General features: G+C 37.5%; 2 protein-coding genes and 4 pseudogenes across 4 annotated transcripts; 4 read left to right on the top strand and 2 right to left on the bottom strand.

The window, feature by feature from the left end:
• The first annotated feature begins 1,951 nt into the window (after positions 1 to 1,951).
• LOC120089888 (putative clathrin assembly protein At4g40080) lies at positions 1,952 to 3,587 on the top strand. Its single transcript, XM_039047314.2, is given in 2 exon segments — positions 1,952 to 3,364; positions 3,367 to 3,587. Coding segments are annotated over 2 exon segments (1,086 nt in total). The 5' UTR covers positions 1,952 to 2,361; the 3' UTR covers positions 3,450 to 3,587.
• Positions 3,588 to 8,609: 5,022 nt separating this feature from the next.
• LOC150032575 (uncharacterized) lies at positions 8,610 to 9,212 on the bottom strand (annotated as a pseudogene).
• A 28,374-nt stretch (positions 9,213 to 37,586) lies between these two features.
• Positions 37,587 to 99,607, top strand: LOC120091119 (immunoglobulin). Its single transcript, XM_039048970.2, has 13 exons — positions 37,587 to 38,283; positions 38,605 to 38,682; positions 45,949 to 46,106; positions 46,672 to 46,756; positions 74,763 to 74,812; positions 75,494 to 75,758; positions 76,020 to 76,154; positions 76,386 to 76,492; positions 76,698 to 76,751; positions 76,845 to 76,928; positions 84,480 to 84,643; positions 98,136 to 98,285; positions 99,220 to 99,607. Exons 1-12 carry the CDS (start codon positions 37,998 to 38,000, stop codon positions 98,281 to 98,283), a joined length of 1,614 nt encoding a protein of 537 aa, XP_038904898.1. The 5' UTR covers positions 37,587 to 37,997; the 3' UTR covers positions 98,284 to 98,285; positions 99,220 to 99,607.
• LOC150032574 (uncharacterized) lies at positions 59,525 to 62,020 on the bottom strand (annotated as a pseudogene).
• LOC150032572 (uncharacterized) lies at positions 65,846 to 99,607 on the top strand (annotated as a pseudogene). Its single transcript, XR_016524477.1, has 10 exons — positions 65,846 to 67,551; positions 74,763 to 74,812; positions 75,494 to 75,758; positions 76,020 to 76,154; positions 76,386 to 76,492; positions 76,698 to 76,751; positions 76,845 to 76,928; positions 84,480 to 84,643; positions 98,136 to 98,285; positions 99,220 to 99,607. The product of XR_016524477.1 is annotated as an uncharacterized LOC150032572 (transcript).
• On the top strand, positions 67,643 to 72,269 carry LOC150032573 (uncharacterized; annotated as a pseudogene). The gene has a single exon (XR_016524271.1). The product of XR_016524271.1 is annotated as an uncharacterized LOC150032573 (transcript).
• Positions 99,608 to 144,179: the final 44,572 nt, after the last annotated feature.

The raw sequence follows: 144,179 nt of genomic DNA, 5'->3' as shown, positions 1-144,179 counted from the left end.
TATTCATGTACCGTTGGAGCTTCGAGCCATAGGTCCATAAGGTCCCCTTGGTAGCTTGGATAAAAGTTGAGAGTCAATTTTTGGGTTAATTGGAAATGTTCAATTGACAAGAGGGAGTTTGATTATATATGATATAATTGAACTGGTTAATTATATATGATATGATTGACTAAATGTATGAGATACATTATTTTAGAGGAAATTAGATATAAATATGATTTATATCATGTAGAGGAGAAAACACTATAGTTGATATATGATATCAAACTATAGGTTATGAATATGGTTATATTTATTATTTTATTAATTGGACGGTTATGAGATAATTGGTCGGCTTTCTCCGAATTCGTGTGTTAGTGGGAAGTTTAATTCAGTTCTAGTAACTGAAGAATAAAATGAAAATGGTTTTCATTTTGCAAAAGTGACACATAATCGCTCACAGTGTGATAAGCCTTCTATCTCTTAGTGTTTGAGAGCCTATACGATAGTGTCTGTTTACTAAATGATCGCATACCCACGCGCTCTTTATCTAGGCAATCGCTTACCTTTTCATAGACTATCGCTTAGCGCCTGAGCGTAACTAAACGATCGTAGCTTTTATTACACGATCGTGTACCCCGCACTAAACGATCAAGCACTTGACTATACGATAGTCTTTCAATTTTCCCACTTGCTTGATCCTTTGTACACGATAGCCTTTTCTCCTCCCCTCTACCAATTCCATCAAAGCCCACCCTTTGGATTCTCACTCCGAGAATACTGAGGGCTCCAAGTGGTAGTGTCGTCCCCATTGCCTATTGTTCGTGCGAAGCTGTTCGTGTAGACGACCAAGGTGTTGTTGGGCGATTACTTGTTAAACTAGTGAGAGCGAGAGGCGTTCGTTCACGTGAAGAAAAGTCTTCAACTGGTATGTTCTCTCGGTCTCTTGTTTTTATCCTTTTAGCATGCCAGTAATATAGCGTTATGAATGCAAATTTGTATGTTTGAATGTATATGTGGAAATTTTGTCACAATGAATTAGAAAGATTCACTTCCGCTCATAGGTACTCTTGTATAAGAGTTCCTTCAATTGGTATCAAAGACAGTTTTCTGATATTCCAATTTCATTGCTGCAAAGAATTGCATTTACATTCTCGGTGGGTATTAGCATGTCTACTATCTATTTTAATTGTTAAATCGTTTGTGGCTGTGTGAATTAATGGAGTTTTCTGGGATGAAACCTCGGTTTGTTAAATTCTTTTACATTTTCCAGTTAATTGTAAAGGCCCCTACGTTTTTGGCATAATTAACTGCTATTGAGTCTGTAATTTCAAAGTTAGTTTGAGTTTTGAATCGTTCGAAAAGAAGTTCGGAGCAAGGGTTGTTGTTCTTCGAGGAAGAAGACGACCAAGCGTTGGTCGGGTCGTGTAGACGATAAGGTAGACGATCGCTGAGCATCGGATACTCTGGTGTCGTTTAACGCGCGCGCGCACTAGACGATCGTATAGCTCAGCATGCCTCATCGCTTAGTTATTGATTATACGATCGCAGAGTAATCACACGGTAAATCGTTTACCTTTTCGTGTGTTATGCGATTATCTAGACGATCAGGCTTCGCAATCTCGTTGTCGTCTAAACGATCGTTTAGATAAAAAAAGAATTAAGACTATGACTAAAGTAATCATTACAAAATTTAAATTATATAAAGTAAACGGTTGCTTTAGATTTGGAGACTAAATCATTATATACAACATGGTTGAAGTAAATTATTTTCTTTTAATTTAAAAAGCTAAAGATATAGATATGTGGCTATTCAATTTGACATTAAAAAATAGGAGATTTAAAAAATAGAAAAACAAGGAAATTATTTATACAATGATAGAGAATTTATTAATGTCATCAATGATAGAAACCGATAGAAATCTATTCATATCCATCAGTGACAGAAACTGATAGAAATCTATCAATTTTTTTTTTTTTTTACTATTTCTATAAATAGTTTGATATTTTCTTTATTTGTAAAATTTTTCTTTTTCCTAATGTACTTTTTTGAAGTTTTCATATGGTACAAATTATATTCCATTTTATCGCTTTTGACCATTCAATTTTTTCTAATAGTATATTGTATCGTGCAGTTGAAGAAGCAAGTTTTGACCCATGAAGATTGAAGAATGAACTAAAAGAAATTGAGATAAAACAATTAAACAATCGTGGAGAATCAAACAGCTGTGAGAGGCGATGACCAAAAACGACTTTAGTAGGCCAGATATTAAAATGCCTCCAATTGAAAAAAAATAATAATAATAAAAGAAAAATTATCCAATTAATTTCTCCATACCCAAATATCTTCTTCTCTCTGTAGATGTTTTTCTCAGGCTTCCAATGGTGAGCACAAAAAATTTGAGTTCCTTAATTGGACTCATCAAAGACAAAGCCTCTCAAAGCAAAGCCGCGCTTCTGGCTAAGCCCAACATTCTTTCCTTTCAACTCGCTCTCCTCCGAGCCACCACTCACGACCCCCACGCGCCGCCCAGGGAGAAGCACCTCTGTGTACTTCTCTCTCTTGGCAAAACCTCACGCGCCACCGCCGCTGCTGCCGTCGAAGTCTTAATGGACCGCCTCCAAACCACCCAAAACTCCGCCGTCGCCCTCAAGTGTTTAATCGCCGTTCACCACATCGTCAAGAACGGCGGCTTCATTCTACAAGACCAGCTCTCTGTTTTTCCCTTCACCGGCGGTAGAAACTACCTCAAACTCTCCGATTTCCGCGACAGTTCCAATCCCATTTCTTGGGAGCTTTCCTCTTGGGTTCGATGGTACGCTCAGTACATCGAAACTGTTTTGTCTATTTCCCGAATTTTGGGGTTTTTTGTTGGTTCTTCGACCTCGAACGAAGAGAAGGAGAAGAAAACAGAGCAGATTTCAGGGATTTTGAACTCCGATTTGCTTAAAGAGACCGAATCTTTGGTGGGTTTAATCGAAGAAACTTCGAAAATGCCTCACTGTTTGCATCTGAATGGAAACAGATTGGCGGATAAGATCTATGCCTTTGTCGGTGACGATTACTTGTCGGCTATGAAGGAAATTTCAATCCGGGTTACAGAGTTTCATCAGCGGCTCAGTTGCCTCAGTTTCGGCGAATCGGTCGAGTTGGTTTGCGCGTTGAAACGGCTCGATGATTGCAAAGAAAAGCAATCCAAGGGAATTTCTTCAAAGTACGAAGTTTTGATGGATGAATTTTGGGGTTCCATTAGAGAGACCAAGAATTTGATTGGGGAGTCCAAGGAAAATCAAGAGGGCGGTAAATTGGCCAGGACGAAGAGCAGGATGAGCGACTCGGGCCGGTTTATGGAGCGGGCCATTGCTGGTTCTTATTGTGAATCGCTTCGGTTCGGTCTGAGCGGTTCGATTTAACGTGCAAAGGGTTTCCGGTTCCAGGTACAAGGGAATCGTACTTTCTGCTTAAATGATTGTATTGTATTTTTATTTTTTTTTATTTATTTATTTATTTTTTTTGTAAATAAGTTTTGTGTGTATGTGTTTTGAGGGGGGAAAAACAAAATTTCTAAACTTTTTAAATTTATTAAACTGAACCTCAAATTCAGATACTCTCAATCTTAGCTAGGAGTGTTGTAATTTTAACCTAAATTTGCACTCAAAATATTGTTAAAAAAGATTTTCTAATGATTATGAAACATATTTTCAATATGAAATTGATAATATATATATATATGTTATAGAGAAATGAAATTATAGCTAAAATTTTGTCAAATGTTAGCAAGTAATAGATTTGTGGTTTAAATGCCCCTCATTTCCTTTCTTTTGTATTTATGAGTGTTTGGATTGGTTTATGTACACTCCGACTAATCTGATAAGACAATCTACCTGCTCTAATAATGAATTAGCAAGTAATAAATTAGTTTAGTTTGTTCACTTCCTCATTTAAGTATGAATAAAACTCGTAGGATATAAATCTTAAGTAGGTGATCTCTCATTTTTTGTTGGACTAAAAAATTCTTATATTTGTATGTAATTTTTTTTTATTAAAACTAATAAGTTTGAGGAGGATTTTTACACTATTTTATGTTAAAATAATGAATTAGCAAATATTGCACTGAAGATTGAAATTATAACACTTATTTAAGTTTACAGCCTAATTTAGATAAAATCTAACAAAGTTGTATAAAAACTTATTCAGTTTATGTCAGAGTTCAATAATTTAATCTGGGCCAAAATCTATAGTAGGATTTTGGTGTATTTGTTGCGTTGTATTTATGTATATATAAATTATTTAATGTTTCCTTAAGAATATAATATATTAGAGAAAAAAGTAGGTTCGGTTTTGGAATCAGTCAAAGTTCAAACTAAATTAATCCGCTTTGAAATCAAATTACTATCCAATAAAAAAACAAAAACCAATAGATTGGTTTTTATTCGATCCGATTTTTTTTCTTTACATTGTTTCTTTCTGCTATTCAAATTAAAATTGCACTTTTTTTTTTTTTTTACTTAGCCTTCTTCTATATAACAAATATACATACACCATAATAATTTATCTTTTTTTTCTTAACAACAAATATACATGCACTATAATTATTGAAATACTAAAAAGAACTTAAGGTTACTTTATTTTCATGGGTATATATACCTTCAATTCAGTTTGATTTTGACTAGTTTTTCTAAAAAAAAGTTAATTCGAACTAATATATTTTTGTTTTCTCCAAATACAAATCAAGATGACCGATTTTATACTAAAAAAACTAAATGAAACCAGCAGAATGGTTTGGTTCAATTTGGTTTTACCGATTTTTCGATTTACCCACCCACATACATACATGCGTACATACATATAGACTAGACTGCAAGATACAACATTTCATTTAATGGAAATTGTGTCAAATGAGTTAGATTTTAGACAATAATTTCAAATTGTCCAATATTGTTATGAAATTGAGCAACACAACATGAATACGGATATGGAAAAATATAATATAATAATATTTTTATGTAATAATAATAAATAAATAAAAACTAAAATTATAAAATTGGACAATGGAAAATTTTAGGGGACTTTGGTATGGATTTTTCACCAATGGATATATATTTTTAAGATCCACCAAAGGTCACTATTTATAGGCAAAATGGCAAGTAGGATGTGGACTTACATGACACCAAGCATGAAATACTACAAAGCACATGGACAACATGAATATTCATAATAGGCCTTTGGGACACTAAGTAATGGGCATCTGTTTTGTAGTATTCATGAAATACTACAAAACACACGACCTTTGGGACACTAAGTAATGGGCATCTATTTTTCATTATAATATTCATAATACTCTCCCTTAGATGTCCATGTATATATATATGAAATATGCCTCGTTGAAATATTACTAGAAAAAACTTAATGGGAAAAAACCCCAGTGAAGAAAAAATAGTACATATTCATATAATATATACTCCTAAAAGAATACAATATATTTACTATCACTCATGAAAACATTACTTTTTCTCTGAGTTGCCACATTTCAATGTTAGGCACAAGTTTTTCAAAAGTTGCGGTTGATAATGCCTTTGTAAATAAGTCTACCATGTTATCCTTCGAACAAATTTGTTGTACAGTGATATTGTCATTTTCTTCAAGATCATAAGTGTAGAAAAGCTTTAGTGAAATATGTTTTGTTCTATCTCCTTTAATATATCCTCTTTGATTTGGGCTATACAAGTTGTGTTGTATTCGTATAATATTGTTGGAAGATTTTTATTAGAAGACAAGTCACACGCTTCACAAATGTGTCGAATCATTGACTTTAGTCAAACACATTCTCGACTAGCCTCGTGAATTGCAAGAATTTCAGCATGATTTGAGGAAGTGATCATTATAGTCTGTTTCATCGATCGCCATGATATAGCAGTTTCTCCAATGTGAACATATAACCTATTTGAGATCTAGTTTTGTGTGGATCAGATAAATATCCATAATTTGCATAACCAACTAAATCAAAATTTGATTTATTTGAATAAAACAAATCGATATTGATTGTTCATCGGAGATAACGTAGTATATGCTTAATTTTGTTCCAATGTCTTTTTGTAGGAGAAGAACTATATCTTACTTTAACAGCTTCTGGTGTTTGGACTACTGGTCCAAAAACCTAACGTTTTGAAAATGAGTTTAATTTTGCCTTGATTGCTTCTTTCCACTGAATCCAATCTTTTCTATGTCGACATTCTTCAACAGATTTTGGTTCAGGGTCCTCATTTTCAGATATAATATCAAGAGCAACATTATATGCAAAAATGTTGTCAATAATTACATTAGTTCGATTTCATCTTTTTCCTATCATGACATAACTTATTGAAATTTCATTATTATCTTTAGGTATTTCACCTTCCTCACTAGTCATGTCGATGATTTCTTTATAGGTATTTACATCCTCAACCAAGTCTTTTTCACTATTGATTATTTTTCATTTTCAAAGATTTTTATCTTTGGAACCCACTGGTCTACCATGCTTTTAGCATGTTCCAGACTCATTAATGACAACTTGTTGTGTTGGAATACCAAATTTTTATGGAACATTTGTAACTGGTATATGTGACTTAGTTACTTTCTTTGCATCTATAAATGCATCTAGTAATCGATTTGCTATATTTTGCAAATGAATTATTTTCTAAACTTTAAGTTCACATTGATTTGTACGGGGATATAAATGAAACAATAACGATGCATTCCATGTAATTTATTTTTCCAACTTCTTAATTCCTCCCCCTAATGTTGGAAAATTTGTCTCATTAAAATGACAATCAACAAACCGTGCAGTAAATACATCACCCCTCAGGGTCTCAAGATATTTAATAATTGATGGGGAATCATATCCAACATATATTCCTAATCTCTTTTGAGGACCCATCTTAGTGCGTTGTGGTGGAGCAATTGGAACATATATTACACATCTAAAAATTCTCAGATGGAAAATATTTGGCTCATGACCATAAGCTAAATGTAATGGCGAGTACTTATGATAAGCTATTGGCCTAATGCATACAAGTGACGCTACATGCAAAATAGCATGTCCCCATACAGATGAAGGAAGCTTAGCTCTCATAAGTAATGGTCTTGCAATTAATTGCAAATGTTTTATAAATGATTCTGCTAAACCATTTTGTGTATGAACATGGGCTACATAATGTTCAACACTTATCCCAATTGACATATAATAATTATAAAAAACTTGGGATGTAAATTCATCAGCATTATCAAGACGAATGGTCTTAATTGTATAATCAGGAAATTATGCTATTAACTTAATTATTTAAGCAAGTAATCTTGCAAATGTAAAATTTCGACTTGATAATAAGCACACGTGTGACCATCTGCTGGATGCTTCTATTAATATCATAAAATATCTAAATGGTTCACTTGATGGGTTAATGGATCCACATATATCACCATAAATTCGTTCTAAAAATGCAGGTAATTTAGTCCCTACTTTAGCTGGTGAGGTTTAATTATCAATTTTTCTTGAGAGCAAACATCACATGATAATTTATTAGATTGAAGAATCTTCTGGTTCTTCAATGGGTGTCCATTTGAATTCTCAATAATTCTCCTCATCATTATAGATTCTGGATAATCCAATCGGTCATGCCAAATTATAAATATGTCTGGATTCATGAACTTCAGGTTTATTGTTGCATATGTTTCAATTACTCGTATATGAGTATTATACAATCCAGAAGATAAAGCAGACAGCTCTTCCAATATACGTTCTTAATTTGAGACAGTGGATGTGATATATAGATATTACACATTATTCTTACTATTAGTCTCAATATGATAACCATTGCAATGTATATTTTTAAAACTTAGAAAATTTCTCTTTGATTGACTAGAGAATAATGCATTGTCAATTGTAAATTTTGTTCCTCTAAGGAAAATAATATTTGCTTTTCCAAAACCTTCAATCAAGTTTACAAAACCTGATATTGTTTGTACTTTTGCTTTCAACATTGTCAATTTGGAAAAGTATTTTCTATTTGTAAGTTTTGTGTGTGTAGTTGTACTGTCTGCCAGACATAGATTTTCTTTGCTCATTTTTTAAACACCCAATATATGAAAATAATCCATGTTTTTTCATTAAGAGATTATAATTACAATAAGAAAAACAACACTTAAAATATACAAAAGTTACTAAAAAAAACATGAAGATAGATAAAAGAAAACAACAATATTAAGTCTAGATATTCTCAAAGTCAAAAGAAACACTTGATGTGTTAATCTTCTCTTTAGGAGATTCAAAGAAATCTGTCATAACTAAATTTGTCATGTGGGATGGTCAAATATGTCATTATCCTGATATGCAAAATTTTCTTCCACATTTTTTTCCTTTTTCTTCAGGGAGGTTTGATAGAGGTCAACTAAGTGTTTTGACGTACGATAGGAACGTGACCCAGCCTAGTATTATTTTGAACACTCTTTGAAATTTTATCTTGTGGAGCTTTTCCTTTGTGATCATCATTTTATGTAGTTCTTTTAAAATTTAAATGATTAGAACGACTACAAAAATAATAATTATTTCTTCCTCTAGCACGATCACAACCTCGACCACAACTATTATTAAAATTTACAGCACTTCAGGGAATGGTGTTGTTCCGATTGGTCGAGATTCATGATTTTTCATCAATAACTCGTTATTTGGTTCGACCACGAGAAGACATGAAATTAATTCAGAATACTGTTTAAAACCCTTCTCTCAATATTGCTGCTGTAGGAGCATATTTGAGACATGAAATGTAGAAAATGTCTTCTCTAACATATTAACATCAGTAATTTTCTCTCCGCATAACAACAAGTTTGAACTGATTTTAAATAATACGGAGTTAAAATCACTTATTGATTTGAAATCTTGTAGCCTCAAGTGCATCTATTCATAACGAGCTTTAAGAAGAATAACTGTTTTTTCATGATCACACCTCTCTTTCAAATTTGTCAACAAGATATAAGGATCTTTTATTGTAAGATACTTCATTTTCAATCCCTCGTAGAGATGATGACGAAGAAAAATTGTAGCTTTTGCTTTGTCCTAACTAAATGTCGCATTTCCTTCTTTAATTATTTCTCCCAAGTTCATAGCATCTAGGTGAATTTTGGCATCGAGGACCCATGACAAATAATTATTGCCATTAATGTCAAGGGGTGCATATTCTAATTCTGTAAGGTTTGTCATGGCAACACTATCACAAAATATTGTATTTATATTAGAAATTTAATATGTACTAAATATGCAAAATAACATTTAATTTATTAATTATAACGAAGAGGGAAAACAGACATACCTTTAGGACCTACCTTTAGCAGAGAAAACGATAGGAGCTCGTGCTGATAATATGTTATGAAATTGAGGAGCACAATGGGAATACATATATGGAAAAATATAATACAATAATATTTTTTATATGATAATAATAAATAAATAAAAACTAAAATTATAAAATTTGACAATGAGAAATTTTAGTGAAATTTGGTGTGGATTTCTCTCCAATGGATATATATTTTTAAGATCCACCAAAGGCCATTATTATAGACAAAGTGGCAAGTAGGATGTGGACTTACATTGATACGAAGCATGAATTACTACAATGTACATGGACAATATAAATTGTGACACATGATCTTTGGGACACTAAGCAATGCACATCTATATTTTATTATAATAATCATAATAAATATAAAATTAATTGTTATTGATAGGATTTTAGGTATTTAGGGTATGTTTGGTATACAGAATTGAGTTGAGTTGAGTTGAGTTAGTAATAATAATCTATGTTTGGGTTGCAAAGTTAAGATGAGTTGGTAATAATCTATATTTGAGATGTTGAGTTGAATTGAGTTGGTTTAAGAAGTTTATGTTAAGAGTGTAGAGTTGAGTTGGGTTGAGGTGTGGATATGTGGTACAATTTTTTGTAAATGTGAAAAGTATGAATTTTTTATGACATTTTTACCTGAACTTTTTATTCCATCATTCAATTCCACAAATACTTTTTCAAATTTTTACACTCGTTTAGATATAAACTCAAGAACTTCAAATGTAATTATTGCACTTGATGTAAATAAAATACTATTTTTTATATAATCAATAATCTTACAATATATTTGTATGGAAATTCATTAAATAATAATAATCTTCATGTAAGAGAAAAACATCATGTGAATATATATATTAAATCTAGTTTACCACATTTAAGTTTGATTCAAAGTTGCAATTGCATGAAATGTGAACATTTTCTAACCAAAGGGTATGCGAATACTTGAGTCCTAATTTTTTCATTGCTTTTTATTTCACAAACACAATCTTCTCTCCCAATTATTTTCTAGTTTCTTTCCAATTACTTTCTTGATGAAAATATTTTCTACACTATTAAATCTTTGTTACATCTATTTGGGTTCGAAACTTGGAATATTTTCAACTTACTACTTGTTTAGCAATGTACATTTGCAGTAGCTTCTTCTTTCATATGTTTTCATATTTTAGGCACACGTTCGGTCTCCTACCATTTGTCATGACACTAACAGTGTCACAACGCTCCTTACAACATTGCACAGTATCTCTATTTAATTAACATCTTGGTAAGAGCGAAGGGCATTGAGATTTAGACCAATCTAAGAGTAAGACATCACGATTTGCCATCCCATATAATGTGAGAGTCAAGGAAATTGCTAGAGGACGAACACAATCTTCAGGGTGTAAACCAAGACCTTAGTAGACGATCTTACTTGGAGAGAGAGTTGATCGGCTAATCGTTTCTTCCTTCTCTTTCTCTTTATTCTCAATTGCATGATTGTCTGTGATTCTGAATTTGTGTATTACAGAATGATGAGTAACTAAACTCTTTGGATTGAAGAAAATGAGATGGGAATAAGTGTGGGAATGGCTAAGGGATACCCATCCTTTGTTTGGTACAAGTTTTGAAGCTTTAGGTATGGGAATAGACTATTCTTATACTTTTTTTATACCCATGAATGATATTCATCCAAAATTGTGAATTTTCTTGATTCTCACTCTCTCTCCTCTTTTAATACATAAATTTATTCTTTTATTTTATATATTATTAACCTTAATTAATTTAATTTTCTTTAAAAATTTAATTAATATATGAAAATAAAATTTATAATTTAGAAAATTATATTAAAATTTAAATTATAATATTTGAATTTAACTTTAGAAAATTATATTAAAATTTAAATTATAATATTTGAATTTAACTTTCATAGATTAATTATTTATTTTTGAAATATAAATTAGAATTTTTAAGAAAGAAGTATATATATATATATATATATATATATATATATATATATATATATATGCACCTATTTTTTTTAATAAATCGTAAAAAATTGATGAATTAAAACTATAAACTCATTAATAGATTATATAGCTAATTAATTATCATTAGGGTTAATATTTTATTAGATTATTTTTTAATAATTGTAATTAGATTATCATTGATTAGTTATAACCATTAACGTTTAATCACAAAATGTTATATTTATTTTCTCAAACTAATTTTGATTATTTTATTGATTAATAAATTATAATTACATAAGTGTATCAAATTATATAATCATGTAACTTTAATTATAAATTGTTTATTTTATAAATACTTATGATTTATAAATTTATAATTTAATTAATATTATTATTTGATTATTAAATAAAATTTTCTCAAAACTTTGAATTAAATTTATTGTTTATCAATTAATCTACTAAAATTTTATAGAGGTATCATGATTAATTTATAAATTAAATACAAATATAATTTATTCCTATAAAAATTATGATAAGATTCTCATGCACAACCAAATACATTCATCCTTGATGTCCAATCTTATTCTCATGCTTTTTATTCCCAGACATCCTTACTTCCTAGACATATAAGCTTAAACCAAACGACCCCTATGAAGGTTTTAAATTAATGGGTTGTTAATGTAGGATGAGTATAGCAACCCTAAGGAGTGAATAAGGTATCTTTGAATTAATTGAAACATTTTCAAACGTGGGCCCAATTAAGTAAATCAATAAATTTTTTGCTAATAGGAATTTAAACAGTAATTTCATGCAATTGACTTTACCTTGAGTTTGACAATAAATGAACACTAATACATTATAGCACCCTATTTGATTTAACAATAAGATTGGTAAATGATATATAAAGATCATTTTAACCGATCTAAAAACTAATATGAGCAACTAATTTAAGGAATAAATATGACAATTAATATCATGTAATGAAATATAACAACAAATTAATTGTAAAAATAAATTAGGAGATAGATAGAGAAATTGACATCGTGATTTTATAGTGGTTCGGCACAACTCAACCTACATCCACTTTCCAAACTCCTCTTAGATATATCACTCAAACTTGGCTCTTTCCACAACTTAGAGTCGAACTGCTACAAGTTTTTTTTCTTCGAGTACAAAAACAAACCTGATCCTTTCTAAGGTTGAAGATCAAACTGTTACAACCACTTTTTTTAATTAAACGTAACCCTGACAATGGATTTGAAAATGAAGAATAAAATGAGGAAAACTCTCTCAAATAGTAGATTTACAAATTTGTAGCACCTAATAAATCAATCTTCACAATACAATATGGGCATGTTTGGGAGTAATTTTAAAATTGTCAAAATCACTTTTGTCATCTTTAAAATCACTTGAAAACACACCTTTAATCACTCAAAATTAATTTAGTTTTCAATTTTATACTTATAAATTCAATTTTTCATATCATCAAAATTAGTTTTGAATGATTAAAAATGTGTTTCATGGTGGTATTGAAAATGAGAAAGTGATTTTGGGACCATTTTGATGAATAAGTCATCATGACATCACTTCAGGTATTTTTCAGTTAAATTTGTTTCGACTATATTTTCTTCATTTGAACTTTGATTTGGGTGGTTCAAATTGCTTTGAAATCAGTTGAATTAGAAACTTTAGACCAATCACAAATCGTCATTTCATTTCTCAAATTAATGACGAAAATACAAACCCCTCCTTGAAGCTCAAGTCCTGAAAATGCAAACATTCTTCCAAGACTCCAACATCAAGAACAATCATGGACTCTGCTTCCATTCATCAAGCGTACACAATCAGCTGAGAGAGACTTAGAGGATTAAGTATTAGATATCTAACCACATCCACATCAAATCTATGTAAACACAAGTTCAACTCTATGAAGCACGTTTCTCCGGGGATCTCGTATGTACAAAATCGTTATTCTGAGCTCTACAAAATGGACTCTTCAAAACACTCAAATTGTTAGTAAATTAATTCAAATTTGTTATCATTAAAAAAATCAATTAATTTAAGATTACGGGCCAAAAAGGCAATAGTTTATTGCTCAGATTGGATTGAATTTATTAGTGTTTTGCATTATGGCATGTTAGTTTTGATTGTCGTTTTGATTGCCTTCAATCAATTGCCCATTGATCTTCTTTACCAAATTAATTCCATGACTTTTCAAAAAAAAAAAAATAATAATAATAATAATCCATGGAGGATTATATTGATTATTGTCATGATGTTTGACTAAAGTTTGTGTTTCTCTTTCAAAGGTCGATTTGAGTCCAATTGTAAGACTGTCTAGTTTTTGTACTTGTAATTTTAATATTAATTCAAGTATTTTCTTTAAATTTTTGCTTTCATTGGTTTGATTGACATTTGATTATATTGTTTGTTAATATTTTTGTTGTGCATGAAAGTTGTGTTTCGTAATTGCCATGAACCAATGGTTAATTTTAGTAGCATAAGAGTCATTGACTCAGGTGTGTGTAATCTATGACATTGGAGAGGGTCGACAGAGTTGATCGCCAGAGGTAGTGATTGTCATTAGAGTTGGGTGTCAGAGTTGGTCATTGCAATTAATTGTTTGAGGTGGTTGCTAGAGTTGATAATTGGAAGTGGTCATCGAAGTTAGTTGCTAAAGCATGTTGTCAATGATGATTTTTTGTCAGAGCGAGGTAGTAGTAGTTGGCAACAATGGTTGTTACTGGAGTTGGTCATCGACAGACGGAGTCATTCGAAAGAATCGCTCACTAGCTAGCCGGACTAGTGGGGCCCTAATTAGAGAGAGAAAGTTTGTCATTTTAACCACTGAGTTGTCAATTACTTGTAACTTTGTAGAGATATGCTATGTGTTATGCAATGCATGTAGGATGATGTGATACTACTTCTAGATATGCATTAATTATGGTTCTTCTAGTATGCTATGCATTGTCACAAGTTTTCTTGCATTGGAACCAAATATAATTCCATCACAAGTTTTTCGGTGTGATCCAAGGTTGAACACAGGGACTATTTGAGGTTATTGCGGTATGTTTATGATACATGCAACCAGGTTTTTCAATTTAATAGAGTGTTGTGTACAAGTATATAAAATTGCGATAAAGTAAGGAAAGCAGTAAAAATGCGATAATAAAAATAAAGTACAATAAACCTAAGCTAAGATGATACAAGATACCGGTTTCATGATACAAGATGTTGAGGTCAAGGCTGGCTGTAAAGATTATGTAAAGATCGTGTAATGCGGCGGCAAATCTTATGTACAAAGCAGAAGGAGAAAGATAACTAATATAAACATCGCAAGTTCTTAATTACGTTAAAGCTATAAGTACGGTTTTGTTTTTCTCTTGGTGTACATCTTTCAGTGATCGGCCGCGTTCCCACATGTATGTGGTGAAACAGACACGAACGTAATGAACGCAAGGTTGCTTCCATCTCTGGAAGTACTACTCGCTTTAGTTAATGCATTCTTCTAACCTTCTCTCGATAGATCAAAATGACATCTTCACTTCTGCTCTCATAGGTTAAGATGTCGTCTAGCATGCCTTAGCTAAACGCATTTTATCTCTTTAACACAGATTAGGTACACGTTTAATTCATATTAACTAACAGGGGATTAAGAAGACATCACGAAGAAAATGATTAACGGGGGAACGGAAATAGATAGAGAATGGAATATGAAAGCGATCGAGACATTCAATATATTTATTTAGCGTCTGATACATGGTGTGTGAATGAAGAGATAAAGAAGGTGAAATACAATGATGAAAAGGGATAGAAACAAATACAAACAAGCGCCAACGTCTTGGCACCGATTCAGATGGAGATCTGCTTGTCGGATTGGATGGATCAGACGGAAGGATGAGCTTCCCTTTCAGGCTTGCTCAACCGGTAGCAGGGATCTGAGCACAGAGCTTCTCGGTGGGGATCTGGCAGAATAGCACTGAGACTCACCTCTTGGCCTTGTCTCTTCTTCTTCTCGAATTTCTTCAGATTAATACTCAACTCAATCTTTCTCTCAACACTTTAGCATCAATTAACCTCGTATCAAGTAGCATATTTTTCTCTGAAATCTATGGGGGGTATTTATAGGTGAAGATCTTTGACTCCAGCCTTGTGGTCCCCACTTTTTGTTATGGAAATTCCAAAGATGGAGGAATAATTATTCCTTTTGTTATGCAATCAGACCATCAAATCTGCACAACCGTTAGTTGTATACGTGTCGCAATCCTCTGCTTTTGCGTTGCTCAGCTGCATCTTTCGATCGTGTGTTCGTATGCAGTGTTGTTTTTATTACCGCATGTGGTTGAAATACAGCTCTGAATCGACTGTCACATTGCATCATCATTGCGGTAATCGTTTCTTCATTGTTGATTAACGGGCGCAATGGGACAGAAATGCGTTGATCAGTTCGTCTTAAGCCTTAATCACAAGCAGTAACTTGGTTTCCTGCAAAACAGAGTAAAAATCTCCTTTTCTTCCATCTTAATGATGTTAGTGGGTGTAATTACGAATATCTATAATTATTGTATTTCTGAGCTAATTTTCATACAATTGACGCATATTCACCATCTTTTGACCGCAATATCTAGATAAGGTGGCATAAATAACTGGTATTTCTACAAGTTATCACACTCCCAAGTTTAGATATATGCTTGTCCTCAAGCATATCTTCTACTAAGGCAATCATGCTCAATTCCTTTCCTATATTTTTTCGACGATTGGTTGCTTCGAATGTTACACTTCGGCACATTACTTAACATCGCAATTTCTTTCTATCCTTGTTAATTCTTAACAAGCCTTACTTTATTCTTCTATATAACAAAATTCTGCTCAAAGATGTTTTTCTAGTTTTCAAAATAGAATGTTTATCTCTTCTTGTCAAAACAACTTGATGTATCTATATGCAGTGAGCAAAACTTTGCATCATTTTATTTAGAGACTGTTGATCATAGTTACACCCTTCATTTTGGTTTGTTCCCACGGGTGTCATGCGAACATCCAACTATGATTGTGTGCCAATTTCAACTTTAACTCATGATATTCAGAGGAGTTGTCTCTTGCATACTTTTATTTTTCTTTTTGTTTCTTTTCATACTGCGTTGTTCTTGGAAACCCACTTTCGTTTTGGCTTGCTCCTATGGGTGTGATACGAACATCCAACTACGAGCAGGCTTCTTTCACAACTAAACTCTTATCAGGTTGGGAATATTTTTTTTATGTTTTCCCTTGTGTTGATATTGGAGTTTTGCATAATTTTTTTTGGACAAAAAAAATGAATGCATTTTCTTAAATACTGCATATTCTTGATCGCTCAGAACTTCCTCACCCCCAAATTTAAAGATGAGCAAGGTTCTCATTGCGTTGTTTGGATAGACTAGACAAACACTTAGAAGAAAATTTCAAAAAGAAGGTTTAAGCAGAACTTTGAAAGATAAAAGGTAAAGTACTGCTAAGCTAAGAATTACTAAGTGTTAGTTAGAATTTACTGAGTATGAGAAATGTTCTTAACTGTAAACACATAATACATCATAGCAATGCAATGAAGATTGTAAAAATAAAAAATTAGGAACATCGCAAATAATTGACAAAGGATGATAAAGAAAAAGGCATAGGCAAAAAGGTAGAGTGAATATGTACTCAATTGTATTGAATATTAACAAAGTATACAAATAAATATAAGTGAACGCAATACGAAATTTTCTCCTGTACAAGAGTCAAAGAATTTGATTAACTTATAAAAAATAATGAATTGGATACAAAATCGAAAATGGCCACATAAAAAGGAAGAAAATGTAATGATCAAGGTTGAGGGGCAGGAGGATCAAGTGGAAGATGTTAAGGTGGTGCAAATGGAGCGTCTTCAAACATTAAGTACTGTCTAAGATGCGGAGGCACCATCGGACCATGAAGATATGCGGTGAGAAAATTGAAGTATTCTTGATTACGCTCCACAATCTGTCTCTGGTGTAGAAAAATTCTATGAATACTGCGCTGCATGTTGATGGCCCTTGATGTTGTAGCACTACACTGAATATCATCAATTCGCTCCATCACCACTTCAAATCGTTGGGTGAAGAAGTGTTGTTGTTACTGAGAGACGGGGGTTTTCATTTCTGCTAACTCAGCAGCCATGGAGGTAAAGGATGGTTGTGCTTGCGATGCCTCGCCAGCATCATTTTGAGGTTGGGCAAAGGTGCCCTCACCCAAATCATGTGGGTCATCAACATGCAGTGGTGGAATGGAGGGTTGCAGTGACGAAGCTGATGGTGAAGTTGGAGCTGCTGGGTAAACAGTTGGGGAATTGGGGACAAGAAGAAGGTTGGTAAAATGTTCGTGTAGAGGAGAAGAAGGTTGCACTGGTGGGCTCGGAGGGCTTAGAGGGAAAATGACTAAGGGAAGAGGATCCATAGGTTCTGGATCTTGCGTTGGTGACTTCTGGACCTTTTCTTTTCTCTTGTCTTCTCTTCATTGTCTTTTGGGCCTTGGTTCTTGTGGCACATTTAAATCGATCGCGGGCCTCTTTACTGGTAACTCGGGGCAGTGTAGGGAGTCCTTAAGGAGCATCCTCAAGATCTTGATGTTGATGAGGCCGTGTACTTCCGGCATGGGCTCCTCATCAACGTCTATACCCATAGACAGACACAAACTTGATACGATCCACAGAAAGAAGTACTGCCCACGGATATGCCCCACCAATGATCTGAGCTGCCTTGCGATCAACTGCTCTACGTCGATAGGAATGCCGCGAACGATGCAGTATGCAACCATGACTCGATCTCGTGATACAGTTCTATCATGCGTTGTTGGGATCAGCCACTTCTTGACCAAGTAGACCCAGAGCCTTCCCTCCGGTAGCAAGGACTTGGACTCTAGGGTGCGAATGCCTTTGAGTGAAACCGACCACTTTGTGCCTAATTGCGTTAATACCCTCAGCGCGTCCTCTATCTGTTGCTCCGTGGGATCATCAATAATTTTATTCCCTGATGCATCAGGGTTGTCCTTCATTTAATATATTTCGTCGATGTCCGTTGCGCTAAAGGATACTGCTTCTCCTTTGAAGGTCACCGCATCCCTGTTTCCATGTAGACGCCTGTGGTAGAAGTCTTGCACTACCTAAGGCACAATGATGGATGGGCACTGGCAGAATGTGTCCCACCCATGTTCCACAATCACGCTTGTGATGAGGTCAGGTAGTGGAGTCGGTGCAGGAAAGAAGCCCATCTCAATCAGCATATCATCATTCTCCTTTTTTGCAATGAACGTTTCCTAGCCGGTGTGGTCTCGCTACTTTCTGCGATCGCCTTGCCTTTTTCCTTTGCCAGTGCAAGGCGGGCTGCTTGCCTTTGTTTCTTTTCCCGCGCTTTGCGCTGCTCTTCTTTCTCGCGCTCTGCGAGTTCTTTGCCCTTCTTCTTGTATAAGCGTTGCACATTAGCGTCGCGCTTCTTCTCCTTCTCTTCCAACAATAACCTCTCCTCTTCTTCTTTCTTCCTCCTCTCATCTTCATCTTCTTCTCTTTCTTCTCTCTCAAATTCTTCTTCAAATTGCTCGAAGGCCAGTAACAGACGTTATTCCTCCTCGCGCCTCTGTATCCCTTCAATTATTGCTACGCATTTCTTCATACTCTAGTCTTCTTCTTCTATTTCCTTCTGCGATAATGAGCCTACCTCTCTCCATCTTTTCTTGCTTCTCCTCCTCTTCTTTTCTTTCTCTCTCTTTTTCTTCCAATGCGATGATTAGTCTTTGAGGGTTAATAGTGAACCCTTGCGGCACATTCTCCCTGCGACGCCGCATTAGGAGGGGTTCCTTCTCTTTCTTCTCCTTTATCGGTCGCAACCTTTTGCGTTGTTTTGGGTTACGCCAACTCCATCAACTGTGCCGTTTCCCCTATCCATGAGATTGATTCTCCATCCTTCTCCGAGCTCGCAGCCTTCTGTTTCTCTTCTTCTGCTTTTCTTAGGTACCTTTCTTCACGCCGGTGCATTTTTCTTTCTTCCTTTTCCTTTTTTTTTCTTTCTTTCTTGGCTTCCTCATCTTTGTCATCATCCTTTTTCTCTTTATTCTTTCTCTCCTTGCGATGATGGGAAAATTCAGCCTCTCCAGCCTTCCTTCCTTTGTTTTCTTCTTTTTTTTCTCTTCAGCCCCTTCTGGTTGCGTCTCCATTGCAACCTTAGTCTCCTTGGTCTCCTCCATCGAAATTTCTTCCTCCGCAATTCTGGAGGGTCCGTCATAAGTTTTTGTGTTGGCAGTCACCTCAGGAGTCTCGAGAATGCCTCTTCTTGTTTCTTCTTTAGTCACCACTGCCTCCGCCACCACCACTTTTTCCGTTACCACCACCGTCTTCTCCTCTGTGAACAATGGTTGATTTACAACCCCTGCTTCAGGTAGTCCACCTCCTAGCTCTAGGTTACTCAGAATGTTGCCAAACACCTTCGTGTCATTGCGTCTTTTCCTTTCACTTTCAGTAGACACAGTAGGAGTTGGAACTAGTGTGCTTTCAGTGCTTTCTCCCCTTTTGAACAGAGGAGGCCTAACGGTCAGGGGGTTTCTGGGTTCTCCCGGTGAGTTTGGGGACAGTGTGGGCTTGGGCGGCGAGCTTGCAGCTGGCAGCCAGAAATGCTACTTCCCCCATGGCTACTTGGTCAGGGGAAAGGGTGAATGGTGAAGCAGATTGGTTGGAAGCTTAGTCAGCCATGGATAAAAACTCGGGAGGACTGGTAAATCGCTGGGATGTTGGGGAAGAAGGAAGTCTGTATGCTAAAGGCGCTATGGTTTCTAGATGCAAAAATGAGGTAAAGATTTCAAAATTAGGTACTGGTCTTATTTATAGGTTGGGTCGTAGTGGGTCCAACGTGACTTTTGCGGCGACAGGCCTCGAGCAGCTCAAAAGGCGCATCATTCGACTTCCCTCATTTATGAAATTTTCAGAAAAATGTCCTTTCGTCTGTCGGACCATCATTACTTTGGGATACGAAACATTGGACTTCCCCAAATTACAAAAAGAATTTTCTTTGATATTTTCTTCAAATGGACGCAAGATAAAGATTAACGCAATGTGCTCAATAACGCAAATGTATCTTCGCAGAGGACGGGTAACAACGCATACATCCCCGCAACACGCCCCTTAATCAAAACACATTTCTGGAGGATACCTCAACATAGTGCATTTAACCAAGGACGGGCAAAGGACATATACGAGCGCAACACACCCCTCAGCTCAATACAATTGTGTTGAGTGAACGCAAAGCATCTCTTATTGGTTTGAGATGCGTTCATAATCGCCTTGCATACTTGTTGTTAATTATTTTATTTATTTATTTTTATTATATTTTTCATCAACGCAAGTTGTTATGACTTGCGGCAATAAATTTCTCTTTATTACTCAATCATTCACCATTTAAAGACCGACGCATTAATTACTGAAAAAGTTAAAAGAATTAAAGACGATACAGAAACAAATGCAATGGAAATAAATGAAAAATTAAATTCATAAAGTAAAAAACGAATTAAATAAGGAAGTAAAGTCAAAATTCAAGAAATAAAAAATACAGGAATTTAAGAAAGCATTAAACATAGTGGTGAGATATGGACCGAAAGTTGCGTTTTCATGAGTGAGTGCAATCCACATCTCAGCAGGCGGTCAGACTTGCCTGCTCAATGTCCTAGGGACATTGCTCCTTTCCAGTAGATCCCGAGGCTTCTAAATTGCTGGGCAATATTCCCGATGCTCGACTTCTCAGCTCAGATGTCTGCTGGCCCACTTGGATCTCCAAATTTCTAATTGAAGATGCTTGTGCTTGCACCACTGCATCGTTTTTATCCATATATTGTTTCAGCAGTGTCTCCAATGAGCTTCCCGAAGTGTTAGAAGATGAGGGTTACTGGTTGTGCAGTTGCCTTGGTTGCCCTTGATTGTGGTGAAAAGGAGGATTCCCTCTACTACCACCTTGATGGTTGACTGGCCCCCCTTGGTTGGGATTGCCTCCCCCCAACCGAAGTTAGGATGGCTTCTCCAGCCAGGATTATAGGTGTTGCTGAAGGGGTTGTTCTGGATGGCACATACTTGTTGAAGGTTCAATGGGCACATGTCAGCTCCGTGAGCCCCTCCACAATTAATGCAACTAATTGCGGCCACTTGAGCCGGTGCAGCAGGTTGCGCTGATTATTGAGCGATGGCTCCTTGATTAATTGCCATTGATTAGAGGATCGAGGTCACCGCAACCATCTAAGCGGCCAACGCAGTCATTGTCTCCGCAGAGACAATGGTTGTTTCATTTTTCCTTCTTTCAGCGCCTCGACCTCCATATCCATCATCAATCCAATCATCCATATTTTGCGAGATACAGTCAATGATGACTTCAGCCTTTGTATATGTTTTATCCATAAAACCTTCTACTGCGGAGGCATCAGCAACAACCTGCGTTGATCTGTTCAGACCGTTATAAAAAGTTTCCATCAAGATGCAATCGGGGATTCCGATATGCGGCTAGTTTTTCACCAGTCTCCTAAATCGCACCCAGGTGGTGCTTAGGGTCTCATTCTCCATCTGTTCGAAGTTCAGCACATCCTTTCGTCGCCTTGCATTGACGACAGATGGGAAGAACTTCTTCATGAACCACTTCACCAGTTGGTCCCATGAAGTGAGCTCACTTCTTAGCCTCGTCCCTCAAGGTAAGGGAACAGATACAGTCTTATGCTTTTAGGGGTTACACCAGGTAGCAAGAAGTTGCCGCACATTTTGAAAAAGCTGGTCAGATGTGCATGCAAGTCTTCAGCTTGCAAACCCTTAAATTGCCCGGCATTTTGGATCATTTGTAGCATGATTGGCTTGATTTCGAACCTTGCGTTCTCCTCCATAATAGGCCTCGAGATCCCAGGCGAAATGTCATACAAATTGGGTGTCGTATAATTCCTCATTGGGATGTTGCGATCAGCAGCTGGGAAGACAGGATCCTGTGCTGGTTGAACAGCCCCTTGATTCACTACCGGTACCGCATTATCATTGTTTGCTGCCTTCTTTCGCCTAATTCGGTTCTGACGTGCCCTTGCGCGAAAGGTACGCTCGATCTCAGGGTCAGCTTCGAATTCTGGTTCAGCACCAGTACTTATAAACCGTCAAGCTGCTCTCCGCGTTGAACAACCAGTATAATGAGATATGTCCTGCAAAATACTAAAAACACACTCAAACAATAAACCGTTAACCAATCCCCAGCAACGGCGCCATAAACTTGTAATGCTGTAGAGATATGCTATGTGCTATGCAATGCACGCAGGATGATGTGATACTACTCCTAGATATGCGTTAATTATGAATGTTTTTGTAGTATGCTATGCATTGTCACAAGTTTCCTTGTGTTAGAACCAAGTGTAATTCCACCACAAGTTTCTCGGTGTGATCCGAGGTCGAACACAGGGACTATTTGAGGTTATTGCAGTATGTTTATGATACATGTGACCAGGTTTTTCAATTTAATAGAGTGTTGTATACAAGTATATAAAATTGCGGTAAAGTAAGGAAAGCAGTAAAAATGCGATAATAAAAATAAAGTGCAATAAATCAAAGCTAAGATGATACAAGATACCAGTTTCATGATACAAGATGCTGAGGTCAAGGCTGGTTGTGAAGATTATGCAAAGATCATGTAATGCAGCGGCAAGTCTTATGTACCAAAAGGAGAAAGATAACTAATATAAACATCGCAAGTTCTTAATTGCGTTAAAGCTATAAGTACGGTTCCGCTTTTCTCTTGACGTACACCTTTTAGTGATCAGCCGCGTTGACTCCGGCCTTATGGTCCCCACTTTTTGTTATGGAAATTTTGAAGATAGAGGAATAATTTTCCTTCTGTTATGCAATCAGACTGTCAAATCGAACAACCTTTAGTTGTACACGTGTCGCAATCCTCCGCTTTTGCTTAGCTCAGCTGCATCTTTTGATCGTGTGTTCGATGCAGTGTTGTTTTTATTACCGCATGCAGTTGAAATACAACTATGGATCGACTGTCGCATTGCATCGTCATTACGGTAATCGTTTCTTCATTATTGATTGACAGGCACAATGGGAGAGAGATGCGTTGATCAGTTCGTCTTAAGCCTTAATCGCAAGCGATGACTTGGTTTCTTGCAAAACAGAGTAGAAATATCCTTTTCTTCCATCTTAATGATATTAATGGGTGTAATTGCGAATATCTATAATTATTGTGTTTCTGAGCTAATTTTCATACAATAGATGCATATTCACTATCTTTTGGCTGCAATATCTAGATAAGGTGGCATAATAACTTTTATTTCTTCAAGTTATCACTACTTAGCAAAATGAGGATTAAAAAAAGACTTTTACACCCATTTTCTTAAACACATGCTTCAAATGCTAACCCACGCATGTTGAAATTAATTTAGTAATTAATTCATATGTTGCTAACAAATTAAATAGAATCTACATTTTGCTATTCAATGAGCATATTGTGTGATCTTAATTATAGGCCCATAACTTTCTATATAGAAACATGACCTGTTGAGTGAAAACCAGCCCATTAATTCTAGAAAATTATGGTAACCCTAGGATCAATTTATTGAAGGAATCAAATTCCTCAAGGAAGCTTGTGAATGTTGTGCATTGGACAATCAATTTTGAAAAACACATAAACTAGAAAAAAACATACAGTAAAGGATAAACAATTCTAACTAAGCATGCTTTTTAGAAGGAGAATAGATCAAATGGAACTTACCTTTGAATATCTTACCTTTGTTGGGATTGGTGTCCTAATTCTCCCGGAGTCTCGTTGTTTATAATGATACACATTGTTTTATGAATAAAATAACCGTTATTTCATTTTGGCATTTACGCATATCTAATAAACAAAGCTCCATGGTTATCCTATGTAAATTTAAGCATGTATATTTGATATACAAATGGATCATGCCTTAAGTGATAAACTAAAAAGGTCTGTAGTATAAGGATTAAGGTGGGATAACCTGATGACACTACGAATATAACTCGTTTGTAGAGGTTTGCAAGTGTTGTAAACTACTACAGATGGTAGATCCTGACCATTCATATGGAGACGTGCGAGCGGGGGTGTCCTATACAAAGAATTTGTATAAGATCAGACCACGAGATTATTAGACTTTGTATATAACACCATTGATACTAGAACTTACATCTCACCTAAACGACCATAGGTGACACGACCTCAATCCTGAGTGTTTTGGGAACTCCTGTCTTTGAGGGCGGTCCTTTGATTAGTATGGGTGAGAGTGGCCAAATTGCCAACTCAACATGCCTACCTTTTTTAGGACTTGTCTGATCTGGAAGCTGGAAACTCAATACACCAGATGGAATTCACTCCTTTCTTGAAGCAGGGATAAGTAGAAAGATTGCTCCCTTAAGGGCTGATTCTGGGGCTTGAACGTAGTGGCCACAACTTCTCTTTGGAACAGAGGACTCAGTCATAGTAGGACTATGACTTATGTCCATTAGAGGATTCAGTGGTACTTAAGGAGTTAGATGTAACTATAAAGGCATAACGGTTATTGGCCGAGCTATACTTATGAACGATCTGTGAAGGGTTGTCGCATTGTTGATTGGTTAAGATAGACACATAATACATCTGTGGTAAGGAGAGTTCAGCTGTCGATCTTTAGTGGAGTGCCTGGTAGTTAACGGATGGTGGATCCCGTGACTAAAGAGTTTAGTCAGTTATTTACGTACTGTTGAAGCTTCGAGCTACAAGTCCATAAGGTCCTCTTGGTTGCTCAATGGATTCAGTTGAGGATTAGTGGTGTTGATTTGAAATGTTCAAATTGACAAGAGGTAATTCGATTATATATGATATGATCAGTATGATGTATGAGATACATTTAGTGGAGGATTAATTAAATGAGATTTACATTAAGTACCATAAAATAGAAAAAGAGTTATGGTTTATATGTTTCATGAGATGAAATATTAAAACTATAGGTTATAAATACAGTATGATAATTTGGTTATCATTTATATTTATAATAATATTAAATATTGGATAATTAACTTATTTTTTCTCTAATAACCAATTGAGTGGGAGGTTATTGGTAGTTTCATGGTAATCGTGAGATAAAAGGCAAAATGTTTTCCTAATTTTAAAAAGCTTGAGATTTTGTGGATTTGAGATTTCCTCTCTTGGAAATATTCTCACGGGAAGTTGTCAAGTAAATTGGATTTACTAAGCTACAGCTTGGAGTGAGCTAAACAATCGTGGAATGTTAGTAGGCAACAGACACTCAGCTAAGCGATGAGCTAAACGGTCGCATAACTTTTGCTAGACGATCGATTAGCTTTCCCTAAACGATTGGGCATCAACCTATACAATAGGTTCTGCCATCTCCCACTTGCTCGATCCTTTACACGATTATATTTTCTTTGGTCTTCTGCCTCAAACCAAGTCCATACAGAGCCCACCCTCTGGATTCTCACACCGAGAATACCAAAGCAGCCTTCTTGGTGGTGTCATACTCAACTCGACACCGTCGAGGTTCTGTGAAGACTGTTCGTGTTGTTTGGGGTGTTCGTGATCAAGGCGATTGCTGAGTTCGAGTGTACGGTGTTCATGCAGTACAACGATCATGTTGGATGAACATTCGTGGTTGTTGTGTTGCGTGATCCAGCGTTCGTGATGAGGGAGCATTGTGATGAGTCTGCAAAAGTGTGTAGCGTTTCTCCTTGATCTTATGTACTATCATGCTGTAATTTCTATAATTAATGCATAACAATATATTTTTGTTTATGACTATAATTGTAAAGTTCATATGCGATTGTAATTTGGAATGATCTTTCTACTGCTTATAGAAATCCTTATGTTCGATTTCCTTCAATCTTCACGTAATTCCTCTCCAAGTCATAGAACAACGAGAATTTCTCTCCATGAACACAACGAACAACAAAGACTTCCCTCGAATCATAAGAATTCTTCTCATGAGCAAGAATACCACCAAGAGGACTTCCTTGCTATTCTCCAACAAGGAACAAGGATTGTGAGATCCTTGTGGTTTTTGGGAGAAGGAAAGTAGAAATGCAGAGAGATTGAGAGAAGGATTTGAGAGAGACATTTTCTATCATTTTCTTCACATCTTTTCTGTTCTTCACACTTCTCTGTATTCACAATACAGATACTATAAGAAGAATGAGGGAGTTACTTTAACTCCAAAGCCACATAAAGAAATAATTTCCCTGTAATAGGGAGTTATAAAACAATAATATAATATAATATAATATCCTTTATACTATAAATTCTTAACTAACTAACTTAATTAATCAATCATATAATATGCATTTTAATCACATTAAAATGCACATATCCCTCATAACCTATAGTTTTAGTATGAATTATATTCATATTAATTTCAACTTATAATATTTATGTGAATTTTATTCATATAATTAATATTCAAATCTTAGTCAAATATTTATTTCTCACATATTATATAGTTTTAATTATAAATCATATTTATAATTAACTATATATTGTAATGTATCAATATACCTTATACTTTATATTAATCATATTAATATAATTAATATTTCTAATTCAATTCCCTTAAATAATTTGAACAATTCAAATTATTCAAAAAACGATCATTCCTTGTGTTTATCCTTAGTGAGCTAGCAAAGGACCCTATGGACCTATAGATTAGAAGTTCCAATGATACGAGATTAATTAATTAAACTCTTTAATTAAATTAATCAACATTCATTAACTGTCAGTCACTTCTCTAAAGGCCGATAGTTGCACTATTAACTTTGTAGTTATATTTCTGGGTCCACGGATATAACCAATCAATAGTAGGTTGACCCTTAATGAATTGCTCGAAACTACAGTTGGATCAAATTACCATTTTACCCCCTGTAATTACATCTAACTCCTTAAGTATCACCGATCCCTCTAACGAACACTTAGTTATAGTTCAACTATAAACTAGTCCCCTCTCTAGTAGAAGGTGAGACATCTCATTGTTCAAGACTCGCAATTAATCCTTAAGAGAGCAATTCATCTACTTATTCTCAGGATGGGAAGGAGCGAATTCCCTCTTCTATAGTTGTGTTCCCAGCTCCCTATTCGGACAAATCCCCAAAATGGTAGGCTTATGAGTCGACGAATCTGGCCATTCTCACCATACAGATCAACGGGTCGCCCTCATAGACAAGAGCTTACAACTCACTCTGCATTAAGGTCAAGTCACTTGTAGTCTTCCTAGTTAATGTTAATCTCTTCAAGTAACGACATTATAAAGAGAGACTAAATCATTTTACGGTCTGGTCTTATATAAACTCTTTGTATATGATGCCTCCACTTACATATCTCCACATGAACGGTTAGGGTCACATCATTTGTAACACTTTTCAACTATTTAATAATTACAAAGTGGGTCATATCCATAGTGTCACCAGGATAAGATACTCAATCTTATCCTTATATTACAGACCATTTAGGTTAAAACTTAAACATAATCCACCTGTATGTCAATCACATACATGTTTAAGTTATATAAAATAACCTCGAATCTTAGTTTAATGGATTGAGTTACACAATTCTTTCTAGATGTCAAATAAAATAAATTTTAATTTTATTAAATAAATGAATTTCGTTTATATATTATAAACTATGAGATTTAGGCCACAATCCCCAACACTTATGAATACAAAGTTATGGTCCCTACAATACTATGACTCTTCAATCTCCTATTCCCCACCTAATAGTGAAAGCTTACCTATTTCGGTCTAAGTTACATAGTTAAGGAAGATCACAAGCCACATCTGTCACACTCCCTCCCAGTTTACCCTCTTAACCTAGAAGGAAATGTGATTGCAGTAGTTACCAAACCTTATGTGGCACTTACTACCTAGCTGACCTATTTAGGAACCTTGAACATCATAAATGTCATTCAAGAACTAACTGGACTTCGAACTTTAAGACAACTTTAGGGTACCATTCATGGTAATTTACAATATGTACATATAGAAGCAAGGTTTAGTGGGTCCCATAGACTCAAAACTAGTCCCTAATATGCATCACATGTGTACAAATATTTACAAAGTAACCACCTAAGTTTCCTTCAGCTAATCTTTAAGTGGCAGAGCAGCAGCGCAGTGTGAGAAAACATTTGTAAATATTTACATATATGTACATATAGAAGCAAGGAGATGACCACTACCTGGAAAAGAAAACATTTAAAACAGGGTGAGCTATTAGCCTAGTGAGTGACTAAATTTAAAACATAAATCTAATGCTGAACTAGAAACTGGTAATTGAAATCTGAAACTGAAAACTGGCCAAGCAAACATTTGTGCATAACTTAAAAACATAATATTTCTAGAACATAGCTGGTCTGATCCTCAGTTGAGAAAGAACCCTTTTATTCGATTCCCCAATCATAAACATGGACTTTACTTAAAACCTTTTTAAAACATATCATACCTGAAAACATAACTGAACTAAGTAAGGTTCAGAGAGGGAACCCTTTTGTCCAACTCTCCTTTTGCCATCACCTATTCATTGATCTTCATGTGAAGGAGAGACCCTTTTGCTCAACCCTCCATTTTAATCTTCTCTTGAGGGAGAGATCCTTTTGCTCAACCCTCTATCCTAAACCTTTATTCTTGACATACGTACACGTACAACCAATCTGGATCCTGACATCAAGGATCATAACTAAAATTAAGCTCAGATACTTTCTCCTAGTACTTCATTATTAAGCTATTCATTTATCATAAGAAAATACTTTCATAGAAAGACTTACTGAAAACATGGTGTCATAAATATAACATTCATAAGAACTTTGCACCTAACGTATGCTCATAAACATCAAAAGTTCATTAACTGAATTTGTACTTTAAATCTTTATAACCTAGCATGCGTTGAGCTCTTCATAACTTTTAAGTAAATTACTCCATTAACAAGCTTACTGAAGTCATGTATTAGCACATAACAACTAATGCATGCATCATATCACTTAGTACATCATTACTTTAAACATATGTTAGACATTCTCTTTTAAAACTAGTATGGATTGACATTCTTTCTAAACTTGGTTTGCTTCGAAAACTTGCTTTAGAATAAGCTAGCATGAGAATAACTTTAACTAAAGAAAATAAAATCTAAGTAAAACATTCAAAACATTTACAAAACGTTTATAGTCACTCACAACCTTGGTTAATCCTCCTAGGGTTGATAAGCTTCTCCTATTGGTGTCAACCTTTTGAACATAACAACATATTTTAGCTACTAGCTATGGCCTCCCTTTTGAGACTAACTTTCATACTTTAAACTCATAATATTTCTCATAAAATGACCTTACCTTCCAACATAAACCCTCTTAGGCGTTGAACACTTAGAATAACTTTAGAAATTAGGCTTGGCTAGGTAGCCACACTAATATCAACGCTTGCCCTTCCTTCGGCCTTCCTTGTCTTAGGCGCTTACTTGCTGGCCTTCCCTGGAGCGTCCATGAAATTTATGGTTGCCTAAAATGCCCAACACACAGCCCCAACACACACCAAAGCTTGCTTCAGGCCGTATGCATACGTTCAACCACAAACAGCTGCCTTGTTCAACTCAAGCAGCTGCCTGCTTATTCATAGAATTCCAAATTTAATTTACTCATTTAATAACTTATTTTCCAGAGCTTTTCTCAAGAAACTTCCTTCTACGAATTTCTTAGAAATGCCTTAAGGTGCTTATCTTAAAATTTGAGCTCAGAATTCTTCGTAGTTTGGCCAAAATTCTCAAAACTCTAGCACTGGCCCTAGATTACCCGAGAGCTTGACCTTCTTATACTTTCTTCAAATTTTCAACAAGTGTCTGGTGGTTTCTTCTTTCGGCAGCTCTCCACTATCAACTAGACTTCTTTAGCTTTTCATATGGTTTTGGAATCTCTTTAAATGCTCGAGTGGTTTGTTTAAAACAACTTTTTGAAGCAGCTTTCCCCTTTTGTACTTGAATCTGCCATCCATTCATCCTTAATAGGCTGCCACAACAACCACTTAGTGGGCTGATCTCACTAAACCGATCCAGCTGGCCTTCTTAAATGGTGCTTAAGGCTGATCGCTCATGCAAAACTTGATGCTCAATGGCCTACTCGATGGTAATTACTCAATGATACTCGATCGCATACTCGATGCACGATCCCTTCCTCGCTCACGCATTGCCTAAACTCAATGCTCGATCTCTCTTCTTCATTTATGCATATTCGATGCACGATCCTTTTCTTGCTCATGCATAGTTGTTACTCAATGCTCGCCTAGTATTTACTCGATGCTCGCCCACCATTTTCATGGCCAACACTTAGCCAAAATTTTCTTCTTACTAGGATAACTTAAAAACACCTGAAAGCCAAGTATCCAATACTTAAACATTTTCCTTCTTCATTTCCTTATCATTTACCAATTTTCCTACAATTCTGCATTAACTCAAATATTTAACCCCTCATTTTACTAATCTCAACAAATAATATATTTAAGTAGGGAAAGTTAGGGGTGTACATGGTCCGGGTTGGAAGAATTGTATGAACCAACCTAAAAATTTGGGTTGGCTAATAATGAACCCTATTAGTTCATTTTTGGAGGGTCAACCCAACCCAAAATTTTTGGGTTTGATTGGGTTGAGTCACCGGTTTTTTTTTTTTTTTAATTTTGACTTTTTTTCGTTACTTCCTTAATCCTTTTCTATTGAACAATTTGATTTTTGTGAACCTTCATATTTACAAAAGTAAACTAATTCTAGATATATTATATCGATTAATAAACATTTAATAATAAAAAACATGTAATCTATGTGAAATTTTAGCATTGACATTAAAATACAACCACCATAAATTCAGTATAAACTTCAAAAGAAACTTCCTCAAATAATTCAATTCAAATGTTCAAGTTCAAAGTCTCTACTCAGAGTTTAATAATAATCATTCCAAGTTCAATAAAAAATCCAAGTTTAATAATAATTATTGGCTCATTACATAAAATTCCAAATCATTAAAAAGCACCATGAGTATGAAGAATGACTTAAGTAAGTTTTCTTCCTCATCTTTGGTCTCTTCACTTCTCAATGCCTGGAAAAATTACAAATACATTAAACCAAGAGGATCATTTATAAGTAATAATAATATTTGATCTTATGGTAGTAAAACTTACCACTAAAATCATTATTATGCTCCAAATTCAATTCCTTATTTCAAAACAACAGAGGAGGATGGACTTTCTACAAAAAAAAATCATGCAAAATTAAATATATTAATTATTTGAGCATTAAACAGGTTAGATATGTACAATAAAAAATTCATTTAATTACTTGACTCAATATTTTCCCAAGTCTCCAACTTTTCAAGTTGTGGATGGAGATCTAGTAACACTAAGCCGACACGAATCCAATTTTGTGTACATATCAAGGCCTCCACTATTTTTGGATTCAAATAACTTTGAAAGGAATCAAGAATCCTCCCTACTAAACACAGATTCAGAAGTGACTGTAGAAATCGAAACTGTCAAAACATCTCGAACAATTTTTGATAAAATGGGATATTTGTAGCCATTCATTTTCCACCAATACAATATCTCAAAATCATCTTTATCTTCTATAACCTTGTCAGACAAATAAGAAGACAAATCATTCTCCACTTCCAAAGAACTTTCTTCTTCTCTCAACCTCTTAAAAGTTATCCACGATCATCTATATCTTCGTCCACCCCATGATCATCTTCATTTATATTGACAGTTTTTTATTGTTGAGAATCATTGGTACTATGACTACCTTGAAGTGAAGTGTTATGTGATTTGTAAAAGTCATATAGACGATACAAATATAATTTCACTCTCAACCATATCCTTAACCACATCATTGTCATAAACATTGGAAAGACAATAATTCAAATACTTTAATCTGTACCGAGGATCAATCACTATAGCCACAAACATCAATTTATTCATTTTTTCAAGCGAACCCCCAATACTTATCAAACTTGGTCTTCATATTTATAGCCATCATATTTAGAATAGAGTTGGTATTGTTGCTCCATTTGTTTAAAGCAAACTAAATTTTATTAATTTTCTTATAACTAAGTCACATATGAAGATCCACTTATCGTTGTGGTGGTATCATAATACCTCTTTAAAAACTTAATAAACACACCTACAGTCAACCAATCAGATGTACTTGGGGGCCCAATCTTTTATTTCCACGATCATCTTCCTCGAAGTAATCAATAAAATCTGAATCCTCTTTCTCCTCCTCTAAAGTTCTAAAAGCTTTCTCTAATTTAATTGTATGTTCAAGCATTAAATAAGTAGACTTTCACCTAGTTGCCACATCTAAACAAACAAGAGCCTTACACTGAATTTAATTGCATGTGCGCGAGGGCTGCCCTTCAGCCAAGGGTTTCTTCATTTTATTTGTTTTTTTAAGAAATATATATTATATATGTAATATGTTCGGGTCGGGTCGGGTCAACCCGACCCTAATACCTATAGACTCGAGACCTGACCTAAAAATAACATTTTTTATAACTTTTAACCCAACCCAACCCTAAAAAAATCTAACCCAACCCAACCCTTACGGTTTGGGTTGGGTAGTCTGGGTTGCTCAGGTTATTGAGTTTTTTGAACACCACTAGGGAAAGTAGGGTTCGGGTTTCACAATTACCTCCCCCTTAAGAAATTTTGTCCCCAAAATTTGTTCGAACCTATTCCGGTTTAAGGTTTTATAACCTTCTCTATTACTACGCTTCTGCTACGCCACTTTGATATTAACTTTCTTAACTTCACGGTTCCTTTAACTACACTCATCCTTTAGTTACTATCCTTCTGATGTTACTTACAGTGGCTATGATATTCTCTTACCATTACCACATACTCAACCATTGCAAAATAACATATTTCGTCTTACATACTTTCTAACATTAACAAAATACAAATGAACATGCTCGAAAGAGACAACAATATCAGGACTTATTAACATAAAGACAATCTACTCATTCAGAGTTACTTTACCTGTTACATTATCTGGCGGTTCCTCGAACTCCTGTTGAGTCACTGCATACATTCTGCCCTATTGTTGTAGTTGCCTTACACTTCCTTTCTGCTTGGCACCACTAGAACCTTCTCCTCTTACTTCAGTTTTGTTGGATTTTATATCCTAAAACTCACAGTTTGTAAAATTAAACATATTCTATTATCAATAAAAATGTTATTCAATATTTATTCAATAAAGTTATTATTGAATCTATTAATTGCATTCATAAAGCCTAAATCCAATAAACTAAGATCCATGGCTATTACATGAATACTTGAACTTTATGTAGAGACATAAAGATGGATCAAAGTTCGAGTAAATAGCCAAAATGGTCTATAGTACATAATTAAGATTAGGTACCTTATTTTGGTAACACTATCGGATGTAGCCTACTCTATAGCTATTACAAGTTATTGTAAAGATACTACAAACGAAGTGATCCAGATTCATTCATGCATTGACAAGAGGAGTGTGCGCATCCTATATAATGAGTTTGCATAAGATCAAACTAAGAAATAAGTCACTCTTAATATATAATGTCGTTTACTGTTTAAGACTGACTATTTCGCTTAGATGACCTAGGTAACTCGATCTTAATCTTGAGTTAATTATGAACTCCTGTCTATTCGAGATTATCCTTAGATTTGCATGGGTGAGAGTTGGCTTAACAGCGCTAGCTCAATAAGCCTCCCATTTCAAGGGTAAGACCGGGTAGATAACTGGGGACATAGGGTGCAAGACGGAATTCACGCCTACCCGATTTAGGGATAGGAGAAAGGTTGTTCTCTTTAGTATTATATCCAGATCTTGAACAAGGGGCCCACCCTCTCATTGGCCTAAGAGGGATCTGGTTTAGTGATTAGATCATAAACCAATTGTTCATTAGAGGATCAGTAAGAACTTAAGGAACAAGACGTAATATCGGGGGTAAAATAGAATATTGACCCAACCGTTATTATGAACAACTTGCGAAAGGTCGACTTACTGATTATGGTTAAATCATGTGGACATAAGTATATCTATAGTGAGAAGAGTGCAACTATCGAGCTATAGTGGTGTGACTCGATAGTTAACAAATATTGATTAATTCAGACTAAAGAGTTTTAGCCAATTAATCTTAATCGTTGGAGCTTATGATTTGTAGGTCCATAAGCTCCCTCTACTAGCTCGTAAAACATGAATACCTTGAATTAATAAATTGAGTGAATTTGGAATGATATCAATTTGAATTGTTCAAATTGAATTACGGTTTGAACTTGAATAAATTCAAAATCAAATTAGGGTTTGTTTAATTATATTCGATATAATTAACGTTTAATATATTGAAATTAAAAAAAATTGGAGAGTTTAGAATATTTAAATATTGATTTAAATATTAATTGCATGAATGAGATTCATGTTTAAAATTAGGTGTGTGATTAATTTGATATTAAATTAAATAATTAAAAATTAAATCAAATTCCAATTTTAAATTCAATTTAAGAAATTGGATTTTGATATTTTGCATTTGATTAATTATGAATTAATTAAATAATTTTTAATTAATTTTTTAATAATTAAATTTTGAAATAAAAAATTTGGAAAAATTGGAAAAATTGGATTAAGTAGGTTTGTCCCACAAACACCTCAAATAGGAGGTGTTCTTCCTACAAGCATATAAAAATCCCACTTCAATTATTGAAGCAGACATTGGCAATGAAGTTGATAAAGTTGCTTGCATATATTTAGTGATTAAAAACATTGAATGATAAAGAATAAGAGAATGATAGAGTTGGAGAAATTAGTTTAGTTCATGCTCTTCTCCCTCTCAAACCCATAAATACCTTCACCTAATTCACTCAAATTCGAGTTCCACCACTTCAAGGCTGAGAATAGTAGAGAAGATCTCTTGGTGGTTCACTGTTGATTTGGAGCTGAATTAACGTGAAGAGCAGCTTGGATAAGGGAGAATTCATCAAAGGTATGTGAATAGAAACCCTCTTGTGTTTTTATTGCAAAAGCATGCTTTTAGATCTCAAAGTAAATGTATTTGGAGTGCTAATTGATTCTGTTTGCTTTGTTGCATACTTGTATATTCCATCAAGTTTGTCTTGGTTGTTTAACAGTTTGAACTTCTCGAACTAATTAAGGATAGTTCCTCTTGATATGACCTGCCTTTCCACACTGGAAATAGACGTTTTTTCCACTGTAACATATTCCCAAATGATACTTCCCATAGTGAAGGGGTTTCCTAATTGTACTGGCTACAGACTCGCTAATACGATCTGTCCCAGTACAAAGTGAATCTCTTAAGAGTCGCCAATCCTCATAGGGTTGATAAGCTTCTCCTATTGAGGTATATGATACTTCATTTTATCCTCTTCACGTTTCTCCTTAAAATTCACACCGTGAGGTCTATACTTGGCCTCAAGGTGCCATGGGTGTCCCCCTATGGGTGGCATTTGTATAGATCAATATCAAGGTGAATGGAGAGAGCATTCATAGTAAGTGGGAGCGCGACGTGTGACAATACATCCCTCGATCTCTCTCATTAGGTTGAAGTAAAGTTTCATACATGGCCTCGTGGTATTGTGGGTGTCCCCCTAAAGGATGACATTTTTGCATGACACTTTATTCGATCTTCAGAAATGGATAGGGTTACTTTAGGATGACCCATTCGATTTTTTCCTACGGTTGGCTCATTGGGTCAGAACTCTAGAACCTAAAATGAGGGGTTACACTTACAAGAATTATTAAATAAGTTGACAAATTCTGAACCAAACAATGGTGAATGTTAGTTACAGTGACAAGGTGTTGCTTCTATCTAATAGATTGAGACTGTCTCATTTCAGTGAAAGAGCACTTAATCCCTACAGTGACTTTTGTCCTGCCTCACTAAAACATCATTGCAAAATAAATGTCACTTAGAGTACATTAGACTATTTTGCTAAAACTGATTGGTTGTCTTAGTGATTTAATGCAAACAAACTAATTATAAATAATTTGTATGTTTCAATAAATTTGTTTTCCATTAATATTTTGTTTAATGATATGTTTATAAGGAAACAAAATATGTTTTAGTGGTAAGGAGGGGCACAATGTATGATATTTAAGTATTGCGTGACACACTTTTTTATTTCTCTTTTTATTTTTAGTTTGGATTGTTTTTAAATATTAAAAATATTTATGTATTGATCTTATTCACCATATTCAATATATATTATTTTAAATTTTGAAAAATATATACAACATTTTAACTTTTAGTAAATTTTAATTTTGATGGTTTTAATTCTTCAAACAAATAAATATATTAATGAATTATTCACCATTATATTTATGTATTATTTTAATTTTGATTTTTAGTTTTTGAAAAATATATAAAATATTTTAATTTTCAGTACATTTAAAATAGATTTAGAAAGCTTAATTCAATTTTAATTTTTCTAGAAATATACCATTATTTTAGATCTATATAAAATTATTTTATGAAAATTGATTGAATGATTTTTAGCTTATATATTTAGGTGAATAATTCTATAAAAAATTATAATAATTTTGTAATTAGTATTACTTAATCTGGATATCATATATCCATTCACCTAAAATAGATTGATCTAAAAAATATTTAAAATATTTAAAAATTAACTGTTTTATAAGACAATGAAAAATTATTTTTGTGTCTAAATGAATTGAATCTTAAATTTGAAAGTCTGTAGTTATTGAATACATTAATTTTAAAAATGTCCACTCATGCCAACTAAATACAAATTTAAATTTAATGTTTAATATAACATTTAACTTTTAACATTATTGAATATGTAAGAGAGAGATTGGATGCAAAATTGATATTTTAAAAATTTATTAAACACATAAATTGAGAATTCAAAAACTTATTAGACATTTTCTAAAGTTAAGGACTATATAAATAAAAATCTAAACGATCATGGACTAAACTTCTAACTTTATATACATTTGTGCCTCTCTAATACGAAGTTCTAAATCCATCACTATTTCAAATCTCTAACTTCGAGGTTGATAATATAAATATCATACTTATTTTAACTTAAAAGTTAGTTTGAATTGATGCAATAATTAAATAAGTTTTAATTAATGTAATTTTAAAAAATTAAAAAATGTAAGAAAATTATTTTAAATAAAAATTACTGATAATATTTATAAATATAACAAAATATCACATATGTTTCTTTATTTTCTTTCCAAAATAAATATAATTAATCGGGATTGATATGTAGGTAACTACCTACTGCCTTGAGGTCGGGATTCAAACTCCGTGGCTGTTATTGTAGAAAAAAAAAAAGGAAAAAAAAAAACCCGAAAAGCCACCTCGCTTCCTCCTCTTCACGCACTGACGGTACCACGAACCTTCCGGCGACCCGTCCTCCTTCAGCAACTTCTTCCGACGCAAGGGGCGACACACACTCACGAAGCTGAAGCATTCGATTTGAGAGACGACGCGGGTTCCTTGCGTTCTCCGGCGACTGTGGCGCAGACCCACGGCGGCTCGAGGGCTCCAACGTCTGTTCCGTAACGTGGGACGACAGCTTTCGAACCCACGAACAGCGACGTGAGTTCCCCTGAAACTCTCAAAGAGGACGTATAGGAAGTGGAAAAGTGGCATCTAAAGCAGAGGCCAATGTTTGGATCTAGGTTTTCCATTTTCGGAACCGGTGCTTCTGCTGATAAGGTCGAGAATTCGGCGAAGAGCGAGGTTTTTCCTGGCCTGAAACTTCGTTCTGATAAAGATGTGTATAGGCCTGGCGATCCGGTTGTTGTTACTATTGAAATTTGCTCCTCTGTCGCTCAATTTGACTGCTCTCTTTTGATCGAACGACTTAGTTTTGAGATTATTGGGCTCCAGAAGTTGGACGCTCAGTGGTTTAGCACTCAGAAGCCAATCCCTGGATCCAAACAACGGAGAGGTTCCAAGTCCCTTCTATATGATACTGTTCTCAACCGTTGCCTTCTCCTTGTGTCCTGTGTGATTGTTATTCGTGGCAATTTGTTATCAGCTTTTATTCCGTTCCCTTTTGTAAAGTTGTTCAGTAAACTCTCTATCTGACTGAGAGACATTTCATCCAAAGGCAATTTTCCTTTTTGGAGAAATGAAAGGAAATCAGTACTTGTCATTTTGTAGAATTTGAATGGTTCTGCAAAGTTTACTTATTGATTTATTGTTTTTAAAGATTGCATCGGCTTTCCTAGCTGATGTAGTTCAATTTCGTGTCTTTTGGTCTTGCCAGGTGAACATGTGTTCATGGACTGCTCGGTACAATCAATAGTTTCAAATCAGATAATATCTTCGGGGGCTACAAAGTCATGTAAGCCCATGTGTTCTATGCACAATATTTCCGTATCCTAGTTGTTGATATGCATGTCATTCACTTGGATATTACTTATTTCATATTCTGCGACTGCCGTTCCCTTAGTTTAAGTCATAGAGTCTGAATTTAAAGGAGTTTTTAAGGAGTAACTGCTTTCTACCTATATTATTGATTGGAAACTTAATTTTCAAGAAGAGGTTCAGCCTCTTAAATATACAATCAATGAAGGAAGAAGAAGATGAAGGAAAATCTAACTTATTAAGGGAGTGTTTGGCCAAGGAGTTGAGAAGTAGAGTAAGGAAGTAAGAGTTTGTGAACTCCATTCCTTGTTTGGCTCAAGGAGTTTGGGGGTCCTACTACTAAAAAACATCAATTCTATATCATATCAACTTCTGACCCCAGGAGTTCACAACTTTCTAGACTTCATAACTCCTTACTCCTCACTATTCCACTCCTCACCTTAAACACCCCCTAAAGTGTCATGTAAAGAAATAGATTACAATACCTAATGCAAACAAATGCTAAAAAAAGTCAACCATGAAAGATGATACGTACAAAAGTGAGTAATCATGTGCAAAGTGAAAACATAGATTCTGTCTTAACAAGCCCTCTCAAACATTTGCGAGGGAGAGAATTGAATCCTGAATTTGTCATGAAGCAATAGAAAATAATGAGGAGGTAACACTTTAGTTAGTCAATCAACAAATTAAAAGAGAGAGTGAACGTGTTGGATAACGAGCTTATGGGAACTTGATTGGAATGAAAGCAACATCGATTTCGATATGCTTGATTGAAAAACTGAATTGCGAGCAAGGGAAACAACGGAAATGTTATTACACCATGTAGTTGAGGGAGAAGAGAGGTTGACATGAAAATCATGAAGAAGAGCTTGAACCCACAACAATTCACAAACAACATCAGAGAGAGTACGCTACTGTGTTTCAGTTATAGGGTGTGGAACGACTTTTTGCTTTTTGGAAGTCCATGACATTAGAGAGAAACTAAGAAAGACAATAGCCTCCTACTGACTTGCGACATCAGGAAAAGATGCCCAATCTACATCAGAAAGCTTGAAAGATAGAGGACAAAAGTATGTGAAGGGAGAGCCCTTTGAAGAGTATTGTAAATAACGAAGGACACATTTGAGAGTACCCTAATGTAGAAGAGTGGGTTGTTGATTAAATTGCTTCAATTTGTTGATAGTAAAAACAATCTTTAGGCAAGTGAAAAACAATCTTTGGGCGAATGTGTTGCATATATTGTAGAGATCCAAGAGTGTTACGACAGAATTGAGGATCAACTGTCGACTCACCATTACATGATAGAGTTGTTTATCAGTCATCTTAGTATAGGCTTGAGATGTTGCAAATTTAATCGAGTAAGTCTTGGATGTACTTGTTTGAGAGAAAATAAGGCCATTGTTCGTGAATTGTGCTTGAATGCCTAAGAAGTAGTGGAGCCAACCAAGATCTTTAATAGCAAAAGCCTTATGTAACTGCAAGATTAAGGCATCAAGAAGAGCCCAAGAGGAACCCGTTAAGATGATATCATCAACATATATGAGCAAAAAAAAAAAAAAAAAAGCTGTTAGAAGCCTGATGCATAAATAAGGACATATCCCCCTTAGATTGAATGAATTTGCCACGAAATAAGTAAGATTTCAATTCTTATTATCAATTATGAGGGGCTTGTTTGAGTCCATAAATAGCCTTACGAAGATGACAAACATAATGAAGATACTTGGGATGCATTTGTCCCTAAGTTTGGGATATATACACTTCCTTCGGGCTCCGTGAGAGTGCTATGAAGGAACACGTTACTAATGTTGAGTTGCCGAATAGGCCAGTGCCAAGTAAGAGTGAATGGGATGTTTAAAGAATGTTTTGAACACATTGTACGTTATCATGTTTCTCTGTGGGCTTCAAATTCGAATGCTTCTTGTAACTATTCTATATGCGTTATTTGTATAGTGGGAGTCCCTTTTTATAGAGGGTTCTCCTCCTTTCTGTAGGCTAGTTTTTGTTGCCCAAATTCTTTCATTTTTCCCCAATAAAAGTGGCTTTTTCAATTAAAAAAAGTGAGAGCTAAAGCGAGAAAAACCTAATTGAAGATGGCTTGATGACAGGACTATGGGTTTCACCGTAGTCAATACTCGTGGTCTGAAGATAGCCTTTAGCCACAAGACAGGCTTTAAAATGTTGAATATGGCCATCCACATCCTGCTTGATGTTGTAAGTGTCTACCACATGTTGAGAGGCAATCAAAGGGACTAAATCCCAAATGTGATCGAGTTGGAAGGCATGAACACATATTTCTCCGTTTGAAAATCTAAATTTTGTTGTTGAAAGGGCCTCAAACAAGGGTAACAAGTTGTGCCAAAGGATCTGAGTTGGCGAAAAAGCTTATGATCATGTTGATTGGGACTTTTCTGGATAAGGTGATGTAGAAGAAAAGCTTTGGGTATAAATGGAGGACGTGGATGTGGGGATGCTTTAGAAATGTGAACTATTCTATCCTCATCAATGGAGCCCCTAAGAGTCGATCAGGCTTCTAGACGGTTAAGACAGGAGTACCTTTTGTCTCCTTTCTTGTTCTTAATCATCGTGGATGTTTTAAGCTGACTCATTTTAAAAGGGATGGAAGGAAACAATATTGAACTCTTTTAGAGTTAGCATGAATGAGATTACCCTCTCGCATCTCCAGTTTGCTGATGATACGATGTTGTTTTGTTCTGAGAATGAAGATTCTTTCTCAATCCTTAACCATACGGTGGGCTTTTTTTAGGACATGTCGGGGCTTAGAATCAATAGGAGCAAGTGCCAAATTTTGGGCATTAATTGTGATCAGGATAAACTTTGGAGATGGGTGGAGGTGATTGGTTGTGAGGTTGGCTCCTTTCCTACATCCTACCCCGGGCCCTCGCTGGGAGGCAACCCGGGGGCCACATCTTCTTGGGGCCCTATTTTTGATAAGGTTCGTAAGGCCTTATGAAAGAGAGGTTTTTTCGCCAAAGCTGGCAGGCTAACTTTGATCAAATCGGTGCTTGGTGGTATTCCTGTGTATTATCTCTTGCTTTTTTGGGCTCCTAGTATGGTTTGCTAGAGCCTTGAGAAGTTTACGAGAGATTTTCTATGGAAAGGGGTGGGTGAAGGGAAGGGTTCTCATTTGGTTAGTTGGGAGGTTGTTGGGCACCTTGTTAACCAAGGAGGATTGGAGGTTGGTAATTTAAGGTGTCGTAACAAACTTTGTTGGATAAGTGGCTTTGGCATTTTGCCCATGAGCCCGAATCCTCGTGGCATAGGACCATCGTGAGTAAGCATGGTAACCATCCTTTTGATTGGATGGCTAAAGGGGTTAAAAGCACACACCAAAATCCTTGGGAAGATATTTCTCTTGTGCGTCCTTCTTTTTCTCATTTGGTCCATTGTATAGTGGGGGATGACAAGAATACATATTTCTGGGAAGATCAGTGGGTGGGGGATAGTCCCCCATGCTCTGTTTTTCCCCATCTTTATCATTTGTCCTCCTCCAAAAGTCGCTCAGTCTCAAACTTCTTGGTTAGGGATGGTAACTCTGTGTCTTTTTCTTTCGAGTTCTGTTGCCATTTGTCTAATAGGAAAACGATGGAGGTTGCCTCTCTTCTTTCACTATTAGAGGAGTGTAATTTTAGGGTTGGGAGGAGGGATATTCGTGTTTGGAGTCCTAATCTGAGTGAAGTCTTTTCTTGCAAGTATTTCTTCAAGTTGTTGTTGGATCCATCCCTTGTTTGGGAGTCGGTTTTTGATGTGATTTGGAGGATTAAGATTCTTAAGAAAGTTAGGTTCTTTACTTCGCAAGTTTTGCTTGGTCGGGTGAACACCTTAGATAGACTTGCTAGGAAGATGACCTCATTAACAGCGTCCCTGCTGTATTCTTTGTCAAAAGGTGGAGGAAGATTTAGAGCATATCCTCTGGGATTGCCCATATGCGAGGGAAGTGTGGAGTTGTTTTTTGCAGGAATTTAATGTTTGGATTGTTGGCCGGCGGCACCTTCGTGTGATGATGGGAGTTCCTCCTCCACCCGCCTTTCAGAGAGAGGTTGGTATTTGTGGTTTGCTAGGGTGTGTGCTATTTTATGGGATATTTGGGAGGAGAAGAACAATCGATTGTTTAGAGGTAGGGATAGGGGTCTTGGTGAGGTTTGATCTTTTGTGAGGTTTTATGTGTCACTTTGGGCTTCGGTATCAAAGCTTTTTTGTAATTATTCCTTCGGTACATCTTACTTAGTTGGAACCCCTTCCTTTAGAGGTTTTTTTTTTTGTATGGCCTTATATTCTTTAATTTTTTCTCAATGAAAGTTGTCGATTTCATAGAAAAAAAAAGAATGCTGCAAGGACTTTGATCGTGAATCATGGGTGAAGGCATTTGAGATAAGTGGCAGTATGGAAGGCATTCCATCAATAATGCAAAAGCATATAAGCTGGAGCCAAAAGAGCAAGACCAATTTCAACTATGTGTAGGCGTTTTCTTTCTACATGACCATTTACATGACATTTGAATAGCAATTTCTTTATCCTTGGCAAATTGAATAATTGGTTTAAACTCCCTTCCTCCATCACATCATTTGAGAGTTTTGATGGTAGAACTATATAAGTTTTCCACCAAGGTTTTGAATTGTTGAAAGATGGTGGGAGCTTTGTTCTTTGAAAAAGGGTCCTTTTGAACAGTTGACTGGTTGAGGACCACCAACATTGTGGCATGTGAAAGAGTAAAAGGGATGTTTGTAGAATGTGTTCAAATCACATGGTCACCACCTATTTAAGATTTAATCCTAAATCGGTGACGACCAAATATAATAGAACGAGACAATGGTTCCATGAGATTAGTTGAGGTGTGCATCATAAAAAATTCCCTTTGCCATATACGTCTTTAGTTCCCAAAGTGTTTTCTTGCCACTCCTTTTTCCATTGTTTGGTGAACCCCTCTCCTTTTTCCTAGAAAGGTGATTTTGAAGAAGGCTAAATTCTTTGTAGTAGGCCCTCATAAAAAAGTTAACACCTTGGATTGGGTTTTAAGGAAGACGCCTTGCCTGGTAGGGCCGCAATATGGTATCCTCTCTAGAGGTGTGGTGTGAGTCGTGCAACCAAGGGTCTTAATCACCTTTTGTGGACCTGTGATTATGTTTTTGCAGTTTGGACTTGCTTCGTTGAGGCATTTTGTTTTCACATAGCCTAGCCTTATGGTATTTTGAGCATTAGTCTCTTTTCATTTTATCAATGAAAAGCCTTGTTGCCTTAGAAAAAAAAACATAGCCTAGCCTTATGGATGTAGTTCCATGGTTGTGGAACTCCTCCTTTAATCACCCTTTTGTGAAAAGGGACAATATTTGTGGCTCCATGGGGTTTGTGTGGTTTGGTTCGAGAGGAAACAATAAACCCTTTAGACGGGTTGATATGCTTAGTGACAATGTGCATTTTCTTGCTAATTTCATGTTTCTATTTAGGCTTTGTTTTTTTTTTTTTGAAATGGAAACAAACTTTTCATTGATATAATGAAAAGAGCAATAGCTCAAGGTACAAATAAAAGCCATGTACAATGAGACATATAAATCAAAAGTAGGATCAACAGGCGCACCAGGCCATCTCAACTAGGTTAATACAACCGTAGCGCCTTCATTATATCCACATCAAGTAATATTCAAATCAAATAATAGATTTCTTTGGCTAGTAGTATTTGGATTGTGAGCACCATAAGGAGGCAAGAAGTCGAGCTGACCCAAATCTGTCTGTCCAGTTTAAGGCTTTGCTGTGGAAGATTCTTTGGTTGCATTTGAACCAAAGTTCTGATAGCATAGCTTTAATAGATTTCTTTGGCTAGTAGTAAGTCGTGCTGACCCAAATCTGTCTGTCCAGTCTAAGCTTTGCTGCGGAAGATTCTTTGGTTGCATTTGAACCAAAGTTCTGATAACATAGCTTTAATTGCATTTGGCCATAATATTTGAGCCTTGGGTCATGAGGGGCCTCTTATCACTTGGGAGGCATTATCACAAAATTAATGACCAAAGGCCCATACCACATTAAAGTATGAAAAAATCTTCCACCAGCAATTTCTAGAGAAGGGACAATCAAAAAACAAATGTTGAAGATCTTCACTGCTTGCTAAACAAAAGGGACAGATTGTTGGGGATAAGTAATGATCCTGGAGCTTATGCTGAAGAGTGACCGAGCAGTTGAGGGACCCAAATATCATAACCCAGATCAAGATGCTAACCCTTTTGAGACTTTTGGATTTCCATAAAGCTTTGAACAAATCCTTTTCCAGTGGAGCTGAGGCTGCTTCAGGTGCTTTGACAGATTTAACAGTGTGGTTACCAGTTGAATCCAATGACCAGAGCTTATTATCAGGAAGCTGCGATGGTTTTTTGCCTTCCAAAGCACACAACAGTTGCTGGAATTCTGTTATTTCCTTTTCCTTTAGCTGTCGGTGAAAATATAAATTCCAGGATGAAGGTGGTTAAGGATTTTTGTAATCATCCTGTGGGTCTTATCATGATTGTAGCACCTTTTACTTAGTTTGACTCTTTTTTCTGGGTAATTTTTTATGTCCTTTGAATACTTTCCTTTGTTCTCAATGAAATCCTGGTTATTTGTAATTGTAGAAAAAGATATAAACACAAATCTAGAAATAAAGAGCAAGTGTGGGACTTAATTGCTTTTTTGGTCTCCGTTTGGAACTCTTTGGTGATCTTTTTGTAACAATATATATGTTTTATTTATTTAAAGGCAACTGGTGGAATTTTAGTAATCCCCTTCGTTTGGGTTTGTTCCTCATCATCTTTGTTTTTCTTCTCTCTCTCTCTCTATATATGTATACTCTGATGAAAGTTTCTTTTGTTTCCAATCAAACAAAACTGTGAGTGATGATGTCTTATATATGGTTTGTTTCCCAAGATTGGTATGTAATATGGTGTATTGTTGTCATTCCTGAGTCTGTTTATGTTTAGACTTAGTTCTTTGGAAGCTTTTCTGTTTAGCTTTGATGCTTCGAGAGCCTCCCCCTCCTTTTTGGGATAGACTTGAGAAAAAAATTCCAAATAGGGATGGATTTAGAAGGTGAAATCCACCACCAATGGAGCTCATGAAAAAGCTCTTTCATAGGAATGATCTAAAAACAAAGCCACCTGACACAAGTTGTCTTATATTAAGGTCTCATTTGTCTTTCTCTGCTTTAATTTACTATTCTGGTTATGTATGGCAATTCTGAAAATGTTCAGTGTTATTACAGATGTCGTTCGATCAATGCTTCCTACCTGCATACCACCATCTTACAAGGGTGCCACTATTCGTTATATGTATTATGTTAAAAGTACATTACTAGGACGATGGCTATCACAGGAAAATGGTCGATCTCATAAAGAGTCGCTGAGGGATCAAATAGAAATGGTTTGTGTACATAACTTGTTTCAAAGACGAGTTAACATTCATTATTTGATTTGATGTGAATAACACTAGGTGAACTGCAGCTGAATTTGTTTTTGACTTTGGTTTTTCTTTTCGGAGAACAATGCTCTTTCCAGTCCTACTTACTGTTATTACACTCATTTTTGTGGTGCTTTCTCACATTCCATTCATGCCTGAATCCCTGTAACCAATTAACTGTTTATCCAATTATATGCTCATTGAATAGGTACTTCGTTTCAAGAACAATAAACATACCTTCTTAATTTATTTTTATTACAATGCCTTACTTGTCAGCGGTAATGGATGTCTTTTCTATTCCTCCATCATACGATTATTTACGTTCTTTTTGTTTTGTGGATTGCATTTTCAGATCTTATATGTGTAAAGATAGTTGTTTTAATGAATTTATCAATTATAGACAATAAATCATCATATGGATTTATGATTGGACTAGAGAATTGGAGGACAGTACCTGACCTTTTCCTTTCTATGCATGTTTTCTGTATTTCTGGTTAAGATATTATCTAACTTCTTGTTATCTATGTAGGAAACTCGGGTTCCATTACAAGTGTGGGTCACCCAGAAAACCAATGGAATGCTAATGGAAGAAGGTCAAAATGGTCAAAATGACGGTGATTTTCTTCTCTCGGTTTGTTGTAGTTGTGAAAGTTGCATATCTCACTGCATCTGAAGAACTTGGTTTCTGGAATTACATGCACACCTATCCACACATTAGCAAACACGCATGTTGCCTACATAGTTACTATTCCCATATTTTGATATATATCAATTGGAGCGCTTTTCTAAATCTCCTTTGGTGTAGGAGGTCATCTTTTCTTCACCGTCATTATTTATTTGCTCTTCTTTGAAGTTTCTCATCCAAAATAAAAGAAAGAAGTATCATTTTACTCTTTTTATCGAGATCTATAACTCACTAGAATTAATTGAATTTTCTTTTGAAGATCATTATGTTAAGACCCTAGGTCGATCTCTTTCCTGTCCACAAATCAACACCAAAGAAACAACAAATAGAAAAGAAAGAAAACAGAGAGAACATAGAAGAAACACTGGTTCAATATTACAAGATTCCCTGTTGGCAGAAGCACCAAAGGTATGGGAAATTTAATGATTTTATAGACCAAGCCAAACTTTTGGAGGTCCCTTTGTGTAATGGCAAATTTATTTGGTCCCGGGAAGGTGTTTCAGTTTCAAGATCTCTATTAGACTGTTTTTTCATCTCTAAAGCTTGGGATGAGGAGTTTGAAAGCTCTAGAGTCAATAGACAAGTTTGTACTTTCTCTGATCATTATCCAATCTTAATAGAAGCTAGCTCATTCAGCTGGGGCCGTCCCCTTTTAGATTCTGCAACAGCTGGCTACTCAACAAGGAATGTGTCAAAATCATCGGGACAACTTGGTCGAGTTGTGTTGTTGATGGCTGGGCCGGCTTTGCCCTTAATCAAAAGTTGAGAAAAGTAAAATCAGTAGTCAAGGCTTGACACTCCAAATTTCAAAAAGATCAAAGGAAAGAAGAAGTGCTGTTAAAAGAAATTGAAAAATGGGATGCTCTTGCTGAAAGTTCTACTCTCTAATAGTGAAAATGCTATTCGATCCTCTCTGAAAGCTGAATTAATGTCACTTTATAGGCTGGAGGAAGTTAATCTAATTCAGAAAAGTAAGTTGAACTAGCTCAAATTGGGAGATGAAAATACGAGCTTCTTTCATAGATTTTTAGTAGCAAAGAAGAGAAGAAACTTCATCACTGAACTAGTAGATGATCAAGGAGTGCCAACTAGATCTTTTAGAGAAATTGAAAGCCTAATCCTGAATTTTTATGGTAGCATCTTTCTTAAATGCCTGGGGAGGAGACACAAACCCTTGAATTTAGATTGGCCTTGTATCAATTCTAACCAGAATCTGAAGTTACAAGCTAAGTTCTCAGACTCAGAAATCAGATCAGCCATAAAAAACCCTGGGAAATGTAAAGCCCCTGGCCCTGACGGTTTCACTATTGAGTTTTTGTTGAAATTTTGGAACCTGATTAAGTCAAGTTTCCACTCCACTTTTGAGGAATTCTACAAGAATGGAAGATTAAATGGTTGTTTAAAAGAAAACTTCATTTGTTTAATTCAAAAGAAGGAAGTAGCAGTTGCGGTCAAAGATTTCAGGCCAATCACTTTAACTACTGTGACTTATAAGGTCATTGAAAAGGTGCTGGCCAAGAGACTAAAATTGATGATGCCAAATATCATTGCTCCTTCCCAAAGTGCATTCATTGAAGGAAGGCAGATTCTGGATCCTATTCTTATAGCTAATGAAGCGTGGAAGAGTATCGAGCTAAAAAGAAGAAGGGGTGGATCCTCAAGCTAGACATGGAGAAGGCCTATGACCGTGTTGACTGGGATTTCTTAGAAAAAATGTTGAGAAACAAGAATTTCAGCCAGAAATGGATAGAGTGGATAATGGGGTGTGTAAAAAATCCAATGTTTTAGTCTTCATCAATGGTAGACCAAGGGGAAGAGTGGTTGCTACAAGAGGAATAAGGCAAGGTGATCCTCTCTCACCTTTTCTTTTCCTTCTGGTTAGTGAAGTATTGAGCGCCTTGGTGAACAAGGTCATTCAATCCGGTCTTGTTGAAGGCTTCGAGGTTGGAAAAGAAAGGTTCATGTTTCCATACTTCAGTTTGCGGATGACACTTTATTATTTTGCAAACATGACAACACCATGCTTGCTAAACTCAAGCAAACAGTGGAGTTTTTTGAATGGTGCTCAGGTCAGAAAGTGAATTGGGAAAAATTAGCCCTTTATGGTATCAATGTGGATGAAAGCGAGCTGCTAATCACAGCTGCATCACTGAATTGCAAGGCTGACCATTTTCCTTTTTCCTACCTAGGTTTGCCTTTAGGTGGGTATCCGAAAAAATTGTCCTTTTGGCAACAGGTGTTGGATAAATTTCAAGCTAAACTGGATAAATGGAAAAGATTCAACCTTTCAAGAGGAGGTAGAGTTACTTTATGCAATTCAGTCTTTTCAAATCTCCCAACTCATTACATGTCAATCTTTCTTGTCCTTGAAGGAGTTATCTCAAAAATGGAGAGGATACTAAGGAACTTCTTTTGGAAGGGCCATAATGGTAGCAAGTTAAATCACTTGGTGAAGTGGGCTTCGGTGCAAAACCTTTAGCTGAAGGAGGCCTCGGTCTGAGTGGCTTCAAGGCAAAGAACTTAGCCCTACTAGCTAAATGGGGGTGGAGATACTTTGATGAGGAGGACTCCTTCTGGGGTAAAGTAGTCAGAAGCATTCATGGTAAAGATTCTTTTAATTGGCACATGGCAGGCAAAGGTGGTAGGAGTTTGAGAAGCCTTTGGGTTAGTATCTCAAAATCTTGGCTGAAAGTTGAGTCATTGGCCACGTTCAAGTTAGGAAATGGCAGCCGGATTGCGTTTTGGCTAGACCCTTGGGAAGGAGTGACTCCCTTTAATATCTTGTTTCCAAGTCTTTTCAGAATCACCATTTTCCAAAAGGATCCGTAGTTGACCATTGGGACAGCCTTTTGGCCTCATGGTCAATCTCATTGTGCCGATTACTTAAAGTTGATGAGGTGCTTGAATTTTAAGAGTTGCTTGGGAAAATTGCAGCAAGGAGAATGTTAGATGCATTCGACAAAAGGGTGTGGTCTATATCAACCATGGGCAGTTTCACGGTCAACTCTCTCAAAAACCACCTTTCCCCCCTCCTCCCCTTTGGATAAATCTCTCTTCTCGGCCCTTTGGAAGACGAATAGCCCTCGAAGGGTTAGCATCCTTATTTGGATAATGCTTTTTGGCCAGCTGAATGTTGCTTTTGTTTTACAAAGCAAATTGCCCTCTAATTACCTCTCCCCTTCTATTTGCTCGTTGTGCCTTCATTTTGGCAAAGATCCTCTCCACCTTTTCTTTCTGTGCTCATACTCAGCTTGGTGTTGGGAGAATTTACTGTCCATTTTCAATCTATCATGGGTAATGAGCAACGAATTTCGGGGAAATGTGCAACAACTTTTAGTTGGAACAAGCTTTAAGAACTCCATCCGTTTACTTTGGCTTAATGCGGTTAAAGCTCTATTGGCAGATTTATGGTTTGAGAGAAACTAGAGGGTGTTTAATGATAAATCTCTTGGGTGCAAAGATCGTCTTGAATCTGCCCGTCGTCTTGCTTCTTCTTGGTGCACCCTTTTCAAACACTTTAATAGCTACAGTATTATGGATTTCAACCTCAACTGGAGAGCTTTTATCTCCCCTCCTATTTGTGGATCTTAGCTTCATCAGCGGCTGTTTTCTCTTGTTTTTTCAGCTTTGTTTTTTCTTTTGTTCCATTTTCTTTATAGTTCTTTCTCTTTCCGGCCACTGTTTGGGCTTGCTATGCTATTTGTTTTATGTTTGGATTCTTCCCAACCTTAGTCAATGGTTCTCTATTCTTGGAAATGACGAGGGCGCTAAGGGGGTGTCAACCTAGTTGAGATGCCCGGGTGCGCTAGCTGATCCTTAAGTCTATGCTTTTTGCTCATTGTATAATCCTCTTGTACTTTGAGCTTTAGCTCACAATTCTTTTAATATAAAGAATTGTTTCCTTTTCAAAAAAAAAAAAACACTGGTTCAATGGTATTTCATTACTCAGAAAGGATTTCCAAAGAGAAAACAACACTATTAATCTACAACAAACAACATAACAAAAACAAAAAGAAGTGAGGCCCAACAGAAATTCGAGAGAGCTGGGAATACTCTCCATAAAAGCTTCTCAGCTCTTATTTATCTCCACAGAATTTTCATACCATTCCTTGGCCTCAGAGTGCCCTATTTAACAGTTGAGAGTGGTTCCGTTTCTTAACCGAATTCACCTCCCACTAACTTCTCTGAAAACGGTTTCTCTCCTCCAGCTTCATTTGTAACAAATTCCTCTTGTATATTCCCCCTTTTGCCCCTCCTTTTGTAAGTGTAAATTATTGGGGGTTTAACAATACTGCCCCTTTCGAAGTGCACCTTGTCCTCAAGGTGAAACGTTGGGAATTGTTGTCTCATGGCAGGGGCTGATTCCCAAGTAGCCTCACTCTCTGCCATATTCTTCCATTTAACCAACCACTCTTGAATGGCTAACTCACCATTCCAACGTATTCCTAACACCAATTCAGGATTAACTTGTAGTTCAAATTCTTTAGATAATATAGGAGGTTTTGCACCTGTTGTGCTTGTCCGAGCTTCTTCTTGAGTTAAGATACATGAAACACATTGTGGATAGAAGCTTCCGGTGGCAGGTCTAATCGGTAGGCTACCTCCCCAATCTTCTCACTTATTTGGTAAGGTCCATAGAACCTAGGAGATAACTTCTCACTTCTTTTCTGGCCAAGGATCTTTGACGATAGGGCCTAAGTTTAAGGAAAACTTCATCCCCAACTGCAAATTGCAGCTCTCTTCGATGTGAGTCAGCGTGTTTCTTCATCCGATTCTGAGCTACTACCAAGTTCTCTTTAAGGGCGTTCAATGCCAAATCCCTTTCTTTCAGCTGCTGTTCCACAGTGTAGTTCGATGTTTTTTTTATCCCTATAACAGATTAAGGGTGGGGGAGGCCTACCATAAATTGCTTGGAAAGGTGTGGTCTGAATTGAGACATGAAATCTGGTATTGTACCAGAGTTCTGCCCATGCTAACCATTTATTCTAACGAGTTGGCTGTTCGTTGCAAAAGGATCTCAAACAGGTCTCAAGGCATCAGTTGACTCTCTCGGTTTGACCATCCGTTTGAGGATGGAATGCGGTGCTTCTTCTCAGCTGAGTTCCCATGGTAGTGAACATCTCTCTCTAGAAATTACTTAAGCAAATCTTGTCTCGATCAGTCGTAATGGATTTGGGTATGCCATGGTGTTTGACCACCTCTTGGACAAAAGCCTCTGCCACTTGTTTAGCTGAGAAGGGGTGTTTAAGAGGAATGAAATGCCCATATTTACTTAGATGATCAACAACCACCAATATGGTGTCATAACCTCCTGCTCTTGGCAACCCTTCTATGAAGTCCATGGTCCATTCTTCAATTATCAGATCTGGACTGGGGAGTGGTTGAAGCAAAAAGTTGAATCTTTATTTCATTAATCAACGACCAACACATTTTAAAAAAATGCTCTCCCCTCTCTCCTCCTTTTCTTCCTTCCCCCGCGCCCCCCCTTTCGACCACCCCACCGGAGCTCATCATGCCTTCCTTAGCCTTCCCTCCCTTTGACCGCCTCTCCCACCCCTCTCCTTCTGCCCTCCTTCCAGCTCCTTCCCTTTCCCCTGACCTCCTTTCTTACCCTGTTTCAGCTCTGTTTTCCAGCCTTGGCTTTTAACTCTTGCCGCATCAAACCACGCCGGTGACATTAGTTCAACAGTCAGCCCCAGACCCCATGGAGGTGAAGAGTTGCAAAATAGGTGTTCATTTCTTCTGTATGTGGAAAGTGAGCAACGGGTTTTTTATAGAAGACATGAAAATAGGACAAAAAGTTCTTTTCTCACCACTAATGGCGCAATGGCTAGAGGGTAGCTGGAAGAGATTGCTATATGGTCCATCTTTTGAATTTTTCCTCCTTAAAGAAAGGGTTGATCAGTGTGTCATTCGCTATCCAAATTCCGGGAAACAGGGGTTGGTTCATAGAATGTGCGGTCTGGCCCTCAACAGGCGGAAAGAAAAACATTCACATCCCTTTTGGGGATGGCACCTCCGGCTGGCAAGAGTTCAATGATATGGTCAGCGGCTGCCTCAAGAATTCCTCAACAAACTCGTGTTCTTTTGAGAATACATCCCCCCTTCAAATGTAGACAAGCCACCATTGAGTACCCCTCTTCAGCCACAGATTTCCTCAAGGAACCCGAGCTCCCCTGTCTCCCCTGTTTCGGTGGTCAAAAAACAGAATAGGCAGCATCAATAGGTTATCAAGCATGCTGATGTGCTCCAACCTGACTTCTCTAACCTATGGATTGTCTCACGTCTATTTGAATTCGATAATTGGCTTCATATTTTTAAAACACTCAAAGACCACTTCCAATCTAATGTTATTATCAATCCTTTATTTGCAGAAAATACTCCGGTAACAATGGAACGAGAATCCTTGGATGAATTGGTTAATATCTCAGGCAAGTGGCAGAAATTCGGCTCCTTCCACCTGAAATTCGAAAGATGGAACAACTCCATCCATGGCAGACCAGCTTATGTCAGGGGTTACGGGGGTTGGATCTCTATCAAGAACTTACCCCTTGATTACTGGTGCAAGCAAACCTTCGAGGCGATTGGGAAATACTTTGGTGGATTAGAAAGCATAGCAATGGAAATACTTAATTTGATCAAGGTCTTAGATGCCATAATTAAAGTAAAGGAGAATCTTTGTGGTTTTGTCCCAGCAACAATAGAAGTTTCAAATGAAAAAAGAGGCTCCATCTACTTGAATTTCGGTGATATTTCGACATCCAACCCTCCTAGCAAGGTCAAGGGTGATTTATTTGAATCTGACTTTACAAATCCCATTGATCTAATTCGACTAAATGAAGTTAAATGTGCTGAAGGCATTTATTGTGATCCATTAAATTCAAAATTCAACTTCCTCTTTTCCTCCAACCGTAACATTAAGTCCTCTAGAAGTCCAGGAGTCTTTGTGGATAATAATGAAAGCAGGAAGAGAGAGTTTAAATTCAAAGCCAAGAAGTCAAGAGGCCGTTCATCCTTTGAGTCGCCCCCCCGATCCTGCCTCAGCCCTCAGCCTTTTGGTCTTCTCGAGCTGCTATCTTCAGAGCCGTCTGCAGAGGAAAATGATTTAAAAAAGATAGAGGGTCGTGACCCTTCAACTTCCCCTAAAAAAGGCACCAAAAATGATTTAATAATTTTAAAAAAAAGATAGAGGGCCGTGACCCTTCGACTTCTCCTCACAAAGGCGCCAAAATTGATTTGGAAAAAAATCAGTAATATCGGTCCGATTCTTCCTCCTCAGAAAGTCGGTTTGTCTCCAACCAATTTTGAGAAGTTTGTTGCTCAAGTTTCTCTCACGAAGAAGCCGGAGGCCTCGGTCTCTAACCCATTCTCCCACAAACGGCTCCAAAAGCTGAAAAGGAATAAGCCATTAAAGCCTTTCACTTCTGCAAAAACGAAGTCGTTTGGGCTGCGGCCTTTTCCCAGACATTTCATCAGAAAGCACACGTCCTTTTAAAACCCATGGTCAGCCATCTCCAACCCGGATATTCTTGAAGTAAGTTGTGCTAACACCTCCAAGCTAATCCTCAAACTTTGAGGCCAGATAGGGAGATTTCTATCCTACCTTCTCTACACTGCACCCGAAGTGGTAAATCCTCTCCAGATAGATAAATTCTCAGCCGTAACAAGTTTATTTTTCCTTCTCCATTCTCCCAAGATTCAGATGATGACTTATTGGCTAGTGTGAGCAGTGAGGAGCCGGACATTAATGATGTTGAAGATAAAAAAGAACTCGAAGACTATCAAGAAGGCATGGATTTCTTCCTGAGTCGGCTCTTCCTTCTCCCGGACGAACCTACATTGGTTAGTGAAAGCATTTTCCCCACCCCCCCCTCTAAATTTGTCAGTTGTCCCATAGACCCTATAATCCATCATAAAAGAGTGTGAATTCATCTTGGCCTGATCAAAGGGGAAGTGCTTAAGAATCCTCGGTGGTCCTTAATGAAGATTGTTACTTGGAACACAAGAGGCTTAGAGGATTCCTCGAAAAGATTGCTTCTAAAAAGATTTCTGAAAAAAGTCAATCTGGATATCGTCCTTATTCAAGAAACAAAAAAAGACAGAATTGAGGGCTCCTTTATCAAAAGCCTTTGGAGCTCAAAAGAGGTAGGTTGGGCCTTGGTGGAAGCAAAAGGAAAATCGGGAGGCTTAATAACAATGTGGGATGAGAGCAAAATTCTAGTTTCCTGCAGTTCAAAAGATGAATTCTCTCTTTCAATCAAATGTCAAACGATAAACAAAAAGATTTGCTGGATTACAAATGTCTATGGCCCTTGTGATTACCGAGAAAGAAGAATGTGGGTAGAATTATCCTCCCTGGCAAAATTTGATGATCCGTGGTGTATTGGTGGATTTTTCAACAGCATTCGAAGAAGGCATGAGAGATATCCAGTAGGTAGAGCAACGAGGGATATGAATAACTTCAATAAGTTCATCAGACTAAACAACCTGTTGGAAATTCCACTCTCAAGTGCCCAATTCACTTGGTCTAGGGAAGGAAATGGTGCTTCCAAAACTCTCCTAGACCGTTTCCTTGTATTAAGCACATGGGAAGAAGTTTTTAATAATTCAAGGGTTGCAAGACAAGCTAGAACCATGTCAGACCACTTTCCTCTTACCTTAGAAGCAGGAACATTTGAGTGGGGGCCCTCACCGTTTCGTTTTTGTAACAGCTGGTTGAGCAATAAGGATTGCTGTAAATTGATTGAAAAATCTCTGAAAGGGAAGGAAATTCATAAATGGGCAGGTTTTACTCTCTCCACAAACTTAAGAGAAACAAAACCAGTCCTTAAGAAATGGTTTCATGATTATGGGAAAGAGAAGAAGATGAAAGAGGAAAGCTTACTAAAAGAAATTCAAAGAAAAGACTCACTGACAGTGGATGTATCTCCTCGGATCAGTGGTGATGAAGTAGCCTACTCCTTGAAAGCAGGCCTCCTAGCCTTATACCAACTGGAAGAAAGAAGGCTAATTAAAAAATGCAAGTTAAAATGGTTAAAAGAAGGGGATGAGAACACTTCTTTCTTCCACAGATTCCTATCTGCTAGAAAAAGAAAGAATTTGATTACAAAATTGCTCAATGATCAAGACCTTCCAACCAAATCCACCCGGGATATTGAAGATATCATTTTGGGCTTTTACTCCTCATTGTACTAAAAAAGTAATGATCCTCGAGCCATTCTCCTCAACCTTGACTGGTCAAGAGTCTCAAGAAGTCAAAATGAGCAGCTGGTAGTAAGTTTTTCTGCTCGAGAAATCAAGCTAGCAGTGAAAGGGTTAGGAAGAAACAAGGCACCCGGGTCGGATGGCTTCACACCAGAATTCTTCATCCATTTTTGGCATCTTCTGAAAGACAACCTTATAAAAATGTTTGATGATTTCTACAGCAACGGTAAACTCAATTCATGTATTAAAGAGAACTTTATTTGCCTAATTCTAGAAAAATCAGATGCAGTGAAAGTCAAAGACTTCAGACCAATCAGTTTCACTACCCTCTTGTACACGATAGTAGCAAAAGTTCTAGCTGAGAGGCTAAAAAGAATCATGCCAAGCATAATAGCCCCTACTCAAAGTGCCTTTATTGAGGGAAGACAGATCCTAGACCCCATCCTAATTGCAAATGAAGCAGTCGAGGACGATCGAAAGGGAAGAAAGGTTGGCTTCTAAAGCTTGATTTGGAGAAAACATTTGATAGAGTGGACTGGTCCTTCCTTGAAAAAGTCCTACTTGGGAAGAATTTCAGCTCAAAATGGATCTCTTGGATTTTGGGCTGCATCACCAATCCAAAGTTCTCCATCTTTATCAATGGAAGGCCTCGTGGAAGGATAGTTGCAACTAGAGGAATCAGGCAAGGAGATCCCCTTTCTCCTTTCCTCTTCATCCTTGTGGGAGAAGTCTTAAATGCCTTAATCAACCGGTTACATGAGAAAGATCGTTTTGAAGGCTTTTTGGTTGGGAAGGATAAAGTCCATGTTTCAAAATTTGCCGATGACACCCTTATCTTTTGCAAATATGATGATGATATGCTAGAGTCTCTTTGGGCCACTCTTGACCTTTTTGAATGGTGTTCTGCACAAAAAACTATTGGGGAGAAATCATCTCTTTGTGGTATAAATATAGGCCATGACATGCTGAATAAGTGGGCAGCAAAGTTCAATTGTAAAGCAGAGCAACTTCCCCTTCTCTATTTAGGACTTCCATTGGGAGGCTACCCGAAAAAGATAGATTTTGGCAGCCTGTTATTGATGAAGGCACTCTTGATAAATGGAGAAGATACAACATTTCAAGAGGAGGAAGAGCAACCCTTTGTAAGTCAGTAATCTCGAACCTCCCACTTACTACATGTCTTCCTTCTTGATTCCAAAAAAAGTGTTGCATATCTTAGAAACAATATTGAGAAATTTCTTTTGGGAAGGCCACAAAGGGGGTAAACTAAATCATTTAGCCAAATGGGAGCTTGTGACTAAATCTCATGAAGAAGGTGGCCTTCGTTTGGGAGGCTTGAAAGAGAAAAATCTGGCTCTTTTAGCAAAATGGGGCTGGAGATTCCAGTTTGAAAGCTCTTCCCTTTGGTGCAGAGTGGTCAAAAGTATACCTGGTAGTAGCATTTTCGGGAGTCACACTTCCGGTAAGGCAGTGAGCAGCCTTAGAAGCCCATGGATTAGCATTTCAAGGGCTTGGTTGAAGGTAGAAAATCTGTCAGTGTTTGTTTTAGGCAATGGTCTTAAAATTTCTTTTTGGTTAGATGCTTGGCTTGGCAATCTCCCCCTTTCATCCAGATTTTCCAGATTATTTAGATTGGCCACTCATCCAAACGGTTTTGTGAGGGAGCATTGGGATCACAACACCAACTCTGGGAGCATCTCTTTTAGGAGGTATTTAAAAGATGAAGAGATTATTGAATTTCAAGATTTGTTGTGTCTCATTTCTAACTTAAAGGTGTAAGATTTTCCTGACTCAAAGGCTTGGTCTTTGGAACCCCAATGGAGCTTTCTCGGCTAAATCCTTAACCAACTTTCTCCGCAAAGCCCCCCCGAATCGATCCTCTACTTTATGCTCTTTGGAAATCAAAAAGTCCAAGGAGAATAAATATAGTCCTTTGGATAATGGTTTTTGGGTCCCTAAACTTCTCAAGTGTGCTGCAAAAGAAGCTTGTCTCCCACTACCTCTCCCCCAATATGTGTGCTTTGTGTAAAAAGAATGGGGAAGACCTACAACACCTTTTTATCGACTGCTTTTATGCACCAAGCTGCTGGTTTTCGCTCTTCAGTGTCTTTAATTTGTGCTGGACCTTCGGAGCAGATTTTAGTCTAAATGTGCAGCAGTTGTTGATAGGGCCGGTTCTCAAGAAAACACACCAGATTCTGTGGGTCAATGCTGTTAAGGCTGTGTTAGCTGAATTGTGGTTTGAGCGGAACCAAAGAGTCTTCCAAGACAAAGAAACCCCATGGTTCTCAAGATTTGAAGCTGCAAAGCTGAAAGCCTCTCTTTGTTGCTCCCTCTCAAGCTCCTTTGCACCATACTCTAGTCAGGAAATCAGTCTAAATTGGCATTCATTCCTTTCTCCATCTTTTTGAAGATCACATTGCTTCGTTTTTAGTTCTCTTTTTGTTATGTTTTTCCAGTTTCTCTCTTTATCATTATAAGTATTGTATCCCTTTGTATTGCTTAATTTAAAGGCTTTTCTAGTATTAGGATGTGATGAGGGGTGCTAAGGGGGTGTCAACCTTGTTGAGATGCCCGGGTGCACCTGCTGATCCTTACGACTACCTTGTAAATTGAGCATTAGTCTCACTTCATTTTCTTAATGAATAAAGAGACTTGTTTCCTTTTCAAAAAAAAAAAAAAAAAAAAAAAGAATGGGGAGTGGTTGAAGCAGCCTAGCCGATGACGAGGACTTTGATTTGTTCCTTTGGCAAGTTTCACATCCTTCCACATACCTCTGTATGTCAGCCTTCATTCCTAGCCAATAAAGCTCTCCATTCATTCTCATGTACGTTCTTAAAAATCTGGAATGGCCCCCCAACACAGAATCATGAAAAGTGTGTAATAAAGCTGGTATCAATGTTGACTTGTGAGGAATGACCAACCTCCCTTTGTAGATCAATCGATTATTCTTCCACTGGTAATTGGGTTTTCCTTTCGGATCCTCCCTTAACGTGGCAATGATCTGCTGAAGTTCCTCATCGCTTTCAACTTCCTTGATAATTAAGTCCATGTCTACAACCGCTGGGGCTGTCAAAACATGTATTTCTACTGTTGAAGGTACACGAGATAGGGCATCTACAACTTTATTTTGCAGCCCAGGTTGGTAGAGAATTTCAAAGTCATACCCAAGGAGCTTGGTCAACCATCTTTGAAACTGAGGTTGCACTTCTCGCTGCTCGATCAAGAACTTCAGGGCTTTTTGGTCAGATATGACTGTAAATTTTCCTCCCAAGAGGTAATGCCTCCACTTTTCAATGGCCAAAACCACTGCCATCAGTTCCCTTTCATAAATCAACTTGGCTTAGGCTCGGAGGGATAGTTTTTGGCTGAAATATGCAATGGGTTTATCATTCTGTGATAACACGACCCCCAAGCCGATTCCTGATGCGTTGGTTTCAATAACGAATGGTTTAGAGAAATCCGACAGAGCTAACACAGGGTAGGACATCATTTACCGTTTCAATTCTTCAAAAGCTCTGGTTGCCTCTTCGTCCCAATTGAACCCATTCTTTTGTAGTAATCTTGTGAGTGGAGCTGCCATTTCACTATACCCCTTCACAAACCTCCTATAGTATCCGGTGAGTCCAAGAAAGCCGCGCAATTCAGTCACATTGGTTGGCCGTGGCCAGTTCAACATGACTTGGATCTTTTCTCCATCCGCCTCTACTCCTTGTTGGGAAATCCAATGCCCCAGGTACTGTATCCTTTCTTGATAGAAAACATATTTCTTTTGGTTCGTGTACAGCTTGTTGTCTCTTAGGATGTTGAATACTACTCCCAAGTGAGTTTCATGAGTGGAAATATCAGGACTGCACACAAGTATGTCATCAAAAAACACAAGAATGAATCGACGAAGGAAAGGACGAAAAACCTAAAGGTAGCAGGTGCGTCGATGAGACCAAATGGCATCACTAGGAATTCATAATGCCCCTTGGGTGTGCGAAAAGGTGTCTTCTCGATGTCACTCCCTCATTCTGATTTGGTGATATCTTGACTTGAGGTCGAGTTTGGAGAATACCGCATCCCATGTAGGTCATCGAGAAGTTCTTCAATAACAGGTATCGAAAACTTATCTGCAATTGTTCCCTGATTTAACTTTCTGTAATCGACACAAAAACGCCATCCCTCGTCTTTCTTCTTGACTAATAACACCGGGCTGGAATAAGGGCTTCTACTGGGACGTATGAATCCGACCTGCATCATTTCACTCACAAGCTTTTTGATCTCTTCTTTTTGCGTGTGGCTATACTTGTAAGGTCGAACGTTAATGGGATTCTGGTCTTCCTTGATGGTAATTCGGTGGTCTACTGCCCTTTTGGGAGGTAGCTTGGCTGGCATTTCAAACACGTCCTCATTTTGTTCTAAGAGTTCTGAGATCATTACTGGTAACTTCTCCCCCTTGCTCTTCCATCCCATCTTTCTCGATTTCCAGATGTTGAAATTCCACTAGGAAGCCCAAATCATCTTCCTCCCACTGTTTGCTGAGAGCCTTTAATGATACTTCTGCCTTCGTGAGGGAGGGATCTCCTCATAAGATTATGTGCGAGTCCCTTGACCAGAAACGTCATGGTTAAAGAAGGCCAATGGATACTCATGTAGCCCGTGGTACGTAACCAAGGCATCCCCAATACAACATTCATCTGCCCCATCTCCATAGCCAAAAAATCCGCCCTCACCACTAGCCCTGACAGTCTGAGCTCGACATTTTTGCAGACTCCCTTCCCTTCAATTGTAGTTCCATTGCCTATCACTACACCAAATTTTGTCTGGTGTTTTAAAGGAAGCTCAAGTTCCCTCCCAATATCTTGATGGATGAAATTGTGTGTTGCTCCTGAGTCAATCAGCACCAATACCTCCTTTCCCCTTATCTCACCCTTCAACTTCATGGTTCCTTTTGCAGAAAACCCGAGTATTGATTTCAATGCAACTCTCTCCATGACTTCCATGTTCTTTAGCTTGAGCTTCTCTTCCCCTTCTTCGACTTCTTCCACAACCATGTCTTCTTCCTTGTTGGCTATGAAGAGCATTAGCTCTCGATTTTCTCTGACCTTACAACGATGGCCTGGTGCATATTTCTCATTGCAACGAAAGCAAAGGCCCTTGTCTAGATGTTCCCTAAACTCCAAATCCGACAATCTCTTCAGGGGAGTCTCCTTCTTCAAGGGAATGTTCTTAACCGGAATCGACACTTGTTTCATGGGTAGGACCTCGTGACCCTTCACGTGCCCTTTGTTTGATGTTTCTTTCACCTTGTCGAGCCTCCTTTTTGTTGAGCCCACCAACTCCCAGGTCTGTTAGTGCTAATATCAGGGCCAAGTTCTGATCATTCATTAGTTGGGCTTTGCGCATACATTCGTCCAATGTTTTGGGGTTACAGCTAATCACTTCCGCCTGGAAGGCTGGTTCCAGTCCATTCATGAAGGTATCTTTTAGCACACTCTCTGAGAGCTCCGACAATGGCGCTGAGTACATGACAAAATTCTTCACATAATCTGAATATGAGCCGTCTTGCTTGATTTTCAACAAACGAGCACCCAAACTCCCTTCACCAATGGTTCTGTAGTGCTCGAAGAGTCTCTTCTTAAGTTCTTCCCACGTGGTTATGGCCTTCCGATTATTGCTCCACCGGAACTAATCGACCTCATCTGGAGCGAAGCTCACTACGGTCACTTTAACCTTCTCCGCATCTGATAGCTCGTGTATTTCAAAGTAGTGCTCGACGTGGTACACCATGACTCCGGGTTTGCTCCTGTGAAAAGAGGTATTTCTACTTACCTTTGTCCGTGTTCCCAGCTTCGTGCGCTTGGGATGATTCAGCCTCCTCCAATTTCTCCTTCGCTTTGAGGGTACTTCCTTCCGTGACCACAGTCTCCTTCTTTTGAGAGGAGTTGTTTTCCCTGACCTCTTCTATCAGCTTCTCAATGTTCTTACACAAACCGAGCAACATTTCTTTTAACCTAGCAATCTCCTTCTTACTCGACTCCACCCTTTCTTCAAGTTGTTTTTGAGTTATTGCTCGAGTCTTCCCCAGGATTGCGACTCTAATACCACTTTGTTAAGACCTTAGGTCGATCTCTTCCCTGTCCACGAATCAACACCAAAGAAAAAACAAATAGAAAAGAAAGAAAACAGAGAGAACACAGAAGAAACACGGGTTCAATGGTATTTCATTACTCAGAAAGGATTTCCAAAGAGAAAACAACACTATTAATCATTAGCATATCAAAAACAAAAAGAAGTGAGGCTTAGCAGAAATTCGAGAGAGCTGGGAATACTATCCATAAAAGCTCCTCAGCTTTTATTTATCTTCACAAAATTTTCATACCATTCCTTGGCCTCAGAGTGCCCTATTTAACAGTTGAGAGTGGTCCCGTTTCTTAATTGAATTCACCTCCCACTAACTTCTCTGAAAACAGTTTCTCTCCTTCAGCTTCATTTGTAACAAATTCCTCTTGTATATTCCCCCTTTTGCCCCTCCTTTTGTAAGTGTAAATTATTAGGGGTTTAACAAATTACTTGGTATTTGGTGTTTTATGACCCAAGAAGGGGTGACCTTCTAGTGGTAAGGGCTTGGGATGGCTGGAGATAAGCCTCGTTGTCTCCTGGAGTTGGTCTTGTCTTGAGATGGGAAGACCTCCCCAAAAATTAGGGAGATGAGCATAATATAAGGAGTGGAGCCCTCTTATACTCTTAACTATAAAGAAAACTCAAATAAGTTATTGCATTTCCTTGTACAAACCTTCGTATATCGTGTCTCATCATAAATGAGAGAGTTTGTTAAACCTCCAATTTTATACACCTACAAAAGGAGGGGCAAGAAAGGTAATTCACAGAAGAAAGTTGTTATGGAGGAAATGGAGGGGAGGAAAACTGTCGAGGGACCACCGCCAATCTGCTATAAAAGAACGGTTTCAGTGTAGGCAGGGAATTTTGTGAGAGAAATAAAGGCTGAGGGTAGCTTTTAGGAGAGAATCACCAGCTCTCCCGAATGCGCTGGTTTGCTTCCTTTTATTCCTTATTTTCCATTTTTGCGTATCTTGTACTATTGGTGTGGTGGTTATTTGTCTTCTTCATTATCTCTGTATTCTCTTTTCTCAATTAATACTACTATTACAGAGAAGTTGCTTTGTTGTTTTTGGCCATACCTGTTGGGTTTACTGGGTACAGGAAGAGACACCTAACAAACTGGTACCAGAGCCCACAAATCCTGGGGTGTACGATGAATCAGAAGAAGATGGAGGAGAGAATGGAGGCCAATGAGAAAGAGATCTTCAGATTGAAGGATATGCTCCTTGGTCTTTGGCTCTTTGCAAAAAATTCAAAAAACTGGCTGAGGAATTCAGGGAAAATAACTTCGCAAGGAAGGAGTCTGGAACCACAGAAGGGAGACCTCAAATTGAAGGGAAAGGTGGAGGAGGCGGATTCGTCTCAAAACCAAGGAGTTGGAGGAGTTGATAAGAGAAAATACAAGAGGCTTGAGATTCCCTTGTTCACGGCCGAGAATCCAGAGTCCTGGGTTTATTGAGCGGAACATTACTTCGAAATCCATGAGTTATCCGACATTGAAAAGGTCAAGGTGGCTATTGTCAGTTTTGCTCCTGATGAAGTGGATTGGTTCCATTGGAGCCATAATCGGAAAGGCATTACCACTTGGGAAGAATTGAAGAAGAGGATATTTGAACATTATAGATCCATCGGGGAAGGGAGTTTGGGAGCTCATCTTTTGTGGATTAAACAGGAAGGTCATACGCTGACTACGTGATGAATTTGTGACCTATTCAGCACCATTGTTGGAGATGGCCAAGAATGTGCTCAGAGATGCCTTTCTGAACGGATTCGAATCGGTGCTACAGGTTAAGGTCATCAACAGACATCCAACGACATTGCACGAATGCATGTGGGAGGCCCAATTAGTTAATGATCGAAATATGGCCCTAAAAATGGCTTTGGCCAATTTGGGTATAGTTGGGCCCAATAAGTGGGAGCCCCAAAACGGGAAGAAAGATGTAACCATAGTGGACAAGGCTTCGTAAAAAGGAATGAAACCCTAATGATGAGGCAAATGTCAATTACAGTGAAAGGTAACTTTACGAAGAAAGATCCATCGTTGAAGAGATTATCAGACATTGAATTTTGGGATTGACTAGACAAGGGTTTGTGTTTTCATTGTAGTGAGAAATATTCACCTAGACACGGTTGCAAGATAAAGGAGAATCGGCAATTGATGTTGTTCATCGTAGATGAAGAAGAAGATTCGGGAATCGAGGAGATAGAAGAAGAAGAGGAGAAGCCTGAGTTGAAGAAGATGGAAGTAATTGAGAACGCGGAGCTAGCTTTGAGATCGATGCTTGGATTTTCAGCGAAAGGGACGACGAAGCTAAAGGGAATGATGAAGAGTAAGGAGGTAATCGTATTAATTGATTCAGGGGCTACGTACAATTTTATTCACTACAGAAGACAAAATTCAAAGTGATGATTGGGAATGGAACGACAATTCAGGGAAAAGGAATTTGCAAGTCTATTGAATTAAACCGCCGGAACTGGTGGTAAGAGTTGACTTTCTAGCCATGATTTAGGGCAAATGGACGTGGTTTTGGGAATGCCATGGCTATGCATAATAGGGTTCATGAGCATCCACTGGCCAACGTTGACGATGTCGTTTTGGTCGGGAAATTCTCATGTAATTCTACAAGAGGATCCGTCCCTCACGAAATCCGAAAATATCATTCAAGGCTCTATCCAAAATATGGGAAGAGGACGATCTAGGATTTCTGATAGAATTTTAACACCTGGAGTGGGACAGGGAGGGCATTCGAGACGTTGAGAAACCCTATCATGAAGGACTACTAGTTATGACCCAATCGTTACTCTAGAGCAGAATGATGATGTGTTTGAGACTTCTACCACTCTACCTCCCAAACGTGCAATCGAGACGATTTATACTTGTGTTTTTTATGACTATTTGGTTTATAGTCCAGATATTACCACCCACGAGACTCATCTAGGAATAGTGTTCAACATACTGAGCGACAATAAGCTGTCGGTAAATAAAAGGAAGTGTACATTCTGTCAACCGATGATACAATACTTGGGGCATTGGATCTCACAACAGGGAGTGGAAGCAGATGGAGAAAAGATTAAAGCAATAATGGAGTGGCCATAATCGAAGAATGTATCAAACTCAGAGGATTCTTAGGACTCACCGGCTATTACAGAAGATTCATGAAAGGGTATAGTGGCATTGCTGCCCCCCCTACCAAACTGTTACCTATAAAACATCGACACTCTTAAGATGACCAAGTGTCAGTGTTGGACACGTGTCCGACACCGACACGCCTCCGACACGTGTTCGAAACGCCAGCTGGCGTGTCAAATATTTTATTATTTTTTGAAATTTCCGACACAGTTGGGACATGACACTGCAAAATTAAAAAGAAAAAACAATGAAAGCTTATAAAAGTTAGCCCAACCCAAAAGCTTAAATTATATAAGCCTAAGCCTAAAACTTTTTTGGGTTATTGTGCTTTTTATTTTAATTTCTCAAAATATATTATTCTATTCCACTTTTCTTCAAAATATCAAAACAACCATGCCGACAACCAACGAAATCCACTCGATCGACGGCTGGCCACACCTCCATGCCCAAAACTCCACACGCCCAAACCTCCACGCCGCTTCTCCACGCCCAAGCATGTCGCTTCTCCACGCCCAAACTTCGTTCGACTTCTCCACGCCCAGACTCGCCGGCGATTTGGTTTGTTTCTTCCCTATATTTTTATGTGTTTTTCTCCCTTTCATGAACATACTGTTTTTGTTTGAACGGTTATGTTTTTTTTTCTTTCCATTAAATCTTATTTTGTTATTTTTGTTTTATTTAAAAGTAGTATGGTGGAATCATCTTCAAGTCATACTGAAATCAATTAAAAAAATGACTACCAACGATGAAACAAAACCGTTATGGCAATATGTTACAAAAAATGAAAGATTGAATGAAGAAGGGGGGAATATTTCTTGGCAATATAATTTTTGTCAAGAAAATAGAAAAGGTTCTTATACAAGAGTTAGGACACATCTACTGAAATTGAGTGGATTTGGGATTGGAGTATGTAAAAAAATTACCCCTAAAGATCTTGCTGAAATGCAAAAGTTAGAAGATGAAGCTAAAGCACGTATTGCAAGAAATGCTCCTAAACAAGTTCCTTTACCACCTTCACGACATATACAAACTGAATCTCAATCTTTTGGAACGGGAAGTATGGGTAGCTATTCATATTCTTATTCAACAATGGAACAAAAGAAAAGGAAAGGAGATATTATTGCACTAGAGAAGTCATTTAACTTGGCAATTCGTGATCAAGTGGATTCAGAGATAGCTAGAATGTTTTATTCTGCAGGTTTACCTTTTTTTCACTTGGCTAGAAATCCACATTATGTGAATGCATTTGCTTTGGTTGCAAATAATGCTTTGTCGGGTTATTTACCTCCATGGTATAATAAATTGAGAACAATTCTTCTCAAAAAAGAAAAAGCAAATATAGAGAGATTGGTTGCAATTTGTGAAAAGTACATGGTCTCAGAAGAGGGTAAGTATTGTCAGTGATGGATGGAGCGATTCGCAGAGGAGACCATTGATTAACTTTATTGCAATTACAGAAGGAGGACCAATGTTTCTTAAGCCATAGATTGCTCAGGTGAGACTAAAGACAAATACTTCATAGCAAATTTGATGAAAAAAGTTATAAATGAGGTGGGACATGAGAATGTGATTCAAATAATCACTGACAATGCTGCAAATTGTAAGGGTGCAGGACAAATTATGAATCACAGTTCTCCAACATAGTTTGGACACCTTGTGTAGTTCATACCCTCAATCTTGCTTTGAAGAACATTTGTGTTGCAAGAAATATTGATAGCAATCAACATGTATTTGTAGAGTGTAGTTGGATTTCTGAAATTTTTTATGATGTTATGTTTGTCCAGCACTTTATCATGAACCATTCCATGAGGCTTGCTATGTTCAATGAGTTTGTGTCTTTGAAGTTAATTGTAGTAGCAGAAACACGATTTGCATCTACCATCATTATGCTTAGAAGATTTAATTTCATTAAGGTTGGCTTGCAAACAATGGTTATCAGTGATAAATGGGGATGCTACATAGAAGATGATATGGTGAAAGCAAGACGTGTAAAGGAGTTGGTCTTAATGATATTTGGTGGGATAAGATTGATTATATTCTTTCTTTTACTGCTCCTATTTATGATATGATCAGGATTGTGATACGGACAAACCTTGCCTTCATTTGATATATGATATGTGGGACACCATGATTGAAAAAGTGAAGGTGGCAATCTATAGACATGAAGGAAAGCATGCAGATGAATCCTCATCTTTTTATGAAGTGGTGCATCAAATTTTGATTGACCGCTGGAATAAAAATAGCACTCCTCTCCATTGTTTGGAACATTCTTTAAATCCAAGGTATTCTAAGACATCTTAGATCTTTATTTTATATTTTTAATTTCTATGCACACTCTAGAGGTGGGTATATTTTATAATTTTATTTAGGTATTATAGTGCACAATGTCTTGAAGAAAACAAGACTTAGAAGTATCAAGAGAGAGGATGAAGTGTATCAAGAGATATTTTAGTTAAGAGGATGAGCGAACAAGAGTAAATATTGAATTTGCCAATTTCTCTACAATGTCTTCAGAGTTTGCTGAACATGATTCCATACATGATAGATATAATATGCCTCCGAAGAGTTGGTGGGCCATCCATGGTGCCTTTACTCCAACTTTTCAATCACTAGCTATGAAGTTACTTGTTCAACCTTCATCTTCCTCATGTTGTGAGCGAAATTGGAGTACATGTTCATTTGTGCACTCCATGAGAAGGACCAAGATGACATCACAACATGCAGAAGACTTGGTGTACATCTATAGCAATCTACGTCTTTTACCAAGAAAAATTCTTGAATATTTCAAAGGAGAGACGAAAATGTGGGACATTGCTGGAGATTCATTTGATTCATTTGAAGATGCGGGAATGCTTGAAGTAGCTAATTTATCTTTCGACGAACCAAAATTGGAAGCTATAGTTTTTACTGATGATGGTGATCAGAATGAAGCTTCGAGTAGTTAAGAGGACATTGGACAAGAATGAAGAAAATATGGCTTGGCTTCTTTGATTCTATTTTGTGGTTTTGTAACTTTTGTGGTGTTGAACTAATTACTAAAACTTGTTATGACTTATGACATTGGACTGTTAGTCATCTTATCTATGGTTGTATGGGTGTTAATGATGTTTTTAAATGGAATATTTCCCAATATGTTTATTTCACGACATATATAATTTTTTTAATAAAATTAATAACGTGTCCCCGACGTGTCGTGTCCTACTTTTTTGAAAATTGGCGTGTCGTCGTGTCACCATGTCGCGTGTCGGTGTCTGTGCTTCTTAAACTATTACAAAAAGGTGGTTTTGTTTGGAATGCAGAAGCCACACAAGCCTTTGAAGAGTTGAAGCACGTAATTATGACTGTCCCCGTACTGACCCTACTCGATTTCTCTCAGCCATTTGTGATTGAAACAGATGCATTTGGATTTGATTTGGGGGCAGTATTGTCTCAAAATTTCAAACCAATAGCCTATTTTAGCCAAAAGCCATCTCCCCGAGCCCAAGCCAAATCCATCTATGAAAGGGAACTCATGGCAATAGTGCTAGCAGTCCAGAAATGGTGGCATTATCTGTTGGGAAACAAGTCCACATTGGTTTCAGATCAGAAAACCTTAAAATTCTTGATCGAATAACACAAAGTCCAACCCCATTTTCAAAGGTGGTTGACAAAGCTATTGGGGCATGATTTTGAAATTCTGTATCAATCAAGGTTGCTAAATAAGGCAGCTGATGCCCGTCACGCATTCCCCCAACAATGGAACATGTGTTGACAGCCCCAACATTGGTAGATATGGAAGTGATTCTGAAGGAGGTTGAAGAAATGAAGAACTCCAAAAGATAATATCAGTACTGAAGAGCGACCCTGAGGGGAAACCAAAATACCAGTGGAAGAACAATCGATTGTTATACAAAGGAAGATTAGTGCTCTCTTATTCATCTTTGCTAATTCCAGCTATACTATATACGTTCCACAATTCGGTATTAGGAGGGCACTCGAGCTTCTTGAGGGTCTATAGAAGAATGAAGGAGAATTATTTTGGCAAGGAATGAAATTAGATATAAAGAAGTATGTGGAAGGGTGCGAGATCTACCAAAGAAATAAGACGGAATCTCTGTCCCCTACGAGTTTGTTGCAGCCATTACCAATTTTGGAATTGATCATAGAAGATTGGACAATGGATTTTATAGAGGGATTACTGAGAGCAGGGGGTTACGATGCCATTATGGTGGTCGTCAACCGATTAAGTATAGCCATTTCATCAACCTCAGGCATCCATTCTCTGCCAAACAGCTGAAAGAGAGAGATTTGGCCCTAAATGCTCTGAAGGAGAACTTACTAGTGGCTCAAATAGAATGAAGAAAAATGCAGACTTACATCGCAGGGAGTTGCAATTTATAGTGGGAGAAGTTTACCTAAAACTCAGACCTTATCGACAACACTCGTTAGCTCGAAGGAGTAAGAAACTATCCCCCAAGTTTTATGGGCCATACCGAGTCATCAAGGAAATTGGAGAGGTGGCTTACAAATTAGCTCTCCCACCAAAAGCGTCCTTCCATAATGTATGTCATGTTTCCCAACTAAAGAAAGAGTTGGGAGAAGCGCAAAGTGCAGCACCACCCATCGGCTTTGTTTGGAGAGTTTGAATTATAGGTTACTTTGAAGCTGGTATTAGGCATACGCTGGAATGAAGAGTTAGCAGCTCAGAAATGGTTAGTTAAATGGAAAGGTCTACTTGAAAATGAAGCAACTTGGGAATTGGTTTCCCTTTCAGCAGTTCCCTTATTTCCACCTTGAGGACAAGGTGCACTTCTAGAGGGGCGGTATTGTTAAACCTCCAATTTTATACACCTACAAAAGGAGGGGCAAGAAAGGTAATTCACAGAAGAAAGTGTTATGGAGGAAATGGGAGAGGAAAACCATTGAGGGACCACTGTCAATCTGCTATAAAAGGACACCTTGGGTTTCAGTGTAGGCAGGGAATTTTGTGAGAGAAATAAAGGTTGAGGGGTAGCTTTTAGGAGAGAATTACCAGTTCTCTCGAAGGCGTTGGTTTGCTTTTCCATTTTTGAGTATCTTGTACTGTTGGTGTGCTGGTTATTTATCGTCTTCAGTATTTCTGTAATCTCTTTTCTCAATTAATACTACCATTACAGATGCGTTGCTTTGTTATTTTTGGCCATACTTGTTGGGTTTACTGAGTAGGAATGTCACATCTTGCCCCGAGCCCGCACTCCTGAGCCCGAGGAGAGGCGTGAGGGACTGCAGATACCACCGTTTTGTGATACCTACTTTTCAACTGAACCTCTTTACTACACTCAATAAACTTTAGGTCAAGGAAATAACTGATTAAGTAGGCCTATTTTATAATACAACAAACTGATATTCATACAACTCCAAGACTTAATTACAAATTTTACAACAACCATTCTTAAAACCATCCGAAAGTGTAATTGTGGTTTGTGGCAGACTTTGACCTTAGCAGTACCCTAGAACTCCTCACCTTCCGCTACCTGGGGGGATATAAAACATGGAAAACGTGAGCTACAAAGCTCAGTGAGTGGCAGCTTTAAACAAACATAAGTTTGATTTTAGAAATTCATCTTTGGGAAAACAATTTCACAATCAACAATAATCACATAGCAAAATGTAATCTCCCCAGCCTGTCAGCTGGACAATCCTGGCATGATTATGTATTTTTCCCGGGTATTCTCCGCGAATAACCCGTGATGACCAACGTGGACACAAGCTCAATACCCTATAACCCTTCGACTATGCACGTGTCGACATTTCTTGTTAGCCATGTTTGGGTACGTTGACAATCCCAGCCAGATATTCTGACAATCCCAGCCAAGCGTCTCACTACGCACGCTAACAATATCTCCGGGTATGAATCCCATTTACTAATGCAGGTATACATGCATTGTGACAACAATACAACAACAATCAAATTCAGGCAAAACACATTCTCCGGTTATGCCAATATTACAAATACAACCTATATATATGCAACCTACATATATAATCACATATATAATATATATATAGAAATCAACCATTCAAACAATGGAATAACCACTCACCTTGGTTTGTTAAGAACTTTCCTTTCCGAAGTTCCTTAGGTTTCCTTAGTTTCCCTTTTGAACCCTAAATTCCAGATTCAATTATCTGCCTACTACTCATAGTTCCAGAACTTATTCTAAGATACTTCCTTCTGAAAACATGTTCTAAAATGTCTCAGGAAACTTACCTAAAATCTTAGCTCCGAACTCCTTGTGGTTTGGCCGGAATCACCAAAACATCAAGGCTGGCCCAAGCTTACCCGACAGCTCGACCCTTCTGTCTTTTCCTCATTCTCCAGCCCGATTCCTTGGAGCTTCTTCTCCGGCAGCCCTACCCCGAAAACTAGACTCTCATAGCTTTCAGGTGGCTTTGGAGTTACTCCAAACGCACGAGTATTCTGGGAGATATCCTCGTCCCAAGTTGATGCTACTTCCAGACCTTCCTGTCCGACGGCATCTCCTCCTTTTGGAACTTCATGATTGACGCATGGTTTCTGCTACCAACGCATGCGTTCTTCCATCAACGCATAGTCTCCTGCCAATCAGCCTTCATACACTCTTCTTTAATGTCCTTTGAAGAGAATTTGAGTTATAGTCTGAAGTCCTTGGCCCTATTTATAGGCGTCCAAGATCTCTCTAAGGCTGACACCTCCTACTTGGTCGCATGTCCAAGTGTCCTTTCCTTACACTATTAACGCAACCTTACGTCATCGCAATCCAAGATGTCTTCCTCTCCTTTTACCAACACATAGCCCTCAAATTTGCATGTCTTCTTGTGCATCCATCTCATTTGCTTAAGGCCTAAGATTTCTTCCTAACAAACCACATGTCCGAATGACGATCTTGAATGCGTCCATCCAATCTCATATGCGTTCATCCCTCATATGCGTCCATCTAACTTCATATGCGTTCATCCAACCTTACCTTGTGCCCTTGCGGTGTCTTTAAATCACAACATAACACCCTTGCCATTGCCACCTAACACTTTTCCCAATACGCGACCTACTAACCTCGATTGTGCCATTTCCAATTAACGCAACTTTACCTTGTGCATCCCATTGACGTAACTTGGTCGCATATGTTAGATGCTCGCAAGGCTCCTCCTTGGCCGCATGCTCTCTACCGCATGGTTTACCTTTGCCCTATGCGCTCAACTAGGATTATGACCAACCCTCTTCCACCGTGCTATTTGCTCAAGCCTTGTCCTATGCGCCCACATGCCCTTGGATGTTCAACGCATATAGCGCATCTCCAACGCATGTCAAGCTAAGTCCCCGCTCAACTCCTCATGGTATAACTTACTATCGCCTAGCCTCTTGCTAACGCATCCCTCATGACCATCGCATCTATGTCCTTGTTGCTTGTTAACGTCCTTAGTCTCTTGCTCAAGACCAATGCAATCAACCTCATAAACCTTATTACCGCAAGCCTTAGCAATGCAAAGACAATTCACCATGCGTTCTTCATAGCTTGTCTCATTGTCTAGTTCATTGTTTAGCAAGGCCGCCGCATAGCATCATCGCATAGCTTATCGTCTAGCAAGGCTGCCGCATAGCATCATCGCATAGCTTATCGTTTAGCAAGGCCGCCGCATAGCACCATCGCATAGCGTTGCCGCATAGCACCATCGCGTAGCATTGCCGCATACCATCGCGTGGCATTGCCGCATAGCTTTTGCTCATTGTATAGTGGTGATGCCCATAGTCTAGCGAAGCTCGGTTATCGTCTAGCACACCATCGCTATCGCCTAGCTCATCGTCGCATAGTGCTATCGCCCATCGCATAGCGCTATCGTTTAGCGCCTCACCGTTTCGCACGATCGCTAGCATTTGCTATACGATCGTCTGCCCGCCTACACGATTGCCTATCTCATCGTGTAGCGCCGCTCGCTTACTATACGATCGCATATCCCATCGTGTAGCGTTGCACCTTAGCTACATGATCGTCTACCTTATTGTGTAGCACTGATTATTTACTACACGGTCAACCCGCGCACGCATCTCTAGTGCCCAACGCCTATGTCCTTGAGGCTACCACATGCTCTGCTAACCTCCCAAGACATTGGCTGCCGCATGCTTGTCCCTGCGTAGCCTTTTCTCTCGGCCATACTATAGCCTCTTTCAATGCCCAAATAACATCTCAAATGTTCATGGCCAACGCATGGCACATCACCAATGCTTAACACAAGGCCAACGCATTGTCTAAATACTTGACCATTTGTCTAGCTTCTAACGCATGGGTTATACTTAACCAAATTTTCACTAGTTAAAGCTTATTTCAAAGCTACTTAACAAATCTATTTAAACACTTAGAATTTTCCTTTTCTTTAACATAGGATTTAATTTATACTTAGTTAATTCTCTTAATCACTTGCTTAGGTAGGAAAAATGGAAATCCGGGTTTCACCAAGAACCTAACAGAGTTCTTCCTTAACCATTCTGATTTTATCCAATGGTCAAATGCATAAGCTAAACACACTGGTCTTTGAGGTCATTGATCCAAAATGTTATACGCATACATTTATCTTATGAGTTTAATCAAGAGGTGATCTGACTTGGCCGGTGTTTTCTAAAGTTCAAGGTGCATTATTTATTTATTTATTTATTTTTGTGAGGCACACTATTTATAAAAATACTATATCAAGAAGATAAAACATAGTTGAAGTGAAAATATGAAAGAAAATGGCCCCTAAACACAAGAATTAAGCTTAGTAAATTTGATTGTTTTGGTTAATAAATAAGGAAGTACCCTTAATTAGTACTATTTTTCTAAAAATAATGAAAAAGCTCCAAGGTCTGAGGCTTTGAGCCTTAGGGCTGCACAAAAGGCACACCTTATTTCGTGAACCTCACCTTGGCTATCGATGGTTATCAAAAGAAACTTGTAGGATTAATGGTTCAATGTTTGAATTTTTTTTCTATTCACTTGTGCAGGATATAGAAATCTTAGGAGTTTGGCTATTACTGTTATACCGTCAGGTGGTAGTATTAAGATCCAATGTGATGAACTTAGGAGTGTGTAAATTTTCAGTTGAATAGAATAGAATGTAATTCACCCTTCAATTCTCACCAGCTTTTTGGGATATTCCTATAGTTTTTCCACATATACTATCGATTGCGAACAACTTAAGACTTCATGCCATGGCGAATCATCGACAGCTCTTAGGAAACAGTCTTGCATTAGGTACTTTAGCCTTGAGTTGACGTAGGACCTACATATACATAATTTTCTCTGTATTGAAGTTATGTGTTGACATATGTTATGTTTACAACCGTTTGCAGAATACACAATTGATACTTGCTATCTACTACGCATTGCCTGTAATTTATGTTTTTCTTTAAAAGAATTTTATTTTAGAAGTATTTAATCTGTTTGGTTTCTACAGCATTATTCTGATCGATGAGAATTTTGCTTGTATTCCAAATGTTTTTCAACGGTTGTTCCTTCTGCAGCCTTTCAAATGGATGTATTTTGGAAAGAGATGGAAGGTGACACTGATTGGGTATGCTACTTTGTAGGCTCAGTGCTGTTAAATAATGTTGTTTTAATATTTCATTTTGTTCTTGTCCTTTTTGGGTTATGATTAGGTGGAAAAAGGCTTTATACAATTTCATTCTCAAAATATGCACCATTTTTTAATATTGTTATCGTTGTTTTAAAAGTTTAAATTTTATCCTTAATGTTTCACAAAATTCCAATCAAATTCCAAAAATTGCATAATTACACAAGGATTTAAAATGACTTGACAAAACATTAAAATTTTATAATCAAGAACCTTTCTTCATTTCATTTGTGATCTGAAAATTCCCTGATCACCAATAAATTATTGAAATTAGTGACTGGGAAGTATATATATAATACACACACATATTATTATTATTATTATTGTTATTTTAAAATTTGGGTAGGGTCAATTAGATTTTTAAATCAGATAGAGGTGGGGTGGATTTTTGACACCATTATTCCCTTGTTTAATTAGAAATTTAGAACAATGTTATTGAGGAGTGATTTGACTGAAATTTTTTGAAATATTAAAGATGAAATTGAACTTTTTAAACATCTAGAACAAAATTTAATAGTGATGTATATCCATGAACAGATGATATATGTCTTTTAATTTGATGTTGAATTATGAACCTCAGTCCTTTTTATTTGATATGAATATAAAACCTTTTCCTTACAGATCAGAGCAAATGATATATATGATGGCATTGATGAAGGATATGATAGCTCAAGGGATGAGATATCCTCTGTCTCGTCATACAATCCAACGAGAGAACCTTTTCATAGAACCTTTGGAAGTTCACTGTCATTGCAATCATCTGCTGGAAGATCTGGAAGATCTTCAATAAAGGTTGCTCCTTTTATTGAAGGAGAACGATTAAGTTTATCTTCTAATGTTGCACGTCCTCGGGTCTCTGTTGCTGAGGTCCTATATGAATCTACCGGTGGGTTTATGTGGATGGTCTATATTTCACTCAACTTATTTGACTCGACGTTTTCTTTCGTCTGTTTGTAAAGGTGTTCTGATTAACGTTTTTGGTAATAGAATTATCTCTAAAACTCAGACAATAAGTACCCCTACATGTATATCTAAAAAGAGTGACTAGATTATCTATTATTTAGCTTTAATTTCATGCAATTAGGGGTTTAAATGATTTGGTGTAGAAACTACAATTTTCTGACTAACAGTTTTTCTGTGGAAACAGATGTTGCATCACCTCAGAAGTCATTTGCAGCTGTCTCTCCCAGCCAGGTGTTGAACTTTGAGAAGAATCAGTCAACGGATGATGATGCTGGAGTCGCATCTTCACCAAGGCCTAAAATTATCAAACCTGTAGCATGTAAATCATTAACTTTCTTGCCTCCCTCCCTCACAGAAAATGAAATATTTACTTTGTAAGGGTTTGTTTGGATTAGTTTCTAAGAGTTCACTAACACCTTTTTCGCTCACTTGGATTTAAGCACTTAGAAAGTCAATCCAAGTTGATCTTAATTCTACTTTCTGCAAAAGACCTCGTTATCATTTAGTTTTATTTGTTGTCATGATATTATCTGCAAAAAACTTCTTGCAGCGGAAGGCTTTATTCGAGGAAGATCCTACAATATCAGGGTAGATGACCAAGTATTGCTTAGGTTTTGCCCAAAAAATTCTGATTCAAACTATTATTTTAGTGACATGGCAAGTTCTTTTTCCACTATGACTATTTGATCCTTTATAATTAATTTATTCTGTTCCCTTTCTCTTACCTCCTCCCTAACGAGAGGGGGAAAAAACAAGAGGATGTGAAGAAGAAAATGGATTAACATGTATTTGAGCCGACTAACAGACAACCCCATTCCACTGATGTTAATTATTTTCTTATTTTTCAAATTTGATGAATCAGATTGGTGGAACTCTTACCTTTTTCCATGAAGAAGGAATGAGGAGATGCCTTGAGGTAATTATGGTATTGAAATATGGAATAGTTGGTCAGAGCGGCTAACTAGTTAACTTGGTTAGTTCATGCACTAATAGATATTTTCTTTTCCAGGTGTCAATAACGTTGGAGACTTCAGAGACTGTATCTCGCCGTTTCATCCATCCTTCTCGGAGGAATTCTCCAACAATTGTGAAGGTACTCTTTTTATTGTTTCTAACGTGGAGAAGAATGTCGTGATTTACTTGTACGATTTTGTGAACAGCATTTTGGCTTCTTATGGGTTCTTTTTTTGCTCGTAACCTAATAATTTTTAGGTAAGGCTTTTGGGAATATAATTTATTTCTCTTCTTGGCTTTCTTGATGGGTCCTCTCATTCAGTCTTCCTTATTTTCTTTATTCGGCGAAATTATAGAAAATATCCATGAAGTTTGTACTTTGTTTCAAAATACCACTAAAACTTTCAAAACTCTCGTAAACTTTCAAAAATATCCTGCCTCTTCCATTTCGTATCTCTACTCTACTTCAATCTCTTTCAATGCCTTCTTACTTCCCTTCTTCCCTTCTCCAATCTCGAAGACTATCCCTTTCAATCAAGGTACATATCCTTTAAGCAAGAAGAACAAAGAATAATGGAACCACCAAGAGATTTAGGACTTAGATGTTTTAACAAGGTTGCACGTCAGTGAGTAAAAAAAAAAAGTTGGTATTTTTGATAGTTGAGTGTTATTGAATACGTTTGGATTTTATACATAAAAAGAGAGACACATTTAGAATTTGGGTCATAATTTGAGGGACGCAAGTGGGAGGGAGAAGAAAGAAAATACATGCATTGCCAAATTCGTAACCATGATTTTTTTAGCCTTTTTGTAGTTAAAATTAGTCTATTTATTATGGTTCTTGAAAAAGTTAGAGAAGAAAAGAAAACACTAGAGTTACGTAGAAAACCCTAGACCAAGGAGAAAAAACCACGATAAAAGTTTCTTATTTTAATTTAGATACACAGTACACATTACAGGGACCTTAGATAGATAAAAGACCAAAACGTCCTTAGGGTTAAAATATAATTTCAACACTCCCCCTCAAGTTGGGGCGTAGATCTCAATGAGACCCAACTTGCTAATACACGTCAAAGGTCTGTCTAGGTAACCCTTTGGTGAGAACATCCGCAACTTGCTGGTTGGACGAAACACAAGGAATGCAAATGCTACTGTTATCTAGTTTTTCTTTGATGAAGTGTCGGTCAATCTCAATGTGTTTGGTTTTGTCATGTTGAACCGGATTGTTTGCAATATTAATGGTAGCCTTGTTATCATAGTAAAGTCTCATTAGGTCATGACTTTCTTGATGTAGATCTACCAGAACTTTCTTCAATCAAATCTCTTCATATATACCCAAGCTCATAGCTCTGTATTCGGCTTCGGCACTGCTTCTAGTCATGACATCTTGCTTCTTACTTCTCCAGGTAACTAAGTTTTCCCACACAAAAGTACAGTATCCTGAGGTGGATTTTATATCTATAACAGAACCGACCTAGTCTGAATCTGTGTAGGCCTCGATACACCTTTTTTCATGCTTTCTGAAAACCAAGCCCTTTCCAGTAGAAGACTTTAGATACCTCAGGATCCGTGTAATTGCCTCCATGTATCTTTCATACGGAGCCTGTATAAACTGGCTGACCAAGCTAATTGCATATGATATATCAGGTCTGGTATGCGAAAGATATATCAGTTTCCCCACAAGCCGTTGATATCTCTCTTTGTTCACAGGAACATCATCTGCTGACTCTATCAGATTGAGGTTGGCTTCTACAGGTATATCTACAGGTTTACACCCTGTCATTCCAGTCTCTCTCAACAAATCGAGTATGTATTTCCTCTGAGATACTGAGATCCCTTCCGTTGATCTTGCTACCTCCATTCCTAGGAAATATCTCAAGGCACCGAGATCTATCTTAAACTCATCTGCCATTCGTCGTTTCAACCTGTCAATCTCTGCACAATCATCTCCTGACAGTATAATATTGTCAACATAGACAATTAAGACCGTTATTTTTTCTGGTGCTGACTTCTTAGTGAACAAGGTGTGATCTGAATGCCCAACCCCTGAGATTTAACAAAGGTGGTGAATCGATCGAACCAGGCTCTAGGGGATTGCTTCAGGCCATACAAGGATTTTTTTAATTTGCAAACCTAATTACCGAACTGTGCTTCAAAACCTGGAGGTGGGTTCATATAAACCTTTTCTTCCAGCTCGCCATTCAGAAAAGCATTTTTCACATCCAATTGATGGAGGGGCCAGTCTTGATTAATAGCCACCGAGAGAATACGAATAGTATTAAGTTTTGCCATAGGTGAGAAGGTTTCTGAGTAATCCACTCCATACATCTGAGTGAATCCTTTTGCAATCAATCTGGCCTTATATCTGTCGAGAGTTCCACCTGACTTGTATTGGACAGTAAAAACCCACTTACACCCTACTGTTTTGTAACCTCTCGAAAGACTAACCAGATCCCACGTTTTATTAGTCTCAAGAGCCCGCATTTCCTCCATAATTGCAACTCGCCATTCAAGAATTTCCCGAGCCTTGTGCACATTGCCTGGAATTATCACATTATCTAGGCTAGTGGTGAAAGCTCTAAATCTCGTAGACAGGTTACTGTAAGACAAGAAGCTTGTCATAGAGTGTTTGGTGCACGACCTAGTACCTTTTTGCAGAGCTATCGACAAATCCAAGGTAGCATCAATCTCAATCTCACTGATCTTGTCAGTATGTTGATCTGTACCCAACTGTTGTTCATTTTCAGTCCCCTGAGCACCACTTGGCGCTTCATTACTGCCATCATCCCTGACTTTGCTCGAGTCCCCTATATCACCTTCAACATACTCATTGTCATTATGACTAGGCGTACCTTGAGCCTGAGTCGGTTCCGGTTCTGACTCTTGAACACCTTCGGCGGAGCAACAGAGGAAACAATTTCGAGAACTATTTCCTTTCGGAGATGCTTCCTATAGTAGGTTATCCAAGGCACTTGTTTTTTAAGGAGGACAAACTCATTTGTTTCAGGGATAGATTTAGGAAACAAGTCTAACGGAACAGAGTAGGTGGAAGTGTTAGCCTCTTCACTTGAAGTCTCCCCCTGAATAGGACTAACGGGAAAGAAGGGCTTGTCCTCTAGAAATGTGGCATCCATGGTGACAAAATACTTTCGAGAGGAAGGCTGTAAACACTTGTAGCCCCGTTGATGGAGCGGATACCCAACAAAGACACATTTTGGGCCCTAGGAGCAAATTTACTTTGTTTAGGACCGTGATTGTGGATGAAAACGGTGCACCCAAAAACCCTAAGAGGAACATCAGGGAAAAGTCGAGTGGACGAGATGGGTTCTTTAAAATGCTCTAAGAGGTTTTGAAATTTGAGCACACAGGAGGGCATCCGATTTATGAGATGAGCTGCAGTAAGAACAACATTCCCCCATAGATACGAAGGTAAGGATGCAGGTATCATGAGGGATTGAGCTACTTCAATGAGGTGGCGATTTTTCCGTTCGGCCATCCCATTCTGCTGAGGCATATAGGCACAGGAATTTTGGTGGACGATACCTTTGGAGTTTAAAAAATTACAAAGGGACTGGGTTAACAAATTCACACCCATTGTCACTTTGAAGAATGACAATTTTGGTATTGAACTGGGTTTCGACGGTGGTGGAAAACTGTTTAAAGACCGTTGTCACTTTAGATTTGTTTGTAAGAAGAAACACCCATGTAAGACGGGTGTGATCATCTATGAAGGTAACAAACCACCGTTTACCTGACACCGTTGTGATGTTCGAAGGGCCCCAAATGTCACTATGTATCAGGTGGAAGGGTCGGGAAGGTTTGTAGGGTTGTGAGGTAAAAGACGCCCTAGGCTGTTTAGCACGAATACAAACATCACACGACAAAGATGACACATTCACATTTCGAAATAAATGGAGAAATAGATATTTCATATAATGAAAGTTTGGATGTCCAAGACGAAAATGCCATAATAAATCAGTTTCAGAAATAGTAAGAGAAGACTAAAAGTGCTAGATAAACTCCTAGAAGAAGCATCCTTGGAAAGGAAATAGAGTCCCCTATTGTGCCGGGCAGTACCAATCATCTTCCCCGAGCTCAGGTCCTGAAATGAAACATTATCTGGTGAGAACACGATTTTGCAGTTCAAATCTTTGGTTAACTTACTGATTGATAGCAAATTATAAGATATTTTTTGCACATGTAAGACATTCTGTAAAATCAGTCCTTGAATTAGAGATAAGTGACCCTTTCCAGCATCGGGGACAAATGATCCATCTGCAATTCTTATTCTCTCATTTCCCGCACTTGGATAATAGGAGAGGAATTGGTCAGATGATCCAGTTAGATGGTCCGTTGCTCCGGAATCAAGGATCCAGGATTCATCTCCCTCAGCAAAGAAACTAAAGGAATGAGGAGTACCTGACTGGGTAATATTGCCGATTCCGACTGTACCTGGATCCACTTGGCTTGTCCCTGAAGGAGCACCATCAACTGTTTCACCAACGAAGGCTCGACTGGACTTAGATTTATCGTTCGGAGGATGCCGCTTGCCATTTGGAGTTCGGCCATGTAATTTCCAACACTGGTATTTCGTATGCCATGGTTTCTTGCAATGTTCACAAATTGGAGGGGTCTTTTCATTATGTTTGTCATTCTCTGAACCCGATGACTTGACTCCAAACGCAACAAAGTCTAGGGCATTAGGCGTTGTACCATTCATAGCGCTGATTCGATCTTCTTCTAACTTGACCTCTGAGCAAACTTCCATCAGAGACGACATTGGTCTTTGTCCCTTAAATTCGGCTCCGAACACCATCAAACTTCGAGTTTAAGCCAACCAGAAAGTCATATACGCGGTCAACCTCCTCAATCTTCGAATACTGAACCCCGTCAATTGGGCAATTCCAAACTATTTCTCGACACAGATCCATCTCTTGCCACAATAGTGATAATTTATTGAAATAGGATGTTACGTCGAGTGTCCTCTGCTTGCACTCATGCACCTGTTTTCTCAATGTATAAAGGCGTGAAGCATTCTGCCTCTTCGAATAAAGTTCTGGACAGCTTCCCAGATATCTCGAGCCAAAGCTGAGTAAAGAAAAGGCTTCCTGATCTAAGGCTCCATATTGTTTATTAAAATTGAGCGGAGGAGGGAATCCTCCCCCTTCCATATACGTTTTTGAGGATCCCCAGGATTTGGTCTGGGTATTTCCCTTGTTAGATACCCGAACTTGTGCCACCCCTCGAGAACCATCCTCACAGATTGTGACCAAGAAAAGTAGTTCTGGCCATTAAGTTTTTTGCCAATAGAAATTCCTGCATAATTGCCTACAGAACCAGACATAATGTTTGTGAAAGGTAAAGTAGGGTAAGCAGTTACCGGAGTTTCTGAACATTATGGAATCCCCTGGGTATGTATCTGGTAGAAAATCTGTTGAGGGATTGGCCGAAGATCTAACGGCTGCCCTAAGTGCAGAAATTTGTTGCTGCAGATTTGTTGAACGCTAACAGTCCCATTAATCGTTGTAGGTTGTTTCTGCCCATAGACCCCTGAAAATATTGTTTCGACTAGTGTGGGAAGACCAACTGGAGGAGCCGGCTGACCAGAGGGTAAACAGCGGGAGAACAACAGTTGCTGTAAAGGGTTGGACTGGATCGGGTTTGGCTGGACCGATTGGATCAGCTGGTTCGAGTGCTTTGGTGAGTTCTGGTAGACCGACAGATCGGGCATGTTCAGATGGCTCGGTAACGAGGACGGAAGGTAGGCGATTTGGTTCAGATTCATCGAGGAATGGAAGGTAGAGGAGTTGGGTAACGACGGAGGGGAAAAAAAATGAAGAATGAGAGGATGATTGACTTGGAAACGCTTCGCCGATGGGGTCTTGGTTGTGGTCGGTAACGATCGGCGGCTGGAGCGAAGGAAACGTCGACAGCAGGCGCTTGTGTCTGGGTTGGACCAGCAGAGGATGTTTGAGTCTCGACGACAGTGTGGTTGACGTCTCGACGGCAACGACGAAGGTCATCCGATGGCAGTGACAGCTGGATCTACTAGGGCAGGTTGGATCTGAATCGGTCCAAGTAATGACCGTAGATATTGGTCGACGATAGCCCTAATTTTAACATTGTTATAATTTTCCCTTGGAGTTCCATCCCCTGTAGAGTCGATGACTGAATCTCTTCTATCCCAGCGACATTCTCATCACTATGCTCTGATACCATCTTGAAAAAGTTAGGGAAGAAAAGAAAACACCAGAGTTACGTGGAAAACCCTAGACCAGGGAGAAAAAACCACGATAAGAGTTTTTATTTAAATTCAGATACACAGTACACATTACAGGGACAGGTATAAATAACCAAACAATAAGAAACCCTAGATAGATAAAAGACCAAAACGCCTTAGGGCTAAAATATAATTTCAACAATGGTCATTTAAGAAAGTTTTCCAGGATCGAAGCTGATATTCCTTGGCTCTTTTTGTGTCTAACAATTCATCATTTTGCTATGTTTTGAGGAGATATTTTGATTTTTGGACTTTGTAGAATTTTGTGGGATTTTATACCTTAACATGAAGTTTTGGGTCTAGTTTGGTTGTGATAGGCCCCCATTGTTAATTTGTAATTATATACACAGACATGAGATGAGAATTAAGGACTCTTGAAAGAACGTTGTTGTTTGGTATTTTCTGGGCCCATCTATCATGAAAGAACGTTGTTGTTTGTTATTTGAGATGAGGGAGGTGATAAGATATAGATAAATGGTCTTCATCGGCTCTTTTTAATATTTTTTTTAAAGGTTAAAGGTACTAATACAACTTTTGAAAGTTCAATGATATTTTTTAAGTAGTTTCGTCCATATACGAACCGAAGGATATGTTAAAATTATTAAAAGTGTTCAAGGGTATTAATGAAATTTTTGAAAGTACAGAGATATTTTTGAAACAAAATACTAAGTGTTTTTTGTCAAAAACTAAACGATTTTGAAACAAAGTACAATAGGGATATTTTCTAGAGCTGTTTTCAAATATAGGAAAATGAGCCAACTTATTTACAAATATAGCAAAGTGTCATTGTCTATCGGTGATAGACAGTGATAATCAGTTACATTTTGCTATATTTGAAAATATTTTCATCATTTTTTACATTTTAAATAATTACCCTATTTTCTATAATTTAGTCTATTTATTTATATTATTATTCTTAATTAGGGGGTGGGCAGAAAACAACACGAGCTGGTCCAAACCCTTATTATTATTTTTAATTTTTTAATTTAGTCCTCTTTGACACACATACTTGCTACACACACATGATATGGAAACAAATTAAGATGATCGTTTCTGTAATCCCTTTTGGTTCCAGGCCACTCTTGTACAGGTTTTCTGGCAGTAAGAAAAAATTTTCCTTTAAAATAAATGCATATTTCTAATGGTCTTGAATGTCTTGAAGTGCATGGATGTGGCTGTAACGTTTTTTGTAGTCTAACCAAGAGATAATGTATGTAACCCTTCCCCAGCTAATACTCGTGAAATTGTGATCGGTGTTAGTATTTGGTGTCATAATGGGTGCATTATGGAACAGTGGGACCTCCATTCTTGTGTTGTTTTCAGATGGGAGCTGATACCTCACCTATTGCCTTCAGTTGTATACTTTTCAAGCATATTTTTCTAAATATGGTTATTGGATTTCATTTGTAGGTTCAAAGTGATCATTATGAGGTTGTTGCTGATTTAATTCAGACGAGCTTTCTTTTCTCAATTCCCATGGATGGGCCGATGTCCTTCTCCACTCCACACGTATCTTTGCAGTGGGCACTTCGCTTTGAATTTTTTACCACCCCCAAGAATGTGAATTGGACCAGGTACTGGGTCAATATTAATAACAAAACTTATTCTTCTGATGTATAAAATCGAAATTCCAATGTCTTTTGCTACTCTTGAAAAGTTAGGGAAGAAAAGAAAACACCAGAGTTACGTGGAAAACCCTAGACCATGGAGAAAAAATCACGATAAGAGTTTTTTATTTTTAATTCAGATACACAGTACACATTACAAGGACAGGTATAAATAACCAAACAATAAGAAACCCTAGACCGATAAAAGACCAAAACGCCCTTAGGGCTAAAATATAATTTCAACACTCCCCCTCAAGTTTGGGCATAAATGTCAATGAAACCCAACTTGCTAATACAGGTGTCAAAAGTCTATCTAGGTAACCCTTTGGTGAGAACATCCGCAACTTGTTGGCTGGACGGAACATAAGGAATGCAAGTGCTACCGTTATCCAGTTTTTCTTTGATGAAGTATCAGTCAATCTCAACGTGTTTGGTTTTGTCATGTTGAACCGGATTGTTTGTATTGAAATAGGGAAAGAGGACAACACAAGGAGTTTACGTGGAAAACCCTAATTTAGGGAAGAAAAACCACGATAGAAAAGAACTTATTATTTTATGTCACTTTACAATAGACCCAACCCTAGATATAAATAGAATAATGTGAAATCCTAATTTAGCAAATATAGTAAAAAGACAAAAATGCCTTTAGGGCTAATTTAACATATTTCAACACTCCCCCTCAAGTTGGGGCATAGATATCAGCAAGGCCCAACTTGCTAATACAAGTTTCAAACGTCTGTCTTGATAATCCTTTCGTAAAGACATCGGCGATCTGTTGGACTGAAGGTACATAGGGAATACAAATAGATCCGCGGTCTAACTTTTCTTTAATAAAGTGCCTATCAATTTCAACGTGTTTGGTTCTATCATGTTGTACGGGATTGTTTGCAATACTGATGGCAGCCTTATTATCACAATACAGCTTCATAGGCCCAGGACTACTCTCGTGAAGATCAGATAACACTTTCTGCAACCAGATTTCTTCACACACTCCCAGATTCATAGCTATACTCTGCCTCAGCACTACTTCTGGCCACTACACCCTGTTTTTTACTCTGCCAAGTTACCAAGTTTCCCCATACAAAGGTACAGTACCCTGAGGTTGACCTTCTATCAGTCACAGATCCGGCCCAATCTGAGTCAGTATATGCCTCGATGCTTCGTGTGTCATGTTTCCTGAATACCAAGCCCTTCCCAGGGGTGGACTTTAAATATCTCAAAATTTGAGTCACAGCTTCCATGTGCTCTTCATATGGACTCTGCATGAACTGACTTACTACACTCACAGCATAGGAGATGTCGGGTCTAGTATGAGACAAGTAAATCAGTTTTCCTACTAGACGTTGATACCTCTCCTTATTCACAGGGACTCCTTCCAAAACATTTTTCAGTTTGCTATTGACCTCAATAGGGGTGTCAATAGGTTTGCATCCGGTCATTCCTGTTTCTTTTAACAAGTCCATCGTGTACTTCCGTTGAGAAACAGATATTCCTGCTTTCGATCTTGTCACTTCCATCCCTAGAAAATACCTTAAACTACCGAGATCCTTAATTTCAAATTCACTCGCCATCCTTTGTTTTAGCTTAGCAATTTCTGTGTATCATCCCCTGATAGGATGATGTCATCAACATACACTACCAACACAGCAATCTTTCCTAAGGGTGATTTTTTGGTAAACAAGGTATGATCAGAATGTCCCTGAACAAACCCTTGGGACTTAACAAACACGGTGAATCTGTCAAACCATGCCCTAGGAGACTGCTTCAACCCATATAAAGACTTCCTGAGTTTGCAAACATGATTCCCAAACTTAGCTTCAAAACCTGGAGGTGGACTCATATAAACTTCCTCTTCCAACTCACCATTTAGGAATGCGTTCTTTACATCTAGTTGATGTAGGGGCCAATCTTTATTCACGGCGACAGACAGAAGAACACGAATCGTGTTTAACTTAGCTACTGGAGAAAAAGTTTCTGAATAATCAATTCCATACGTCTGAGTGAATCCTTTAGCAACTAACCTGGCTTTATATCTCTCAAGTGTTCCGTCAGACTTATACTTCACTGTGAACACCCATTTGCAACCAACTGTTTTGTGACCTCTAGGGAGAGCTACTAACTCCCAAGTCTTATTTGCCTCAAGAGCTCTCATTTCCTCCATTACTGCTGCTTTCCATTCGGGAACTTCCATGGCCGCATGTACACTGGTAGGTATTGTTAGAGCATCTAGCTGAGTAGTAAAAGCCTTAAAAACACGAGATAAGTTATTATAGGTCAGAAAGTTATGCAAAGGGTATTTTGTACATGACCTGGTGCCCTTTTTCAGAGCAATTGGCATATCCAGGGTGTTATCATAGTTGTCAGTTTTCGTCTGTCTCTCTTCAGTATCGGACTTTTGAGACAATTCTGCATCCTCTTGAGGATTTTTAAGCATCTCATCCCTTCCTGACATTTCAACCTTCTCTGAGCTCATTTCGTCACTTTCTATGTTCCCAGACTTTTCTTCAAGACTCTCCTTTGAGACAACGGGATCTTGAACTTATGCTGGTTCTGACGCTTGGACACTTTCCGATGGAACACCTGAGGTTTCCTGAATTTTCTTTCTGAGATTCCTCCCATAATACGTTATCCAGGGCACTTGTTTAGTAGGAAGAACCGACACGGGAACACCAGGAGCCGAATTAGGTTCAAGACTAGGTAGACTAGGTCTAGGAATATTGGGACGAAGTTCAGGTTCAGGAATATCCGGACTAGGCTCAAGGTTGAGGCTAATGGGTATGGAATACGTGGAATTGTTAGTCTCTTCATTTGTGGTCTCCCCATGAAGATGACTAACGGGAAAGAACGGTTTGTCTTCAAGGAATGTGACATCCATAGTAACAAAATATTTTCTGGAAGATGGATGGAAGCATTTATAGCCTCGTTGATGAAGAGGATACCCGATAAACACACATGTTTTAGCTCGTGGAGCAAACTTAGTCCGATGTGGACCATGAGTATGAACAAAGGCTGTACACCCAAACACACGAAGAGGAACCTCAGGAATAAGACGGATAGACTGATAGGACTCTTTGAAGCACTCAAGAGGGGTTTGAAACTTTAGGACTCGGGAAGCATTCTATTAATTAGATGAGCTGCGGTAAGAATCGCATCTCCCCACAGGTACGAAGGAAGAGATGCTGGAATTATCAAGGAACGAGCCACTTCAATAAGATGGCGATTTTTTCGTTTAGCTACCCCATTTTGTTGTGGAGTATATGCACACGAGTTTTGATGGATGATCCCTTTTGACACTAGGAATTCCTGGAAGGTGTGGTTGACAAACTCACGACCATTGTCACTTTGGAGAATGGCAATCTGTGTTAAATTGTGTTAATACAGTGGTATAGAACTGTTTGAAGGTAGATAAAACCTCGGACTTATCAGCAAGAAGATATACCCATGTAAGTCGGGTATGATCATCAATGAAAGTTACAAACCACCGTTTACCATACAGGGTATTGATGTTCGAGGGACCCCAAACATCACTGTGAACCAGGTGGAAAGGTTGGGTAGGCTTATAGGGCTGAGAAACAAATGACACGCGATGTTGTTTAGCACGTATACAGACATCACAAGATAATGAAGAAACATTCACATTATGGAATAAATGAGGAAACAAATACCGCATATATTGAAAACTAGGATGTCCAAGACGAAAATGCCACAATAAATAATCTGTTTCAGATATAGCAAACGAAGATAAAAGGCTAGTCCTAAACAAGCTTCTGGAGGAAGCATCTGTAGAAAGGAAATATAGGCCTCTGTCATATCGGGCAGTGCCAATCGTCCTCCTCGAGCTCAAGTCCTGAAACAAAGCAGTATCTGGTGAGAAGACAACTCTACAGTTCAAATCTTTTGTTATTTTGCTTATTGATAATAAATTGTAAGAGATTTTGGGCACATGTAAGACATTTTGCAGAGTTAATCCATGAAATGGTGATAGTCTGCCTTTTCCAGCAACAGGAGCAAAGGACCCATCCGCAATTCGAATCCTCTCATTTCCAGCACTTGGATAGTATGAGAGAAATCGGTCGGATGAGCCAGTCAAGTGATTGGTTGCTCCTGAATCTAGAATCCATAACTCATTCCCCTCAGCAAGGAAACTCAAGGATTGAGGATTACCTGATTGAGCAACTGTTCCAATTCCTACGGTACCTGAATCCCCAGGATTAGTCACTGGAAGCTGTGTTTGAGGTTGTGCAGTCCCCTCAACTGATTCACCCACTAGAGCACGCCCAGATCTCGACTTGTCATTCGGAGGGCGACGTTTACCATTTGGAGGGCGACCATGCAATTTCCAGCACCGATCCTTCGTATGCCACTGTTTTTTACAATGCTCACAAACTGGGGGTGTTTTACTATTCTGCTTGTCACCATCAGCTCCAGTGGACTTCACCCTGAAGGCAGCTGACTCTATAGTGATAACACTTGGCCCATTCATTGCACTTGATCTATCTTCTTCCAATCTAACTTCTGAACATACCTCCATGAGAGACGGAATTGGTTTCTGCCCTAGTATTCTACTCCGAACTGTATCAAATTTGGGGTGTAGCCCGGCAAGAAAATCATACACACGCTCAACCTCTTCTATCTTGGAGTATTGAATTCCATCTTGTGGGCAGGTCCAGATGATCTCCCGACATAGATCCATTTCTTGCCATAACAACGACATCTTGCTGAAGTATGATGTTACATCCATGCTCCCCTGTTTGCATTCGTGAACCTGTTTACGTAGAGTATACAGGCGGGATGCATTCTGACGCCTCGAATATAACCTTCGGACTGCATCCCAAATATCCCGGGCAGTGGCTGAATAGAGTAAGGGTTTCCCGATTTGTGGTTCCATACTACTAATTAACATTGAGCGGAGCAAAGAATCCTCAGCCTTCCAGACACGCTCTTGGGGATCACCAGGATTCGGTCGTGGTATCTCTCCAGTTAAATATCCAAACTTATGGCGTCCCTCAAGAACCATTTTAATGGTTTGGGACCAAGAGAAGTAATTTTGCCCATTCAACTTCTCTCTCGTGATCATTCCTGCAGAATTTCCAATTGTTCCAGATAAAAGATTAGAAGTTGGAGTAGGAAACACTGATACCGGATTTTCTGAATACATCGGGGAAGAATCATGGCCATTCAATCGGGCTCCCAGGGCGACCATCTGTTGCTGAAGACTAGCTAATTGTTGTTGGAGTTCCCCATGAGATTCAGATCTGGAATTTTTCTGTCCAAATACCATGGGATTTTCTTCAATGGATTCACCCATTCGAAACTGGGGCTGAACCGGATATACTTGAGGAAGAGACTGTCCACCATGATGCTGTGAAGACGCTACTGTCGGAAGTCCACTAGCGGCAAAGTTTGGCAACCTGTGACCGGCGCTGCTCCCAGACTGCTGTGATGGTGGGTAATGGATGAACGGCTCGGCAATCTGCTGTGCAGCGGAAGAAATCGCGCCGATCTGACCCGACCCGGCAGCTGGAACACGCCCATGGGAAGAAATCGCGCCGATCTGACTCGACCCGGCAGCTGGAACACACCCATGATCGTCTGGTGAAGACGCGATTCTATGCGACGCCGAGATACCTACCGGCTGTAGACCGATCGCGTGCGCCGGCTGGAGAACGTTTGAGGCTGAGACGGTTGTGAGCGACACTGAGGATCTGATTGGTTGTGACCCGATTGCGTGCGTCGGCTGTTCGGCTGGAAGATTCCGATCGATGGTGTTTAGCTGGAACGGTTGAGACTGGAGGCTAATCGGCGAGCCAGCTGGAGCAATTCCACCACCTGGGATAATGGTTCGGAGATATCGGTCAACCGCTGCTTGAATCACAGCCTCATTATTCAGCGTACCTTCACCTACTAAGTTTGACGACTGAGTTTCTTCTACCGGGGTTAGGGTTTCATCACCTTGCTCTGATACCATATTGAAATAGGGAAAGAGGACAACACAAGGAGTTTACGTGGAAAACCCTAATTCAGGGAAGAAAAACCACGATAGAAAAGAATTTATTATTTTATGTCACTTTACAATAGACCCAACCCTAGATATAAATAGAATAATGTGAAACCCTAATTTAGCAAATATAGTAAAAAGACAAAAATGCCCTTAGGGCTAATTTAACATATTTCAACAGTTTGCAATATTAATGGCAGCTTTGTTATCGCAGTAAAGTCTCATCGGGTCATGACTTTCTTGATGTAGATCTACCAGAACCTTCTTCAACCAAATTTCTTCACATAACCCAAGCTCATAGCCCTGTATTTGGCTTCGGCACTGCTTCTAGCCACGACGCCTTGCTTCTTACTTCTCAAGGTAACTAAGTTTCCCCACACAAAAGTACAGTATCCTGAGGTGGATTTCCTATCTGTAACAGAACTGGCCCAGTCTGAATCTGTGTAGGCCTCGATACACCTTTTATCATGCTTTTTGAAAACCAAGCCCTTTCCAAGAGAAGACTTCAGATACCTCAGGATCCGTGTAACTACCTCCATGTGTCTTTCATACGGAGCCTGCATAAACTCACTGACCAAGCTAATTGCATATGATATATCAGGTCTGGTATGCGAAAGATATATCAGTTCCCCACAAGCCATTGATATCTCTCTGTTCACAGGAACATCATCTGCTGACTCTATCAGATTGAGGTTAGCTTCTACAGGGGTATCTGCATGTTTACACCCTGTCATTCCAGTCTCCTCAACAAATCGAGTATGTATTTCCTCTGATACACTTAGATCCCTTCCGTTGATCTTGCTAACTCCATTCCTAGGAAATATCTCAAGGCACCGAGATCTTTTATCTCAAACTCATTTGCCATTCGTCATTTCAACCTGTCAATCTCTGCTCAATCATCTCCTGACAGTATAATATCGTCAACATAGACAATCAAGACCGCTATTTTTCCTTGTGCTGACTTCTTAGTGAACAAGGTGTGATCTGAATGCCCTTGAACAAACCCCCTGAGATTTAACAAAGGTGGTGAATCAATTGAACCAGGCTCTAGGGGATTGCTTCAGGCCATACAAGGATTTTTTTTAATTTGCAAACCTGATTGCTGAACTGTGCTTTAAAACCTGGAGGTGGGTTCATATAAACCTCTTTTCCAGCTCACCATTCAGAAAAGAATTTTTCACATCCAACTGATGGAGGGGCCAGTCTTGATTAACAGCCACGGAGAGGAGAACACGAATAGAATTAAGTTTTGTCACAGGTGACAAGGTTTTTGAGTAATCCACTTCATACGTCTGAGTGAATCCTTTTGCAACCAATCTGGCCTTATATCTGTCGAGAGTCCCATCTAACTTGTATTTGACAGTAAAAACCCACTTACACCCTACGGTTTTGTGACCTCTCGGAAGACTAACCAAATCCTATGTTTTGTTAGTCTCAAGGGCCTGCATTTCCTCCATAATTGCAACTTGCCATTTAGGAACCAGATCCCTCCATCTGTTGAAGCTTGCTAGCTCTGCCCTTCACCAAAATGGAACTAAAAAGTTGCTAGCATTTTTGATCATTTCTTCTGTATGTGGCAAGTGGAGAATGGATTTTGGGTGGAAGACATGAAAAGAGGTCAGAAGACTTTCTTATCAACGACCTCAGCGAATTGGCTTCTTGACAGCTTTTGTAGACTTTTGAGTGGTCCGACCTTCGAATTCTTCTTACTAAAGGAAATAGTAGATCGGAGTTTCATTCGGTTAGCTAAATTTCGTAGCAAGGAACATTGGTTTGTAGAATGTGCAGTTTGGCCCTCATCAGGAGGATGAAAGAACATCCATATACCTTACGGAGATAGCGAGTCTGGTTGGCAAGACTTTAAGGAAATGGTTAGTTCTTACATTACAAGCCCCCTAATCCCCTCTGTTCGACCAGAAAGGATATTGCCAAAGAAGTCCTCATCATTTTTGGCCCACCACAGCACAGTTAGGTTTATGACCAGTAATCAAAGGACTCGAGCAAGAAGCTTCTCAGAAGTAGTGAAGGGGGAAAAGATTTCCATTGCTCCATTATAGAGCCTTCAAAAAAGTTCTTCAAAAAACAGCCACATCTCTCTGTTTCAGCCAAGAAAAAATAGAGCAAGCTCCTTTTCTGGATACAGGATACCGAAGTCTTTCAAGAAGATTTTCACAACTTATGGATCGTTTCAAGGTTATTTGCATTCAATGATTGGAAGGAAATAGCACAAGATTTGAGAGTGGCTTTCAATTCTAGTGTTTCAATAAACCCCCTGTATGCAAATAAAGCATTAATCCCGAACAAGGTGATTTGGCAGATTTGATTAAAATTCATGGTAAGTGGCAACAATTTGGTTCTTTTCATTTATTATTTGAGAAATGGAACTCGAAAAGCATGGCAGGCCTTCAGTCATGGAAGGATTCGGGGGTTGGTTGTCAATAAAGAATCTCTCCCTAGATTTTTGGAGTAGAAACACTTTCGAAGCAATTTGAGCATACTTCGGCAGCCTGGAATCTATAGTGGTAGAACCTCTCAACCTCACAAGCTGCCAGGAAGCAAAAATCAAAGTCGAGAGAAACCTTTGTGGTTTTGTGCCGGTGACCATTGAAGTTAATAATGAAAATCTTGGTAACGTATTTTTGAATTTTGGAGATACTAAATGTTCAGGGCTGCCTACTACCAGTTATGGAGACTTAACCATTGAAGACTTTTCAAATCCAATAGATAATCAAGTTTTGAAGGATGAAGTTGCTGAAACAATTGATATGGAATCTGAATGGTCTTTTCTTACATCCTCCTAATTCATTTCCAGGCTACTCGTGGAATCCAAAAGCCTCACTAGAGGAAGCTTTCCGACTGCCAGATCAGCTGGCGAAGCATCCTTTGTCAAGCAGCTTAGAGGAATGCGAAAAGGCACCAAAAGCCTCTTTTAATGTGGGCGGGACCATCTCAGAGGAAAGTGAAAAGGCACATTTAATGAGGAAAGAGTCGGCTCCAGTTGTTTTAGATGTTACTAAAGGCTCCTCCAGCCTTTTTGATAGAGGAGGGTGAAAAGTCACATTTTGTTCAAAAAAGTAACCGTCCATCATCAGACCTCGGGGAGTCTTCTAAATTGGCAGCCCACTCGACACACCAGGAGGAACTTATTGAGTCAGGGGTACTCGAAGAGGCTCAGGGTTTTTGGCGGGACAACATTGAAAAGGAGTTCTCCATTAAATCAAGAGTAATCGAAGAGGCACAGGAATTTTGGCAGGACAATTGTCAAAAGGGGGATTCTCCGGATACCCTTTGTTTTAATTTAGCCAAGGAAAACATTAATCCAAGCTGCTATCCAATCAAGTCCTCTGCCTCCTCAGCTTCTCGTCAGAACCAATTAAATGCTCGGAATCCTTTGCCTAAACACTTTGTCAGAAAAAGAACCTCCTTCATCAACAGATGGATAGAAACAAATGATGATGTCTTAGGGGAGAAAAGAACCCTCAATTCAGAAGAGCAACCAATGGAGATCTCGGGAAGTTTCTTACAATAGCAGACAACAATCCGGACTTGCTAGAGGTTTGTTGCACAAAAAATCAAATCCCTTCTCCCTCAAACAAGGATATTCCATCTCCATCATCTAAGCTGTTTAAGCACACCAACTTCACCATCCTGAATTCAAGTAACATTTTTGTAAGAGGCTCACCTTGTTCCCCTCCTAGTACAAAAAAGAAAGGAGACTCGGAGTTGGAATCATATTTCAGTGTTAGTAGTGTAGAATTGAAAGCCCTGAATTCAACCTCAATCCAAGAAGATAATGTTCAAGACTTTGTATTCGGCCTGGATCTGTAGACCCTATTCTCCAATGAAGACAAGGTAAAAACTTTGGAGCATTACTCCATTTGCTCCCCATCCATACCCTCACCAGAGCTTCCAGATCACTTAACAACCATTATTAAGGCTTTTTAATAAGTTCATTGATACAACCAACCTACTGGAAATTCCCTTATTTAATGGAAAGTTCACATGGTCCAGGGGAGGAAATTCTTCTTCCAAATCTTTACTAGACAGATTCTTCATCAATAAGGAGTGGGATGAACTCTTCACCAATTCAAGAGTAATTCACCAGGTACGCCTACTTTCAGACCATTTCCCATTGTTATTAAGCGCAGACACAATTAGTTGGGGCCCCTCTCCCTTCAGATTTTGTAACACCTGGTTATCAAACAAAGAATGTGTCATTTCCATTGAAAATTCTTGGAAAAACAGTAACATAAAAGGGTGGCCAGGGTTCGTTATTAATGCAAATGTCAGATTGGTTAAAGTTGCACTGAAAACTTGGTTAGCAGACTACCAGAAATCCTTAACCCGAAAGGAAGAGGCCTTGTTAAAGGAAATAACTAAGAAAGAAGCTCTGATTGAATCTTTGGGATGGGATCCCGAGGTGGCTGGCTACATTTCCACTTTAAAAACAGAATTAATGAGCATTTATAGGCTGGCAGAAAGGGACCTTATTCATGCAAGCTGAATTGGATGAAGCTGGGAGATGAAAACTCTAGTTTTTTTCATCGATTCTTGGCAGCAAGGAAAAGGAAGAATCTAATCAATGAGCTTCTAAATGAACAAGGGATGCCTACTAATTCTTCTAATGAAGTGGAATGCCTTATTCTAAGTTTCTATGACACCCTCTACACAAGATCCCCTGGTAACTGATACTTGCCGGCCTTCTTAAATTGGCCCCGAGTCACACAATCATAGGATACATCACTCATTGCAAAGTTTACTGAAGCTGAAATTGTAATGGCTATTAAAACCCTGGGGAAAAAATAAAGCACCTGGACTAGATGGCTTTACTGTGGAGTTCCTCTCGAGATTTTGGCTCTTGGTTAAAGAAAATTTCATTAAGTTATTCGAAGACTTACACAAAAGTGGAATATTGAATGCATGTGTGAGAGAAAACTTCATTTGCCTCATTCAAAAGAAAGAAGATGCAACATCCGTTAAGGATTTTAGGCCAGTCAGCCTTACTACTTTAACTTACAAGGTAGCTGCAAAAGTACTTGCTGAAAGACTGAAAAAAGTGATGCACTCCATCATCGGGCCATCCTAGAATGCCTTTATTGAAGGGAGACAAATACTAGATGCAGTCTTGATAGCTAATGAAGTGGTGGAGGAGTATCGCTTTTGACTGGGTGGATTGGACCTTTTTAGGAAAGGTTTTAATTGCAAAAAACTTCAACACTCGCTGGTCTCTTGGATCTTGGGATGCATTTAGGACCCAAAATTCTCTATCATTATTAATGGAAGACCTCAAAGTCACATTCTCGCATCTAGAGGGATTAATCAAGGTGATCCCTTGTCCCCTTTCCTTTTCCTGTTAGTAAGTGAAGTGTTGGGCTCCATCATTGACAAGTTGTACGGCAATGGCTTATTTGAGGGATTTGTGGTTGGGAAGGAGAAGATTCATGTTCCACTACTCCAATTTACAGACGATACCTTCATTTTTTGCAACTATGATAGCAAAAGTTGTTAAAATTGAAAGAAGCAATTAGTCTCTTAGAATGGTGCTCAGGTCAGAAAGTGAATTGGGAAAAATCAGCTCTTAGTGGAGTCAACATTTGAAGGGGAATTGTTACAAATGGCTGATTTTCTCACTTGTAAGGCCGAATCACTACCTCTCATGTACCTTGGTTTGCCACTAGGAGGCTACCCTAAGCAATCCTCCTTTTGGCAGCCGAGAAAAGATGCATAGAAAATTGGACAAATGGAACAAATTTAATCTCTCAAGAGGAGGAAGGGCAACCCTATGCAACTCAGTTCTCTCCAATCTCCCAACGTACTATATGTCTATTTTTGCAATGCAGAAAATGTGATCTCATCTTTAGAAAGACTAATTCGAAACTTCTTTTGGGAAGGCCATAAAGGAAGCAAAGTCAATCACCTGGTAAAGTGAGTGTCTCAGTCTCCAAGTAATGGAGGTCTCGGCTTGGGGGGGCTTAAATTTGAAAATTCGGCCATGCTTGCTAAGTGGGGTTGGCGTTATATGAAGTAGGAAAACTCTTTGGCGGTAAGTGATCACCAGCATCCATGGCAAAGGCCCCTTTCCTTGGCATTCATTCGGAAAAATATGGGAATAGTCTGAGAAGCCCGTGGATTAATATCTCAAGATGCTGGTCAAAAGTGGAGTTTTTGACCTCTTTTATCCTTGGTGATGGCTCTCGAATAGGTTTTTGGTCTGATCCTTGGATAGAATCAACCCCATTGTTCACACTCTATCCAAGTCTGTTTAGAATTACCCTATTGCCAAGGGGTTCAATAGCTTCTCATTGGGATCATTCTCACTCTTGGTCTATCATTTTTCGTCGTTTGCTTAAAGATGAGATCACACACTTTCAAGCCTTGCTAGTCCTCTCAGGAAGATCAGTCTCAGCAAGCCCTGTCCAACGTTCATGGTCTTTGGAAGCTTCAGGCATCTTCACAATTAAATCCCTCACAGCACATCTCTCCCCTTCGTCCCCAATGGACAAAAGCCTTTTCAAGGCTCTATGGAAGACTAAGAGCCTGAGGAGAGTCAACATCCAGATCTGGATAATGCTTTTTAGTCTCCTAAATTGCTCCTTGGTCTTGCAAAGAAAATTACACTCGCCCAGCTTATCGCCTTCCTTTTGCCCTTTATTCAAGAAGGCAGGGGAAGATTTGCAACACCTCTTCTTCAACTGTCCTTATTCAGAAAACTATTGGTGGTCTTTTTTCCACTTATTCAATTTCGTCGGGGTGTTTGGAGATAATTTTAGAGGTAATGAACTTCAACTTCTATTGGGTCCCTCCCTCAAAAAGAGGCCAAGATTGCTTTGGATCAATATGATTAAGGCCATTCTAGCAGACCTTTGGTTCGAAAGAAATTAGAGAATTTTCCACGATAATGAAACTTGTTGGAGGGCTCGTTTTGACTCAGCTCAAAGAAATGCTTCAGCCTGGTGCTCCTTAAACAGTGACTTTGAAGACTTCTCTATACAAGACTTATATTTGAATTGGCAGGCCTTCATCTTCCCCGCTTCTTAGGCTTGTTGTCTAGTTTTACTTTCGGTTTATTGCTTTATCATTCTTCTTGTTTTTGCTTGGCCTTTGTACCGTTGTATGGACATGATGAGGGCGTTAAGGGGGTGTCAAACCTAGTTAAGATGCCTGGATGCGCTTCCTGATTCTTTCTTTCAGTTGTTGTTCTCATTCTGTTCTTTATTCATGCTCCTCATATAACCCTCTTGTACCTTGAGCATTAGTCTCTTTTTTATTTAATTATAATAAAAAGGCTCGTTTTCGTTTAAAAAAAAAAGGGTAGGTTTTAGACTGTAACGTACGATGAAGTAGTACCTACCACAATACTAATGATATTTTCTCTATGCCTTTGAAATGCTCTTTCTAATAACTAATCTAAGAATTTTTTACGACTTTTCATATATTTTAATTCAATATTCTCTATTTCAGATATGAGCATCCTCTCATGATAGAAGGAAGAGAAAAAAGCGAATGGATTCTTCCAATCACTGTTCATGCACCTCCATCTAGCGCTGCAACTGCTCAGAATCGAAATGATAGGCCTTTCTCTTTGGAGCCAATGTGGATGCACAACTGATGGTAATTGATTAATGTTGTTATTTACTTCAAAGTAGTAGTATAACTTCACGATTTTCTCTGTTTCTATCTCACACAATAACGATAAAATAACTGTAAGAATTCGAATGCCTACTAGATCTTGCTAGGCTGAGTTTTCTCCACCTCTATTTGTGATATCTTTATTTTTCTTCAACCTTTTGATGGATTTTCTTTTAGCAATGGCAAATCATAGCAATGAAAGTTGGGGTTCTTGTTTGATTTTGCACTAGAAAAAGATAATTTGTCAAGTGTTATAATGACTAGGCATAGATACACAAACAATTTTAATGACTAGGCACCAGTTTCCACGTCATCGGAAGTGTGGTAGAACAATAATATTTGTCAAGTAGTTCAAATAGGACTTCTAATTCATTAGTGAAGTGATATGGCAAAGGCTGAAATCATGCCACAAGGACCACAAAGTCTTAAGTCGTTGCGTTAAATGGACTCTAGCTTCCTTTACGAAGAATTTAAGTGCATCTCCATCCTCATTTATTACAAGTCATTCATCAATCAATAGAACAATAGTTCAAACTAATTTAAGTGGAATTTCATTTGTTCTTGAAGGTTCCCAGAAGCTGAAATGCATTTTTCAAATTTGGATTTAAGATCCTCTATTATGTACTTTTCAGTTTTTTGAGCCATTTCAATGCAGCTCCATATTGAAGTCCTTGTGGCATGATTAAGATGCCTTTATTTTTAGTGATGCGTCCTTGAAAACACAACATATAAGGTCAAGGATTCAAGGGCTCGTCTGGTAGTTGATGGGCTTCAAATTTGATTTGTTGGATTGAAGACACTTTTGTAGTTACTTTCTGGGATTCCTCATGCTATTTTGTTTTTTTTTTTTTTGACGGGCTGTACTTTCAGATGATTGCAAGATAGATAATTTGTACTCCCTTTGTGCATCATGCAGAGGTTCATGTAAATGAAGGGCTTGTAGATTTTCTCCAGCAATATCCGCATTCCATCAATGCCTTGCTGCCTGGAAATTTTTTTGAAGAAACTGATGTCCAGCAAATGCAAATGTTAAACTGAAGCGCCGAAGAAGATGGTGACGATGAGAGTGTAGGTAGGCCATTGACGTTGCAAGTTGGCCGCTACATGTTGCAATTTATTACCACAATCTTCAAATTATTTTCCTAAGTTATGCTAAGATATGACATTCTTGTGTCTCTAATTCAAAATGTGAATCTGGTTTTTACTTCTGACATGCAATAGAAATTCCCAACATTCTTTTGAAACTCCTGTATGTGTTTAAATTCTTTATATATATAAATATATATTCCGATTCCTTGCACCAACAATTTCCCTTTAATCTAAGAATCTCCTGCTCTAAAATATTGGAATAGTGCCCTAATCCATTACCCTTTTGTTTCTTTGTTTCATTTATGGATATGAATCTGGTTCCCCATCAATCTAAGACTTGGAATAACAATTCATATAAGACTTACCGTTCTGTACGTTCCCAATGGATTCATAATGCTCAATTACAGGGAGATTTGAGTCCAGAAAACCTTGAAACGCTTTCAAATTGTCTCAATATTATCATCGTCATTATTATCCTTTTTGTTTGACAATATCACTTGAAGAAGAAAGTGCACCAATACTTGTGATATTTAACTGCAGGCAAGAAAACGAAGGTATATTAACCGAAGTTCAGATTCTATTTGTGAAGCATATGAGGAAGGCATATGCATGAATATTCAAATCTATGCTTACAGCTTCCATGGAACATTACATACCCAATTTCAGAACTAGATTTCATTTCTGCTCTACCCTAAGATCACCAGCACTAAATTGAGTAAAACCAAAGAGGTGAACAAGACGTAACACAAACAAATGATTCCATAAGTCCATAATACGTAAATTGGACAAAGACAACATAACTAGTTATATAGCAAAATCCATATACAATAAGATAAAATGATCACCTCTAATTCAATTATTTCCTCATCTACCACATGAGCAACTGAAAAATACAAGAGCAAATTAAAAAGGCATACTTTGCGCCTTCCATTTTTGTGCACATAGCAATTTGACTTTTTTTCCAATACATAGGGACTTTAAAGCTCAACCAGGTTGCAATTTATCTAATGAAGCGAAAACTATAGAACTTAACAGTGAAGAACATATTCAGCAAAGAAATAGTTATTTTATGTATGAGAATACTTGAGTTTCGAATAATATGTTTATTTCATTATTAAATTTTCAAATTAACTTTTTGATCTCCAAACTTTTAAGAATAGGCTTAAGAAGTTCTTGAAGCAATTGTTTATTATCTCAATTAATTATATGGCATTTTAAGTTAGAAAAATAATTTTAAAAATTATTATTCCCTAGAATTATCAAAATTATTTTTAAATTTAAAATGTAGTCCCACTTTTGGTGACAGTTCAAAACACCATCGCTTAGGTTTTCTTACTTTTGACGAAGGTTCAGAACCACCATTGTATGTAACGTTTTTTGGACGATTAATTCTCGTCATCGTATGTTAAATGTCATTAGAACTACAAAAACTTTTGTCAAGCCCAACACTTTTTTAGAATCATTATTATAGAGCTCACCTATCATCGTTTACAAGTTACTATTTTACATTTAAAACCAAAATTGTTATAGCAGATATGGTGAGATCTAGACTTCTAGACAAACACGAACTTTGAGTAGTTGCAAGTAGCAGCTAATATAGAAACTAGAGGAGCAACAATATCAGTTGCTAGATGATATGAAAGTACATCTCATAGCATTACGTGATGGAATATAAAGAACACCATGCACAACAGAAGCAAGGATCAATAACGTTCTTATTACATAAAACTAAGAATAAACATGCATAAAGGGTTAGAAAATACAACCTTTGTAGAATCCACCACAATCTTCCTCTCTGTGATCGATTGACACCACCAAAGGTAAATCCTTGCTATTTTCCGTTTGAAGAACATGGTGATGGGACCGTTTTGTTAGTAAAGACAAGGGAATTTCATGTCACACCCCATCCCAGACAACCCTCTTAGCCTAGGAAAGGGCGTGACTGCAGTAGTTATCAATCCTTTTGTTGACACTTACGGCCTAATAATTCTTACGGAATAACTCTAATACCAATATATAACTCATATACAGCGGAATGTCTTTAGGCCACAAATTTATTAATTCAGAAACATAACATGTTTAGAGTCATTACAACACTAGATTCATAAGTCTCAAAGCCCAAAAACCCTAACATGTGTACAATATTTACAGTAACCACCTAAATCGACGGGTTACAATATCTTTATCCTTTAGTGGCAGAGTAGATGCAGAGCTATCTCCTGAGGATTTGACCGCTACTTGGGGGAAAGGAAAACATTTGAAAACGGGGTGAGCTAGCTAGCCCAGTGAATGACTTAAGAAAGATAACTGATTTTAATACAAAAATCTCAATAAAGAGTTTAAACTTAAATATAAGCTTCTACAATACCTTGTATTGCAGTATAAACATTTTCCAAGCATAAAGCATATAAAGTTGTTTTAATCATAACACATTAAAACTGTTTCTCAGTTGAGAATAACCCCGCTGTGGGTAAAAATAATCCCAACACCAACTGCTAGTCACTCAATCTCTGACTTTAACTACCTATGTGCACGTGGCCATACTAAGTACCGTCATACTTTAGGTACTTCTGCTCAGATACCTTCTCAAATGTCCTTCAGTATCGAACTGCTAGGATACCTTATCAAATGTCCTTCGATATCAAGTTGGTTTGGTACCTTCTCAAACATTCTTCAGTACCAAGTTGGTTAGATACATTCTCAAATGTCCTTCGGTATTTAGTTGGGCGGATATCTTCTCAAATGTCCTTCGGTATCGCATTTTAAGTAAAACTAGTCATAAATGACTTTCTCTTAGCATTTAAAGTATAATACATATAAAAACATGGCTTTAAAGGTACTAACGCATGCTGAGTATATTTAACACATATAAATCGCTTTTCAACAATTTCTCACACATGCATGCATTTAAAACATAATTCATAGTTTGCTTGGAAATCACTTTGTAAAACAAGCTGGCATGAGAATAATCTTCCTTAAAACATGCTTAAAAGATACTAACGTATGTTGGGTATATTTAACACATAAATAGCTTTTCAACAAACTTCCCACACATGCATGCATTTAAAACATAACTCATGGTTTGCTCGGATATCACTTTGTAAAACTAGCTGGCATGAGAATATTCTTCTTTAAAACATGCTTTCTTTAAAACATTGTAAATATTTAGTCAAATGTTTTAGTCAAAAGTTTTAGTCACTCACCTCGATCGCTTAGGAACTTTTCACTCTACTAGTTCCTTGTCTACCTCGGGCTCCCTTTTTCACCCCTAGAATCCAGATTCAGTTTAACACTTCGATTACTCATATTTCTAAGCCTCATTTCGAGATATTTTCTTCTACAAACATACTCTAAAATGTCTCAGGAATCTTACCTTAAAAGTTGAGCTCAGAACTCCTTGTGGTTTGGCCGGAATCACAAAATCTCCAAGACTGGCCGAAGCTTACCCGACAGCCTGACCCTTCTGTCTTCTTCTCAGTTTTCAGTCCGATCCCTTTGATCTTTTTCTCTGGAAGCCCTACCCTAAAAACTAGACTTTCAGAGCTTTCAGGTGGCTTTAGAATCACTCCAAACGCACGAGTAAATTGGGAGAACTCCTCTTTCAAGCTCTATGATCAACGCATGGATTTTACTCTCAACGTAAAGTTTACTCAACTTTCCCACTCTTTTTAATGTCTTTTTGAATTGTGATCTGAAAAAGAAATCCTTGGCCCTATTTATAGGCATCCAAACACTCTCCAAATTCGACACTTCCTACTTGGCTGCATGTCCAAGTGTTTCCTCCTCACACTAACAACACAACTCTTTGATCAACGCAATCTAAGTGTCCTTCAAACCTAGCTAACGCATGAGCTTCAAATTGCATGTCCTTTGATGCAACCACCTCATTTGCTTAAGGCTTAAGATTTTCTCTCAAGAAGACACATGTTTGATGACATCCTCCATGTGAGCTCATCCTTAGTATGCGTCCACAAATCCTTGGATGTTTAACGCATAGTCCATACTCAACGCATAGCAAGCCAACTCACTACCATCACAACCCAACTTATCCATCGCAAGAGCCAGCCATCACCAACGCATAGGATGGCCGCTCATCCTCGATGCATGGCTCACTAGGTATCACCGCAAGGCTCGCTCGACATGGGTGCATGGTGCTTGGCATAGGCGCTGGCCACCGACGCATGGGCTTTCTTGGCTGCATGGGCACTTGGTAGGTTGCTCGACGCATTGATGCTCGGCAGGGCGCTCGACACATGGCTGGGTGCTTGATGCATGGCCGCTCGACAGGGCATTCGACGCATAGGCATGGCTGCTCGACGTATGGGCTGCATTCCAATGCATCACTTCACTTCCTTCAGCCGTATTGGTCCCTTCCAATGCATCACACACAAAATTTTATACTTAGCCAAATTTTCTAAGTTTTTTCCCAAAAGTCAAACTTCCAAATTTCCTCTTTTCTTCTAATTTTCCAAAATTTTCTCTACCATTACACACTAGTTTCCACATCAACCTACTCACCACACTATTCTCAGTAGGGAACATAGTCAAGTAGAGAAATTAGGGTTCGGGGTTCACATTTCACTTTAGAAAAGTGCGTAAAGAGATTTTGGTTGAAGAGTCAAGTGAAAAGTCAAAGAAGCATTAGTCTCTTTACATTTGAACAACCAAACTATTTAAATGAATCCTAGAAAGGAATTTTGTACCTTTGTGGACAAACTTTGGCACAAACAGTAGAGAAAGAGACTACAAAGGACGTACTTTGGGTTTCTACTTGTTGAAATGTGCTCCAAGTCTAAATGTTTAAGAAGTTTGGTTCAAAAGATACTTATGGACTCTGGAGAGGAGTTTTATACCTGTGTGGATGAACTTTGATATGTAAGGTACAGAAAAAGTCGGTAATTAACGACATTTGGGTTTCTACGTGTTGAAATGTGCTCAGTGTCCAAATTTGGACGATGTTTTATTTAAAAGTTACTTATGAACCCTAGAAAGGAGTTTTATACCTGTATGGTCACATTGGACAAAAAGGTCAAGAAAGAGTCCAAAAATTACAAACTTTGGGTTTCTACTTGGTGAAATATGCTCCACGTCAAAATATGGACGAAGTTTGATTCAAAAGGTAATTATGAACCCTATAAAGGAATTTTGACGTACTTTGGCACAAACGGTAAAGAAAGAGACTAAAAAGGGCAAACTATGGGTTTCTACTTTTCGAAATGTGCTCCAAGTACAAATTTAGACGAAGTTTTGTTCAAAAGATACCTATGAACTTTGGAGAAGAGTTTTATACCTGTGTGGACGAACTGTGACACAAAAGGTCAAGAAAGAGTTCGCAAAGGACGAACTTTGGCTTTCTACTTGTCAAAATGTGCTCTCAATCCAAATTTGGATGAAGTTTGGTTTAAAAGTTACTTATGAATGTTGGACAGGAGTTTTGTACCTGTATGGATGAACTTTGGACCAAAAGATCCAGAAATAGTAAAAAAATGATGAACTTTTGGTTTCTACTGTCTAAATGTGCTCCAAGTCAAACTTTGGCACAAAGGGTAAAGAAAGAGACTAAAAAGGATGAACTTTGGGTTTCTACTTGTCGAAATGTGCTCCAAGTCTAAATTCAAATGAAGTTTGGTTCAAAAGATACTTATGAATCCTGGAGAGGAGTTTCGATATCTACACGTCGAAATCTACTATAATTCCAAATTTGGACAAACAAGTTCAAAAGGTACTTATGAACCCTAGAAATGAGTTTTGTACGTTTGTGGATGACCCTTGGCACACAATGTCCATAAAGAGTCCGAAAAGAGTCTGAAAAGGATGAACTATGGGTTTCTACTTGTCGAAACGTGCTCCAAGTCCAAATTTGGATGAAGTTTGGTTCAAAAGATACTTATGAACCTTGGAGAGGAGTTTGTACCTGTGTGGAGAAACTTTGACACAAAAGGTCAAGAAAGAGTCCGAAAATGATGAATATTTGGTTTCTATTTGTCGAAATGTTCTTCAAATAAAATTTGGACGAAGTTTGGTTCAAAAGGTATTTAGGAACCGTAGAAAGGAATTTTGTATCTATGTGGACGAACTTTAGCACAAAAGGTAAAGAAAGAGAGTAAAAAGGACGAACTTTGGGATTCTAATTGTCGAAATGTGCTCCAAGTCCAAATTTGGATGAAGTTTAGTACAAAAGATACTTATGACCCCTGGAGAGGAGTTTTGTACATGTGTGGATGAACTTTGACACAAAAGGTCTAGAAAGAGTCCCTAAAGGACGAACTTTGGACTTCTACATATCGAAATGTGCTCTAAGTCCAAAATTGGTCGATGTCGGTTTAAAAGTTACTTATGAACATTGGACAATAGTTTTGTACCTGTATGGATGAACTTTAGACCAATAGGTCAAGAAAGAGTCCAAAAGTGATGAACTTCGGGTTTCTACTTCTTGAAATGTGCTCCAAGTCAAAATTTGGACAAAGTTTGGTTCAAAAGATAATTTCACTAGTGAGGAGTTTTGTACCATTGTGGATAAACTTAGATACAAAAGATCAAGAAAGAGTCTGAAAAGGACGAACTTTGAGTTTCTACACATCAAAATATGCTCTAAGTCCAAATTTGGACGAAGTATGGTTCAAAAGATACTTATGAACCTTGGAGATGAGTTTCGTACCTGTGTGGAGAAACTTTGACACAAAAGATCAAGAAAGAGTCCGAAAAGGACGAACTTTAGGTTTCTTCGTGTCAAAATGTTCTCTTAGTTCGAATTTGGCTCATTTTTAGTTTAAAAGTTACGTATGAACCCTGGATAGGAGTTTTGTACCTGTATGGATGAACTTTGAACCATAATGTCAAGAAAGAGTCCAAAAACGACAAACTTTGGGTTTCTACTTGTCGGAATATGCTTCAAGTCAAAATTTGGATGATGTTTGATTCAAAAGGTATTTATGAACCCTAGAAATAAATTTTGTACCTATGTTGACGAACTTTGGCACAAAGGGTAAAGAAAGACAGTAAAAAGGACGAATTTTGGGTTTCTACTTGTCGAAATGTGTTCTAAGTCCAAATTTGGAAGAAGTTTGGTTCAAAAGATACTAATGAATCCTGGATAGGAGTTTTGTCCCAGTGTGGAGGAAGTTAGACACAAAAGGTCAAGAAAGAGTTCGAAAAGGGCGAACTTTGGGTTTCCACATGTCGAAGTCTGCTATAATTCCAAATTTAGACGAACTTTGGTTCAAAAGGTATTTATTATCCATGGAAAGGAGTTTTGTGTGTGGATGATCCTTAGGAGTCCAAAAAGGACGAACTTATGGTTTCTACTTGTCGAAATGTGCTCCAAGTCTAAATTTGGATGAAGTTTGGTTCAAAAGATACTTTTGAACCCTGGAGAGGAGTTTTGTACATGTGTGGACGAAATTTGACACAAACGGTCAAGAAAGAGTCCAAAAAAGTCGTACCTTGGGTTTCTACTTGTTGAAATGTGATCTAAGTCAAAATTCGGACGAAGTTTGGTTCAAAACGTACTTATGACCCATAGAAATGAATTTTGTACCTATGTGGACGAACTTTGGCACAAAGGGTAAAGAAAGAGACTAAAAAGGACGAGCTTTTGGTTTCTCTTTGTCGAAATGTCCTCCAAATCCAAATTTGGAAGAAGTTTGGTTTGAAAGATAATTATGAACCCCAGAGAGGAGTTTTGTACGAGTGTGGACAAACTTGGACATAAAAGGTCAAGAAAGAGTTCGTAAAGGACAAACTTTGGATTTCTACATGTTTAGTCAGCTATAATTCCAAATTTGGGTGAACTTTTGTTCAAAAGGTACTTATGAACCAGGGAAAGGAGTTTTGTACCTGTATGGATGATTCTTAGAACAAAAAGTCAAGAAAGAGTCCGAAAAGATCGAACTTTGGGTTTCTACTTGTCGAAATGTGCTCCAAGTCTAAATTCTGATGAAGTTTGGTTCAAAAGATACTTATGAACCCTGGAGAGGTGTTTTATACATGTGTGGACGAAATTTGACACAAAAGGTCAAGGAAGAGTCTGAAAAGGACGAACTTTGGATTTCTACCTATCTAAATGTACTCTTAGTCCAAATTTGGTCGAGGTTTGGTTTAAAAGTTACTGATGAACGCTGGACAATGGTTTTGTACCTGTATGGATAATACTTTGGACCCAAAGGTCAAGAAAGTGTCCAAAAATGATGAACTTTGGGTTTCTTCTTGTCGAAATGTGCTCCAAGTCAAAATTTGGACGAAGTTTGGTTCAAAAGGTACTTATAAAGCCTAGAAACAAATTTTGAACCTATGTGGACGAACTTTGGGTTTCTCCTTGTCGAAATGTCCTCCAAATCCAAATTTGAAAAAAGATTAGTTTAAAAGATACTTATGAACCCTGGAGAGGAGTTTTGTACCAGTGTGGACAAACTTAGATACAAAAGGTCAAGAAAGAGTCCATAAAGGATGAACTTTGGGTTTCTACATGTCGAAGTCTTCTATAATTCCAAATTAGAACGAACTTTGGCTCAAAAGGTACTTATGAATCCTGGAAAAGAGTTGTCCCTGTGTGGATGAACCTTGGTACAAATGTGAAGAAATAGTCTGAAAAGGACGAACTTACAATTTCTACTAATCAAAATGTGCTCCAAGTCTAAATTTGGATGAAATTTGGTTCAAAAGATACTTATAAGCCCTGGAGAGGAGTTTTGAACATGTGTGGATGAACTTTGACACATAAGGTCAAGAAAGAGTTCGAAAAGGACGAACATTGGGTTTCTACGTCTCGAAATATGTTCTCAGTCCAAACAAGTAACTAATGAACATTGGACAGGAGTTTTGTACTTGTATGGATGAAATTTGGACCAAAAGTTCAAGAAAGAGTCAAAAAATTGCTAACTGTGGATTTCTACTTGTCGAAATGTGCTCTAAGTAACTTATGAACCTTAGAAAGGGATTTTGTACCTATGTAGACGAAGGTTGGAACAAAGAGTAAAGAAAGAGACTAAAAAAGGATGAACTTTTGGTTTCTACTCATGGAAATGTGCTCCAATTCCATATTTGGAAGATTTTTGGTTGACAAGATATGTATGAACCCTGGAGAGGAGTTTTATACCAGTGGTGACGAACTTAGAAACAAAAGGTCAAGAAAGAGTCTGAAAATGATGAACTTTGAGTTTCTACAGGTCAAAGTCTACAATAGTTCCAAATTTGTATGAACTTTGGTTCAAATTATACTTATGAACCCTGGAAAGGAGTTTTGTACCTGTGCGAATGAATCTTGGCACAAAATGTCAAGAAAGAGTCCGAAAAGGATGAAATTTGGGTTTCTACTTGTCGAAATGTGCTCCAAGTTCCAAATTTGGACGATGTTTCGTTCAAAAGAAACTTATGAACCCTGGAGAGGAGTTTTTACCTGCCTGGATGAACTTTGACACAAATGTTCAAGAAAGAGTCCAAAAAGGACGAACTTTGGGTTTCTATGTGTTAAAATGTGCTCTCAGTCCAAATTTTGTCAAAATTTAATTTTAATGCTACTTGTGATACCTAGAATAGAATTTTGTACCTATGTGGATGAACTTTAGCACAAAGGGTAAAAAAAGAGACAAAAAAGGACGAACTTTGTGTTTCTACTTGTTGAAATGTGCAAGTTAAATTTTGGACGAAATTTGGTTCAAAAGATACTTATAAAACAGGGAGAGGAGTTTTCCGTGTGTGGATGAACTTTGATACAAAAGGTCAAGAAAGAGTCTGCAAAGGACGAACTTATTCTACATGTCAAAATGTCCTCATAGTCCAAATTTTGACGAACTTTGGTTTAAACGTTACTTATGAATGTTGGAAAGGAGTTTTGTGACTGTATGCATGAACTTTGGACCAAAAGGTCAATAAAGAGTCGAAAAATGATGAACAAGGTTTCTACTTGTGGAAATGTGCTCCAAGTCAAAATTTGGATGAAGTTTGGGCTTATGAACACTAGAAAGGAATTTTGTACCCATGTGGACGAACTTTGGCACAAAGGATAAAGAAAGTAACTAAAAAGGACGAATTTTGGGTTTATATTTGTCGAAATGTACTCCAAGTCCAAATTTGTAAGATGTTTGGTACAAAAGATACTTATGAACTCTTGAGAGGAGTTTTGTACTGTGGACGAACTTAGACACAAAAGATCAAGAAAGAGTCCGAAAAGAACGAACTTTGGGTTTTTACATGTTGAAGTCTGCTAAAATTCCAAATTTAGATGAACTTTGGTTCAAAAAGTATTTATGAACCTTGGAAAGGAATTTTGTACCTTTGTGGATGAACCTTGGCACAAAATATCAAGAAAGAGTCCGAAAAGATGAACGTTAGGTTTCTACTCGTCGAAATGTGCTCTAAGTCGAAATTTGGATGAAGTTTTGTTCAAAAGATACTAATGAACTCTGGAGAGAAGTTTTGTACTAATGTGGATGAACTTTGTCACAAAAGGTCAAGAAAAAGTCTGCAAAGAATGAACTTTGGGCTTTTACTAGTTGAAATGTGCTCCAAGTCCAAATTTGAATGAAGTTTGGTTCAAAAGATACTTATAAACCCTGGAGAGGAGTTTTATATCTGTGTGGACGAAGTTTCACACAAAAGGTCAATAAAGAGCTCAAAAAGGAAAAACTTTCCTTTTCTACGTGTCGAAATGTGCTCTCAGTCCAAATTTAGTCGAAGTTTCGTTTAAAAGTTACTTATGAATGCTGAACAATATTTTTGTACCTGTATGGATGAACTTTGGACCAAAAATCAAGAAACAGTCCAAAAATGACGAACTTTTGTCTTCTACTTGTGAAATATGCTCCAAGTCAAAATTGGAGGAAGTCTAGTTTAAAACGTACTTATGGACCCTAGAAAGGAATTTTGTACCTATGTGGACAAATTTTGGCACAAAGTGTAAAGAAAGAGACTAAAAGGACGAAGTTTGAGTTTCTACTTGTCGAAATGAGCTCCAAGTCCAAATTTGGAAGAAGTTTGGTTCATAAGATACTTTTGAAGCTTGGAGAGGAGTTTTGTACCAGTGTGGATGAACTTAGTCATAAAAGGTTGAGAAAGAGTCGGAAAAGGACGAACTTTGGATTTCTACACGTCGAAGTCTTCTATAATTCCAAATTTAGACGAACTTTGGTTCAAAAAGTACTTATGATCATTGGAAAAGAATTTTGTACCTGTGTGGATGAATCATGGCACAAAATGTCCAGAAAGAGTCCGACAAGACGAATTTTTGGTTTCTACTTGTCGAAATGTATTCCAAGTCAAAATTTGGACAAACTTGGTTCAAAAGATCCTTGTGAACCCTAGAGAAGAGTTTTGTATTTGTGTGGACGAACTTTGACACAAAAGGTATAGAAAGAGTCCGTAAAGGACGATGTTTGGGTTTCTACGTGTCAAATTTTGATTAGTGTCCAAATTTGGATGAAGTTTTGTTTAATAGTTACTTATGAACCTAGACAGGAAAATTTGGTCGTTTTTTTTTTTTTTTTTTTTTGTCGTTGTAATCGCCTAATTGTAGTAGCAATGGTTTGTTTTCGGTTGTGGACGTAGGGGGTATGTTCATGAGAGGGTGGTCAAGAAAGAGTCCAAGAACTTAGACACAAAAGATACTTATGTGCTCCAAGTATAAATTTGGAAGAAGTTTGGGTTTCTACTTCTTGAAATGTGCTCCAATTCCAAATTTGGAAGATGTTTGGTTCAAAAGATACTTATGAACGTTGGAAAGGAGTTTTATACCAATGTGGACGAACTTAGACACGAAAGGTCAAGAAAGAGTTCGAGAAGGATGAACTTTGGGTTTCTACATGTCGAAGACTACTATAATTCTAAATTTGGACGAACTTTGGATCAAAGATACTTATGAACCCTGGAAATGAGTTTTGTACGTGTGTTGATGACCCTTGGCATGTTCATGAAAGAGTTCGAAAAGAACAAACTTTAGGTTTCTACTTATCAAAATGTGCTCCAAGTCCAAATTTGGATGAAGTTTGCTGGAAAGGAGTTTTGCACCTGTGCGGACGAACTTTGACACAAAAGGTCAAGAAAGAGTCTGCAAAGGATGAACTTTTTTTTTTCTACGTGTCGAAATGTGCTCTCAGTCAAAAGGGTACCCTTATGAACCCTATAGTGGAATTTTGTACCTATGTGGATGAACTTTGGAACAAAGGGTAAGGAAAGAGAAAAAAGGACGAACTTTTTGTTTCCACTTGTAGAAATGTTCTTCAAGTCAAAATTTGGATGAAGTTTGGTTCAAAGATACTTATGAACCTGGTGAGGATTTCCATACCTATGTGGATGAACTTTGACACAAAAGGGCAAGAAAGAGTCCGCAAAGGAGGAACTTTAGGTTTCTACTTGTCGAAATGTGCTCCAAGTCCAAATTTGTAGGACGTTTGGTTCAAAAGATACATATGAACCCTGACGAGGAGTTTTGTACCTGTGTGGATAAACTTTGACAAAAAGGTATAGAAACAGTCTGCAAAGGACGAACTTTGGGTTTCTACGTATCGAAATGTGCTATCAGTCCAAATTTGGACAAAGTTTTGTTCAAAAGTTACTTATGAACCATGGACTGAAGTTTGGTGTATGGATGAACTTTGGACCAAAAGGACAAGAATAGTCCAAAAATGTTGAACTTTTTGTTTCTACTTTTCGAATGTGCTCCAAGTCAAAATTTGGATGAAGTTTGTTCAAAAGGTACTTATGAACCCTAGAAAGGAATTTTTTACCTATGTGAACAATTTTTTGCACAATGGGTAAAGAAAGAGACTAAAAAGGACGAACCTTGGGTTTCTACTTGTCGAAATGTGCTCCAAGTCCAAATGCTGAAGAAGTTTAGTTTAAGAGATACTTATGAACCCTGTAGAGGAGTTTTGTACCTGTGTGCACGAACTTTGACACAAAAGGTACAGAAAGAGTCCGCAAAGGACGAACTTTGGGTTTCTACCTTTCGAAATGTGCTCTCAGTCCAAATATGGATGAAGCTTTGTTTAAAAGTTACTTATGAAGTTTTGTACCTATATGGATGAACTATGGACAAAAAGGTCAAGAAAGAGTCCAAAAATAAGGAACTTTAGGTTTCTACTATTCGAAATATGCTCCAAGTAAAAATATGGAAGAAGTTTGGTTTCAAAGGTATTTATGAACCCTAGAAAGGAATTTTGTACCTATGTGGACATACTTTGGAACAAACAGTAAAGAAAGAGACTAAAAAGGGCGAACTATGGGTTTCTACTTGTCAAAAGGTGCTCCAAGTCCAAATTTGGATGAAGTTTGGTTTAAAGTTACTTATGAACGATGAAAGGAGTTTTGTACTTGTATGGATGAACTTTGTACCAAAAGGTCAAGAAAGAGTAAAAAATGATGAACTTTTGGTTTCTACTTGTTAAAATGTGCTCCAAGTCAAAATTTGGATGAAGTTTAGTTTAAAAGAATATATGAACCCTACAAAGGAATTTTGTACCTATATGGATGAACTTGGGCACAAAGGGTAAAGAAAGAGACTGAGAAGGACGAACTTTGGGTTTCTACTTGTGGAAATGTGCTGCAGGTACAAATTTGGAAGAAATTTGGTTCAAAAGATACTTATGAACCCTGGAGAGGAGTTTTGTACCAATATGGATGAACTTAGACACAAAAGGTCATGAAAGAGTTTAAACAGAACGAACTTGGATTTCTACACGTCGATGTCTGCTATAATTCCAAATTTGGACGAACTTTGGTTTAAAAGGTACTTATGAACCCTGGAAATAAGTTTTGTACGTGTGTGGATGACCCTTGGCACACAATGTCAAAAAAGAGTCCGAAAAGGACAAACTTGGATTTCTACTTGTCGAAATGTGCTCCAAGTCCAAATTTTGGACGAAGTTTGATTAAAAAGATACTTATGAACCCTGGAGAGGAGTTTTGTACCTGTGTATGAACTTTGACACAAAATTTCAAGAAAGAGTTCGAAAAGGACAAACTTTGGGTTTCTATGGGTTTGTGCTTTCAGTCTAAATTTGGTCAAAGTTTGGTTTAAAAGTTACTTATGAACCCTGGATAGGAGTTTTGTACCTATATGGATGAACTTTGGACCAAAAGTTCAAGAAAGAGTCCAAACATGACAAACTTTAGGTTTCTACTTGTCAAAATTTGCTCCAAGTCAAAATTTTGACGAAGCTTGGTTCAAAAGGTACTTATGAACCCTAGAATAGAATTTTGTACCTATGTGGACGAACTTTATCACAAAGAGTAAAGAAAGTGACTAAAAAGGACAAAGTTTGGGTTTCTACTTGTCGAAATGTACTCCAAGTCTAAATTTGGAAGAAGTTTTGTTCAAAAAATAATTATGAACCCTGGAGAGGAGTTTTGTACCAGTGTGGACAAACTTAGACACAAAAGGTCATGAAAGAGTCTGTAAAGGAAAAATTTTGGGTTTCTACATGTCGAAGTCAGCTATAATTACATATTTGGATGAACTTTGGTTCAAAATGTACTTATGAACCATTGAAATGAGTTTTGTACGTGTGTGGATGACCCTTGGCACACAATGTAAAGAAAGAGTCTGAAAAGGACGAACTTTGGATTTTTACTTGTCGATATGTGCTCAAGTTCAAATTTGGACGACTTTGGTTCAAAAGATACTTATGAAGCTTGGAGAGGAGTCTTGTACCTGTGTTGACGAACTTTGACACAAAAGGTTAAGAAAGAGTCCGAAAAGAACGAACTTTGGGTTTTTATGTGTCGAAATGTGCTCTCAGTCTAAATTTGATCGAAGTTTGGTTTAAAAGTTACTAATGAACCCTGGACAAGTGTTTTGTACCTCCATGCATGAACTTTGGACCAAAAGGTCAAAAAAGAGTCCAAAAATGACGAACTTTGGATTTCTACTTGTTGAAATGTGCTCCAAGTCCAAATTTGGACGTGTGGATGATCCTTAGCACAAAATGTCAAGAAAGAGTCCAAAACGGATGAACTTACGGTTTCTACTTGTTTATATGTGCTCCAAGTCTAAATTTGGATGAAGTTTGGTTCAAAAGATACTTATGAACCCTAGAAAGGAGTTTTGTACATGCATGGACGAAATTTGACAAGATAGGTCAAGAAAGAGTCCAAAAAGGATGAACTTTGGGGTTCTTCGTGTTGAAATGTCCTCGTAGTCCAAATGTGGTCGAATTTCAGTTTAAAAGTTACATATGAACCCTGGACAATAGTTTTGTACCTGTATGGATAAACTTTTAACCAAAAGGTCAAGAAATAGTCCAAAAAAGTCGTACTTTGAGTTTCTACCTGTCGAAATGTGATCCAAGTCAAAATTTGGACGAAGTTTAGTTCAAAACATACTTATGACTCCTAGAAACGAATTTTGTACCTATGTGGACGAACTTTGGCACAAAGGGTAGAAAGAGACTAAAAAGGATGAACTTTGGGTTTCTACTTGCTGAAATGTGCTTCAAGTCCAAATTTGGAAGAAGTTTGGTTTAAAAGATTAATGAACCCTGGATAGGAGTTTTGTCCCAGTGGGGACGAAGTTAGACACAAAAGGTCAAAAAAGAGTTTGAAAAGGACGAACTTTGGGTTTCTACATGTCAAAGTCTTCTATAATTTCAAATTTGGACGTACTTTGGTTTAAGACGTACTTATAATCCCTGGAAAGGAGTTTGTGTGTTGATGATACTTAGCACAAAATGTCAATGACAAACTTACAGTTTCTACTTGTCGAAATGTGCTCCAAGTCTAAATTTGGATGAAGTTTGGTTCAAAAGATACTTATGAACCCTGAAGAGGAGTTTTGTACATGTGTGGACGAAATTTGACACAAAAGGTCAAGAAAGAGTCCAAAAATGACGGACTTTGGGGTTCTTCATGTCGAAATGTGCTCGCAATCCAAATTAGGATGAACTTTGGCTCAAAAGGTACTTATGAACCCTGGAAAAGAGTTTTGTCCCTGTGTGGATGAACCTTGGCAATGTGAAGAGTTCGAAAAGGACAAATTTACAGTTTCTACTTATCGAAATGTGCTCTAAGTCTAAATTTGGATGAAATTTGGTTTAAAAGATACTTATAAACCCTGGAGAGGAGTTTTGAACATGTGTGGACGAACTTTGACACAAAAGGTCAAGATAGAGTCCGAAAAGGATGAATATTGGGTTTCTACGTGTCGAAATATGCTTTCAGTCCAAACAAGTAACTTATAAACCCTGGATAGGATTTTTGTACCTATATGAATGAAATTTGGACCAAAAGTTCAAGAAAAAGTCCAAAAATTACGAACTTTGGGTTTCTACTTGTCGAAATGTGCTCCAAGTTAATAATTATGAACCCTAGAAAGGAATTTTATACCTATGTAGACAAAGGTTGGAACAAAGGGTAAAGCTAGACTAAAAAGGACGAACTTTGGGTTTCTACTTGACGAAATGTGCTCCAATTCCATATTTGGAAGAAGTTTGGTTGACAAGATACGTATGAACCCTGGAGAGGAGTTTTATACCGGTGGTGATGAACCTAGAAACAAAAGGTCAAGAAAGAGTATGAAAATGACGAACTTTGAGTTTCTATATGTCAAAGTCTACTATAGTTCCAAATTTGTTTGAACATTGGTTCAAATCATACTTATAAACCCTAGAAATGAGTTTTGTACTTGTGTGGATGAACCTTGGCACAAAATGTCGAGAAAGAGTCCGAAAAGAATGAAATTTGGGTTTCCACTTGTCAAAATGTGCTCCAAGTTCCAAATTTGGACGATGTTTCGTTCAAAAGAAACTTATGAACCCTTGAGAGGAGTTTTGTACCTGTCTGGATGAACTTTTACACAAATGTTCAAGAAAGAGTCCAAAAAGTACGAACTTTGGGTTTCTATGTGTTAAAAGGTGCTCTCAGTCCAAATTTCGTCAAAATTTGGTTAAAATAGTACTTGTGATCCCTAGAATAGAATTTTTTACCTATGTGGATGAACTTTTGCACTAAGGGTAAAAAAAGAGACAAAAAAGGATGAACTTTGGGTTTCTACTTGTTGAAATGTGCAAGTCAAAATTTGGACGAAGTTTGGTTCAAAATATATTTATAAACCCTGGAGAGGAGTTTTGTACCCGTGTGGATGAACTTTGACACAAAAGGTCAAGAAAGAGTTCGCAAAGAATGAACTTTTTCTCTACAGGTCGAAATGTCCTCATAATCTCAATTTGGACAAAGCTTGGTTTAAGTGTTACTTATGAACGTTGGAAAGGAGTTTTGTAACTGTATGCATGAACTTTGGACTAAAAGCTCAACAAAGAGTCTAAAAATGATGGACTTTTTGTTTCTATTTGTCGGGATGTAGTCCAAGTCAAAATTTGGATGAAGTTTGGTTCAAAATCTTATGAACACTAGAAAGGAATTTTGTACTCATATGGACGAACTTTGGCACAAAGGGTAAAGAAAGTGACTAAAAGGGACGAAGTTTGGGTTTATATTTGTCGAAATGTGCTCTAAGTCCAAACTTTTAAGATGTTTGGTTCAAAAGATACTTATAAACTCTGGAGAGGAGTTTTGTATTGTGGACGAACTTAGACACAAAAGGTCAAAAAAGAGTCCGAAAAGGACGAACTTTGGGTTTCTACATGTCGAAGTTTGCTAAAATTCCAAATTTAGACGAACTTTGGTTCAAAAAGTACTTATCTATCTTGGAAAGGAGTTTTGTACCTATGTGGATGAACCTTGGCCACAATATGTCCGAAATGCGTGAACTTTGGGCTTTTACTGGTCGAAATGTGCTCCATGTCCAAATTTGAACGAAGTTTGGTTCTAAAGATACTTCTGAACCCTGGAGAGGAGTTTTATATCTGTGTGGACGAACTTGACACAAAAGGTCAATAAATAGTCCGAAAAGGACAAACTTTCCTTTTCTACATGTCGAAATGTGCTCTCAGTCCAAATTTAGTCGAAGTTTCGTTTAAAAGTTACTTATAAATGTTGGACAATAGTTTTGTACTAGTAAGGATGAACTTTGGACCAAAAGTCAAGGAACAGTCCAAAAACGACGAACTTTTTTCTTCTACTTGTCGAGATGTAATCCAAGTCAAAATTAGAGGAAGTTTGGTTTAAAACGTACTTGAGAACCCTAGAATAGAATTTTGTACTTATGTGGACGAACTTCGGCACAAAGGGTAAAGAAAGAGACTAAAAAGGACGAAGTTTGGGTTTCTACTTGTCGAAAATGTGCTCCAAGTCCGAATTTGAAAGAAGTTTGGTTCAGAAGATACTTTTGAATCCTAGAGAGGAGTTTTGTACCAATGTGGACGAACTTAGTCACAAAAGGTCAAGAAAGAGTTGGAAAAGGACGAATTTTGGGTTTCTACATGTCGAAGTATTCTATAATTCCAAATTTAGATGAACTTTGGTTCAAAACGTACATATGTGGATAAAATTTGGACCAAAAGGTAAGGAAAATGTCCAAAAATGATGAACTTTGGGTTCTACTTGTTGAAATGTTCTCCATGTCAAAATTTGGACGAAGTTTGGTTCAAAAGATAATCATGAACTAGAGAAGTGTTTTGTACAATTGTGGATCAACTTAGACACAAAAGATCAGCATGGGTTTTTCCTTCTTGAAATGTCCTCCAAATCCAAATTTGGAAGAAGTTTGGTTTAAAAGATACTTATGAACCCTGGAGAGGAGTTTTGTATCAGTATGGATGAACTTAGTCACAAAAGGTCAAGAAAGAGTCCGTAAAGGCCGAACTTTGGGTTTCTACATGTTGAAGTCTGCAATAATTCCAAATTTTGACGAACTTTGGTTCAAAAGGTACTTATGAACCCTGGAAAGAAGTTTTGTACCTGTATCGATAATTCTTAGCACAAAATGTCAAGACAGAGTCCAGAATGGAAGAACTTTGGGTTTCTACTTGTAGAAAGGTGCTCCAAGTCTAAATTTGGATGAAGTTTGGTTCAAAAGATACATAGGAGTTTTGAACATGTGTGGATGAACTTTGACATAAAAGTACAAGAAAGAGTCCGAAAAGGACAAACTTTGGGTTTCTACGAGTCGAAATGTGCTCTTAGTCCAAATTTGATCGAAGTTTGGTTTAAAAGTTACTGATGAACGCTAAAAAATAGTTTTGTACCTGTATGGATAAACTTTGGACCAAAAGGTCATGAAACTATCCAAAAATGATGAACTTTGGGTTTCTCTTGTTGAAATGTTCTCCAAGTCAAAATTTGGACGAAGTTTGGTACAAAAGATAATTATGAACTAGAGAGGAGTTTTTTTACCATTGTGGATAAACTTGGACGCAAAAGATCAAGATGGGTTTCTCCTTGTCCAAATGTCCTCCAATTCCAAATTTGGAAGAAGTTTGGTTTAAATGATACTTATGAACTCTGAAGAGGAGTTTTGTACTAGTGTGGACGAACTTAGACACGAAACGTCAAGAAAAAGTCCGCAAAGGACAAACTTTTGGTTTCTACATGACGAAGTCTGCAATAATTCCAAATTTTGACGAACTTTGGTTCAAAAAAGGTACTTATGAACCCTCAAAAGGATTTTTGCACAGTGTGGATGATCCTTAGCATAAAATATAAATAAAGAGTTCGTAAAGGACGAACTTTGGGTTTCTACATGTGGAAATGTGCTCTAAGTCTAAATTTGGATGAAGTTTTGTTCAAAAGATACTTATGAATCTTGGAGAAGAGTTTTGAACATGTGTGGACGAACTTTTACACAAATGGTCAAGAAGAGTCTGAAAAGGACGAACTTTGGTTTTCTATGTGTCGGAATGTGCTCTTAATCCAAATTTGGTCGAAGTTTGATTTAAAAGTTACTGATGAACGTTGGACAATAGTTTTTGTACCTGTATGGATAAACTTTGGACCAAAAGGTCAAGAAAGTGTCCAAAAATGACGAACTTTGGGTTTCTACTTGTTGAAATGTTCTCCAAGTCAGAATTTGGATGAAGTTTGATTTGAAAGATAATTATGAACTAGAAAGGAGTTTTGTACCATTGTAGATAAACATAGACACAAAAGATCTATGGGTCTCTCCTCGTCGAAATGTTCTCCAAATCCAAATTTGGAAGAAGTTTGGTTTAAAAGATACTTATGAACCCTGGAGAGGAGTTTTGTACCAGTGTGGAGGAAGTTAGATGCAAAAGGTCAAGAAAGTGTTCGTAAAGGACGAACTTTGGCTTTCTACATGTCGAAGTCTGCTATAATTCCAAATTTGGACGAACTTTAGTTCAAAAGCTACTTATGAACCCTAGAAAGAAGTTTTGTACCTGTGTGGATGATCCTTAGTATAAAATGTAAAGAAAGAGTCGGAAAATGATGAACTTTGGGTTTCTACATGTCGAAGTCTGCTATAATTCCAAATTTAGACGAACTTTTGTTCAAAAAGTACTTATGGACCTTGGAAGGGAGTTTTGTACCTATGTCTAAATGTCCTCCAAATCCAAATTTGGAAGAAGTTTTGTTTAAAAGATATGAACCCTGGAGAGGAGTTTTATCCCGGTGTGGACGACCTTGGCACAAAATGTCAAAGAGTCTGAAAACAACAAACTTTGGGTTTCTACTTGTCAAAATGTTCGTCATGTCCAAATTTGGACGAAGTTTGGTTCAAAAGGTATTTATAAACCCTTGACAGGAGTTTTGTACATGTGTGGATAAACTTTGACATAAAAGGTAAATAAAGTGTTCGCAAAGGACGAACTTTGGGATTCTACGTGTCAAAATGTGCTCTTAGTCTAAATTTGGTCGAAGTTTGGTTGAAAAGTTATTTTTGAACCCTGGATAGGAGTTTTGACCATGTATGAATCAACTTTGGACCAAAAGGTCAAGAAAGAGTCCAAGAATGATGAACTTTGGGTTTTTACTTGTCAAAATGTGTCGAGGTCAAATGTGGACGAGGTTTGGTTCAAAAGCTACTTATGAACCCTAGAAAGGAATTTTTCTGAGGTTATATTACTCTCAATTTGTAAAATTAAACAATTCTATTATCAATAAAGATGTTGAATCTATTAATTGCATTCATAAAATCTAAATCCAATAAACTAAGATCCATGTTATATGAATACCTAAACTTTATGCAAAGACATAAAAATGGATCAAGTTCGAGTAAATAGTCAAAATGATCTATAGTATATGATTAGGGTTGGGTACCTTATTTTGGTAACACTATTTGAAGCGACCTACTCTGTAGCTGTTACAAGTTGTTGTAAAGAAACTACAAACGAAGTGATCCAGATTCGTTCATGTATTGACATGAGGAGTGGGGGCATCCTATGCAATAAGTTTGCATAAGATCGGACCAAGAAATAAGTCACTCTTAATATATAATGTTGTTTATTATTTAAGACTGACTATTTCGCTTAGATAACCTAGTAACTCGATCTTAATCCTGAGCTAACTATCAACTCTTATCTATTCGGGATTATCCATAGATTTGCATGGGTGAGGGTTGGCTCAACAGCGCCGGCTTAATAAGCCTCCCATTTCAAGGGTAAGACCAGGTAGATAGCTGGGGACATAGGGTGCAAGACGAAATTCATGCCTACCCGATTTAGTGATAGGAGAAAGGTTGTTCTCTTAAGTACTAAATCCAGGTCTTAAACAACCCCACTCTCATTGGCCTGAGAGGGATCTGGTTTAGTGATTGGATCATAAACCAATTGTTCATTAGAGGATCATTAGGAACTTAAGGAACTAGACATAATATCGGGGGTAAAACAGCATATTGAACCAGCTATTGAACAACCTGTGAAGGGTTGACTTACTGGTTATGATTATATCATGTGGACACAAATATATGTACAGTGAGGAGAGTGCAACTATCGAGCTATAGTGGTATGAATTTATAGTTAATGAGTACTGATTAATTCAGTCTAAAGAGTTTAGCCAATTAACATTAATCGTTGGAGTTCATGATCTGTAGGTCCATAAGGTCCCTCTACTAGCACGTAAAACATATACACCTTGAATTATTAAAATGAGTGAATTTGGAATGATATCAATTTGAATTTCAATATGAAACTGTTCAAATTTAAATTAGAATTTTGAGTTTGAATAAATTCAAAATCAAATTATGGTTTCAATTATATTCAATATAATTAACGTTTAATTTGATAAAATTAAATGAAATTGGAGAGTTTATAATATTTAATATTGATTCAAATATTAATGACATGAATAAGATTCATGTTTAAAATTAGGTGTGTGATTTAATATTTGATATTAAATTATTTAATTAATTAAAAATCAAATTAACTTCCAATTTTTAATTCAATTTGAGAAATTGAATTTTGAAATGTTGAATTTGATTAATTATGAATTAAAATTGGAAAATTGGAAATTAAAAGATTAATTTGAAATTGGAAAATGAATTAAGTGGCTTTTTCCCACTTTCCTCCATGTAGGAGGTCTTCTTCCTACAAACACACACAAATCCCACATATGGAAGTAGCTGCTGGCTATGAAGTGTTTGTATGCTGCAAAAGAATAAAAGCACTCTTAATTGAAGAGAAATGATGGGAATTTGGCTGAAGAAAATGGTTTTCTGAAGTTCATCTTCATCTCCCTCTCTAACCATTTCACTTCACAAATTCACTCAAATTCAAGTTCCACAACTCAAATTCAAGGCTGAGAATAGTAGAGAAGATCTCTTGGTAGTTCACTGTCAATTTGGAGCTGAAAACACGTGAAAAGCAGCTTGGATTTGGAAAAAATATCAAAGGTATGTTCATCTTGAAACCCACTTGAGTTTTTCTGAAATAACATGCTTTAGAACTCAAACTAAATTGAATTAGAGTGCTTATTAATTCTGTTTGCTTCTATTGCATGCTTGTGTATACCATCAATTTTGTACCTATATGGACGAACTTTGACAGTAAAAGTAAAGAAAGAGAATAAAAAGGACGAGCTTTGGGTTTCTACTTTTCAAAATGTTCTCCAAGTCCAAATTTGGAAGAAGTTTGATTCAAAAGATACTTATGAACATAGGAGAGGAGTTTTGTACCAGTATGGACGAACTTAGACACAAAAGGTCAAGAAAGTGTCCGTAAAGGACGAACTTTGGGTAAATATGTCAGAGTTTGCTATAATTCCAAATTGGACGAACTTTGGTTCAAAAGGTACTTATGAACCCCTGAAAGGAGTTCTGTACCAGTGTGGATGAACCTTGGAAAAAATGCCAAGAAAGAGTCCAATAAGGACGAACTTTGGGTTTTTACTTCTCGAAGTTTTCTATAATTCAAAATTTGGATGAACATTGGTTCAAAAGGTACTTATGAACTATGGAAAAGAGTTTTGTATTTATGTGGATGAACCTTAGAACAAAATGTCAAGAAAGAGATTGAAAAGAATGAACTTTGGGTTTCTACTTGTCGAAATGTTCTCCAAGTCCAAATTTGGATGAAGTTTGGTTCAAAAGATACTTATGAACCCTAGAGAGGAGTTTTGAACCTGTGTGGAAAAAGGACGAAGTTTTGGTTTCAACTTGTCGAAATGTGCTCCAAGTACAAATTTGGATGAAGTTTGGTTAAAAAGATACTTATGAACACTAGAGAAGAGTTTTGTACCTGTGTGGACGAATTTTGACACAAAAGTTCAAGAAAGAGTCCGAAAAGGACGAACTTTGGGTTTCTACGTGTGGAAATGTGCTCTCAGTCCAAATTTGGTCGAAGTTTGGTTGAAACGTTACTTATGAACCCTGTAAAGGAGCTTTGTACTTATACTTTGGACCAAAAGATCAAGAAAGAGTCCCAAAGATGACGAACTTTCGGTTTCAACTTTTCAAAATGCGCTCCAAGACAAAATTTCCACGAAATTTGGTTCAAAAGGTACTTATGAACCCTAGAAAGGAATTTTGTACCTATATGGACGAACTTTGGCTCAAAGGGTAAAGAAAGAGACTAGAAAGGATGAACTTTGGATTTCTACTTGTCGAAATGTGCTCCGAATCCAAATTTGGAAGAAGTTTTGTTCAAAAGACAACTTATGAACCCTGGAAAGGAGCTTTGTATCCGTGTGGATGAACTTAGACACAAAAGGTCGAGAAAGAGTCCGAAAAAGATGAACTTTGGATTTCTACATGTTGAAATCTTCTATAATTAAAAATTTCGACAAACTTTGGTTCAAAAGGTACTTATGAACCCTGGAAAGCAATTTTATACCTATGTGGACAAACTTTGGCACAAAGAGTTTAGAAAGAGACTAAAAAGTACCTTGGCACAAAATGTCAAGAAAGAGTCTGAAAAGGACGAACTTTGGGTTTCTACTTGTCGAAATGTGCTTCAAGTTCAAATTGGAATGAAGTTTGGTTGAAAAGATACTTATGAAGCCTAGAAAGGAGTTTTGTACCTGTGTGCATGAACCTTGGCACAAAAGTCCAAATTTAGACGAAGTTTGGTTCAGAAGACACCTCTAAACCATGGAGAAAAGTTTTGTACATGTGTGATGAAGTCCAAAAAGGATGAACTTTGGGTTTCTACGTGTCGAAATGTGCTCCTAGTCGAAATTTGTCAAAGTTTGGTTTAAACTTTACTTATGAACCCTGGACACGATTTTTGTACCTGTATAGATGAACATTGGACCAAAAGGTCAAGAAAGAGTCCAAAAATGACGAACTTTGGGTTTCTATTTATCAAAATGTGCTCCTAGAAAGGATGAACCTAGGCACAAAATGTCAAGAAAGAGTCTGAAAAGGATGAATTTTGGGTTTCTACTTGTTGAAATGTGCTTCGAATCCAAATTTGGACGAAGTTTGGTTCAAAAGATACTTATGAATGCTGGAGAGGAGTTTTGTACCTATGTAGACGAACTTTGACACAAAAGGTCAAGAAAGAGTTCGAAAAGGACAAACTTTGGGCTTCTACTTTGGCGAAATGTGCTTTCAGTCAAAATTTGGTCGTAGTTTGGTTTAAAAGTTATTTATGAACCCTAGATAAGAGTTTTGTACCTCTATGGATGAATTTTGGACCAAAAGGTCAAGAAAGAGTCTAAAAATGAGAAACTTGGGTTTCTACTTGTCGAAATTTGCTCCAAGTTTAAATTTTGATGAAGTTTTGTTCAAAAGATACTTATGAACTCTAGAGAGGAGTTTTTTTACATGTGTGGACAACCTTTGAAACAAAAGGTCAAGAAAGAGTCCGTAAAGGACGAACTTTGGGTTTCTACGTGTTGAAATGTGCTCTTAGTCCAAATTTATTGAAGTTTGGTTTAAAAGTTACTGATGAACACTGGACAATAGCTTTGCTCCTATATGGATAAACTTTGCACCAAAAGGTCAAAAAGTTCCAAAAATGAAGAACTTTGGGTTCCTACTTATCAAAATTTATTCCAAGTAAAAATTTGGACGAAGTTTGGGTCAAAAGGTACCTATGAACCCTAGAAACGAATTTTGTACCTATGTGGACGAACTTTGTCACAAAGGGTAAAGAAAGAGACTAAACAGGACGAACTTTGGGTTTCTCCTTATCGAAATGTCCTTCAAATCCAAATTTCAGATGTTTTGTTTAAAAGATACTTATAAATCCTGGAAAGTAGTTTTGTACCAGTGTGGACGAACTTAGACACAAAAGGTCAAGAAAGAGTCCGTAAAGGACAGACTTTAGGTTTTTACATGTCAAAGTCTGCTATAATTCCAAATTTGGATGAACTTGGGTTCAAAAGCTGAAAACGAGTTTTGTACCTGTGTGGATGAACCATGGCACAAAATGTTAAGAAAGAGTCCGAAAAGGACGAACTAATGATTTCTACTTGTCGAATTCTGCTCCAAGTCTAAATTTTGAAAAAGTTTGGTTCAAAAGATGCTTATGACCCCTGGAGAGGAGTTTTGTACATGTGTGGACAAACTTTGACACAAAAGGTCAAGAAAGAGTCTAAAAAGGACGAACTTTGGGTTTCTACATGTCGAAATGTGCTCTTAGTTCAAATTTGGTCGAAGTTTGGTTTAAAAATTACTGATGAACCCTAGACAATAGTTTTGTACCTGTATGGATAAGTTTTGGAACATTTCGACGTGTAGAAACCCAAAGTTCATCTTTTTCGGACTCTTTCTTGACCTTTTGTGTCGAAGTTCATCCATAACTCCTCTCTAAGGTTCGTAAGTATCTTTTGAACCAAACTTCATCCAAATTTAGACTTGAATATTTCGACAAGTAGAAACTAGTTTGTCCTTTTTGGACTCTTTCTTGACATTTTGTGCTAAGAATCATTGACATGTAGAAACCCAAAGTTCGTCATTTTCAAACTCTTTCTTGACCTTTTGTGTTTAACTTTATCCACACTGGTACAAAACTTGTCTCTAGGGTTCATTAGTATCTTTTGAACCAAACTTTTTCCAAATTTGGACTTGGAGAACATATTGACAAGTAGGAACCCATAGTTCTTTGTGTTTTACTGTCTTCGACAATTAGAAACCCAAAGTTCTTCCTTTTTAGTCTTTTTCTTTACCCTTTGTGCCAATGTTCGTCCACATAAGTACGGAATTCCTTTCTAGGGTACATAAGTACCTTTTGAACTAAACTTCATCCAAATTTTGACTTGGAGCACATTTCGACAAATACAAAATCCAAAATTCATCATTTTGGGACTTTTTCTTGACCTTCTGGTCCAATGTTCGTCCATACTAATACAAAACTCCTATCCAAGATTTGCAAGTAACTTTTAAACCAAGCTTTGACCAAATTTGGAAGAGAGCACATTTCGACAAGTAAAAGCCCAAAGTTTGTCCTTTTTCAGACTATTTCTTTACCTTTTGTGTCAAAGTTCACCCACACAGATACAAAACTCCCGTCCAGGGTTTATAAGTAACTTTTAAACCAAACTTCGACCAAATTTGGACTGAGATCGACATGTAGAAACCCAAAGTTCATTATTTGCGGACTCTTTCTTGGCCTTTTGTGTCAAAGTTCATCCACACAAGTACAAAATTATCCTCCAGGGTTCTAAAGTATCTTTTGAACTAAACTTCATCCAAATTTGGACTTTGAGCAATGACTAGTAGAAATCCAAAGTTCATCATTTTCGGAACCTTTCTTGCCCTTTTGTGTCTAAGTTCATCCACATAGGTATAAAACTCATTTCTAGGGTTCAAAAGATATGAACCACACTTCGTCCAAATTTGGACTTGGAGCATATTTCGACCAGTAGAAATCAAAAGTTCGTCATTCTTGGACTCCTTCCTGACCTTTTGGTCCAAAGTTCATGCATATAGGTACAAAACTCTTGTCCAGGGTTCATAAGTAACTTTTAAACCAAACTTTGACCAAATTTGGACTAAGAGCATATTTCGATAGGTAGAAACCCAAAGTTCATCCTTTTTAGAGTCTTTCTTGACCTTTTGTTTCAAAGTTCGTCCACACAGGTACAAAACTCCTCTCCAAGCTTCATAAGTATCTTTTGAACCAAACGTCGTCCAAATTTCGACTTGGAGCACATTTCAACATGTAGAAACCCAAAGTTCGTACTTTCCAGACACTTTCTTGATATTTTGTGCCAAGGTTCATCCACACAGGTACAAAACTTCTTTTCAGGGTTCAAAAGGGTACTTTTGAACCCAAGTTCATCTAAATTTGGAATTATAGTAGACTTCGACGTGTAGAAATCAAAAGTTCGTCCTTACGAACTCTTTCTTGACCTTTTGTGTCTAAGTTTGTCCACACTGGTACAAAACTCCTCTCAAGGGTTCATAAGTATCTTTTAAACCAAATTTCTTCCAAATTTGGATTTGTAGGACATTTCGATAAGGAGAAACCCAAAGTTCGTCGTTTTTAGCCTCATTCTTTACCTTTTGTGCCAAAGTTCATCCACGTAGGTACAAAATTCGTTTCTATGGTTCATAAGTACTTTTTGAACCAAACTTCGTCCAAATTTTGACTTGTAACACATTTTGACAAGTAGAAACCCAAAGTTCTTCATTTTTGGACACCTTCTTGACCTTTGGTCCAAAGTTTATCCATACAGGTACAAAGCTATTGTCCAACATTCATCAATAACTTTTAAACCAAACTTCGACCAAATATGGACTAAGAGCACGTTTCGACACGTAAAAATCCAAAGTTCGTCTTTTTTGGACTCTTTCTTGACCTTTTGTGTCAAAGTTCGTCCACGCATGTACAAAATTCCTCTCTGGTTCATAAGTATCTTTTGAACCAAACTTCATCAAAATTTAGACTTGGAGTACATTTTGACAAGTAGAAACCCAAAGTTCGTCCTTTTCGGACTCTTTCTTGACATTTTGTGTTAAGGATCATCCACACAGGTACATAGCTCCTTGGTTCATAAGTACCTTTCGATCCAAAGTTCGTCCACATTTGGAATTATAGCAGACTTTGACATGTAGAAACCCAAAGTTCATCCTTTATGGACTCTTTCTTGACCTTTTGTGTAGATTCATCCACACTTGTACAAAACACCTCTCTTGATTCATAAGTATCTTTTAAACCAAACTATTTCCAAATTAGGCTTTGGAGGACATTTCGTCAAGGAGAAACCAAAAGTTCATCCTTTTTAGTCTCTTTCTTTACCCTTTATACCAAAGTTCGTCCACATAGGTACAACATTCATTTATAGGGTCATAAGTACCTTCTGAACCAAACTTCATCCAAATTTATACTCGGAGCACATTTCGACAAGTTGAAACCCCAAGTTCGACTTTTTTGGACACTTTAGACCTTTTGGTCCAAAGTTTATCCATACAGGTATAAAAGTATTGTCTAGCGTTCATCAGTAATTTTTAAATCAAACTTCGACCAAATTTGGACTAAGAGCACATATCAACATGTTACCCCAAGTTCGTCCTTTTCGAGCTATTTCTTGACCTTTTGTGTTAAAGTTCGTCCACACATGTACAAAACTCCTCTCCATAGTTCATAAGTAACTTTTGAACTAAACTTCATCCAAATTTAGGCTTGGAGCACATTTTGATAAGTAGAAACCCAAAGTTCGTCCTTTTCGGACACTTTCTTGACATTTTGTGCTAAGGATGAATCCACACATGTACAAAACTTCTTTCGAGGGATCATAAGTACCTTTTGAACTAAAGTTCATCAAAATTTGGAATGATAGTAGACTTCAACATGTAGAAACCCACAGTTCGTCCTTTTCGGACTCTTTCTTGACCTTTTGTGTCTATGTTCGTCCACACTGGTACAAAACTCCTCTCCATGGTTCATAAGTATCTTTTAGACCAAACTTTACCAAATTTGGATTTGGAGGACATTTCGACAAGGAGAAACCCAAAGTTCATCCACATAAGTACAAAATTCATTTCTAGGGTTCATAAGTACCTTTCTAACCAAACTTCGTCCAAATTTTGACTTGGAGCGCAATTCGACAAGTAGAAACCCAAAGTTCGTCATTTTTGGACACTTTCTTGATCTTTTGGTCCAAAGTTTATCCATACAGGTACAAAACTATTGTCCAAGATTCAATAACTTTGAAACTAAACTTTGACCAAATTTGGACTAAGTGCACATTTTCGACACGTAGAAACCCAAAGTTTGTCCTTTTCGGACTTTTTCTTGACCTTTTGTGTCAATGTTCATTCACACATGTACAAAACTCCTCTCCAGGGTTCATAAGTATTTTTTGAACCAAACTTCATCTAAATTTAGACTTGGAGCACATTTCGACAAGTAGAAAGTAAAAGTTCATCCTTTCCAGACACTTTCTTGACATTTTGTTCTAATGATCATCCACACAGGTACAAACTCCTTTCCAAGGATCATAAGTACCTTTTGAACCAAATTTGACCAAACTTCAACACGTAGAAACCCAAAGTTCGTCCTTTTCAAGCTTTTTCTTGACCTTTTGTGTCAAAGTTCGTCCACACAGGTACAAACTTCGTCCAAATTTGGACTTGGAGCATATTTTGACAAGTAGAAACCCAAAGTTCGTCCTTGTTAGATTCTTTCTTGATATTTTGTGCTATGGTTCATCCACTTAAGTACAAAACTCCTCTCCAGAGTTCATAAGTATCTTTTGAACCAAACATCTTCCAAATTTTTACTTATAGCACTTTTTTTTTTTTTTGCAAAGGTATTGTAATTAAAGTGTGGGGTTGGAGAATCGAATTTCAAACCTCAGTCGATAGTATGAACACTATGCTAGTTGAACTACGCTCTTGTTAGCACTTGGACCACATTTCGACAAATAGAAACCCAAATTTCGTCATTTTTTTTTTTACTCTTTTTTGACCTTTTGGTCCAATGTTCCTATATAAGTACAAAACTTGTGTCCAGGGTTCATAAGTAACGTTTAAACCAAACTTTGACCAAATTTTGACTAGGAGCACATTTAAACACGTAGAAACCCAAAGTTCGTCCTTTTCAGACTCTTTCTTGACCTTTTGTGTCAAACTTCATCCAAGCTGTACAAAGCTTTTCTCCATGGTTCAGAATTGTCTTTTGACCAAACTTCATGTAAATTTAGACTTTTGTGCCAAGGCTCTTCCACACAGGTACAAAACTCCTTTCCAGGGTTCATAAGTACATTTTGAACCAAAGTTTGTCTAAATTTAGAATTATAGCGAACTTCGACATGAAGAAACCCAAAGTTCATCCTTTCTAGGGTTCATAAATAACTTTTAAACCAAACTATGACCAAATTTGACTAAAAGCACAGTTCGACCTCTACCCAAAGTTCGTCCTTTTCAAACTCTTTCTTGACCTTTTGTGTCAAAGTTCGTCCACACAGGTACAAAACTCCTCTCCAGGATTCATAAGTATCTTTTCAACCAAACTTCATCCAAATTTGGACTTGAAGCACATTTCGACAAGTAGAAACCAAAAGTTCATCCTTTTCAGACTCTTTCTTGACATTTTGTGCCACGGTTCATCCTTTCTTGTCTCTTTATTTACCCTTTGTCCCAAAGTTCGTCTACATAGGTACAAAATTGCTTTCCAAGGTTCATATGTACCTTTTGAACCAAATTCATCCAAATTTTTAATTATAGCAGACTTCGACATGTAGAAATCCAAAATTCATCCTTTTTGGACTTTTTCTCGACCTTTTGTGTCTATGTTCATCCACACAGGTACAAAACTCATTTCTAGGGTTTATAAGTGTCTTTTGAACCAAACTTCTTCCAAATTTTGACTTAGAGCACATTTCGACAAGTAGAAACCCAAAGTTTGTCCTTTTCTGTCTCTTTCTTTAACCTTTGTGCCAAAGTTCATCCACATAGGTTCAAAATTCCTTTTTAGAGTTCATAAATACCTTTTGAACTATACTTTGTCCAAATTTTGTCTTGGAGCACATTTCGAAAAGTAGAAACCTGAAGTTCGTCATTTTTGGACTCTTTCTTGACCTTCCCATCCAAAGTTCATCCATAGAGGTATAAAACTCTTATCCAGCGTTTATAAATAATTTTTAAACAAAACTACGACCAAATTTTGACTGAAAGCACATTTCGACATGTATAAACCCGAAGTTCCTCCTTTTCAAACTTTTTCTTGATCTTTTATGTCAAAGATCGTCCACACAGGTACAAAACTCCTCTTCAGGCTTTATAAATATCTTTTGAACGTAACTTCGTCCAAATTTGGACTTGAAGCACATTTCGACAAGTAGAAATATAAAGTTCGTCCTTTCAGAATCTTTCTTGAAATTTTGTGGCAAGGTTCATCCTTTCTAGTCTCTTTCTTTACCTTTGTGCCAAAGTTTGTCCACATAGGTACAAAATTTCTTTCCAGGGTTCATAAGTATTTTTTTAACCAAATTCATACAAATTTTTAATTATAGTAGAGTTCGACATGTAGAAATCCAAAGTTCGTTCTTTTCGGACTTTTTCTCGATCTTTTGTGTCAAAGTTCGTCCACAGTAGTACAAAACTCCTTTCCAGGGTTCATAAGTGTCTTTTGAACCAAGCTTCATCCAAATTTGGACTCGGAGTGTCACACCCCACCCCAGACCACCCTCTTAGCCTAGAAAAGGGCGTGACTACAACAGTTATCAACCTTGTGGCTGACATTTACCGCCTACTAACTATTGCGGAATAACTCTGATACCAATATAACTCAAGTACAGCGGAATGCCTTTAGACCCATAATTTATTAATTTAGAAACATAACATATTTAAAGTCATTACAACATTAGATTTACAAGTCCCAAACCCAAAAGTCCTAGTCCCTATATGATCAACAGTAACATGTATACAATATTAACAGTAACCACCTAAACAAACGGGTTACAAATCTCTTTCTCCTTTAGTGGCAGAGCAGATGCAGAGCTATCTTCAGAGGATTTGACTGCTACCTGTGGGGGGAGGGGGAAGAAAACATTTGAAAACGGGGTGAGCTTGTGCCTAGTGAGTGACTTAAGAAAGATAATTGTTCTCATGCAAAATCTCAATAAAGAGTTTAACTGAAATATAAGTTTCTACAGTACTTGTACTGCAGCATAAACATTTTCCAAGCATAAAACATAGCTGTTTTAATCATAAAACAGTAAACTATTTCTCAGTCGAGAATAACCTTTACTGTGGATAAAACAATCCCAACACCAACTGCTAGTGAAAAGAGAACCCTTTTGCTCAATCTCTGGCTCTAACTACCTACGTGCACGTGGCCATACTAAGTATCGTCATACCTTAGGTACTTTTGTTCAAATACCTTCTCAAACGTCCTTTAGTATCTGGTTGGTTTGGTACCTTCTCAAACGTCCTTCAGTACCAATAGATACCTTCTCAAATGTAAGTATCTAGTTGGGTAGATACCTTCTCAAATGTCCTTCGGTATCGCGTTTTAAGTAACACTAGTCATAAATGACTTTCTCTTTAAAGCACGTAAAGTATAACACATTTAAAACATGGCTTTAAAGGTATGAATGCATGCTGAGTATATTTAACACATATAAATCGCTTTTCAATAATTTCTCACACATGCATGCGTTTAACACATAATTCATAGCTTGCTTGGAAATCACTTTGTAAAACTAGTATGCATGAGAATATTCTTCTTTAAAACATGCTTTCTATAACATGTTGTAATCAAACATTTTAAGAAAATGTTTTAGTCAAAACGTTTTAGCCACTCACCTTGATTGCTTAGGAGCTTTTCACTCTAGTAGCTCCATTTTCTACCTCGAGCTCCCTTTTCACTCCTAGAATCCAGATTCAACTTACAGATTAGATTACTCATAGTTCTAGACCTTATTTTGAGATACTTCCTTCTAAAAACATATTTTAAAATGTCTCAGGAAGCTTACTCTAAAATATGAGCTCAGAAATCCTTGTGGTTTGGCCAGAATCACAAAATCTTTAAGATTGGCCCAGACTGATCCGATAGCCTGACCCTTCTGTCTTCTTCTCAGTTTTCAGCTCGATCACTTTGTGCTTTTCTTTCGACAGCCCTACCCTGAAAACTAGACTTTTAGAGCTTCCAGGTGGCTTTAGAATCACTCCAAACGCACGAGTAAATTGGGAGAACTCCTCGTCCCAAGTTGATGCGTCTTCCTCACTGTCCAATGCGTCCTCTATGTCTAACGCATGGATTTGGCTGGAACACAAGGTTTACTCCACTCTCCCCCTCTTTTACGGTATTTCTGAGTTGTGATCTAAAAAATGAAGTCTCTTGGCTCTATTTATGCCTTCCACACCTTCTCTGGAGTTGACACCACCTACTTGGCTGCATGGCCAAGTGTCTCATTCTCATCCCATCAACGCAATGCTGTGGTCATCGCAAGCTAAGTGTCTTCTTCCCACGTTGCCAACACATGGGCCTCCAATCTGATGCCACCACCTCAAATTCTTAAGGCTTAAGGCTTTCCTCCCAATAAAATACTTGGTTTTGATAATGTTATCCTGATGATTTCATCCTTGTAGGCGTCCAACTTTTGGTTGCTCAACGCCTAGTCCATAAGCAACGCATAGCCTCTACTCAACGCATATCAAGCCAACTCACTATCATGACAATTCAACTTAGCCATCGCAAGGAGCTAACCATCACCAACGCATAGGGTGACCATCCATTCTTGACGCATGGCTCACTCGCACGGCTTGCTTGGCATGGGCGCATGGTGCTGGCCACCAATGCATAAGCGCACTGCATAGGTTGGCCACTCAATGCATGGGCGCGCTGGCCGCTCGACGCATGGGCTGCGTGTTGCGCCTTGACGCTTGACTGGGTGCTTAGGCACATGGGCATGTTACTTCGACGCATGGGCATACGACATGTGCTGGCCATTGCTCGCTCGCTAGCAATGGCGCATGGCATGGGCGGCGCGCTTGGCTGCATGGCAGGGACCTCGACGCACGGCATGGCTCTCAGCGCATGAGGTGGCTGCTCGGTAGTGTGCTCAACGCACAGGCGTGTACACTCGACGCATTGGTAGGATGTCTGGCCGAGACTGCTCGACGCATGGCATGGGCACTGGCCGAGGTTGCTCGACGCATTGCATGGGCGCTGGTCGAGGTTGCTCGACGCATTGCATGGGCATTGGCCGAGGCTGCTCGTTGCATGGGCTGCCTTTCCATGCATGCCTCCTACTCGTGTGCCTTCCAACGCATCATCTCCATTTTTCTTCCTTCAGCCGCATGCCATCCCCAACCACTCTTCAACACCACTCTAACACAAAATTCTATACTTAGCCAAATTTTCCAAATTCCCCCAAAAGTCAAATTTCCAAATTCCCCCAAAAGTCAAATTTCCAAATTTCCTCTTTTCTTCTAATTTTTCACTCTTTTCTCTACCATTCACACTAGGTACCACATCAACCTACTCATCACACTGATCTCAATAGGGAATATACTCAAGTAGAGAAATAAGGATTCGGGGTTCACACGGAGCACATTTTGACAAGTAGAAACCCAAAATTCGTCCTTTCTAGTCTCTTTCGACATTTTGTGCCAAAGTTCATCCATATAGGTACAAAATTCCTCTCTATGGTTCATAAGTACCTTTTCAACCAAATTTCGTCCAAATTTTGACTTGGAGTGCATTTTGAAAAGTTGAAACCCAAAGTTTGTCATCTTTGGGACTCTTTCTTAACCTTTTGGTCCAAAGTACAGGTACAAAGCTCCTTTACAGGGTTCATAAATAACGTTTGAACCAAACTTCGACCAAATTTGGACTGAGAGCACATTTCCACACGTAAAAACCCAAAGTTTGTCCTTTTCGGACTCTTTCTTGACTTTTTGTGTCAAAGTTCGTCTAGACAGGTACACAAGTCTCAAGAGTTCATAAATATCTTTTTAACCAAACTTCGTCCAAATTTTTATTTGGATGACATTTCGACAAGTTGAAACCCAAACTTTGTCCTTTTTGGACTATTTCTTGACATTTTGTTCCAAGGTAAAGAACTCCTTTCCAGGGTTCATAAGTACCTTTTGAACAAAAGTTTGTCCAAATTTGGAATTATAGCACACTTCGACATGTAAAACCCAAAGTTCTTCCTTTTCAGACTCTTCCTTAACCTTTTGTGTCTAAGTTCGTCCACATTGGTACAAAACTCAGCTATGGTTCATAAATATCTTTTCAACCAAATTTTGACCGAGAGCACATTTCGAGTAGAAACTCAAAAGTCATCCTTTTTGGAGTTTTCTTGACCATTTGTGTCAATGTTCGTGCCCACAGGTTCAAAACTCCTCACTAGGGTTCATAAGTATCTTTTGAACCAAACTTTGTCCAAATTTGGACTTGGAGAACATTTCGACAAGTAGAAACCCAAAGTTCATCCTTTTCGGTCTCTTTCTTGACATTTTGTTTCCAGGTTCATCAACTTAGATAAAAAACTTCTTTCCACGGTTCATAAGTACCTATTGAACCAATATTCATCCAATTTTGAATTATAGCAGACTTTGAGAAGTAGAAACCCAAAGTTCGTCCTTATCAAATTCTTTCTTGGCATTTTGTTCCAAGGTTCATCCACATAGGTACAAAATACCTTTCGAGGGGTTCATAAGTACCTTTTGAACCAAAGTTCGTCCAAAATTAGAATTATAGCAATTTTCGACATGTGGAAACCAAAAGTTCGTCCTTTACGGACTCTTTCTTGACCTTTTGTGTCTAAGTTCGTCCACACTGGTACAAAACTGCTCTCAATTTATAAGTATCTTTTGAATCAAACTTCTTCCAAATTTGGACTTGGAGCACATTCCGAAAAGTAGAAACCCAAATCTCGTCCTTTTTAGTCTCTTTCTTTACCTTTTGTGCCAAAGTTCGTCGACATAGGTACAAAATTGATGGTATACACAAGCATGCAACGGAAGCAAACAGAATCAATAAGCACTCTAATTACATTTAGTTTGAATTTTAAAGCATGTTATTTCAGAAAAACTTAAGTGGGTTTCAAGATGAACATACTTTTGATGATTTCTTCCAAATCCAAGCTATTCTTCATGTGTTTTCAGCTCCAAATTGACAGTGAACTACCAAGAGATCTTCTCTACTATTCTTAGCCTTGAATTTGAGTGGTGGAACTCGAATTTGAGTGAATTTGTGAAGTGAAATTCTAGGTTAGAGAGGGAGATGAAGATGAACTTCAGAAAACCATTTTCTTCAGCCAAATTCCCATCATTTCTTTTCCATTCATAGTGCTTTTTTCTTTTGCAACATGCAAACACTTCATAGCCAGCAACTATGTCCATATCAATGTGGGATTTGTGTGTGATTGTAGGAAGAAGACCTCCTACTTGGAGGAAAGTTGGAAAAGGCCACTTAGTCATTTTCCAATTTCAAACTAATCTCTTAATTTCCAATTTTTCAATTTTAATTCATAATTAATCAAATTCAACATTTCAAAATTCAATTTCTCAAATTGAATTTAAAATTGGAAATTAATTTGATGTTTAATTAATTAAATAATAATATCAAATATTAAATTAATCACACACCTTTTAACCATGAATCTTATTTATGTAATTCATATTTAAATCAATATTAAATATTACAAACTCTCAAATTTTGTTTAATTTTATCAAATTAAATGTTAATTATATTGAATATAATTAAACAAATCGTAATTTGATTTTAAATTTATTCAAACTCAAAACTCTAATTTCAATTTGAACATTTTCAAATTGAAATTCAAATTGATATCATTCCAAATTCACTCATTTTAATAATTCAAGGTGTTCATGTTTTACGAGCTAGTAGAGGGACTTTATGGACCTACAGATCATGAACTCCAACGATTAAGGTTAATTGACTAAACTCTTTAGACCGAATTAATCAGTACTCGTCAACTATCAAGTCATACCACTATAGCACGATAGTTGCACTCGCCTCACTATAGATATATTTGTGTCCATATGATATAACCATAACTAGTAAGTCGACCCTTCACAGGTTGTTCGTAATAACGGCTGGGTTAATATGCTGGTTTACCTTCAATATTACGCCTTGTTTCTTAAATTTCTACTGATCCTCTAATGAACAATTGGTTTATGATCCAGTCATTAAACCATATCCCTCTTGGGCCAATGAGAGTGTGGGGCCCCTTATTCAAGATCTGGATTCAGTACTTAAGAGAACAACATTTCTCCTATCACTAAATCGGGTAGGCATGAATTTCGTTTTGCACCCTATGTCCCCAGCTATCTACCTGGTCCTATCCCTGAAATGGGAGGCTTATTAAGCCGGCGCTGTTGAGTCAACCCTCCCCCATGAAAATCTAAGGACAATCTCGAATAGATAGGAGTTGATAGTTAGCTCAGGATTAAGATCGAGTTACCTAGGTCATCTAAGCGAAATAGTCAGTCTTAAACAATAAACAACATTATATATTAAGAGTGACTTATTTCTTGCTCCGATCTTAAACAAACTCATTGCCTAGGATGCCCTCACTCCTCATGTCAATACATGAACGAATTTGGATCACTTCATTTGTAGTATCTTTACAACAACTTGTAACAGCTACAGAGTAAGCCACTTCCAATAGTGTTACCAAAATATATCCAACCTTAATCATATACTATCGATCGTTTTGGCTATACAATCGAACTTGATCCATTTTTATGTCTTTGCATATAGTTTGAAGTATTCATATAATATGGATCTTAGTTTACTGGATTTAGATTTTATGAAAGCAATTTAATAGATTCAACATCTTTATTGATAATAGAATATGTTTAATTTTACAAATTGAGAGTTTTAGGACATATAACCCCATAAAAATTCTTTTCTAGGGTTCATAAGTACCTTTTGAACCAAACCTCAGAAAAATTTTGACTTGGAGCACATTTTGACAAGTAAAAACCAAAAGTTCATCATTCTTGGACTCTTTTTGACCTTTTGGTCCAAAGTTGATCTATACATGGTCAAAACTCCTATCCAGGGTTCAAAAGTAACTTTTCAACCAAACTTTGACCAAATTTAGATTGAGAGTACATTTCGACACGTAGAATCTCAGAGTTCGTCCTTTGCGGACCCTTTCTTTACCTTTTGTGTCAAAGTTTGTCCACACATGTACAAAATACCTCTCCAGGGTTCATAAGTATCTTTTGAACCAAACATTGTCCAAATTTGGACTTGACACACATTTCGACAAGTAGAAACCCAAAGTTCGTCGTTTTCAGACTCTTGCTTAACATTTTGTGCCAAGGTTCATCCACACAAGTACAAAACTCCTTCCCAGAACATCAGTAACTTTTGAACCAAAGTTCGTCCAAATTTGGAATTAGAGCAAAATTTGACATGTCGAAATCCAAAGTTCGTTCTTTTTAGACTCTCTCTTGACTTTTTGTGTAAGTTCGTCTACAACCACAAAACTCCTCTCCAGGGTTCATAAGTATCTTTTAAACCAAACTTCTTCCAAATTTGGATTTGGAGGAGATTTCAACATGGAGAAACCCAAAGTTCGTCCTTTTTAGTCTCTTTTTTACCCTTTGTGCTAAAGTTCATCCACATAGGTACAAAACTAGTTTCTAGGGTTCATAAGTACATTTTGAACCAAAGTTCGTCCAAATTTGGAATTATAGTGGACTTCGACATGTAGAAACCCAAAGTTGCTTTACGGACTCTTTCTTGACCTTTTGTGTCTAAGTTCGTCGACACTGTCACAAAACTCCTCTCCAGGGTTCATAAGTATCTTTTAAACGAAACTTCTTCCAAATTTAGATTTGGAGGACATTTCGAAAAAGAGAAACCCAAAGTTCATCTTTTTTAGTTTCTTTCTTTACCCTTTATGCCAAAGTTCCTCCACGTAGGTACAAAATTTGTTTCTACGGTTCATAAGTATCTTTTGAACCAAACTTTTTTCAAACTTTTACTTGGGGCACACTTCGACAAGTAGAAACCCAAAGTTCATCATTTTTGGACACCTTCTTGACCTTTAGGTCCAAAGTTTATCCATACAGGTAAAAAACTGTTGTCCAGCATTCATAAATAACTTTTAAACCAAATTTCGACCAAATTTGGACTAAGAGCACATTTTGACACATAAAAATCCAAAGTTTGTCGTTTTTGGACTCTTTCTTGTCCTTTTGTGTCAAAGTTGTCTACACATGTACAAAACTCCTCTCCAGGGTTCATAAGTATCTTTTGAACCAAACTTCATCCAAATTTAGACTTGGAGCACATTTCGACAAATAGAAACCCAAAGTTCGTCCTTTTCGGACACTTTCTTGACATTTTGTGCTAAGGTTCATCCACACAGGTACAAAACTTCTTTCCAAGGATCATAAGTACCTTTTGAACCAAAGTTCGTCCAAATTTTGAATTATAGGATCCTTGCAAACACTCACAAAGAAAGCTACTTTGATCGAACTTAGAATCTATGATGGTCACTCTTAGATCCTAAGACAACTCACTCCAGAATTAGCTTGATCAAGATTAATCCAATGAATTGATTTAAATATCAAATCTAAAGCAAGATTTGAAAGAAAAAGACAACACCAAAGGGTTGAATAATCACAAGCTTTTTGCATCGATAATCTGAGTTTTGAAGAACATTACAAGCCATTTTATAGGTAAAATAGTCGTGGATAGACCAAGAAACTCAAAAGTCATTCAAATACAATTAATTGTAAATTGTAGAAAATAACGCCTAGAAACATGAAACTTAATTGCATACTAAATTATAAGTCAAAATGCAAAACTAGGAATGTAGAAAGTCTTTAAATTGCCTTAAATATCTCCTCTAGAAGGCAGCAAAGTAGTTATGCACGTTTGACAAGGTTTGACATCACATTTCCTCATGCAATGCACACTTGACAGCATTTTCTTCACAAAATCTGCACACTTTTTTTGACCGCTGTGTCATCTTCCAAACTATAGGACTTTTCCCATGCCATCTTCATGTCATTATCTTCTTGACTCATTGAATAACATTATATAAAACTTTGGTCTCAAAATAACATTATATAAAACTTCTTGACTCATTGAATAACATTTCGGCAAGTAGAAACCCCTTGGAGCACATTTCGACAAGTAGAAACCCAATGTTTGTCCTTTTAAGACTCTTACTTGACATTTGTGCTAAGGATCAACCACATAGGTACAAAACTCATTTCCAGTGTTCATAAGTACCTTTTGAACCAAACTTCGTCTAAATTTTGACTTGGAGCACATTTCGACAACTAGAAACCCAAAGTTTGTCATTTTTGGAACTTTCTTGACCTTTTGGTCCAAAGTTTATCCATACAGGTGCAAAACTATTGTCCAGCGTTCATCAGCAACTTTTAAACCAAACGTCGACCAATTTTGGACTAAGAGAACATTTCGACATATAGAAATCTAAAGTTCGTCCTTTTTGGACTCTTTCTTGACCTTTTGTGTCAAAGTTCATCCATATATGTACAAAACTCCTCTCCAGGGTTCATAAGTATCTTTTGAACAAAACTTTATCAAAATTTAGACTTGTAGCACATTTTGACAAGTGGAAACCCAAAGTTCATTCTTTTCAGACTCTGTTTTGACATTTTGTGGTAAGGATTATCCACATGGGTACAAAACTCCTTTCCAGGGTTCATAAGTATCTATTGAACCAAAGTTCATCCAAATTTGGAATTATAGCAGACTTTGACGTGTAGAAACCCGAGTTTGTCCTTTATGGACTCTTTTTTGACCTTTTGTGCCTAACTTCGTGCATACTGGTACAAAACTCCTCTACAAGGTTCATAAGTATCTTTTAAACCAAACTTCGTCCAAATTTGGATTTGTAGGACATTGCGACAACGAGAAACCCAAAGTTTGTTAATTGGAAGGTCAAGAAGAAGTTTTGTACCAATGTGGACGAACTTAGACACAAGGTCGAGAGAGAGTCCGGAAAGGACGAACTTTGGATTTCCACATGTCGAAGTCTATTATAATTAAAAATCTTGAGGAACTTTGGTTCAATAGGTACTTATGAACCCTAGAAGGAAAGTTTGTACCTATGTGGACAAACTTTGGCACAAAGGGTAAACAAAGAGACTAGAAAGGATGAACCTTGACATGTCAAGAAAGAGTCTGAAAAAGGACGAACTTGGTGTTTCCACTTGTTGAAATGTGCTTCAAGTCTAAATTTGGATGAAGTTTAGTTCAAAAGATACTTATTAAGTGTGGAGAGGAGTTTTGTACCTGTATGGATGAACTTTGACACAAAAGGTCAAGAAAGAGTTCGAAAAGGACAAACTTTGTGTTTCTACGTGTCAAAATGTGCTTTCAGTGAAAATTTGGTCATAGGTTGGTTTAAAAGTTATTTATGAACCCTGGATAAGAGTTTTGTACCTCTATAGATGAACTTTGGATGGAAACGTCAAGAAAGAGTCGAAAAATGACAAACTTTGAGTTTCTACTTGTCAAAATGTGCTCCAAGTCCAAATTTGGAAGAAGTTTGGTTCATAAGTAGTTTTGACCAGTGTGGATGAACTTAGGCACAAAAGGTCGAGAAAGAGTCTGAAGAGGATGAACTTTGGATTTCTACATGTCGAAGTCTTCTATAATTAAAAATATGGAGGAACTTTGGTACAAAGGGTAAAGAAAGTGACTAGAAAGGATGAACCTTGACACAAAATGTGAAGAAAGAGTCTGAAAAGGATAAGCGTTTTGTACCTCTATGGATGAACTTTGGATGGAAAGGTCAAGAAAGAGGAGGAGTTTTGTACCTATTCTACTTGTCAAAATGTGCTCCAAGTCAACATTTAGATGAAGTTTTGTTCAAATGATACTTTTAAACTCTAAGGAGGAGTTTTCGTACCTGTGTGACGAACTTTGACACAAAAGGTCGAGAAAGAGTCCGAAAAGGACGAACTTTAGGTTTCTATGTGTCAAAATTTGCTCTCAGTCCAAATTTAGTCGAAGTTTGGTTTAAAATTTACTTATGAATTCTAGACAAAAGTTTAGTACCTATATTGATGAACTTAGGACCAAAACATTAAGAAAGAGCTCAAAAATGATGAACTTCAGGTTTTTACTTTTCAAAGTGTGCTCCAAATCGAAATTGGGACAAAGTATAGTTTAAAAGATACTTATGAACCCTAGAAAGGAATTTTGTACCTCTGTGGATGAACTTTGGCCAAAGGGTTAGAAAGAGACTAAAAAGGATGAACTTTGGATTTCTATTTGTTGAAATGTGCTCCACGTCCAAATTTGGAAGATGTTTGGTTCAAAAGACACTTAAGAACCCTGGAAAGGAGTTTTGTACCAGTATGGACGAACTTAGACACGAAAGGTCGAGAAGGAGTCCAAAAGGACGAAGTTTGGATTTGTACATGTCGAAGTCTGTTAAAAATCGGGAGGAACTTTGGTTCAAAAGGTATTTATGAACCCTGGAAAGAAATTTTGTACCTATGTGGTCGAAATTTGACACAAAGGGTAAACAAAGAGACTAGAAAGGATGAACCTTGGCACAAAATGTCAAGAAAGTGTCCGGAAAGGACGAACTTTGGGTTTCTTCGTGTCAAAATGTGCTCTAAGTCCAAGATTGGTCAAAGTTTGGTTTAAAAGTTACTTATAAATTTTGGACAGAAGTTTAGTACCTATATTGATGAACTTGGGACTAAAACGTTAGGAAAGAGTCCAAAAATGACCAACTTCGGGTTTCTACTATTCGAAAAATGCTCCAAGTCAAAATTTGGACAAAGTATCATACTTATGAATGCTAGAAAGGAATTTTGTACCTATGTGGACAAACTTCGGCACAAAGGGTAAAGAAAGAGATTGAAAATGACAAACTTTGGATTTCTACTTGTCGAAATGTTCTCCACGTCCAAATTTGAAGGAAGTTTGGTTTCAAAGACACTTATGAACCCTGGAAAGGAGTTTTGTACCAGTGTGGATGAACTTAGACACAAACGTTCGAGAAAGAGTCCGAAAAGGATGAACTTTGGATTTCTACCTATCGATGTCTACTATAATTAAAAACTTGGATGAACTTTGGTTCAAATGGTACTTATGAACCCTGGAAAGAATTTTTTACCTATGTGGACGAACTTGGGTAAAAAGGGTAAAGAAAGAAACTGAGAAGGACGAACTTTGGATTTCTACTTGTCACAATGTGCTCCACGTCCAAATTTGGAAGAAGTTTGGTTCAAAAGACACTTATGAACCCTAGAAAGGAATTTCGTACCACTATGGACGAAGTTAGGCACAAAAGGTCGAGAAAGAGTCTGAAAAGGACAAACTTTTGATTTCTATGTGTTTGTCTGCTATAATTCAAAATTCGGACAAACTTTGCTTCAAAAGGTACTTACGAACCCTGGAAAGCAATTTTGTATTTATGTGGACGAACTTTGGCACAAAAGGTAAAGAAAGAAACTAGAAAGGATGAACCTTCGCACAAAATGTCAAGAAAGAGTCTGAAAAGGACGAACTATGGGTTTCTACTTTTCGAAATGAGCTTCAAGTCCAAATTTGGTTGAAGTTTTGTTCAAAAGATACTTATGAAGTCTGGAGAGGAGTTTTGTACCTGTGTGGACGAACTTTGACACAAAAGGTCAAGAAAGAGTTTGAAAAGGACGAACTTTGATTTTTTACATGTTGAAATGTGCTTTCATCAAAATTAGGTCGTAGTTTGGTTTAAAAGTTTAATACCTATATTGATGAACTTAGGACCAAAACATTAAGAAAGAGTCCAAAAATGACGAAATTTAGGTTTTTACTCTTCGAAATGTGCTCCAAGTCAAAATTTGGACAAAGTACAGTTCAAAAGGTACTTATGAACCCTAAAAAGGAATTTTTTTTGTTCCTATATGGACAAACTTTTGCACAAAGGATAAAGAAAGAGACTGAAAATGACAAACTTTGGGTTTCTACTTGTCGAGATGTGCTCCAAGTCCAAATTTGGAAGAAGTTTGGTTCAAAAGATACTTATGAACCCTAGAAAGTAGTTTTGTACCAGTGTGGAAGAACTTAGACACAAAAGGTTGAGAAATAGTCTGAAAGGGACGAACTTTAGATTTGTACATGTCGAAGTCTGCTATAATTAAAAATTCGGACGAACTTTGGTTCAAAAGATACTTATGAACCTGGAAAGCAATTTTGCACCTATGTGGACGAACTTTGGCACAAAGGGTAAAAAAAGAGACTAGAAAGGATGAACCTTGGCACAAAATGTCATGAAAGAGTCTTAAAAGGACGAACTGTGAGTTTACTTGTCGAAATGTGCTTCAAGTCCAAATCTGGAAGTAGTTTGGTTCAAAATATACTTATGAAGTCTGCAGAGGAGTTTTGTACCTGTGTGGACGAACTTTGACACAAAAGGTCAAGAAAGAGTTCGAAAAGGACGAACTTCGGGTTTCTATGTGTCGAAATGTGCTTTCAGTCAAAATTTGGTCGTAGTTTAGTTTAAAAGTTATTTATGAACCTTGGATAAGAGTTTTGTACCTCTATGGATGAACTTTGGACAGAAAGGTCAAGAAAGAGTTAAAAAATGACGAACTTTTGGTTTCTACTTGTCAAAACGTGATCCAAGTCCAAATTTTGTCGA

The sequence above is a fragment of the Benincasa hispida genome, chromosome 11 (assembly GCF_027475165.1).
Source record: "Benincasa hispida cultivar pf3 chromosome 11, pf3_genome.v1.1, whole genome shotgun sequence".
Classification (NCBI taxonomy): domain Eukaryota; kingdom Viridiplantae; phylum Streptophyta; class Magnoliopsida; order Cucurbitales; family Cucurbitaceae; genus Benincasa; species Benincasa hispida.
Note: the sequence above shows the minus strand (reverse complement) of the source record. Positions and strands in the feature narration are given on the sequence as shown.

Excerpts from the sequence above, each read along its gene's own strand:
- LOC120091119 (XM_039048970.2), top strand. The coding sequence starts at position 37,998 with ATGTTTGGATCTAGGTTTTCCATTTTCGGAACCGGTGCTTCTGCTGAT. Across the intron at positions 46,107-46,671 it reads TGAGGGATCAAATAGAAATG|GAAACTCGGGTTCCATTACA; the intron begins GTTTGTGTACAT and ends TTATCTATGTAG. Across the intron at positions 76,929-84,479 it reads ATTCTCCAACAATTGTGAAG|GTTCAAAGTGATCATTATGA; the intron begins GTACTCTTTTTA and ends TTTCATTTGTAG.